Source organism: Ambystoma mexicanum, chromosome 12, assembly GCF_040938575.1.
Source record: "Ambystoma mexicanum isolate Mex_15411 chromosome 12, UKY_AmexF1_1, whole genome shotgun sequence".
NCBI lineage: Eukaryota > Metazoa > Chordata > Amphibia > Caudata > Ambystomatidae > Ambystoma > Ambystoma mexicanum.
Window position 1 is genome coordinate 520,536,364 of NC_090936.1, and position 116,811 is coordinate 520,653,174.

The window sequence follows — 116,811 nt, forward strand, 5'->3', positions numbered from 1 at the left end:
GCAGGGTTGCTATGCCGTAATAGATTGTATTATCTCTGCAACCAGGAAAGAAGATTCATTTGACAGGTTTTATGAGATCATTGGAATCTACTTAAGTGATCAAGAACTCATAGAATAGCTACTTGCAATAGACTATCACATTCTTCCATCTATAGTGTGCAAAAATTGTTTTACGCAAGTCATTATCCAACCATATTACAATAACTTTGCACTATGAAAAATAAAACCATCTCAACAGCCGTACTGGCGCAAATCAGAGAACGTTTTTATGGTATACTGCTTTGAGTCTTAAACCAAATTAAGCTCGAAATCCATGACCCCTGCAGGTAGATAAAAATGATCCCTGGGGTAGGAAGGATTAATAGAGCCATTAACGATTCTATCCTGGAACATTTCATGTCTGAAGAAGAACCTAGAGGACTCCAACTGAAGAGGCTTTATTTTAAGGACTTTGATGTGGTGTGTTTTCAGGAGACATGAGAAATCGATTTAATGCAATTTTCTAGTTGCCATATCTAGAATAGTCCAACCATAGAAAATTCCCATAGCTGCCTAAGTGGAGGGCTGGCAAGCTGCTGTAATGAAAGGATGAGATGTAAATCTATATCATACAAACAAAACACCCAATATTGTGTGTTTATCTCTATAGTGGGACGATCAGTCACATATTACTATATGACATTTTTATTTAAAACCACACAAGTCGACGTTCAATGTACATTCACTGCAAGAGCTAAAGAATCTTCTGGTATTACACCCACATACAAGCTCAATAAAGGAGCCCTAACATGACTTTCATTTTAATTAATTATGGGAAATTTAAACTTCAATTTGAACCTTTGTCCACGTGGCAACCGGTGCTCAAGGAAGTAGATTAGGTATGAAATGTCCCATAGATATGCAGCGATAGTCCCACCTGTAGAAACCATGTATGTGGCTTCATTGTTAATTGAGTTGTGTCTAAGAGCAGTAAATGGCCTGCTGTGTGGCGGAGAGAGGAATCAATGTCAAAAATAGATTGTATATTAATTGATTGTACAAACTGGTCCAAGATTATTGATTTCAGGGTTTTCAGTAGGGTAGAAAGGTATCACAAACTCCCAGTGCTCGATTTCAAAAGAGAAAAGTTTTATCTGTGACTCATAACAGTATTAAACAGTTTGCTTTATAAGTCCCGTCTAGAATTAAAGGGCCCAATATGGCTTTAAAAAAAGAAATTATCTGTGATTTATGCAGATGTATTACAAGTTTTTTTTATTACTTCCAGGAAAATGTAGAAATTGACAAGGTGAACGTAAATTAACCTTATGAAAAAATCTGTTCAGTGATAGTACCACATATTACAACTCTCAAATAAAGTACCAAACCCACAAATCTAATAAATGGTATGACATGGAGTGCAAGGCAGTAAAAGATTCAGTGAAGAGTGTCCTTAAAGCCAGCGGCTCAAAGAGCCTTACTAGAGTCTCCTCCATTAGAACAAAATATAAATTCATGTTAGAAAAGAAATGCATAGCCACCAATAGTCTATGGACACCATTAGGGAAATCAGTGAGTGAAAAGGATTTTAAAACTTTGTAGCTTATTAATATAGGAAATGTTTATTACCCTCAAAACTAAAATCACCCAACTGTAAAAAAGGACATCTGGTTTGAACATTTCCATAAACTCTACAGGAGCAAATGTATAATGGGAGGGTCGACACCTACTTTCTCTCGATCATTTGAGCCCAACATAATTGAGGTAAAAGCCCAAACAGATTCTTGCATACATTTTATGGAATTTTAAGTTGCAAAGGCTATGAAGACTGTAAAGCACTGGGTAATGATTTGCTGCCTGGTAGTTTCTTCAAAAATTACCCTCTAATAAAGGATCCCTTTTGTCTCTGTGTTTTTTCATTTGAATAATACAATATGAACGACCTTGAAAAGATGGCTTAGTGCCAACATTGTGCCAATAGTTAAAAATGGGGACATGAATCATCCAGAGAAATACTGCCCATCTTCACTAATTAACTGTTCACCTTACAATTTACAGCAAAATAATTGTATTCCATTTAGAAAATTGGGCATTAGAAATCAGAATATTATCAGAAAAATAAAGGGACTAGTGAACACAGTTTTCATTTAAAGACCATTATGCACATATCAGAAAAATGTATCTTTGTATCTGGTGTGAATAGATTTTAGAATGGCTTTTGATGGGGATTAAAAAATGATGGCAGGTTTTAGAGCTCTCGGAGGTACTGACCCCCCCACCCCCTTACTAACAAATGTATAGTCTTTGTAAAAAAAAAGAATCATGCCAGGGTGATGTATAGGCACCCTGGAGAATGTACAGTTTAGTTGAAGTTTGATAAAGGGGTAAGACAACGATGTGTTCTTGCTACTTTCGGATTTCTTTTATATAGTGAATTTTGGACATGGAAAAATTGGAATACTCCTTTATGCGGATGACATGGCATTAATAGCCAAAGCTATGATGGGAACAAATAAACAGTTAAAGGCTTTTGGATGCTTAATGTGATGAAAGATAATTGGAATTTAACATGATAAAGACTGTATCCATTGTTTGCCATGAAACAAAAGAAAAAGGGGCATTGTTTGGGTACAAGAAAACTGATATGCCCAAGTAGAGCATTGTGAGTACTTAGGCATCAGATTTGCAAAGGATGGATTATGGATTAAACAGGTTGAAAGAAGCAAATGCATCCTAAAACAAACTAGTGCTCTTTTGACATTTGGGATGAGAGTTGCAGATAAAGCAATTATAGAAGCTTTAAAAGTATAGAAAGTCCAAACCTCAGCAGCAGCCCTTTACAGGGTGAAGATATGGGCTCCTACAAATATGAAAGAATTGGAGTTGGCAGAAAAGGGTCTCTTAAAATAAATCAGGTGGGTTTATCTAAAAGCACTCCAATGATTGCTGTTAATTTGGAAGTGGGTATTCACACGGAACAGTACGGACTCAAAAGTATGGATCATCAAGATCGAGGAGTTAAGATTCTATAAGGAAGTATTATGTGAGCTTAGAGAACACACAGAAGGGCCACAGTGGAAATGGATCACGTCAATAAACATGATTATGTCCAATTTGAATGTATCCTGCATATGGGACAGGAACAACAACTTTACTGGATTAATAAAGGGCAAAATCAATTTCCTTTTAAAAGAATTGGTGTTGACCCACTTTATTAACAGCCCACTGACAGGCCCACAAACAATGAAGTACCTATTCTTTAAGACCTCAGTAGGGTATGGGATAAATTTAAAATGGACGGTTTGCCCCAGGAAACATGTTTTACATCATAAATTCAGTTGTGGCATAGTACTTTTAGCAAGCGTGGGGTCCAAGTGGTATTTGGCCACCACCGATTGTATGCACATTATGCAGTTTGGATAGTGAAACAAAAGCTCCTTTACTGTTGCAATGCTATTGCTATACAGCTGTAAGAAATCAATTTATTAGACCTTTTGTTATTGATAAGATCTCAGATCCACTGGAAGCAGTAGCTTTTTTCAAAACATAAAATTACCATGATGTGATAACAGCAACAGAGATTATTTGGGTGCAGCTTGGTATTTTCGCATTAAACACAAAACTGTATCTGTATAAGTCAACCTGAATTTGTGTCTGCCTTTTTATGAAGTTTTTCTATTTTCATATTTTATGTCGTTTTATAAATGATTTTTTAATGTATGTATCTATTACTTTTATGATTTACATTTCCAAACAAAGCTTATTTTGGTTGACCATGTGCATTGAGTAGAGAAGGGGGTTGGGCAGGTACGCATTACTTTTCCAACAATATACAGTTCAATAGTTTCCCATTCAAAAATATAGAACAAGATTGTGGTCTACATTTCATATAGTAATGCCCCTACAAAATGCTGGTGAAGACGTGTAATGGATCGTCCAGTCCTAAATGCAATGCACCCCTTTTCCTGGTCAACATGTAAAACTAAGGCACACATGTGATAAGGGGTTATTTCAAAGGTCATGACCTGACCACAGTACCCTTCTAAACCTAGCCACTTTCACTAACTTTATAGGAGGAGTCAGTGGTGGTGCAAAAAAAGGCATTTATGGAAGGCAGATGGACCTGGTTCTGCTGATACCATGACACCTATTGATAACTGGATATATAGAAAACAGAGCGCCTCAAATGAAGGGCAATCTCCCTGAGCCTTGAGTGAGGAGGAGCAACAACCCAGTTTCTGGACATATGGATATTCAATTTCAGGTCGTCTACATGCAATTCTCACTACAGAAAAAGCAGGCAGGAGGAGAAAAGTAAGTGGAAAGAAAAAATCACTGGCTTGTCCGACTTGCTAATTGCAGCGTACGCAATACAAACAATTCTCTATGCACAGTTCCCTATGGGTGAAACAGCAGTGGGGATGATTAAAGAAAACTGGTTGACAGATTAGTGGTAGTACTAAACGGGCAGATCAAACAAATAAACAACCAAACTAAACACATTCTTCTGTAAGCTCAAATGTATGACTTTGGAGGTCAACATTAGCCAAATGAAAACTTAGAACAGCTGGTGATGTTAGAGAAATCACAAAATGTGCATCCTGGCTGGATAGATTGTCAAGTTGGTCATTCTTTGGGATTCCATTCTGTGAAACAGCAGCAGCTTCTTTGTGAGGGGTCAGAGAGATCGATAAATGTTGCAGTGTAGGCTGACCTACATTCACAGGGAGGATAATTAAATACAGTTCCTTTTATAAGGCAAAGGTCATAGAGTATCTGCTCCAATGTGATAGGCCTGAACACAAGGGCACATCCATAGCTGATCAGGTTATCTTCCTCCTACAGCAAACACATTTGGTGATTTCCTTACGAGCACCAATAGTGAAGCTCACCATTGACATCTAGTGTTTGTATTCCCTTCAACAGGCACAATTCTTGGCTTCTGTGCTCTGAGCTGTTAACACCGGGCGAGAATCCAGGAGGATGCTGTTGCGGGGACTTCCCTGCTGAAGGTGCATACTATTCCTCACCATCAACTCCTTTGCCATCAGCACAAAAACTTCGTCTACATTCAATGCCTCTTTGGCCGAGGTCTCCAGCACTGCCACAAGTCCATGCTTCTCTGCAAGTGTACAGGCATCTTCAAAGAGGACTTGTCGGTTCTTCAGCAAGTCAGACTTGTTTCCTAGAGAAGATAGCAAAAACTGCATTTATTCTCCTGATATTTAAACCAACTGCCTATCCCAATATTTTTTCTGAAAGGGCACGGATAACCATTTACCAACCACATGAATGGACTGCCCAACCTTCAGAATCCCTGCATCTACAGACCATACACAAGGTACACATTTAGAGTGGAAGACAATAAAATAACTACAAATAACCAGAGATCACCCAAAACCCACTTCTCTCCCACACTCTTCACCTACAACACAAGCCCAGAGGGCTAGTGAATAAACACACCAAACATGCAAAACATACATCCCTCTAACCCAGCTATAAACCCAACCATCTCAGACAACAAACAAATCAAACACTGGATGTTGCACTTCCGGACATAATATGCCCAGTGCACAAAACAAAGCACATAAAGAAAGCTCATACGGACAGGCACCAGCTGCTCCTGGTTCTTCACCCATCAACAGATGAGCACAACCTCTGTCCTATCCCTCTCTATCACACTAACCAACCCCACCCACTTTTCCTTGCAGAGCCACATGAGCGCCTTGAGACCATGAAAATGGCAGCAGTGCATGGTATACATCAACTTGACATAAAACAAACCATCACCCAATGAACATCACTTGATTACGGGTTTGTTATTAACACATCATTGATACGATGGTGGTGATGGCACTTTTAAATCGGACCAGCACTTATGTACAGATGGTAAAAATATACATTATCTTTCAGCCACATTCCAGACAGAAAGATGTTGATGCAACCTAATATGGCACTGGTGTCTGACCACTTGGCTCTGCCTGCACAATGCAAGCTGTGGAGAGGAGCAGACTGGGACAACCGGCCTATGCAATTACGTATTTCTAACATGCAGCTTTGACAACTGTCCAGGAAAGTGGTGCATTAAACCACAAGGCCATCTTGCTTTCCCCTAGTTCTGTTGGGCTAAACCATAAACTGCCTAGATTGGTAGGCACTTGAAGAGAAAGCTCTTGTTTGAGTTTGGCATTTCATTTATAGTAATCCATAGAAGTGCACACAAATATTTCATTTTCAAACAATATTCCATTAATGGAATCTCGTCTAGGGAAATAAAAATAAAAAGGGTATCCTAATGTGTTTGGGATTGTTAATCCATCATGAAGAAATTTCAATCTGCAACAAATATATATAACAAAGTTGTGTTTGTTTATGGGTTTGTGGGTTTGTATGTGGCATTCTTCAGGACCTAACTCGTCATGAAAGGATGTTAAAGATAGCGTCACTAGGGCGCTGCGTACCTGTTCATCCGGTTGTGGGCCTTGAAGATGATGCCAGGCTGTCAAGAGTCCTGTACAGATGTGGTGGATGACGTGGGGAACCAGCCCAGCTCCGGCCGAATGGGGACTGGGTTGGAGGTGAACCAGCTCCCAACGCCACGGGTGCGCTCTCCCCTGATTTACGTGGCGTCAGGACAGTGCAAGCACTGACAGGGGGAGCCTCTGTAATTGACAGTTCAGTATCCACTGAAGGCAACTGGATCCAGATGGTGAAAGGACCGAAGATCAGATGGTAATAGTTGATGGATCTCCAAGGTAAGGTATCAAGGCAGGATGGGGGCAGAGCAGGCAAGAAGGCTAGGGACCGCAGAAGGAACCGATGACCCAAACCAACCAAGTGGAGAACACAGGGGAACCACCCCAGAACAGGAATGGAATCCAGGACAGACAGCTAGAAGGAGGGCAAGCCCCTACCCCAGGACAAGGAGGAAGGAGGGTCAGGACAGCACAACCAACAGGACGGAGACAAGGGGACCAGGAACAAGGAAAAACAGGAATCAGGTAACGGGTAAGTGGAACGCAAGGAAACGGCGTGGAACAACGATCCAATTCAAACCGCGTTGAGATGCGGTTTGAATGAATGGCCGGGCTCCTTATATATGGCTACCAACACCTGGGAGGCTTGGAACGCAAGCCGTGCTGTCTCCCAGGCTTTGGTATGCCCAAAGAGAGGCTTGGACCGCAGGTCCATCCGAACAAAGTGCCCTGTGCACCGCGCATGCGGGGAGAGCGGGACACGGCTGCCCGTGCATGCGCAGATCAGCGCGCCTCGAGAACCCGGAAGCGCCTGAGACCCAAGACAACCCTGGACCCCCCCAGACGGAAGCGTGGGTACATCCTCCAGGATGGGGCGCGCCACTTCAGGTAAGGGGACCCCAAGGCAGGTGGTGTGACACTATGCCCCCTCCCAGAAAGCCCCACGGCCAGAGGCTTCCAAGGATAACAAAGGTAAAAGTCACGGACAAGATGGGGTGCATGCACATGACAGCGCGGCTCCCAAGTGCGATCACAAGCAGGAAATCCCTTCCAGTCAACCAGAAATTGGAGAACACCCCGATGAATCCGTGAGTCACATATTTCCTGCACTTCAAACTCAGGGACCCCCCCGCACCTGCACAGAGGATGGACGTGGACTGGAGCGCCCAAAGACATCCTTCACAAAGGGTTTCAGAAGGGAGACATGAAACACAGGATGCACTTGCCTGGATTGGGGCAACACTAGCTGAAAAGCCACTGAGGACAAGCGTTTGGAAACCCTGAAAGGCCCATAGAATCGGGGTGCCAACTTAGTGGGCAAATTGCATACTGGCAGGTTCTTGGAAGATAACCAAACCAAATCACCCACTTGGAAATCAGGTTCTGCGGTCCGACTCTTATCTGCTTGCCTTTTCATGTGCTCTCATGCCTCCGCCAGGGTACTCCGGGCCATGTCGTGTTGCTTCTGGATGTTGAAGATCAACTGATCTGCAGATGAAACAGCGCTGGGCAGTACAGGACAAAAAGGAACCAGCTTGGGATGTTGTCCGGCCGAGCAAAAAAAAGGGCTGACGCCAGTGGTAGCATGAGTTGCGTTGTTATAAGACACTTCAGCCAGATCCAGATACTTCATTCAGTTGGATTGAGTGGCATTGGCATAGCAACGCAGGTACTGTTCCAGGGTTTGATTAGTTCTCTCTGTCTGGCCGTTAGTGTGTGGGTGATAACCAGAACTCAAAGCTCTGCGGATACCAAGATGATTGCACAACTGATGCTAAAATGAAGAGAGAAACTGTGATCCATGATCAGAGATGATCTTCTCCGGCAATCCATGTAACTGATAGATGTTGTGTAAAAACGCCAAAGCCATCTGGGAGGAGGTAGGGATTTTAAGAAAAGGAATAAAGTGTGCATACTTCGTGAAACAGTCCACTACAACCATAATGCAAGTGTAACCCTCAGAAGGCGGAAGCTCGACAATAAAGTCTGTGGCGATGGTATGCCATGGGTAGAGTGGTGTTTCGGTAGGTCGAAGCAGACCCAAAGGCTTTCTCCTGGGCGTCTTGGTCTGAGCGCAGATAGGACAACTCTCCACATACTGTTTAACCTCCTTGGCCCAACCGGGCCACCAGAATTGTCTGGAAACCAGTTCCTGGGTAGCCTTGATGCCACGATGGCCACCAACTTGCAAATCATGGAACCCATGAAGTATGTCCAAACGAAGGAAACTTGTTGGTATGTACAATCGATTCAGAAGGAACAGGAAACCATTGCGTTCTGTAACTTGTGGTCGTTTCAGAAGTTTTTTTTTTTTTAATTTCTTTTATTGATTTTATGCAAACAAAACAACAAAAACCAAACAAGCAGCATAATCATAATGGTTCCATTACACATCAATTTATCTTAATCGCTGCTCCCACGACCCCTCCCTCCCCCCATGAGCCTATTTGTTAATCTCATTCAATGTCTGGCACATGCGGCCGGGTTTCGTTCGCTTCGGAGTCTGTTGGATCTGATGTTACTCCAAAAAATTCCAAGCCAACAAGGTGCCCGCCTTCCCTTCTCCAGCCAGGCTGCTCGCTTCTTGCCATGCCACCGTTTCAGCTTCCGCCCATTTCTGCAAGTCCTTCCACCATACATCCACCTTAGGCTTGTGGCATTTCTTCCACCCCATGGCAATCCTACGTTTTGCAAGAACATACGCTAAATTTCTCAGTTTCTCAATATGCTTGAGTTTCCGTGGCCTAGGGAACCCACCCAGTAAGCAGGCCCAGGCCGTGTCTATAACAAGAGTAACCCCCTTATCAGCCAGTTTCTGCGCCACTTCTCCCCAAAAACACCCAATGGTCGGGCACGACCAAAACATATGTACCATGTCAGCGTTTTCTAGGTTACATTTAGGACACGCTGGTCTTCCAGTGTTTCGGAACTTAGATATCCTCAAGGGGGTCATGTATGCCCTATGCGTTACATACAGCTGTATTTGTTTTAATCTGGCATTTCTAGACACTTTTTTGCGATAGCCCAGGGCACGCTCCCACACTCCATCCTCCATTGGGGCCCCCACTTCCGCCTCCCAGTCCAGTCTCAGATGTGTCAATTCTTTCCCCACCTTAGCCATCACCATCTCGTACAGTCTCGAGATCTCATGCCCTCCTTCGGATATATCATATATTGCTCCCAAAACTGCATCTGGTTCTTCTATCAAAACTGTCTCTGGCCAGGTGTTCCTAATCATCCGCACCAACCTAATGTACGTGCCATATTAGCCCGTATGTAGCCCCGCCTCTTCGTTGAGTTCTATAAACTCCTTAATGGACCCCTCTTGCCAAACATCGCCTAGCGTTACCAACCCCACCGATTCCCAGTATGTCCTAATAATCACCCTCAGCTGATTATCCGCTCCTGTCAAAGCAACCAGCGGTATTTGCGGGAGGCACGGGCACGGGACTTCCATCAAACGACAAGCCCTACGCCAAATTTTCCACCCAAACCTCAACATCGCAGGACGCCCCCTCATTTCGGTTTCAGGCAGCCAAATCATTTCTTTCAAATAAAACGGGGCGCAGTCCTGTCCAAGCACCCTGTGCTCAGGGCTCACTTCATCGGAGAGCCACTTAGCCACATACTGTAGCTGTCCCGCCAAATAGTAAACCTCAAAATGAGGCAGTCTGATACCTCCGTTTTCATAAAAGTTCTGCAGTTTCCAAAACGCCACTCTATTTCGGGTACCATGCCGCAGGAAGTCCCTACACATGCTGTTCAATTTACTAAAAAACCTCTTGGGTATCATGTATGGGATATTACTAAAGTAATGCAGGAGTCTGGGCAGAACTACCATCTTGAGCATAGCCGCCCGCCCCATCATCGCCAAGGTCAGCTTTGCCCAGAACTGCATGCTGTTCTTGATTTTCCCAACGGCTACCTCTGTATTATGTCTATGTTCTTCTTCCACCGTGTGATATACATCTACGCCCAGGTAACGAAAAGAGCTAGTTGCCCATGGTGCCTGCAGCACCGGTAGTCTATCTACAGGGGTCCCTTTATAGTTACTTAGCGGGAATATGACAGACTTTTGGGGGTTCACCGATATGCCCGACAACTCTGCATACCTTTCCATCACTTCAAGTATGTATAGGAGATTTTCTTCTGGGTATTGCAAGTACAGCAACAAATCATCTGCGTACAAGGATATCAAGTGTCGTTCCCCTCCTACCTCAATGCCTATCGCATCATACTGTGCCCTAAGGCATATTGCCAGAGGCTCCAGGGCTAAAATGTAAAGCATCGGGGACCAGGGGCACCCTTGTCTGGTGCCTCTACCAAGTTGCCATCTCTCGGATATCACCGCTCCAGTTCGGACCCTGGCAAGCGGCTCACTATACAACATCTTAGCCCACCTGATATAGCCCGGCCCCATTCCATACCCCTCCAGGGCAGCCAATAGCCATGACCACTTGACCGAATCAAAAGCTCTAAATGCATCTAGAGACACTATCGCCATCTCACCTTCATTCCTGCTACCCCATTCGACCACCCGGTGAAGTCACCTATGGTTGTGTGTTATATTCCTATTCCGGACATAACCCGTTTGATCAGGATGTATCAGTCTACCAATAACTTTCTGCAATCGATTCGCCAGGACAGCCGTTAGAATCTTGCTGTCCTGATTTAGCATCGACAAAGGCCTGTAGGAGCCACATCTATGCTCCGGTTTATTGGGCTTGGGCAGCGGTATTATGATCGCCTCTCTGACCGATTCAGGCAACCGTCCTATCTCAAACGCTTCATTAAGCATGTCCAGCATTGGGGGGAGAATTTCCTCTCTGTACACTTTATAGAATTCGCTGGGGAACCCATCTGCTCCTGGGGTCTTACAGGTAGGCAACTGCTTCACAACCGCCTCTAACTCCTCTAACGTGATTGGCTCATCTAGCTCCTCCCTCTCCTCTTCACTTATCTTGGGCAGCCCTATGTCTTCTAACGTTTCAATTATCTTGCGTTGGTCACCCGTCTCATCATCTCCGTACAGCACGTCGTTTCAGAAGGTTAACTCGATACGGGTCAACCAGAGTTTCTTGCAAGATTCGCTGCAGGTGAGGCGAAATCGTCAGAAGAAAATGCTTGGGGGAAATCTCCAGAGAGCGAGATAAGGCATCAGCCTTCAGGTTCTGAGCACTGGGAATGTACGTAATGCTGAAGTTGTAGTGGGAAAAGAAAAAAGCACATCGGGCTTGACGGGCAGTACGACACTGCAAAGATCGCAAAAACTGCAAGTTGCGATGTTCTGTACGGACTTCTACAGGAAAACGACCACCAAGCAAATGATGCCTTCACTCCTCAAACGCTGTCTTGATGGCCAGAAGCTCCCTTTCTATGACTGCGTAGTTCTGTTCACTAGGAGTAAGTTTTTGTGAGAAATAGGCCACAGGGTGAGAGCCATGCCAACAGCGAAGTTGGAAGCATCAGCCTCAACGAAGTAGGGCATCTCATTGTTGGGATGACAAAGAATGGGAGCTGTACTGAATGCCGTCTTCAAAACAGTCAAAAGCAGCCGACGCCTCCAGATCCCAAAGGAATGGTATCTTGACACTGGTCAAACGCGTCAATGGAGCTGTGACACGTGAAAAATGTGGAATAAAGCGCTGATAAAAATTGGCGAATCCCAAAAACCGCTGAAGAGACTCCAAGTTGTGAGGTTGTTTCCAGTTTTGGATTGCTTGTACTTTATCGGAATCCATGTGTATCCCTGCCTTGCTGATCACGTATCCCAGGAACTCCATATCATTTCGATGAAATTAACATTTTTCAGCCTTGGCAAACAACTGATTTTGTAACAGACGTTGAAGTACTTCTCGGACATGGGAGACATGTTCCTCCAGATTGTCGGAGAAGACCAGGATATCATCCAGATATACCCAGACCGAGATGCCAATCAAGTCGCTGAAGATGTAGTCCATAAACCGTTGGAAGACGGACGGGGCATTACACAACCCGAAGGGCATTACCCTGTATTCGTAATGCCCGAATGGAGTGTTAAAGGCTGTCTTCCACTCATCGCCCTATTTAATTCTGATCAAATGGTAGGCTCCGCGGAGGTCTAATTTGGTGAAGACTTTGGCTGATCGTAAGGACTCTGTGATGTTCCGAATCAAAAGGTAATGGGTACTTGTCCTTAAGGGTGATGTCATTCAGTTGGCGATAATCTATACATGGCCGTAAGGTGCCTTCCTTCTTCTTCACAAAAAACAGCGGGAAACCCGCGGGGGATTTGGAAGGTACGATGTATCCTTTCTTGACACAATCGTCAAGGTAGTCCCGGAGTACCTGTCTTTCGGACTGAGTCAAGGCATATACCTTCCCATGAGGAATCACTGCACCCGGAATCAGATCAATGGAACAATCGAAAGATCTATGAGGTGGAAGGGGTATGACTCCGGGTTCAGAAAACACTGTCCTCAGGTCAGCATACACGTGTGGAATCTGAGACAAAGAACACAGACCAGATGAGTCCCTACCAGAAGTAAGAGGGGTTGAGGTCGGCGACTCCAAGGACGTATCGGAACTGCTACATTCTTGAAGGCAAAGAGCGGAGTAAACACAAGAGTGCGTGACTCCCAATTGATCGTGGGATTGTGTCGCAGAAGCCAAGGTAGTCCTAACACCACTTGATATGAAGGTGACTTGATAACGTCAAGAGCAATTCTTTCCTCATGTCCCTTGATTCGTAACAGCGTACCAACCGTATGCAATCATATGGGGCCAGAAGCCAAAGGAGTGCCATCAATAACCCCCACAGGTATTACAGTTTTTCTGGCAAGCAATGGTATGCCGTTGTTGGTGGCGAATTCCTCATCGATATCATTTCCGGAAGCCCCACAATCCAATAATCCATGGATCTCGACTGTCTTATCAAGCCACTTCAAATTGATCTTCAAGATCATCAAGACAGCTGGCTGCATAGGTGGAAGCACAGGATTGGAACAGGAAAGATCTGGAAGCAAGAAAGGACCTGTCGTAGCCTTTCCAGTAAACGACAGGTCTCCTAGTTTCCCCCTTTCTTGATAGGGCGCAAAGGACAGGTACCCAGATAGTGACCAGCAGCTCCACAGTATAAACACATTCGCAGACTTCTCCTGCGCATCTTTTCTTCTTCGGATAACGGGCCTCTAACTGCACCCAATGCATAGGCTCTGGAGTAGAATCCGAAGGTGCTGGCACACCAGTTGATAGAATCGGTGGCCTGGGGTACACCTTCTCAAACCGACGTCTCTCACCTCTTCTGTCGGCCAATCTCTGGTCTATCCTCAATACTTGTTCAATGAGTTTCTGAAGGTTTTCAGGTTCGGGAATGTGTAGCAACTCGTCCTTGTATTCCTCTCTTAATCCCCGGCGAAACACGGACTTCTGTGTTATCTCTGGCCATTGGGAATCGGTTGCCAGTTGACAGAAACGACCGATATACGTGATTATATCGGTATTGGCTTGTTGTATATCCACCAATTGGTTCTGAGCTGCAGAGGCCAGATTAGGAGACTGGAAAACTTCCAGGAATGCCTTTTCAAAGGCCACAAAATCACTAAGAATGGGACTGTTAGTAACAACCAGGGGTGTAGCCCTTATCATTGTTGAAATGAGTTGATCGGTAGAGGAAATGTATCCGACAATGGTTGCAGAATTCACCCACACGCCTGGGATCACCATCAAACTTGATCGGTGCGGTGTGAGCCATCGTGTTTTCGGACTGTGGAATAGCTCCAATGTTCTGTGTCACCATTTGGCGTAACGTTACATTCTCCTGGCGGAGCGCCATCATCTCAGCGCCAAGAGCTTGCATCTCATTACGAAGACCCGGGTCCTCTTCCATCTCAGAGTCCGAAGGTAGGCGTCTCAATCTGTTAAAGATAGCGTCACTAGGGCGCTGCATACCTGTTCGTCCGGTTGTGGGCCTTGAAGATGATGCCAGGCTGTCAAGAGTCCTGTAGAGATGTGGTGGATGACGCGGGGAACCAGCCAACTCCCGCCCGAATGGGGACCGGTTGGAGGTGAACCAACTTCCAACGCCACGGGTGCGCTCTCCCCTGATTTACGTGGCGTCAGGACAGTGCAAGCACTGACAGGGGGAGCCTCTGTAATTGACAGTTCAGTATCCACTGAAGGCAACTGGATCCGGATGGTGAAAGGACCGAAGATCAGATGGTAATAGTTGATGGATCTCCAAGGTAAGGTATCAAGGCAGGATGGAGGCAGAGCAGGCAAGAAGGCTAGGCCCCGCAGAAGGAACCGATGACCCAAACCAACCAAATGGAGAACACAGGGGAACCACCCCAGAACAGGAATGGGATCCAGAGACAGACAGCTAGAAGGAGGGGAAGCCCCTACCCCAGGACAAGGAGGAAGGAGGGTCAGGACAGCGCAACCAATAGGAGGGAGACAAGGGGACCAGGAACAAGGAAAAACAGGAATCAGACAACGGGAAAGTGTAATTCAAGGAACCGACGTGGAACAACAATCCAATTAAAACCGCGTTGAGAACGCAAGCCGTGCTGTCTCCCAGGCGTTGGTATGCCCAAAGAGAGGCTTGGACCGCAGGTCCGTCCAAACCGTGTGCCCTGTGCACCGCGCATGAGCGGAGAGTGGGACATGGCCGCCCCCGCGCATGCGCAGATCAGAGATCAGCGCGTCTCGAGAACCCGGATGCGCCCGAGACCCAAGACAACCCCGGACCCACCAGACGGAAGCACGCGTACATCCTCCAGGATGGGGCGCGCCGCTTCAGGTAAGGGGACCCCAAGGCAGGGGGCGTGATAAAGGAGAGGTCTGGTGTCATGAATTTTGCATGGAATATTCTTGATTTCATTGCTAAATTAATGCAACTATTTCTGGCTCGATAGGTCATCCTGTTCTTGAGATAATCGATCCTTTTGGTTTTTCTGCATTACGTTTTGTGGTGTTACACCGCCATCCACAGGTCATTTGTAGAAAGTGCTCATCATCGCGCATCAAAGCTGAAACATGATCAACATTCTGAAGAAGAAGATCTCAGGACTATGAAGCTTATTGGCATTATGATGTATCTACACCACATATATAATCTATGGCTCTGGGCACAAAAACCATAAAACTTGAACAAACTGTAATAACAGAAAAATCCTTAAAAAGGCAATTAAAAGGAGCTGGAACTGTGAATGGAGTGCGTGCAGTAGTAGCACAGGCAGACATAAGAAGGCACAATGTTGGCAATCCAAGCAGAAGTGGGAGACCCAGAGGGTTCCCGGAATGTGGATGCAGCTGAATTCACCTGATTCTTCTGAGAGGGTCCTGTTCACCCCTAAACTCTGAGGTGCAGACGCTGTGCAGCGAAAGACGTGCAGGAAGGCTACCTTTCCCCATGTGAGCCTGATTGCGAAGGTTGTCGTGCAAGAAACATATTGGAGACTGAGACAAGGAGTTATTGTGAAGCAGTGGGTCTCAGGAGTAAGAGGGGCTCCTTAATTGAGTGATTGGGCCAAAGACCCCTTAAATGAGGAGGGGGGGCTGGTTCCTGAGTGATGCCAGAAGCAGTAGAAGTTGTGGAACATGTGAAAGAGGATCATGGAAGCCGGTAAGTCAAACCGGGCATTCTGATTGCTTGCTTGAGCTGTGCCGGCAACAGTATCCAGCTTAATATTCACTTGCATAGAGCAAGAAGCAAGCTGAAGTCATTTGATGAATCTTTACAATGGAAAAGTAGCACTCACCTGTGATCGGTAACTCTTTCTTTCACTCGCATTAAGAGCAAACGCTGTTACACCCTTAAACCTTTCAAACTTTATGAAGAAGTGATTGCATGTCTCTCATTATGCAGAACAAACATTACGAAAGCCATTGTTGATGTCATTGCTGCCGGCTCTTGGAGGCAATGGCACCGATATAGGTGGAGCGGCCATTAAATATCCCATCACGTCTGTCCTTTATTGTAAGGTGGCTGTCTAGTCTTTTTCACGACTCGATTCAACGTGTGGACTGCCGGGAAGCATTTAGTTTCCTCACTCGCAGCATTCCGCGCGTTGCAACGTCAGAGTTTTCGCTTGCCGATTGTTCCTGTGCCTTGTTACAGAACTCTCGTACTCTTTAGCACTTTGCACTCTCTGTGCTTCTTACTGTTTTCTGCTTTCCACTGCGGTTTTGTCCTCTGTCCCTCTCTCTTTACCTTACCTCCGTTTCTTGGCCGTGCGGCATTCCTTTCCCTGCCTCCCGTGCGGCACCTACCTTCTTCCTGCTGTTTGCAGATTCCTTCCCTCTCTCGCGGCAGCATATTGTTCGGTCCTCTCCGAGCCTTCTACTCCTATTTGCATACCTTCCTGCTGTCTGACTTCAGCCGGTGTCAGACTTCTTCCAGCTTCCGCAACCAGGACTTGTTTACCTTTTTCCCTTGCGAAGCTATTGCCGGAGCCAAAGAACCTGCTACACTGGAAACCGGATATTGTCCTGAATCATCATCATCATACTGCTGCTGGAATCCTAACACCTATTCCAGCTCTTCCGCATACTCTTCCAATATAAGACATATCGAACTTCGTTTTTTTTTCTAGCCTAAGACTTTTTCCCCGTTTTTCTTACCTGCTTCAGTGGTGGAGTCACAAGTAGCTACAGCTTACAGGTGGCAACTGTGGCTTCACATCGAGGTAGGGTTCAATCACCTTCTTCACTTCAATATCGAGAACCCGTCGGCTACAATACAGAGTCCAGTTCCACAGGTGAGGAGTTGGAGGAGGGTAGTGGGTCAGAAGAAATTGAAGTGCACTGTGATAGTTGTGACAGTTGAACATTTACCCTTGGTAAAACCTATGAAGACGTGGTCGCGTGTGCCTAGTTTCACTTTTCAATGAAGAGTGAACTCTACCTTTTTATTGACGTGATTAATCATTACTTATAAAATAAATTAATTGGTTAAACAATGTATCTGCAGTTGGAGAGAGAGCAAGCCTTGCCCAAGCCAAGAGTATTCCCCTATTAAGACTGAAAGCAGCCTTTCTCAGAGCCAGAAAACAATCTAACTGTGAGCCCAACAGAAGTTGAACCTTGCCTAAGATACAGGTGTGCAAGCATTAGGTGAAGCCAAGAGAGTGGCACCAAGGCTTCTGAATAATTGTTTTGGCTAAGAGTTGGCAGAGAGGTGAAGGCAAATTTGGTGAAGTGAAACTTGTGCTGCTTTTAAACATAATTGAAAATAACACAACCTATATTGCCAGAGACTGACAGAAAGAGAGAAGTGGGTCCCAGAGGCAAACACAGGTTATTGTGGCAAACAGACAAGAGAGGCAAAGTGGCTGCCCCTTTTTGAAGAGAGAAATTCAGAGGAAGAGCGCCTTGCCTATTTTGAAGGTGCTGAAGTAATTTAAAGTGAATCTTGCCAAAACCTGTCTTGAAACACTTTGTACTGAAGCTGTGGTAGTATATCTGGTTGTCAGTGGATGTAAGACTTCAGTGGTACAAGTAAAATGGAACGCTATAAGGCCAAGAAGAATGTCCTTGTTGTAAACTCTAGTAGAAGTGAAGTTGTTGAAGTATACCTACTGTGAATCCTAACCTTGAATAGAGACATTGGGCCTCATTACGAATTTGGAGGTAGCCATGCCGTTTTTAGCGGCATGGCTGCCCCAAATCATTTTTGGCTTCATTGGTGTTGCTCTAGTCAAGGTGTCTAGGTTCACCAAGTGATCCTCCCCAGCTGCTGGACTCATAGAGCCGACCTCGTCTTTGGACTTGCCACAACTGGGTCACATTTCACCAGATCTCAGTGGGTCCAGGGAGCTTTGGATATGTGTCTCCATGTCTGCTCCCCCTACCTCCTTCATTCACTCTTCCCCCTTCCAGTTGTGTTCTTGTCACGCCCCTACGGAGACGTTGGTCACTGTGGCATCGTTGGTCCCATAGATGGATTTCAGCCATTTTTCCTTTCAAGATGGCTGCCGTGTCGGAAGGTGTGGGTCTAGTGGATGCGCGATCAAGCAGCGAGCAGACTCCACCCTCCTACTCGGGATTCTTTTTATCAGTTCCTGTCAGCAACGCCTGACTGCAAGCTATTGTTGAATGTCTGTTAATGTTAAATTCCGGTACCCCAAGGCCGAGGATTTACTCAAAGATGCTGCTGTTAAAAATTGCTTCTCTTGTGCACAATGTTGTAATTTAGCAAACAATGTGAAAGATACGTTTTCTGCACCTCATTTATTGCTATGGCATTGGGTTTTGGGAAGGTATTTTGCCATGCTTAGTGAGTGAGGTACTTTAAGGGAAGGGCCAAGGGTGTAGGGTGAGCGAGCACCATTAGTTCTGAGGTTTTCATGGAGTAACAGGAAGACTGTTCCTACACAGGGAGACCACAAGCGTAATCACACATTATGGAAAAGGGTTGCTTTAGGGATTGTTTTGGATTCCCATTCCCCCACAAATGTTTTGCATTACCCCTTCAACACTTAAGAGGTTCCTCTCAACGCTGACTGTGTTTCCCTAGCTTTGGTCCTTCTCTTATCCGTGTCTGCCCTTACCTCCCTCCTATCGCATCTTCTCTTCTGCTGTGGGGCACACATTTTACATGCAGCTGATGAGCCAGGTACCCACGCTTTTCCTCCTCCATGCCCTACATTAAATAGTGGGTGGTACGCATGGATGCTTCTCTAGCCCCACCTGTCAGCCCAAAACATGTGACTGTCACAGTGGTCTCAAGACAACAATACAGATTGTTGGAGCTTTCTGCAAACAAGAGAGTTTTGTCACCAGAGTAACATGGTACAACAGGTTTGTCTTTCAGAAAGTTCAGTTTGTGTAGCACCTGCTGCAGAAACACATGTGTATCCTGCATGTCGTAGGTTTGGGTTCTTTGGGAATGACTGAGCCCTTCATCTTTCCCAGGTCAAATCATTAAGTGCCATTACATTTAATAACACCTATTGCTCAATTCCTTCAAACATAAGTGCTCCGCACACAGATGGAGAAAATTGGTGCACTAAAAGCATTTCTAATTTTTATACTATTATTACAAAAGAAACAGAGAGAAAGATAGACAGGGAGAAAGATAGAGGGACAGCATTAGAGACAGAGAGAACCACATAAAGTCAGAAGGAATGATACAAACTACAGGATGACAGAACAAGAGAGAATAGAAAGAGAGAATGACAGAATGATGGGGATAACAGCACAGAGAGCGAGAGAAGACAGAAAGAGTGACATACAGAGCGAGCCAGAGAAAAAGGCAATTTGAGCTAATGAAATGTGACCGGTCTGCAAGGGGCCAATGGTATGAGTGCAGGGTGTTTTGCATTGTCAGGCCTACTCCCCTCTTCCCTCAACTGACTCCCTGATATCTGCACCTTGCACTAGACACAAATTCCTAACAGACGTTCGCTAGCTGTTAGCACAGCAACACTAATAGAGTAATGACCAAGTTCTCCTATTTACCCCCTCGCCCCTATCGCACACTCTCACATCAGCGGCTAACTACACTCAAAGTTCTGCAGTCTGTAACATATTGTGCTCTAACCTATGGATAACACACTCTTAAGTCTCTCGGCCAAACCCATAGAAAGTAGGGCACAAAGGAACTGAGTACTTGTGACCTGCACTCCTCAACACCACATCTTTCTTCTCTCTGCCCCCAACGACCCTCCTTTTCTTACAAATCCATGCAGAGTGCAGCCACCAAAAGTGGCAGAAGGGCACTATACAAGACCTCTTACGTTACAATATACATTTTTAATTCAGTTTCTTATAGGCCAACCTTTGCTCTTGGCCACAGCAAAATCTGGTGGATGGATTTGTGCCAAACCTTCACAAGAAACTGGCATGATGTAACCCAAAAGAAAGTTTGGTGAAAATCCATCCAGCTTTTTTCTCAAAATAATACCTTTAAAAGGAGCCAAACTTATATTGATTTTTTGTGGACCTATTCACGGACCTCCAGGCCCGATGTTTTCCTAAGTGTAGTTTTTAAGTCTGCGAACGCACATCGGGGCTGGAACGTTCAGTAAGACAAGCCGATTGGCTATTCAAAAGACAGTCAATTGGATTGGTGCAAGCCATCCATGTTTTTCTAACACCTGCTCTTGTTGTCTGCAGTTCTTAAGGGGGACCTGCAGACCCCATTTTGCAAATATTTTGAAAAGTGCAATAGTGTAGCCCTCTCAGGCTCATTCAGATCCTTGTCAAGGTCAGCAGAGATTGTAGACAGGTGCAATATGCCCCAAAGAGTGCAATAAAAAAAAACACTCTGGGTCTCTCCTTCCCCTCAGTCAAGACTCTCCTGAGGACAATGGCCATCAATCTTTCCCTCCATCTCCTAGTTTGGACCTGCCTACTTTGTAAACAAAACATTCACATATAATATCTCAAACACTTCTTTCTTAGTTCTGTGTAGTTTTTCTTATGGTAGACAGTGTAATTAGGGTCAGTAGTGGTAGTCGTTCAGGACACTTCTCCTACGAGGCATCCCCACCTGGTACCATTGAGTCTTCTGATGGTGGCTTAGGCATTGGGCAATAGGCTTCAATTTGAACCCCAGGTACTACCAGCTCATCTCTCAAGTTAGCCCAGGATTAGGCTCTTTAGTTCTTGCTCTGACCCAATCTCCGCAACTTCGGGATTACTATTTTCTCCCAGTTTGCAAAGGACTTCACAGATTGCCTTTGATTTGATTTGGGATTTATAATGCGCCACTTCAGGGTTCTAAATTGCTGGGAGCTATTGCTTCCACCCCAGGAAATGCTGGTTAGCTTAAACCCAACCAAGAGTTATTTTTGGCCCCCTTGGCCAACTGGGCACAACAAACATGCATATTTGACATTAACTGTGTGTTTTAGAATGTAAATAAAGAACTATTAGGACACATTTAAATATAATGGATCATACATAATGGTCTTTTCTCTGGTATTACTTCTCCTTTCTCAAGGTCTCTTTCACATCCTCCATCCCTTTTGTGTTCCCCGGTGTTCTTCCTCCAATGCTTCTCTATCCTCTGCTCCCTCATTCCCCTCCTCTCTCCTGCTTCTTTTGACTCTTCCCTCCTCCCTGGTCTTTCTCAATTTCCTTACTCACCTTTTCTTCTCCTCTTCTCCCTCTTCCTGCCCCTACTATCTCCTTTTCCTTTCCACCGTCTCTACACTCACTCTCCTCCTGTCCAATCTTTCTCCTGCTTTTCTCCACCTCTTTGCAGCTCCACCATGCTCTCCTCTGCACTCGTCTCTCTTGCACCTCTGCATTCAGACTCCTAACACTCACACATCCCTGCTGCCCGGGCTGGGCTGTGTAATGGTGTGACTGCGTTTAGCTGTGGAAGTGGTGCTAGTGTGTTGGACAATTGGCTGAAACCCTAGTGAGACACCATTTCCATGGATGATCTGTATTGCTTACCAGACCACCCTGCGGCTCCGCCCACTGATGTTAGAAAGTAGCTGACCGCCATCTTGAAATTAGTTTGACGGTATCCCTCAATCGACCAATTTAATCCAAAGGCTGTTGGACCCTCCATTTAGAATCCCTTAATGTTATGTTTTCGCACTTACCCCTGATACCTGCGGGTACCCGTGAACTAGTTTGAGTGGGATCCAGGCATTCTTAGCAAGCATTGCTTGCAAACATCAGTCCGCACAACAATTTGGATTCCTTCAGGTGCAGGTTCATGACAGGCTCCCATCTTGTTCTTCTCATTTCTAAATTGCTTAAATAAACTTTGTGCCCCGCTCTCCATCTACTGGAAGCGGGGGATACCGTCGCAACCCGCGACTCCCATTACAGCATCCAAGGGGAGCAGGGGACACCCCTGCAACCTCCACTCTGCTTGGTCGCTGTTATTGGAGTCAGAATGTTTTGAAAATGATGAATTATTATTATTAGGATTGCTTATATAGCGCAACTCGCCCAAAGGCCTCAGTGCGCAAGTAGTCCAGTAAGAGGGAGGAGTCAATCAACCAGATGACACAAAAAGGTCTAGTCATTAGAATTAAATAGAAGGGGTTTCACAGCTTTCTTAAACTGTGATAAAGCTGGAACATTACGAAGATGACAGGGCATGGAGTTCCAAAGAGAAGGAGCATAGAAATCAAAAGTAGTACCTCCAAAATTCTTCAATTTGCATTTAGGTAGGAACAGTTTATTAAGCTTGGTGGATCGAAGAGAGCGAATGTTCAGGGGTTTAGACAGTCTTTCAACTAAGTAAGGAGGAGCTATATTAGCCACACGTGTATGTCAGCTTCCCTTATATGATCAGAGCGCGTAAGGCCACAGACCGCTCTTACTACATTATTCTGAGTGGTCTGCAATATCTTAAGGTTGGTTTTTGAGGTACCAGCAAGAAAGCTATTGCAGTAATCTATCCTAGAGTTAATAAGGACGGTAGCCAACGAGGAGACATTTTTTTCAGAAAGGTACAGTTTTATCTGCCTGATGAGCTTCGTTGTGTATGCACACGCGATTTTAGTCTGAGTGACATGTTTTTTCATATTTAAGTTAGAGTCTAAATAAACTCCAAGTGTCTTTACACAGGAGCAGGTTTGGATGACACAGTCCGCTATTTGAAATTGAGAGTACCTAGAGTCCAACCTAGACAAATGTTGGCTGGAGCCAACTAACATCAGCTCGGTTTTCCCGTTGTTTAAAGCAAGTGCGTTGGCATTCATCCATCTTCGAATAAGATCATAGATACGGCCAATATCAGCTAAGTCCTTACTGCAACTGCCTGAAAGATCACCTGAGTATCGTAGGCGTAGTTAGTATAACTAACAACAACGTCATCTAGGAGATCAAACAGAGGACGAATATATAGATTAAATAACATGGGCGAGAGACAGGACCCCTGCGGGACTCCACATGACAGTATTTCAGAGTCAGACTGAAAACCCCCAAGGCAACTCTTGCTGTCCCAGAAATGATTGCAGCCACTCCCAGGCTGAGTCAGACAATTTGCCACACCCTGCAAGCTCTCAAGCAGTAGTCCATGATCAACAAGGTCAAAACTGCTAAGAGGTCGAGTTAAATAAGTAGGGCAACATGTCCAGATTCAACCATTCTGGCGAGATTAGCCTTGAGATCAATCATGGCGGTCTCTGTTCCATGCTTGGTACGGAATCCTAATTGAAAGGTTCCCAGAAGACGATGGGTTTCAATATGATCCTGGAGCTGCACATAGGCAATCCTGGCCAATATTTTCTATATTTCTTGCGTAGAGGGGTTGAGCGCGTAGAAAGGAAGAATGCAGAGAGAGGTTGAGTGCGTAGAAGTGATGAATGTGAAGAAGGGATGAGTGCGCAGAAGGGGTGAGTGCGTAGAGGGGGTGAGTGCGTAGAGGGGGCGAGTGCATAGAGGGGGCGAGTGCATAGAGGGGTTGAGGGGGTAGAGGGGTTGAGGGGGTAGAGGGGTTGAGGGGTAGAGGGGTAGAGGGGGTGAGTAAGTAGAGGGGTGAGTGGGTAGAGGGGTGAGTGGGGTAGAGGGGGTGAGTGGGTACATGCTTGAGGCCGACAAGAGTGCACGCGTGGGGCAAACAAAAGTGGATAGGGGGGCATTGACCGGACTGAAGCGCATAGAATTGCTTAACGTATAAAGTATGGTTTGGAACGCAGATAACGCTTAAAGAGCATTTAACCCACAATGACTGAAGTACGCATGGCGAACTAGAGCGCACAGAACGAACTCGAACGCACGCGGCAAGCCTGAATGCACAAATGCGTGACCCAAATATATGGAACAGACTGGGATGCATGGAGTGGATAGGAGTGCATGGAACGGACCGGAGCACGCGAGGTATATAATATGATTTGGAATGCAGAGAATATCTGAAAGGGTATATAACCCACCACCACGCTTACTCTCTCCTTACATCACCACTCAACTAGAACACAGTGATACTATGACACCATTCGGTATAATTGTTCTCATACCAACACTCGCCGCTCACTCCACATCATTCTAAGTAATCACTGCTGGTAACACACCCCCCAGCCAGGCGTTCTCCTCAGGCCTAACGCAGCCACATCCACGCTGGATAAATCCTGCCAGAACGAACACATACTCCTGACCTCTCAACCAGCACACCTACCGCTACAATGCAGATATTACACGGTTACCGCACGAGCTGCACACATACCCGGTGCCCACAGGCACCCTTTTGACTCTCTCTACTCTCTCTACTGATATGAACTTCGGTTCCCTAGGCCGTTCAACCTACCAGCGCCTTCAGTCCATACCAATGGTATATAAGGCGCTATATAAATGCAAAATAACAATAACAACAATAAAAACTGCACGTTAGTGATTGGACGATAATTCTCAGAAACACTAGGATCAGGAGAGTACTTTTTTAAGATTGGTGTAATCCAGACGTTTTTGAGTGAGGTGGGCACAATTACAGAAGCAAAGGAGGAATTAACAGTTTCCGTGATGAAAGGAGATAAAACTGGAAGAAAATCTTTTACAAGACTAGCTGGGCAAATATCCCCTTGGCAAATTGTGGGTTTCATATCATTAACAATCAACATCAAATCTTTCTCAGTAATGGATTTTAAATTAAAAACAGGAGGCAGCGTATAAGTACCACAGGTCTTAATGGTGGCCACACTGCATGTCATAGCCTGTAAGCTGACAGACTGTCGATATGTTTCAATTTTTGTCTGGTGGGCGTCTATCTTGCTGAACACCAAGTGTCACTCTTAGTCATTTCAGGAAAGGAGTTAGTACTACCCTTGAACTTGCTTAAAGACAGAAAAGAGTTCCCTGGGTGATGAATTAGCTGCCACAACTCGAATATCATAATGTTCACGTTTGGCACTAATGATGGCATTCTTATATAATTGGTAGCTGCTTTTCGGTAGGAGATCAGATTATCCTGGCTATGAGTTTTTCACCATACTCTTGAAGTTTCCGCTTAGTTTTCCTGGATTCTATAATGGAATCTGAGAACCAGGTCTTCCCTATGGTCTCCACCTTGATCTTTTTTAGTAACTAAAGGTGCGAAGGTATCAGCAATACAAGTAAGAGTTTCATGATATTGGTCAACAGGAATTGTCGCATCATCTGATGTAGGGAGAGTGGCCATCTGTGAGCGTAGCAGATCCGTGACTAAAGGTGACGGAATTCTACGAAAATTACGTACCTTAGCCTCAACTCTTGGGTTGCTATTTCCTCAACAAAGTTCCTAGGCAAGGAAATAGAAAAGACGATGGATAAACGGTCTGACCAAGGGCATGAAAAGATTGTCAAAGGTGAGACAATTAGATTATATGCGAGCACCCAATCAAGGATATGTCTCTCCCTTTGAGTAGGGGTGGTAACTAAGTGAGCTATTCCAGTGGCTTGTAAGGCTAAAATTAAAGAGTGTGCAGCTTGGTCATCCTTATGATGGGCCCAAAGATTAAAATCACCCAATATCAACAAGCGCGATTAAACTTTCATAAGATCTCCGAGTGCAGTTAGCAACTGTTCCCCAAACAGAGGTGTGGGGGAGGGAGGGCAATATAAAACATAAATACCTATGGTACTGTTGTGGTTAATATTAACTTTAATAAATGTAAACTGACACGCATCAATACCTATTAAGGAACGGGCACATGTATTAAAAGAATCTTTTATAATAATGACAGTCCCACTGCCTCTGACCTCCGTGCGGTCAGTCATGAATATAGTATACCCAGGTGGTGTGGCTGATTGAGCCGAATAATTCATGGAATCAGTAAGCCAGGTCTCAGTCAGGCAGGTAATATCTAAATGTTGGTCTGATATCCAGTTGGCTACTTCCGATGCATGTTCACTCAGAGAATGAGTATTTAACAGCGCAACTTTTATTGTATGCTGGATATGTTTAGGAACATCAATATTTAGGTCCTGTATTGGACCGATCTTATTAATGTCCATATGACAGGAGCCATCGTTCTCAATTTGCACTGCAGAGTTGGGCATATTAATGTTGGCATTGTAAGTCATCATGGCAGAATCAAAGTTATCTGCCGATGCTGTGCTCAGGATGTTATTATCAGCTGATGTTTTGGAGGTAATAGCATTCGTTAGTGGTATGGACAAACCCTCATTGTGCACAAAATATTGTTCCATGCTTTCTGGAATGGATATGTTTGTCACCATAAGGTTGTGATGCGTCTTACCGGTTATTCAGGCGCATTCAATTGCACCTGAAGGTGCTTAACAGGCAGGTACGCAGACAATTGATCAGAAAGTAAGTGCAGCCAAAGTAAGTGTAGCCGTGACGCGGTCGACACAGACCGGCACAGACCGGCTTGTCACTCACGTGCCGGGATTGCATCTAAATATTCACGCAGCCTACAATTCTGCTGGGAATTGTAGTTCCCAACAGGGTAGTCAGTAAAGTAAGCATAGGCGGCAACAATTACGATCAACGCAGCAATGTAGAGTTAGTTATAAAATGGTTACAAGACTAAAGCAAAGCTAACTGTTTAAAGAATGTATTTAAAAAAAAATACTAAGATGAATCCTGACACATAAATTGGGTAACAGGCAATATATATAAAAAAATGCAAAATGCAATTAGCAGCAGGCTAAAAGAGGAACTTCATGGAAACTAATCAGTAAATGCGCAGTCAGCATTTTCCACAATACCATTTGAAGTACTTCTTTCACAAGACATTTGTTGCAGGACAACTGTCTTTGGTAAAAATATCCAATCAGTGGTTGTCAAAAGGAATGGGGCATCATTGAATGTCTGATGTGTATTTTTATTAAATGTGCTATGAATTTGATTTGGTGTTTTGGCCTCTAGAATTGATTAAATGAAATGTATGTGATCTTAGACCTGAATATGCTGTTTGTCATTCTCACCGTGAAGCCATTTGGAGGGGATGGCGATGATGCGTGGGTTCTGAGGAGTTGGAGAGGGGTGTGGGGTGCTTTTGACCATTCAATTTTACTCAACCTTCATGGCGGCAAGAGTTGAGGTGGTGGGGGAGTGGGGGGGTTGATGACAGAGGAGCACTTCCACTACAATTTGTGGCAGCTGAAATCGGCCTAAAATAGGTGTGTGGGAAAACAGACAGATGTCTTAGGTAAAAGGGGCGCGTGGTTTCTTAGGAGGTGAAGATGAGTCTTCTGACTGCAGATACAAATGTATAGTACCGCAGGTTAATGTCAGACTGTTGCAAATGTGCAGGGGGTTTTGGGACACCAAAGTGGCCTTGGAAATGTTTTTGAAAGTGGCCCAATATTACACCTTGTGAGCAAGGGCAACCCCTATAAGTAGGTTTGGGGCTTATCCCACATGACAATTTCGAAATAGGGGTCCAAACAGTAATATGGAGAAATGGTATTAAGGGTTGGGGTGAATGGGAGCGAGGGTAACGGGAGCACAAAATCAGAGTACTCACAGAAAAGAGGCCCAGGGTGCAGAAGCCTACAGGGAAATCGTCAGAGTTTCCCATAGGTCAGTCCAGCACTGTAAATGGGTAGTAACACAAAATTCAACAAATAGTACTGTAATCCCATATCCATGTTGGAAATGTTAATACACACTCGCAAATGGAAAGCACACAACATCTGAATCACACACATCAAAGGCCTATATTATAGAGAGGGGATAGGAAATTCTTCATGGTCTGGGTGTGAGTTCTCATCCCTGTGGAGAATGTTGTTCTCCATTCAGAGATCGGGCCGTTACCAGAAGAAGCCTCCGATTAATATTTTTATAACCACAAAGTTGATCAGATAAAAAATCTGGGATGAGATGGGGGTGGAACAGAGGCTTGATTTTACTGCAAGTTGCTGACACGGAGTTGAACCCGAAAGAAGTATGTGGAAAACCGAGACCATCTTAGTTAAAAGTCAGACACTGTTTCTTAGGAGGTGCAGATGATGCTTTTGGTTGCACAGTACTTTGAAAATCTGCCTGGAGCATGGAAGTACCCATGGCTGCTGACAGCTACCTGGGTGTGATCGAGTGGGAGGGATATGTTCCAACAGTGAAGGAGGGGGTTCAAGAAGGGCAGCCTCTGAGGGTGTTGAAGAGTGTAAAACACGTCCTGCAGCAACAAAGGCCTCTGGTAGTTAACGTGAACGGTTCTATGTAAAAATGTCCCCAGGAAAATGTAGTCATGTGAAAATGTAGTTAGCAAAATGTCCTGTTAAAAAATGTGGTCATTCAATACAAGCAATGCAAAGTGGGAAAACGTCACCAGTAATAAAGTCGCCAGAAAAGCGATTCTTAAATACACAAAAGTGCAAGACTGTAACCCTTACTATGACTCAAACCTCTAATAAAACCACCACTATCAGCATGAATCCATTCCTAAATTATACCCTGAACCCTTAGAGAACACTAACTCTTCAGCACGCTAGAGCATTTTATGTGCATGCTACTAAATACAAAATAAACAGAAAAATTAACAGTGAACCTAACTCCAAACCCACCACCAGTTTGCCCAAATCTAAACTCTTGCTCTAATCCTACCCTTATCCTTACCCTAATGCTTACTTTACTCTAACCACTAGGCTTATCCCAAGTCCTATTCTACGCCAACATCAACAGCCCTCTCCCAAAACGTGAATACATTAGAACTAGCCTTACCATAACCCCTAGCCTAACACTTAGCCTGACGCTTAATCTACCCTATCCGCACAACATCACCAGCCCTGCAGCACACACCCTGAACCAAACTTACTCTAATTCTAACAACAATCTTTACTCTTAACCTAACCCAAATCCTAACCCTAAATCAGGCAATCACAAGCCCACTAAACCCTACTGAATCCTAGCAATTACCCTTGCAGCACTGCATTGATGGCTACTTTTCAGCTGCATTGTTGACTACTTTTGCTTTACTTTACTTTTACTTTATTTAATTTATATAGCGTGCCATGGGACCCAAAGGTGTAAGGGCACTTACAAGACAAAACAAAACATCAATACATTCAAGAGCCTAAACAAGGGATAAAACAATGTAGGTAATTCCAAAGGAGAGTCTTAAGAAGTTTCAACAAACCAGGTAGCCGACATACGTCAAATAATCAAATTACAGGAGGAGGGCCCTCTGGGGAAATATTTACAGCGATTGAGAAACGCAGGTAGGGTACTATCCCCACAACCCACCGAAACACAGTCACTGTTAGGTTGTGAACACCAGTCACTCTGGTCCATTCTACGCAGAATTTTAAAGTCAATGCGTCTAACCACACCAGGTCCAGTTCTTTGCCGTAACCAAGCTAGGACCTTATTGCGCAGACCTTCTCTGGTCTCTTTTCCATCTATTTTCTGAATGTTATTTATAACAAAGTTTCTTTGGTCCATGATGAAATCGTACATGTTCGTATCCTTTATTATTGGCATTTGTGCCTTTTTTAGAGGAGCGTTCCAGCCGGGTAGAGCCTCACTTTTAACCTTCATCATTGTGGGAGATATAACCTCCTTATGGTCAAATTTCTGGTTGGGGATCAAAGGGGGAGCAGTGTTTCATAAGTTAGACTATTAGAAGCCACGATGGAGTTTGTTATATTCTCCCTACTGTCCACTCGTGACAAGGTGGAATTAGGCGGCGCCTCGCTCCAGGAGTTAGTTTGTGTAGCTTGATCTTTTGTCTCCTTAGGTATTTGAACTTGACAGGCTTGGTATCTTTTTCACTGCAGAGATATTTTCATCACGACTTTTTCACTGACTATATTTGTGTTGGCAACATTTTCACTGGATATCACCTGAACTAACAAAGCCATGCCCAACTCAGCAGTTTTGTTTTTTTAATACACATACACAGCTTTTCTGATGGACAGGAGCATGGTTTACAGCCATCTGAAAAACTAAAAAATGTTTTTAAAAAAACGGAAATGGCTTCTCATAACTTCATGCAGGACCCCAAAAAAGAAGAGATATTTGTGTCAATGATAAGCTAAATAGAACTGCGATCACTTGGTAAGCCTGTGGAAAGGAGATACATCTTGGAAAAGCTCAGTGTGTCGGGATTAACTGGCGCCTGTCTGCCTATATGTTTGAAAGGACTTTTCCCTCACAAGCTTCGACCCAGTACTATAGGTTTAAAAAAGAACTTCAGGAATAATTAAAAAGAAACAAATAGCTATACATAAAAGCAAAACATAGTACTCTCAATTGTGTCTAATTGGTAGGTAACAAAACAATTTTGGTAGAGGAATCAAAACATAGCAACGAGTCAATTTGAGGGGTCAGACTATTAATTGTGGGGATTCCACAAGGATGAACCCTTGTTACCAATCAACTCAACCCTGAGAGGGAAAAACAAGTGCTTGAACGGCTATGTACTTGAACGGATGTTTACGTCACACTCTCCTCTTCCTCCTCCCCACCTTGTGTCCTTGTGTGCTGTGGACAGAGTATGCGCAGGATATAGGAGCCATATTCACATATGTAATCTCTTCAAGTTAACCTTTGAAAATGACAGATCATGTGAACATATCAGGCCATCCATCTCCATTCCAAACTGTAACATGTATTATAATTATTTCTGTACTTTGCAGGGAGTTGCAATTAAACCGTTTTTTCCCCAAAAAGGAAAAAATATGGATTGTTTATCAGTTAGTAATCTTGGGCACAGGAGAATTGCCTGGCATTTCCATGCTCGATTATTCTTGTGTGTCAGACCACATGTATATGAAAATGGGTGTTCCTATTCTTGGATAGCACCATTTTAATTAATTACCATCCAGAGTGGGCACAACCTCATATAAAAGGCTATTTTGCCTGGTTTTTTTCCTCATCAGAGGTGCCTCCTATATGCGTCTGTGTGGCTTTTTTTTCTACTTTGCCAAAGTGGATTTGGAGGTACAGGTTTACAGGTATTTGCTTTCAACTGGAGTCTCCCAGATTCATGTTCTTTCTCTATTACTTTACCTTGAAGCTACTACATTGAAACAAATATCTCAAGTTGTCAAATAGGAGGTGTAAGAGGTTTATCCAGCTAAGTTTTGTGTATTTCTAGAATGTATTTCTTTAAGTTGTATAACAGAATGTAAAACATTACTGCATGCAATGTGATGAAAGTTAAAAAGCCAAAAAAAGCTCATACTGAATATAAGACAATTTAACCACTCAAGCAAAAAACCCCTCCGGGTGGGGGTATTACTGGGTCAGATAATGCCCAGGGCCTTACCAGACTTGCTAATGTCCTCCACCCGAGAGGGGTTATTACTATGAGCATCCCGGCATGCTTACCAGGCTCTAATAGTTTTTTAAGTTTAGAAACTGTTGCTGTTTCCCAACCTCAAAAAAATGAAAAATGTAAGATGGCTTCCATGGTCAAGGGAGAAGGGAAATACCCAAAATGATCGAGGTAGAAAAGACTGACTCACAAAAGACCGAATTTGGGATGCCCAATTTGACCGCATTTATAACTGGGGGAGGGTAAAGTTAATAAAACATGTAGAGGGGTAAGGAGGTGGCTGTAAGGGGTCTCCCCCCACATACATATACAGTCAAAGGGGGAGAAAAAAATGAGGTCTTTTGGGATTCTTTTTTTTTTCTTCCAGTCATATTGTGGTAAATCGGGGGGAAGCGATCTACATTTAGTCCCTTCTCCCTTTCCATGGCAGCCATTGCCGCAGTGGGGAAATGCAGGAACACTAAGTGTTCCAGGTGCTGGCAAGGGATCGGACAGCTTCAGGTAAGTGGGGTAGAAGTTGGAGGGGGGAATTTGCCATGAGGTAAAGCCTGCTTTCCAAGCACCCCAATTGGTGGATGGGGGGGCTGGCCCCCTCTAGGTTGCCAATATAGAAAAGCTTCTACTGTAAACTGAGATCTAAAGGTGAGACATATCATGTGACAGAGGCTCTGTCATTCCTGCTTTTTGCACTTTGTCTTTGCAGTCTAAAATTTATGATGAGGTAGGGAAACAAAACTAAGTACAATAATTTAGTAGGATAGACTGAATAGCTATGTCATTAAAGTTCTGCCTGTAGTCTACCATTAAATAATAATAATAATAATTTGACACTTATATAGCGCTACGAACCCTCAGGCATCTGAGCGCTGCTTATTATTACCCACGGTGTGTGGTGCTCATTTATCAACCTCGGAAGGATGAAAGGCTGAGTTTTGCCCCGCCGGGATTCGAACCTGCGATGTCAAAGTGAGCGCTCTACTCGCTGTGCCACTTGACCGGCTTAATTAATTAGTTAAAGGCTCCTCAAGAGACTTCCTACCTACCTCTTCTATCTGAAAGAAATAACATACTCACCTTTAAATCTTGTCCCACCTTTACAGTACACACAAACTCCATGCATTCTATAGCTATACCGTTTGGATACCCCCCTCCCCCATCACCACTAGTATAAGCACCACTGAGCCATTTAGAGTTCTCTGCATGGCCAGCAACATCTTTAGCCCTATCACATACCATCCTCACTCTTCATCCCAGAACAATGGCTCTCCCAATATACCAGCTCTGCAGGAAATAGATCTTTGGCTCGCCCCTTAGTATAAATGGACACAAGAATGTCACCCCCACAAACTATCTAAAATCAAGCTGGCACACCGGACCAGTCCTTATGACCTGCACCAATAAACAACTCAGGTTTTGCTCCTGCCTCTTTTTTATCCCACACTAACACACCATCACCTAATTCCTCTTTTCCTGGAGCATGCACGTTACAAGACCACTGTAAATGACATCATATTACATTACAAAGGAAATATCCATTTATTGGCTTCCAGAGACTTTCAAACAAAATGAGCAAGTGTAAATGTTGATTTATCTGGCTGGTTGGCTGGTCGGGCTCTTCATCCAGAAGTGTTGTACAGAGAGTAAATATACAGGCACCAAAGGCAGTCCCTTATCAGGGTACCTTCACAAAGTTTCAATGATTACATCGGTGCAGGTGGGAGGAGTAGTGAAGGAGAAATATGTTGCTACATAAGAAAGGTGGTATTTAGTGACAGTGAAACATACTTTAATATGGGGTAAGGTGTCTGGGGTGGAACATGGGTGGAGGAGGCCCGTCCATTAACTTGCAGGTGGGTTATATAGTTGCATTGAGTGAATTGCGTCAATGCCCGAGGGAGAACATTCACGTAGTGAGTGGCAGAGTAAAGAGAAGGAGTCAAAGTGGGAGACGACGCAAGGAGGGCTTGGGCAAACGTTTTGAGAGTTGACAAGGCGCTAGCCCGAATGGGATGAGTAGCGTGAGGTACAATTTGCTAGGGTGGGGGGCCAGGCTATTGTTGGAGTTAAATTAAAGAAATAGAAACATTTGCATTGAAAGCCAACAGGCATGGTGGCGATAGGCAGAGGTGGGTGAGGACAGAGATAGGATGTAGAGGGTGGAAGTTGCAAACCTGAATAGGGGGAATTAAACAGTAGAAGGGGGGCTAGGAGCAAGCTAGCTAGAGCAGTAGTCCGGTTTACTGAGGACCAGGGTGGAGATTTGACAGAGCAGTAGCAGAGAAGCATATGGACATTGCAGATATTTATAAGGTTGATCCTGGCTAGAGTCGCAATGGCACTGATAGTGATTTACAGTAGTATACATTTGCTGTCAAAGAAGGCCTTAAGATTCCAAGGAGCGGGTGACGAAATGAAGAGGTCCTTTGAAAAGGAGATACATGATAGGAGTGAATGTTTGGCATTGCAGGCTGAGAGAGGATCTGAAGCATCAGGCAGCATATTGCCTTCCAGTGCCTGAGGATAGAGAGGGAGCTGGTGATGTGCTCTCAGAGGTCAGGGGATAAGGATAGTAAAGAGAAGAATATTTGGGTTTCATTAGGAAAGAGTGGTAGGAGAAGTTAAGGGATTGAGTTTACCTAGTGACAAGGTATATAGAATGAAGAGGAGTGGGCGCAGGATTAATCCTTGTGGGACCCATACTGTGGAACATGCAGGGGAGGTGGTGTTGAAATTCCAGGAAATGAAGAAGGTTCAGTGGGAGTCATAAGAGGAACACTCAAATGAGTAGGATGTCCTTGAAGCCTCAGTAGGAGAAAGTTGGACACTGTGAATCATCCCTCCCTCCTTCGAAGGAGGCAGAAGGAGTAGAATGATGGAGGAGAGTTGGCAGTGATGAGCAGATGTAAGAAAATTAGAAACTTGTATGAAAGCAGCCTGTAGTGTTGTGTGAAAACAAGAATTGCGGGAGTTGCAGTGTGTGTGTTTACCTCAAGTAGTTAAAGTTAGCTCCCTGGTCGATTTTGGGGTGATGGGACAGAAAACAGCTCTGTGGAAAGTGGATGGTTAGGGTCAGCAGTGGCTTTTCTTTCCCAAGATGTGTAAGGCCTTGGCCACCTTGCAGTAGGCTTGGAAGAGAACAGTTCATATAGACAGATTGAAGAGGGTGGAGAGATGAGACCAGGTAGCAGAAGCAAGCACGGACAATTTGGGTTCCAAAGGATTCTATAGAGGCACAGGATGGTTGGCTGATAGAAGGTCAGTTCAACGGGATAACTAGGAGAGAAGTCCGATAGAAAAGAGAGAGTGGAGGTTAAGGAGTAAAGAGAGAAGGGAAGGAGGGCTTGAATGGTGAACAGAGTGTCCTGTACTTTGGTGATTTTAGAGGTGAAGTAGGAGGCAAAGTCAGTGGTAGCTAGGGAGGTGAAATGTTTACAGGAGGCAAACCTGACCTGGAGGGTCCTGGACTGTTGGGTAGATTTAAGGTAAATGTAGTAGGAAGATTTGACAGTCAAGAGATGTGGTGTGGGCAAGGAGAGAGTCCTTGTTGGCAGAGGGGAAGAGCATTGCACGAGCAGCATAAGTGGAGATGCATGGTAGTCCACGAGTGATGGATGGCTGGTGGTCCTTGGGGCTTTGGTTGAGCGCGTCGGGGGAGAGGTGAGGAAATGTGCTGGATTGTGATAACCAAGGGAGTAGCCAGCTCAGTGTTGAATTCAGTAAAGATGAGTTTGTTAGAGTGAGGAAGCGGTGAGAGAGCTTAGAATCGAGGTCCTAATTTGGTAAACGCAGGTGACCAGGGTGTCCGGTTTGAATTTTCTTTTGACGATAGATCGGAGTGTGAAAGTGGAGGGGGAATAGAGATAGGAAAGTGGATGAGCGAGTGGTCCGAGAGCAAATCATCAGAGAGAGCACAGGAGTTAAGAGAGTAGAACAAAAAGCAGAGGTGTAGCAAGTTGCCATGAATGTAGGTTTGAAGGCTATGCAAGTTGACCAGGAAATTGGCCAGAGTGAGTCGAGTCCTGCTGTAATCAATGGGTTTTGGTCAAGTTGGCCAGGTTGAGGTCACCCATGATGACATCAGGGAGATTAGCTGAGGGCAGAGGCGTTTCTAGGGGGGCTGAGGGGGATACAGCCCCAGGTCTTTTGGTTGTAGCCCCGGATAGAAGCTCAGGGACTACAACTAAAGGCTATAGCTAGCCCTGAATCCCACGAATCCCGACATTAACTTAGCCCCTGATCTTTTACAGACCTAGCAACACCCCTGGCTGGGGGAGACTAGAGTAGCAGGTCGAGGTCTTCGAAGAAAAGGTTCCAGGTGCCGGGTAGGCAGTAGCCAGCAGAGGAGTATGATCATGAGAGGGTGGGAGCAAGAAGCTGGACCGAGATATGCTCAAGCTAGGCGTGTGTGAAGTTGTGCGAAAGGGGCAAATTGTGTTTCCTTACTAATCCTTATTCAACAACTTTTCTTTGGTCGAGGGGAATGGGGGAAGGTAGCAAAGTCAATGTCAATGTGGAGAGTAGCCATTGTGGCAGTGAGAAAAATGTACATTTAAAATGGTATAAGCAAAACTACAAGTCTCTGGTTGCAAAAGAAAAATTGGAACTGAATGGCTACTCATGTCTGACATGGTACCCACTGGGAAATCTTCTCCCATTTTTCTAAATTGTAGCTTCTGCACTTGAAAAATGTGGGGTTGTACTCCCTTTTAGTTATTTTAGTCCCCTGGTGCCACTTTACCAGGTTATTCAAAATGTGCCATGGATATGCAGTCCCTTGAGGGCACCTCTATGGAGTAAGCCAGAAGGCCTTCTGAGAAGTGTAGTCCTAAGAAGCCTCTCCAGTGAGTCAAGGAACTCGCATATTGGAATTGTGTGTGAGGGCCTTAGTAGTTGGAGGCTCCGCCTACATTAAAGCTTTGCTCAATAAATACCAATCCTCAAAAATGAGCAAATCTTCCACATTCTTATACCAAGGTAAAAAGGTCACAAATGTGTTGTGAGGTCAAGATCACTTAGCCCCCCTCATCTCCAATGTAATCTCAAAATGTGATTTGTGAATCTGGCTTCTTTCCAGTCATATCTTCCATCTTTTTGCACTCACGCAGCATTGCAGTCTCCCTGCATCCTATTCTAAAGCAACACATTGTTCAGCACAATAGCGCTTCAAATGGCACACATTAAATAACTTGGAGGTTGTGCCGCGCAAATGAAGATTTAGCTAGTTCATGAGGACATACCTGGGCATTGTGCAAATGTAGCCTCTTGTTCTCATGCCCTGCTAGTTCAAGATGATTCAGCTGCATTGCAAGTTGGAGTTGTATCTACGTGCATTGAGAAATTCCAAATATCTAGGTAATGGGTCTGCAAACCTGCTCTCCAGATGATTTGACTCCAACTCCCATGAACCCTTACCAAAGCAGCTGGTGAGCCAAAGGCTGCTGATCCCCGATCTGGGCATATGCTGGCTGCAGATGGGCAGCCAGCATCTGCAGGCAGCATATGCCCATTGCTTCAACTATTGCTGTATCTATGGCTATCAGATTGCACATGATGGCAACGGCTGCATACTGTGGATTTGCTTGGTCACACGAGGGATGAACCCGTGCATTGGCGGCTGCAAGTGGCATTTAGAGTCCATAACTATTGACTTGTAAATGGTCGCTTAATTAATTGCGCTCCCAATACAAGTCAGGGGCTTCAGCTCTGACTAATGAAATACATTTAATAAAAGGACCAAGTAAAGTGCTCCCTCAAAGGAGAACAGTGGGGGGGGGGGGGAGAAGCTGCACTTACTCCATCCCAGTGACACGTTTCTTAGAAATGTGAGCAGTTTATTTGGTGGCCCTACCTGATGTTCTTTTATGTTTATTGGAACACATAAGGTTTCTTGAGACAAAGGCAGGGTATTGCTCATCAAGCAACAATGCTTGAAAAGCCTTTTCTAAAGTTTAACAAAGCTACTGAGTGTAGTTCTAAATGTTGTGCTAAATGTATTTTTTAAATGTTGTTGGTTTGAAAGGCACCACCTCAGAAGGCGTTTACAATTGTGATTTCTTTACTCCATTATAAAAGTAGATGATTGCTAGCTTTTTTTTGGTTACTTGAATTCTGATTTGCCCATCATGCTTCTATACCAGCTATGCCTGTAAATCACCAGGTAAGAGCCAATCCTAGGGTAATGTGGCTATGGAGTGCACATTGATTGCTGTATAAGAGAGGCGGTATTAGCCTATTTGACCTAAAACAATTGACCTAATGACCAATTTGGTCGAATTGTGCATGGGTGATTTGGCCTTCGGGGGAATTTGGTTGCATATATTGCAAAATACCAACTCTGGAAAGCGAGGGTTGCGGGGGTGTCCTCCTTCCCCCACGTTTGATATTTTGCAATTTTGAGGATGCGAGGGAGTCCTCTGCTTCCTTAAAATTGGAGGCGGGGGACAAAAAAAAAACTCATGCGTGTTTAAATTGGGCCCTGAGCAAATAAATTATGGTCAGTTTGCCGCGATCAAAAAAGATTTGGCGAAACATACCCAAACCTAAAAGGTACTTCAGTTCTCGTATGTGGCGCTGTGGCCAAGGATGTCAGAACAGAAATCTGTTAAGTGTCCTTTTTGGGAAAAGATAATTCATGCAAGAATAGATGAAAGTTCACATACCGATTAACATCAGGACAATGTTTGCAGCCCCATATTTTTCGACCTCGTGAATCCAGTGAGGAACAGACTCGAAGGACTTGGGTCCGGTGATGTCGTAAGCAATGATAGCACCATGGGCACTGCGGTAGTAGCTCTGTGTGATGGTGCGGAAGCGCTCCTGGCCAGCAGTGTCCCACACCTGAATCTGAAAAGAAGAACAAGCTGTGTGTGAGCAGCACAGTAACAACTAATTACTTCGATTGTTGGTTTTCTCCAATTCGGCACAGATGACAAGTTTGACAATCTGAGCACCAAACTAAAAGTGCATCTTTTTGCTTGAAATGCTGACAGCAAATTCCCACTGGAAGAGCATTGTGAGAGAAAGCAATCTAAAGGAGTAAGACTTCCCTTTGAGGTTTTTACAGTTCCAGAATGCCTGGGCTCAAGGAGTGTGCCTCTACCCCTGAGACTTCTTATCTTTTCACAATTCACAGATTTCACAGTTCCCTAATTCAAGGTTTCCAGGGCTATGCTTCCGCTCCTGAATTTCATGAGCTTCTCTACAGTTTACAGGTTTCACAGTTTCACAACCAATGGTCAAAGTGGTTGGGAGCGGTGCTACTCTACTTTTATTTTTTAAGCTTAACTGTTCCTATACTTTTATTTTTAAAAGAAACCGTTCTGGAATGGTTTCGTTTTCAAATAAAAGTGTAGGAAGAAGTTGAAACTTGCAGTTCAGTGCACTGCACTGAACATTTTGTTAAATAGCATGTGTGTTTGGGGGTTTGGCTTGCGTATGGGAGGGGGCCTGTTGGGAGCGGGTGCAGGGGACATAATTCCACTACTTCTTTTTGTACACTTCGACCACTGTTCACAACTCACCATTTCCTTTGGTCATCCACAGTGTACAGATTTCACAGTTTCGCAATTCACATGCTCAAGGGATATGCTTCTTCTCCCAGGTTTTCTTGACATTTACCGACTTCACAGCAAAAGGGTGGGGGAGACTCCCTTCCCCGAGATTCCACGCATTTGGGAGACTGATTTCCCCTTTTCCCCCAAGTTCAACAATTTAGACTGGGTGTGGGTCCCGGACTCTCTGTATAACTGGTTTACTCTCCTGCCAGGACTTTCTTATTTGGTTCTGTGTTTGGGTGCCGGTCCTGCACTCACACTTCTCATCAGTAATCGCCTTTGCTTTTATATAGTTCCAAGATTGTTTGATTATACTTTTCATATATTGGGTCAGTGACCCCTTTTCATTTGTCTCAGTCTCTTTGCTCAATCGCCCCGATGTCCCAGCTCCCCTGTTTGGACTTACCAGGTTCAGCAATGGTACAGAGCTTCTGCCATGAAGCGCCCCAGTGTCTCAACCTCGCTCTCTGGGCTCACTGGTCTCTGGCGGTGGCGTCAGCGTCCTTCACGTCTCACTGTTCTCGCTGCTTGCTTGCCGTCTGGGAGAGCGTCCCGTCTGCTCCCCGGTTCCGGCTTTGCCTATTTCACCGGACAGCTCCTACTTTCAGTGGCAGAAGCGCGGCAAACCTTCCGCTTCCAGACTTCATTGGGCGGCACTTACAGCAGCTTCTCCTCTCCATACAGCAGCCTGCTCTCTTTCAGTGTGCCGACCGAAGTTGGGAGAAGTGATTCTCTCCTTCTCTCCAGGTGTGGTGCATTTAAATGTCCCAGCACCGGTTAAGCTTTTCCAACAACTAGAACGCAGAATGTGCTTTCCGGTTCTAGTGATCTTCATTACTCCAGCCCTCTTCCTCATCTCAGTGTTACCAATCAAAGGGGAATGTAAATAAAATTGGTGATTGGTCATGACTACACTACAGTTGCCATACCGGAATTGGTCTCTGGGGGCAGGTGGGTGTCACCAGAGTTACCAGTGCTACCAGAGGTCAACGAAACAGGGAAATGTCTGTTTTGACCTAGCAAGTTTTCTCTACCTCCTAGAGGTTGGTCTTCCCTCATGTGGTCCTCCCACAGATAGCCAGCCCCACGGTCAGGTAGCTTCTGCCTTTCTATGGCCACATGAAGGGAGATTTCCCTCAGTGAAGTAGTGTCGACCGCGCTAGATTTGTCACAGGTTTAGTTGCTTTGTATTTCATGTGCTTAAATAATGCTTTATGTATTGGAATTCCTTGGAAACAAACCACATTTCATAACAAACTAGCCTTTCACAATAAACTAGCTTTACACTATACACATTGTCATAGAAATATGTTGAGAAATAAGAGTATGGCTTTAGTTTTATTCTCCCCATCCTGCATCCAAAGTCACAGTAGTATTAACGTGAGCCTAACAAATCCCCCTTGGGTTTTAAAGCCATAGTTATTATTTCATAAATTATGCTGCATAATGCTGCATGCTTCATGAAACGACTATGCCTTCAATACGCAAGGGGGATTTGTTAGGCTCACATTAATACTATAATATATTCACCCTTCTTGCTTCCGATTACCCCCAATCACATTTCTTAAGGGACAAAAGTCGTTGCTAATAGTCCGCCCTCCCTCCCATCAGTGCCTAATGGCTCCCATTGTGATGCCCTGTTGACACAGAACAACATGTCAGTTTCTCAGGAAAGCCGCTCTGCTGCCCCGAGCTCTGCTGAACATTGTCCTGTCAAAGGGGCACCCTCCTGTTCGGCATCCTCATTGACAATGAAGGTGCTGAACGGGAAATGTTACCTGCTGCCAGGACAATGAGGCACCCTCATTGTCCTGAGGCACCCTCATTGTCCTGCCAGCGAGACACCTTTCCCGTTAGGCACCCTCATTGTTAATGATGATGTGGAACAGGAGAGGTGCCCTGCTCCGAAAAGTACCGGTCTGGCTTGTGAAAGAACCATAGGGGGTGGGGGGCAGCCAATGTGTTACAACAAACTCCCCCCCTAGCGAAACATCAATCCCCTCCTTCGTATTGCCCCTATGACTTTGCTTAGATGTGTTTCCCCCAATTTATATTTAAAGCGGCTTGCATTTATAGCCCTGTAGAAGTGTCAAATTGCATGAGCCTCAGAATATCACCATATGCTCAACCTATCCAACACTTGACCTTGTGCCTCACTCCCAATCCCCCACTTCGTGCCCTCTCTTCTATTGGAGCTACTGTAGGCATGGATTCCTATAGCAGTGCTAATTCAAATCCCAAAGGCACTTTGGGACAGGAGTCCTACTGTTTTCAGGAAACATCCTCTTCATCTCCATTTCCCTGCCAATCTCCCATCCATCTTCCCTCCAATGTCCACTCCTTCGCCCTTTTATCCATCTTCTAATTTTTCCATTGGCTATTCATTAAGAGGTCCAGCAGACAGTTGGCCTCAGCGTCCAGGAAGGGAGGTCTGAGTTCATGAGCAACACACCTTCTTCCACAATCTCCACAATCAAAATGTTGTTCATGTGCAACACATCATTGGAGGGGGAACCATCATCATTATTTGCATTTTGGGGTCCCTCAGCCAGATGCTTCTGCCGGGCCCTTGGTTAAGTTGGTACAGTGCCCGTTTACCCCCAGACATAAGGCACTCTACAAATGCAGAAATAAATCATTACAAAATAATTTGTTGGAGCAAAGTCTTGGAAGAGTGAGAGTTTCACATCATTGAAGAGGATGGCCCTGTTCTTCGGAGCATTAGAAATTTTATCTTTGGTATAAAATAAATGGCCCTTAGGGAGGATATCCTTGAGGTGGTCCGTTCACTGTTGGTAGGATGAGAAGACCCCCAATGGGCCTGGCATAAGATCATCTGAGAAGTTGAGGATACCTTGGAAGAGATCTTGCATAAAACCTCCAAACTAAGAGTCCTGACATGCAAATCCCCTCCTCGCCCCAGATGGTATTCATTTGAGGCACAATCTATTTTCTGTGTCATGTTGCTTGTTGGCTTGTATTGTATTGTATTGTATTGTATTGTAGTTGTCATTTATATAGCGGCTTTTACCATTACTATAGTCTCAATGCACTAATGGTGGGAACGCTGGCGGTCCAGAATGTTGGAGATCACAGAGTAAGATTACAATGCGTGTGTGCATTTGGCCACGGTAAGGCTTAGCAATGCTGGTCATGCTCCGGTAAAAAGCATCCGACCAGGTCAGGAATGTTGGGTGGGTGCTGGGAGGGATCAGGAGGTCATGCAAGTGCTAGAGACTCTTGCTGTGCAATAGGATTCCAGCATTTCAAATCCGGTAATGAGGTAACTTTTCTCACATGCCTCCTTTTCACCCTCCTGGAGTCCCCCTTTCACGTTTTGCACCAGTTTCTTGGCCCTGTTCAATGACAACTGTGGATTTCCCTTTATTTCTGCCAGGCCATGGGTTTTTGTGCATCATCGTTTGTACTCCACCATTCTAAGAATTTGACAGGCTGTTGGTCGATGTGCACCTGGGCAATAACCAACCTTTTGGCTTTGTCATGTGCTGTAATCCTGCGGAGTACCCTGGCCTTGTCAAGAGGGGAAGTGAACCCCTCCCAGCAGGGGGTGGTGGGAGGCCTACCTGGGAGAAATCCAGAGCCCTTAAGTACCCCTTAAGCAGACTGTAGCAGTTCCTGTCCCCCCCCTTCCCCTTGTGCCAATGGGTATTTGAGCAGTCCACCTGTGTCTCTTGCCAGACCTTCTTAACAAGATGGTTGCCAATGTTTTTCTGTTTGTTCTAGTAATCAGCTGGTAGAGCAAGAAAACAACCAGAAACAGCAGAATCAGAACCAGTGCTCAGCGCTGCACGCTAGCTTCAAAAGGGCAAAGACCCAACCACCAGCCTGCACATCCATAGTCCTCCACGAACCATCATCGGAAGAGAGGCAGAAAAAGACCAGCTGAGAGAGAGAGGGGCAACACAACAACATCTACATGCAGGGAACAGAGAAGCTGCACAGTGATGCCAAGCATCCTAGACCACCAGGGACCTAATTGAGGGACACAAACCCTCTCAATTGATGGACTTCCCTTTGGCCCTCTAACACAAACAAATAAATACAAATTCCTGGGCCACCATTGCTATTTCTCCATAGGCCTTCAAGGAGAAAGGGGGTTGGGCTTAGACGGAAACTTGTAACCTTGGCTGCCATCAACACGCGCCTCGTGGGGAAGATAGGGCCAGATTGCCAGAGACATAGAAACAATCCAGAAAGGGGATAAAAGGATACCAAAGAAAATAGGAAGTGTGGGTTATTTGGGTGAGGTCAGCGGAGGAGACGGTGGAAGACCAAGACACCAACAAGAAGAAGGAATAAGCAGCAGAGTATTGAAGCGATTTATGGACAAAGTGAAGTATTGGCTAGTGAGTGAAAGTGGTACTGCATTGTGAGTGGGCATGAAAGTGTGCCATGAGTGGATAGAAGAAGGAGAGTAGGGAGTGAATGAAGGGAGTGTGTGAGTGAAAGAGGGAGTTCGAGTTAAAGGTGCGTAGATGAATAATTGTAGTGTGGAGGAGGGAGTTGTAGGGAGTGGAGGGTTAGTAGTGGTTTGGGGAGATGAGTAGTGGGTTGGAGGAGAGATTGCCATTAAAGCAAAAGATAACCTCTATAGTTGCTTCGTAACCACTGAAACACTGGCTCTTTGAAGCCTAGATCTAAGCAAAAGGATACACCAGTCCGTACAATATTTGATTCTTTCAGTAACCTAGATAGTCTAGACCTGTTACATCTCCTGGCCTCTGCTAAATGTTACGGTTCTCCTTTTGATGCACTACTTCCTAGAGTTGCTACAGATATTAGTCTGTTATTTCAAAGTAACATTTTACCTCTTTTTAACACCTCTTTATCTTCAGGTATATTCCCCTCTATCGGGAAACATTCAGATATCAAAACCCTCCTGAAAAAACATCTCTGGACACTACAGAAATAGGAAATGTTCACCTCATTTCCCAAATATCATAAGGCCAGAGACTGTCTGTTCATGATCAAACGCTGCATGGACTCTAATTTCCTAAACAAGTTCAACACTGATAAAACCAAGATCTTAAATCGTGACAGAGAAACCCAGTACTTGGACCACTGTACACTTGCCAAATACTTTTGGGCAATGCCACAAGCCCGACGTGGAAGTAAATACATCTAGGCATCATTATGGATAGTAAGGTCTTATTGACCAGTTAAATTATGTCAGTCACAAAAGGCTGTTTCGTTCTTATTCGGAGAAAATTAAATACCCTCTTCCACACTTATCTTTGCCACATCAGGTCTTAGTGATAAATTCACTTGTTTCTTCTTGACTAGATTCCAACAACAGTATCTATTTGTGACTTGCAAAGTATATGATCGGACAGCTAAGGAGAGTGCAAATGACCATCTATAACCACACAAAGTCTTTGAGTGAGTTCATATGACATAAATCAATGACCACATGGCAACAATTTAAATAGACTGGAAAATTCATGCCTAGTCTGCATAGTCACAACTCTTACATAATGCCTACATTTGCATTTCATATCACAGTGTACGACCATATTATCCCAGCACTATGTTCTCTAGAATGGCTCCCGGTACAAAATTAAAATTATATTTCAGGAAAGAAATATGGTCGCACCAATATATCAGAAAGAAAGGGAAGGGGGCTGCTCTTTCACGGTTCAGGTGGCAAAAATAGGGAATATCCTCCCAGCTTCACTTCGCAGAGGGTCTAATCGATTGTCTTTGTGGAAACAATTTACAACTTTTATTTTCAACCTGGCCTAACTAAATGCTTCCGCCATCCCTATGATTCATGCTCCATAGTGCCAGGATACCTTCAGGGGACCGCTGCACTTTATAAAACCCCTTGCTACGCAACATAACAAAGGAGTAACATCAAAGAGTTGCATCAAGGCCTAGAAGGTACGAAAGACAGGCGAAGACAGAGGGAAGGAGAGATGGGAGAGAGTGGGGGAAGAGAAGGGGTAGAGAGGGAGTAGAGAGGGGGGAAGAGGGAAGAGAGAGAGACGGGGGAAGAGGGGACAGAGAGAGAGGGAAAGCAGGGGATAGAGGGGTAGAGGGGGAGATGGGAGGGAAGAGGTGGAGAGGAGAGGAGAGGAGAGGGAGGAGAGACTACAACAACAAACAAAAAAGCGTTGAACCAGCTCTGAGACCAGGAGGAATTCTTGAGCCATCTGTGACAATGTTTACATTTTCATTCATGATCAGTTGCACATAGAAACGAAGGGCTGATTTAAAGCAGCTCTGAGAATTGAATAGCCTAAAGTAGATTCCGCAAAGATGAGTTTCTCTGAAAGTGAAGTGGTTTGTCGAGTGCAGGCAGTCTTGGGTAAAGCATTTGATAGACATTGCCATTTCACTGCTTAACATCTACCCATGTGCTTCATTGCGTCCTTAGTTAGTCTTACCAGCTGCAACTGCCTGTGTGCAAATGCAAGAGATATATGAAGTACATTTGAATTCTTGGTTTCCTCATATGACATCATTATGCTGGAGTTTAATTTCGTGCTGTATAAACTTTGCTGCTATGACTTGAAGTGTTTTGTATAGGCAGTGCTGGTAGTGGTGTTCCTACTTGTTACAGATAGTAAGCTAATAATTAACCATCATCAGTTGGCAAGGTCACTAGGTATGCAAACAAAGCTCAGGCCCAATATCCGTTATTTTATTGTGTACCTTAGTCGCTCATATCTGTGCAACCTTTGGACTCCTCACTAGACCGCTTCTTTCTTGTACAGTTTGCCTTTGCGTTAGCTCTGAACCGGCTAATCTTTCGACTCATCAGCCAAGACTTGAGCCAAGAGAGTGGGCTTCACCTTCCTCTAAAGCATTTGGGTACTCTTTGTAGAGTAAGGAAACATTAGATGCAGCTAATTCAGTCCAAACAAATTCAGTGATTATAAAAAGGAGGAAGATGTGAAAGGCCTCACTGGCTGATTGATCAAACTTTGACTCAACAGATCACTCATAATATTGTTTCGAACACGGGACAGTTTACACCAAGTCATTTTGTAAAAGAGGAAAATAAATCAATTATACAAACTGGAAAATATTATTGGTACGCTATTTATCCGTTATGATGTCTATCAAGAAAATGTTCATCGATTGTTGCCTGCTTCCATTCTGCCCAGTCAATACCCAATCCATTTAGAGTAGAACAACCACCAGCTCTCAACCCCGAAGTGTCCCCCATACCCACCGAATCCAATGACATCATTCATAGCTGTGCCACACCATTCAACAATTAGTTCTGTTGAACATCTTTACTTTCCATAAATAGGTTGTTGTAAAGTGTATATGGATTGTGTCTGTTGTACAATATTCAGGGCTTGTTTCAACTTTATACTGTTCAGGAAGTGTGCCTTTTGTTCACTGTTCATCGACTGGCTCTGTTACACAATGTAAGAAGTTGTGCTTTTTTCTATTTTTTACATAATCTGATTTGGGGCTTGTACCCTTTGCTCAATGGATGAGAACGGTCCTGGTACAAACTATTTAGGGAAGTGGCTGTTTTATTATTCATATAAGGAAATGCTATGTTGTGAACACAGGCTTGTGCCTGATACTATTGCAGATTACAGCTCAAGGGATGGTTATCCAGAAAGAGGGAAGCAAAACATCTCTTCTTAATTGCATAGCACAGTTTAGCAGGTTCAACATTCTTTAGTGTTGCTTCAGACATGCACACACCCAGTCTGAAACCGGTTCCAGAACATTACCTACTGAGTGCATGTCTGGTACAGCAAGTATCTAAATGTTCAAGTAGCATGCATCCTATCTACCATTACACTCATTTGATTCAAAACAATGCAATGATAATGCCATATTCCACAAAACCACAACATAAATCCATAGAACGTACTACCACAAACCTACTGTCTGTACTCCTGGAAGGCATAATGGAAGCATTCACGTTACTTCTCAGCATACCCAACTGTCTGTGTTTCTGTATTTGTTTCCTTCAGTACTTTGTTGGCCATGATGTTGTAACCATGCACATACAGATTGTGTTGTTTTTGGGACCGAAATAGTCACTTTGACTGTTACTATAGGTGAAGCACTGCATCATAGGGGTGAGCTTCAGTAGTAATGGCCCACTCACCTGAGCGAGGAAAGGGCTTATGGCAGTTACCATCCAAACCCGCCTACAGCACAGCACTTAATGCTAGAAGCACTGAGATATGTCGCTTGAGTTGTTAATGGGGAATTATGTCGCACAAATATAGGCGCAGGCAACTGCTCAGAAAGACCAAAGCCGCCATAGAAAAGAAAGGTTGTGCTCCACACTGTGATGAATCTGGCAGGGTCATCACTACTTCCATGGGGGGAAACTTCCCTAATGTGGCCAGGGTGATGCAGACACTCTGAGCCGGACCCAGGGGGTGGCTACTTGAAAGAGGATCACAGAGGGGGAATACAACGCTCGTGGAAGTAAGTGTGACTTGCCAGATGAGGCATGGTATTCCCCTTACCAATCCCATGTTCATAACCAAGACCCAACTCCCCAAGCATCCATGCTCCATTGTAAGGTGGGAAAACCACCCATGTGTTACCTTTCAAAGAGATCGAAAACCTTCCTCATCAAACCCCTACAATCCAGGTTCCCCTATAAGGAATGATAAAAACAACTCAAAACCAACATCCCTCCCCTCTAGATTCTGTGGTAATAGAAGGACAGGGTGTTTTCTTGAAGGTCAGAACACCCCAATAATTCCCCAGTACAATGTGACAGATTGTAAGGTTAAACAGGAACTTGCATACGTAAACAGCAATGAAATCCCTTTTTCTCCCTGTTTAGAGTCTACTAAAATTACTGGGACGAGGAGGAGGGAGAGAATAATACAGATTTCCAACTCTGATCTGCCTTGTGAAACTTATGAAAACGCCGTCAAGTTCCACATACCAATCATCCAGGACTCTTGCCCTTGAAAACCATTAAGAATCTTTATCTAAGTTCATCCTGCACATTGTCAAGAATGGACTTCCTTTCCCATAATTATCAAACTACCGGGACAAGGAAGAGGAACTGAGTGGAGGAGGCCACAAGCCCAGGCAGCGCTCTAGTTGCCAGAGGCATTGCTAGGTTTGTAAAAGATCAAGTGGTAGAGCCCATGGCAAGTTTAGACAACCACATAACTATGGCATAACTATGGCATATGAATGTATGTGCCGCGTTGTGCTTTCGAGCGTTACTATTGCCTAGAATATTTCTCATGCTCATTTGGACTACTGCTAACATGTACTGCCACTCCAAAGTGTGAACATTCATCCAATAGTGCTAGGTAATACTTCATAAAACAAAGAAAAGCCTTTGGAGAGGACAGCGAAGGTTTTCTGTGGATTGAGAAATTGTATGAAAGGACGAGCTGGAGAGCTACCTTTTTGCCACATTAGCCATACAGTCGCTTCCTGCTAGTTGTTGGGCTGACAAAATGACAGGGGGTAGCTAGTGGGCTTAAAAAGTGGTGGGACATAATTAAATGATACAATGTGGTGAGTGAGTGCGTGTCTAAACTTGACCAGGGGGGTACGGCGGGTGGGGCGGTAGGGGGAATAGGGGGGAGGGGGGGGTTGTTCTCCCACTGCACGATCATTTTTGAAAAAACCCTGTTAAGAAAAAGTACATATGTTTGTTAGTGATCTAAAGGGCTACCATTGACTGTACAGCTAATAGGCAAGCAGGTGGGATACAAATATTCAAAATTACATAGCATAACTAACAAATGAAAAGCATTTCCAGTTCCAACATAGCTTTTTAAACAAATGTCATTTGTGGATTTATTCCATTACCGTGCGAGTGTTTTTTGTACAAATGCAGTATAGACCAAGCATATGGCAGTACAAATAAAAGACGCATTTCAAATTGCAACACAGATTAGCCAATTGTTAATATATTTCAATCCAACGATGCATAATACAAAACAAATATGATTCTTTGCAACAACTGTGAACTGTACACAAATACTGGATTGGGATTTGTTGAACTGACTCCTGCTTTACTGGACCCACACCCTAGCAAACCACGGACCTAGGATGGGGTCGCATTAGTGATAAATGTTATGATTAGTTTGCTTGCTACATTTTTTATATCTTTATTCTTTGGACACTGCTTTGCCTATGTTGAAGCCTTCTTGTTTTATGTTGAGTGTGGAGGTGTCGGACAGGGTTACTTTCTGCCTGTTTCTCAGGGAGTAGCCCCTGCTGGCTGGCTCGCGTGGTGTGCATGCATTTATTTAGCTTGATGCCTGGGTGCTGTATGTGTGCCCCTAGCTTTAATGTGTAAAGGAGTCCCTGCTGCAGGTTGCTCACACTCGTGGAGGGTCTGATTTTTGCCACTGCACTTCCTGTTTTGTGTCGTGCGCTTACTGTCCACCTATACATTACTAGACAGTAAGTTATTATGCTTTAGATAAGGGTTGTCCAACTACAGGCCTCGAGGACGAGGATCCTGACGGGTTTTCAGGATATCCCTCATTAATATTGATGAGGAAAAATGTGCATACATTTAGAATAATTTTATACAAATGCATCTCATGAATTTTAATGAGGGGTATCCTGAAAACCCAACATGGATCCGGCCCTCAAGGTCTGGAGTTGGACAAGTCTGCTTTAGATGGCTTTGAATTGACTAGTGGGTTGGTGTGGTATCCTTTTACTTATGCATGTCTCAATGTCTGGCCCTCAGCACCGGTTTCCTCATTTTGCTTTGATGTTGTGGACTATGACATAGTGTGGAGTTTGTCTACGTGTCCAATGGGGTTTGTGCTCTGCATGACTCATGAGGGGAGGGGTTTCGGCGGGTCTCAGTCCTTGGATGTATGATGCTCGTCCTAAAGAACGTTTCCTCCTGGCAACAAAGTTATTGAACCTCCTTGTGAGAAGTTCATGACCTTGCCAGGCACTTGTGGAGGTAGACAGGGGACCTGTTGCATTCAAGCGGAGGTGTTTGAGCTGGTTTGGTTGTTGGCTTGTGTGCATGGGTCTGCTTCCCTATGCTGTTCTACATCTCTCGCTTGCGAGTCCCTTTTAAGTGCATTTCCTTTTCTCAAGGAATGTGACCTGCTGAGTGTTCTATGTATGACAGTTAGAGAGAAGCTGGATGAGTGGAAGGATATGCAGGCGGATTTCTTATACCTTCTTGTACAGTTACTTACTTGTTTGTACTATACCCGCACCTGTAACTGAGGAATAAAGACATCCCCTTTGTATCTGTGGCACCTGGTCTACTTCATGGCGGGTAACCTTACCACATGTCCAAGTGCTGTCAATTGGTAGGTAAAGAATGAAACAACACCCACAAGCTGTGTGCCCCTCCTCCCATCCCATCTCCCTCCTAGCTATACTCCAATGCAATAGGTTTGGCTTATAGTTGGCACTTTAGTCCCACCTATATAGCCAAAACTAAAAACTGTTTTACCGTACGTTTGTGATTTGTGCAGCGCACCGTGGTGGCATAAAATCAAAGAATATATCCTGGCTACTGTGCATTCACAAAGCCTATTCTTGTGCTAAATAAACTGCATGGCAGTCATAGCACATGCACGAAACTGGTACAAACGCTCTACCGGTCACTGATATTGCAGTTAATATTCACTTGCACTCTGGCCTACACATGTTTGACGCTAATATGTAGCTTTGTGCAGTCTGCCAAAGTGCTGTACCACCACCCATAGTGCTAGGAGTAGTTGCTTTTTCCGAAAAAAAATGTCTCCCTTGAGCTGCTTACACTTCCTTCAGGATATGCTGCCACCCCTTTCTATTCGTGTACACAACTTTACATTCTTAAGCCCCAGAAGGCACGACCTTCAGTAGCACCACTACACTAGGGAATCGTTTTGTGCGAGTGACCTTTTGTGTATTTCTGGTTGCCAGATTATGCCTCTGTAGAGAAGGTGGCCAGGGGTGGACTGGCCTATAGGGCACTCTGGAGATTTCCTGGTAGGCTCTGTGCCCTGAGCCTCTTTTGTGCGGTAACCTATTTTATTTTCGAATTTTCTCACAGGAAAAGGGTTGTGCTTGCTGAAAATGTGCAATATGGGGCCACTAAAAATTATGTCCAGAGCCTCTTTTGGTTCCCAGTCCACCCCTGAAGCCAGGCAGCTCGAGAACTAAGAAGGAAGAAGCTTCCACGTGAGGAGTACATGCTGCAGGAATGCCAGGATCCGAAGATGGACTCTGGGGCGTTCGCAGGTGTCAGAGAGCAGCGTCTAACTCACCAGAACCTGGAACAAAGCAAACGAGAACAGCGATAGCCGCAAGGGACGGTAAAGTCAAGCGGAAGTGGTCACAAGAAGGAAGCAACCAAAAGACCATCACTGCCTGACCACGGGAGAAACCTGGAACGCCAACAAGTACCGGTGAGTCCACCCAGAGACATAAGGGACACCAGGGCAGTAATAGTAAACAAAGAAACCAAAAGTGAAAGAGCTGAGAGCTTATTGTTAAAAGGGGAAATTAACTGCAAATGAAAACCCTGCAATGATGTGAATGTATTCAGTGCACGTTTATGGGAAACCGGACAGGATAATATATCAAGACGATCCATTATCAAACAAAGTAAATGTGCAAGTCTGGGAGAGGCCAGAGAGCCTGCATGAAAAGAAGCACTGGCAGGAGCATATACCATGCAATTACAAGTGTGTAAATATAAGAAGCCCTGGCAGGAGAGTATACCATGCAATTACAAGTGTGTGAAGAAAAGAAACCTTGGGAGGAGAGTATACTAGGCAGTTACAAGAAATGTACAAAAGTTAAAAGGGTCCTGAGAAGGAATATCAGGACTAGAAAAAGGATTGTGTTAACCAGGAGAGAAGGAGCAAAACCCTGGTAGGAGAGTATACCAGGTATCCCGAAAAGACAAAAGTACAAGACCAGACAATTTTGTGTGTCAGTGTTGTTGCTGGTCAAGAAAGACACAAGAAATGGTTACTTGTGAAAATATCAGAAAGTAAAGAGGAATCCGGGGAAGGGAGCCTCCCTCTGGAGCAAGGATCTTTATCCTTGAAGAACTTTTGGGTTCGAGCTATTTATAGTCTTACCATCTTCACCTTAGAATTTAGTTCATAGTGTGAGGGTCAGAATAGAACTTTGGACACAGTACAGTTTTGTTTTGGCCATTCTGACACAGACAGATCCTTTGTTTTGTGGTTTAGCTAGGGAAATTCCTTTTAGAGCATGGTCAGAGAGGCATTTTTCCAGCCCCTTTTATTTTGAATATAAAATCATTAAACAAAATCATGTTCTCGACTCCTGACAACACATAGACCCTTTTCCCTTTCTATTGCATAAAGACAGAGCAGCCTTGGCATTCAGAAGCTTAGAGACCAGGGTAGAGGGCAGCAAACTATGGGAAGTATGAAGGGCTTCTGGGGGAGCAGAGTGTGGCAGACAGTGGGAAAAGGCAGAGATGGGCCAGGGCTAAGAAGGGAAGCCCCAGTGAAGAAGACGCGGCCAACAGGAGCCCACATGTTCGGTCACCAGCGATTTATGGCATGTCCCATGGCTCCCATTTTGTTAGTGACTTTAAGATGGGAGCTAATCATGTCACATGGTTCAGATGATCCCTGTTCCTCCCACAGTGTTAAAAAATAATTGCCAACACTTGTACCATTCTTAATTTCTCTCCATTGGCAGTATTATTGCTTGCTTTCATTTTATCGGTTTAAGTTGGTGATGGATATTTTTACATTTGCATGACCAACATACCTTGATGGGTTCTTATGATGTACGCCTCAGTACTCTTCTCCCTTAATTCAGCAAGTTAGTTGTTAACATCCAGCTTCTGCACAATCGTCACAACCAGAGCTTCCTCTCAATCATCCCAGTGCAAGTGGCAAGGGAGAGACATGAGCACTCGGCTATGTGTCTCCCTTTATCTACTTACTCCTTTGCCTGGTTTCAATACCTCCATGCTGCTATTTCCTGTTGGGTGAGGCAGGCAAACAGGGGAAGCACGAAGCAAAGTAAATAATCCGATGTCCACACAACAGGGCAGGAAGCAGCCAGCTCACTGATGGCCTATTTTTCCTAGCAACACAAAGACTTCAACACTGGGCTAGTACCAATTACAACAGACTATATACCCAGTAAAGATGTATCTAATGTGGTTTGCGGTGTGATGCAGACACCTAGATTTCGTGTCAAACGTTCTTCCTTTCAGAATCACTGTCTTGAGAATATGGCAATGCAGGCCTTCACCTTCCTCACAGGAATAGATTTTTTTTCATTCATGGATGTCCTCTTTTTTTCAATGAGTAAAAGAAAAAGAAAATGTGGTGCCCATGGAGCAATTTCAGTACTGGGATTTTACTAAATACAGGACCTTGGGCTGCTAGCCAATTAACCTACCCAGGATTTTCCTTATTTTGAGCCTGGTTTGCTTACCAGCTATCAGTTGTCATTCTCTAGCTAGTTGTACCGCTGCCACATTCATGTCCCTGACCTCTGAGGGCTTTCAAGGCCCACTAGTGACTCCAGTGGACTGCTGGAGTGTCAGCATTTGCTCAGTTGTGTTCTTCCATCCAAAACGTGTTGAGCACAGGCATCGGTTCCTTAGCCCATGTGTGGTGCTCTGTGCCAAAAAAACAGCTACAGCATGTAAATGTAGCATCATAAAGTTTCGGGAACACATCTTGTAGCAGAGTATCGATTTCCCATTTAGAAGTTTGCAAATACCATCAGGTCCATGGGAAGGAGAAAAGGATGCCAAAAGTGAAAGGGGAGAATTGAGGAGGCAGAGCCTTGGGAAGTACTGAACAGGATGGGAGGCCACAGTTATACCAACGCCCGAGAATAACATGGAGGACCAGCATGCTGGCAAGTAATCCCAAAGCCCTTGGAAGCAGTGAGGACGGGAGAGCCAACTGGTGTGTGCCTGACAGTGCTTTAAGTGGGGTAAGAAATTGAGGGGGGGCCCTCGTTTGGGGGCGTGGCTTTCATTGTGGGCGTGGCCTAAAAGTGCACAAATCATAGTAAGGTGTGCAAACAAATATATAAATGTACGTGAGCATTTATATGTTTGTATGCGTACTACTATGGTGTGTGTACTTTTCAAACCATATTTTATAAACATAGCAATGTTACATATTTCTATGTTTATAAAAGGTGGATTGAAAAGTGCACAAACCATAGTAAGTTACGCACACTTGTGTACTTCCCTTACTATGGTTTGTGTACTTTTCAAGCCACCTTTTATAAACATAGATATTTGTAACATGTTTCTATGTTTCTAAAAGATGGCTTGACACGTAAACAATTCAATTCAAATAAAGCGTTGATGACGGACAAAACAAACCGCAAGGTGGCTTTGTCCGTGTTCAAAGCTTTATAAAAGATGCCTTGAATTGTGCACGTTTCAAGCCGTCTTTTATAAACATAGAAATATTTCTACCTTTATAAAAGATGGCTTGAAACGTACACAGTTCAAGGCATCTTTTATAAAGCTTTGCCGACGGAGAAAGGCACCTCGGGCTCTGTGATCTATCTGCTCAGAGCAGATAGATCACAGAGCCCGAGGCGTCTTTCACCCTCTGCGAACCCGCGGGCTCCGTGATCTAATCTGCATATCTGCATATTAGATCACGGAGCCCGCGGGGGTCAGTGACCTGGGGAGGGAAAACAAAGGGACAGTAACTTCCTCTGATGACCCTGATGAGGGGTCATCAAAGGGAGTTACACTAACTGACAGCGTCGCTGTGGCTGGCTGGCACTTCTGTCAGCTTGGCCCACATAATGACGGGCGCATCTCCCGTCGCGGCTGCGGCCGCGGCGGGATAATGCATCCCGCCAATGTTGTGTGGGACGGGGGCCCCGGCTGGGCCCCGGCTCAGCCCCACTTTCTGGAGACTGCCGGGGCCCGGCCCCGGCAGGCCCCTGCCCACTTTAAGCACTGGTGCCTGATGACAGAGACTAACGGTGAAAAATACAGTAGCAGAGATGGAAGGAACACCTGAGCATATGCAGACACCAAGGAAGTGGTGAGCAAGAAACCAGGTATGGAGTCAAAGTGAGCTGAAGCAGACATCAAAACTGAGGATTAGCAGAAGGGCTACAGTTGTGTGGGGAAGGTTATTTATTTATTTATTTGAATTTGTAAAGTGCCCACTGCCCTCGAGCATCGTGGCGCTGTTAAGAATCCTTGCTTAGTTACATCAATGAAGTTATCAACATACATACATAGATGATAGCTTCAGACAATTACAGAAAGAGCATAACAGTGATCAGTGATTACATAGATTGGTGGGCAAGTATATGGTGCCAGCCACATCTTACATGGCGGCAGCTACATAAAGTTGCAAGGTCAGCTTAGGTGGGCAAGAGCATGGTGCCAGCCACATGTTGCATGGCGGCAGCTACAAACAGTTGCGGGTCAAGAATAGTATGCATACATTAGTGCTACCTAAGGGTTGAAAGGCGGCAGCATCTCATGAATGCGTGGTCATGTTCAATGAGAAGTGTGTGGTGACCAGCACAGATACATAGGAGAGAAGCTACAGATAGGTGCGTGGTTGGTTTCATACATAGAATAGCATGGGGCAAGTCCCTTATTGGATGGTGGTTACTCTGAGGGCCTGGTGGTGTCACCTCCTCCATGATGCATGGCCCATGTAGCGAGGGTCTCCTGGTCATCCCCTTTCATTCAGACCCCACAGTCAAGAAAGATTACTAATTCTATATCAGTAGGGTGTAGTTCACAAGTAGCTCTAGGGTTGTTTACCATTGCAAAGGCAGAGAGAACACTTATGCAGGAAGCTCCAGAGCAGTGCTGACCTTGTATGATTATTGAAGCCTCGGGGTTTGACAGGAGAAATCCAAAATGTTGAACCAGCTTTTTAAAGCCACGGTCCAGAAGGCACAGTTAACATGAATTTCTCAAGTAGAAACTCCTCTATGGACACATACTTGAAATCATCCGATCCCACACCAGTAAAGTAAATTACCCACATGTTCAAACCCTTGCAGAGAAGCCAGGTCAGAGGGAGGGGATAGAGGCAGATAAAGGTCACCCACCAAAAAGTAGAGGTGTGGGAGTTTGGAGAAGGAGCACGTTTGTCACCAGTTGGACAAAGGAGAGCCTGTGAGGAGGAGGAGGTTGGAGATGAAAGAAGGGGAAGAAGGAGCAAGAAGAGGGAGTAAGAGCTGAGGAGGATGTAGTTGTGAAAGGAGTAGCAGAAGGTGGTGGTAGAGGGGAACGAGCAGTGGTCAGGAGCTTAGAAGAGGGGCCGCTCGGCTGAGATTGTGAAGGCAAGCAGAGTGCCATTGGGTATTTCTGGCAGCGTCCGTTCACTGGCAGTTAATGCTTGTGGCCTCAGAGAGTGGGAAGTCAATGGAACTGGTTCCTGTATTACATTGATACACTGGGAGTGCTGGTGAATCTAAAAAAAGTCATCAAGCTGGATGGAAGCACCTGAAGCCACTGGCGATGCTGCTGTACCAAAGGTAGAAAATAACTTCTGAAGCCATGGTACACTCTAGCTGTCCATTTTAATTTGGAGGTACAGGTCCAATTCGAGAGTGTGCAGACAGTGTCCAAATGAGGCTGTTCAGGTAGGAATGAACTTCAGACTCTTGAAATAACTTTTCTTTTTTTCTAGGTTGTAGCTGTATCCTGCCCTTCTGGTAGATAACACAGACCATGGATCTGTCAGTTACTGGTGCTCCTGATGTCTGGTTCTTCCACTTCTTCCTGTGGAAGACATGCAGGGATAGGTCAGTAGCTATCCTGAGGGAGGGTTCGGGGCCAGGGGGGAGGAATCATAGGGGCCTATTACTGAACTGGACTCCTGAGATCAAGGGAAGGAAACTCTGGTGCTAGAGTTCCTCTGGATGCTGAAACACTTGTCCACTGATTCTAGGTAAACTGTCACTGCCACAAGGGCTGGGGAAAAGCAAAGTTTTCAATTCACTTTGCTTTGGTTTGGAGTCTTCTGTGCCTCAGGACCCATCCCCATCTTCAACACCTTAAAAATGCAGATCCGCCAGATAAACGGTTGGGTGGTAACTGAGCTACTCCCGCAGCACCAGAGAGTTGCAATCTTTCAAACCTTTGGCAACGCCTAATCTAATCAATTGTCGGCTGTGTCACAGCCAAGGGATTACCAGACCTCTCAGAGTCAAGAAATGGGAACAATTTAAACGCAGGGTTCAGGATGGGCTGAGTAAAAGGATAGGGAGTTTTAAAATGAATTAAAAAAGTAGAAATTCCAGCTTGCACAGGGACTCTAGTCCGCCCCCTACTTCGCCTTGTAATAGTCAGAATTATTCACTCACAGTCAATGGGGTTTCAAGTGCCCCCTGTACTTCCTTCATGCTTGGTTAGAGTCTCATTTGTTCTCGCTGTAGTCAGGATTCTGAGCTCACTTTAGGTGGCCCTCCCCACCTGCTGGACAGGAGGGGTCTGGGTTTGCTTTTGGTCTTGCCTCTCTTGGATCAATTGCCCCCACATGTCAGCCGGCTCTGGAATATTTAGGTTTACGTCCGAAAGTACTTTCAAGTGCCTTCCATGTTCACACTTCCTACTTCACCTTTCCCCCCTGTCTCCTATTGCCCCTTCCTTCTTGATTACTGCGATGATCCAGCACCCATTCTGGACACTTCTGGCTTTTCAGCCCTCTGGATTCCTTCCTTTTCCATGTTCAGCTTTTCCTACCATTCTCTCCCTGTGACCTGCTTTCTGTAGCCATATTTGGATCTCTCCCCTTCATGCAAGCTCTTTTAGTCCCTCTCTCTGTCCCTGTTGGTGTTCAATGAATAATAGGGAAGATTGCACACAACACAGGTGACAATAGAGAATATATTAATAGATTCTAAATATATTGTTAGGAGTAATGAGCAAAATACACTCTAGCTGTGTGTGTACAAAACAATCCACAATGTAGGCCCTCATATTCAGTGGGACAACCTATTCTCAAACCAAGAAATGTCAATATTAATCAATGCTTAGTATCAATCAATTAGTATCACTGATCTTGCAGCTGTATTTAATTTTAAATTTCATTGACAGGTCTGCCTTTCTTCGCGTCTCATCCACACGCGTACAGCCTTCCCTTTTGATATGATGTTGCTACTTCATTCACTTTAACACACACCGGTCTCTCAGGTCGCTTGCCAACTCACCAGCTGTGTGCGCTTCGCCCTTGTTTTGCGTTTTCCGATTCCGATTTTCTATTCAAGGTTAGTCAAGGTTAGTACCACAGGTTAGTACCACAGGCTTGACCTCGCCTCCCCAACTCTGCCCTTCAATACAATCTTCACTTGTGGGATCTGGCCTTCTTCACACGTATTTCGCGGCCTGTCAGAGGCAACAATCTCCAGTAGGAAAGCCTTGGGATTTTTCGGCCCACTGCTCTCGCCCATTGGTCTGTTGCTCTGCTCCAGTAGGTGTGCCTTCGTCCCAGAAATTCTGCTCGTTCGCGTGTTCCGCCTTGCTCAGAGTGTGTCTTTAGGTGTTGCCTTTTACTCGTGTGAAAAGCTAATTGGTATCCGGTGTATACACATGTCCAGTATGATATGAGAGAGCTAGTCGGCTTACTCTGAGTCACCCTCTTCCTCGACCCAGTGTTTGTGTAAAAAGGGTGGCGGGGGGAGTTGGGACTTTGGGAAATCCTAAAAAATTGATTGGTGTAGATTAACAAAAAGAAAAGAGGCGTGGGGAATACCGCATCTCACCGTCAGCTATCTCGCCCCCACTCCCCGAAGACCCCTCACCCAGGTGATCCTCCCGCACTGATCCACCCCCAGGGTCTCGATCCAAAGGTGTTGTTCATTCCCTGGCCACCTGAGAGAGACATCCCCGGGGACTAGCGGGTGAGATAACCTCTGGTTTTTCACACCTGGTATAGTTGATGTCTGTGCGTTGTCTGCAAAGTTTGTGTAAACAATGTGCCATCATGTGTGGTTATAGTTCACTTTGTGTGTTTGTTTAGACACATGCCTGGGGAATATTAGTGAAGGCAGCATTGTGTTTGGGCAGGGTTGATATTCTTGTCAGGAGTTGAGGGTTCATGCTTTCAACCTTTTCTAAAAGCTGTACCAATGTGCTCAGTTTAGCATCTTCAAAGACTGAGTTTGTCTGGGGATGTGTGCTACTGTACAATAGTGGTGTGAATCGACCTGGTATGTTGTAGATTTTGTTGTGCAGAGTGGGTGTCTATTGTTGTGAGGTTGTATCCTGGGGAGATCTAATTGTGGTGGTGCCTGGTTCACATGTTGTTTTATTTGTAGCATTGTAGGGAGTGAGTTTAAGTAATTTGGTGGATGAAGAGTAGAATGTGGTTATAGTTTAAGCTGGCAGGCATTTCATCAGCCACTGTAATCAGCAGGAGGTTTTGTGGTGTTCTTCTTGTGTAGGAGTAACAATTTGAGTGCAGGTGGTATGTGTAAGCGGGATTCCTTTAGCGGTATGCTGTTCTGCAATTGTTTTGTAGAGGAGCAGGTAGACATGTCATCCCTGGTTCCTGTCCCCTCACCTACATCATATTGGAACAACAGAAGAGCCCTATGTGTATGAGAGAGGATATGCACTCAGGCAACCATATCGAATGTACCCTTGCACTGAAAGAGTGGAAGCAGGTCTACACACACCATTGGATATCATGGAGTGATAAGTGAAATCTGACGAGGGTAGAGTGACGTCATAAAGGAGATATATGAAGACATACTGAAACAATATAAAAATACTCAAGAACAAATATGTAACTGAAGTAACAAGAGAAACATGTAAAGATGAAGAAATCATATATACAAAGTAGATAAAGTAACCTGCTGACTATTAAGTGTATACACACAGACACGCAAGGTAGATGAGACATATAGAAGCTTACTGCGCAGGAAAACATAACGTGGCTAGGACGACCATGATGGAAAGATGGATGTCGGTCTCGTGTTAAAACCAATCAAGCTACCTCAGAGACAGACCAGGGCTGCAGAGAGAAAATATTGAAAAAACAGCTTTGTGTGAGAAATAATGAGGAGTCTAGTTGGCCTGGGATCAAGAAATAATTGCAAGCCACCAGGGGAGTCAAAAGGATAACCCATGTACGTACATATTTCTCTTAGATTAAGGAAAGACGAAAACATCTGCAAGAGCCAAGTATTGGACAATTACAAATGTGCAAAGCCTATACAAGGTGGAGTGAGCAAGTCTCGAGGCCAAGAGGCGTAATGACACCCAGTATAATTGAATCAAATGGCAGTAAATAAAAGGTCGAAATTGACAAATTTGTGGTCTGCTCACATGTGATTCAGAAGTTAAAAACAAGGGCTATTCATTAAAGCTTCGGATGAAGATAGTTGTGTGCCTACACTCCCTTAATAGTCCTAGAGCAGAGAACAGGCTGCAAGGTCAACTACTGAGAAACCTTGGCTTAAGGCCGGACCGATGAGAGACGATGGACTAATTGGGAAAAGTGGGTCTAACGTTACTCTAAGCACCTCAGGTCCATTTTGCTTATGTGCTGCTAACGAGTCCAAAGCGTAAGGGTGGGACAGCATACCAACCAATCAGAGGGTCTATATTAAGCAACATCCTGTACAATGTTGCATTGGCAACCACTGCCATCATTTTTCTGCTATAATCAGTATTATACGTATTTAAAGGTGGTTTGAGGCGTGCCTAATAAATAAGGGGTAGCCAATAGTGGTGTTAACACTTATGTATACTATAGGTAGATACGTTCCCTTAACCAATCCACCCCTTCAATAGGTTTTATAGTTTGCCACGTAGGATGACGTCAAAGATGAAGTACATTGAGGTATAAAACCTCTGTAGAAACAATTTTGTGTGCGAGTGTGTGGACTTCAGCCTGTTCGCCAGATTGCCCTGCTTTTTTCTATGTTAATAATAAAGTAGTACTTTGTCATATTCTTGGAGTCTGTCCGGTTATTTGGGTCTGAGATCTTTATTGGTAATTCCATCTAGCACAAGAGACGCTTAAAGGTGCTAGAGCACAGTTTCTCAGCGGTAGAGAATGTTATGTGAATGCCTTGAGGAAGGATGGCTATTTGAAGGGGAAATCCAGTATAAGATGTGCCCCTTACATGGTTCATCTCTAGAAAGAAATGTAATCTGTTGTGTAAAGAGTTTTGCTGTAGGGTCTTGCAAAGGATATCCGATGCTTAGCTGTGTGAGCTTACAATGTGGAGTCTGACGCTCGCAGAGCATTTGATGTGGGTAAATGTAAAATCTGATGCTATCTGGTGTGTGGGTGAAATTTTGTGTGTGTGGGTGTACTGTGCCTTGTGCATTTCAACTGATTTTAGGTGGTGAGAGATTTGGCTCTTATTGTTAATAGGTTTTTATACCTCACCAAATCACCACTTTAGGAGTTCATAGCACTTAGGGCCTCTTCACGAGTTGGGCAGTATTCCAGCAGTAAACCTGCTGGAATACTACCTAAAACAGTTACTGTTACCGCCACTTGGTCCGGCTGCTGGATTACAAGGGCGGTGGAAGTCCCTATTTTTATTAGCCAATATGACTCAATGTGACATTTTCGACACATTTATTGCAGCGGTAATTGCACTCTGGTAATTTGCATTGAAAATGGTCGGAAAGTCAGTGGATTTACCTCCAGGTAATGAGAGGGATGGCCCTTAATGTGGAAGGATATAGGGCTGATAGGAAATATGAAGCAAAAGGGGTGGCTCCTACCACATAGCGAATTGGTGACAATACATTACTATTCGTTTGTCTACTGAATTTTCCAACCAAGTTACACAAATTGCTTCAAAAGTAAGCTAGTCATCCCTTCACCAAGTAGTTTGTATGTGGCCTCAATCCATACATATAACATTGAGCAGCAGTTTAACCCATAGGTCCACTTTATTAGTTTAGCAGATCCTTTTGTCTGTTTGGTAGACAAACATCTTTAGTATTTTCACTTCATACTTTTGGACTAAAAAGGTATACAATGTGGTCTTGGCACAGCTATGATATTGAACAAAACATACATTATTACAGTCATGTGTGTTAGTTATGTGCTCAGACAAATATTGCATCATATTTGACACCCACAAGTATACTAGAACCAACTATTTGTTCTCAAAAGGAAAGTGAAGAAAAGAAAACTGAGACTCCAGTATTTCCTTATTGCATTTAGATAAATCCGTGCTTGAGTCCCGTGTGTAATACAAGTGTCTGGCTCAGTCAGACAGATTATCTGGAACCTAGATAGGGGGACCAAACTGGGGGTCAGCTAAATGCTAAATCAGAGGTGAATCCTCCAGCTTTCGCCCAAACTTGTAGTTGGGCGATGCAGTAATGCGGCAGTAACACTATTACTGCTGCATTTTTACCGCGCAACTCGCAATGAGACCCTTAGTCTCCTCTAAATTGGAGCCATGTGCCATGACTAGAGGTATACATACCGTAGTCTGCTGGAAGAAAGAAAATGAGAACAGGGAATTGAAGCGGATAGGAAAGCAAGAGATGGGTGCTACAATCAAATGGAGGGAAGGATGTAGGAGAAGAATGTCTTGCAATACCACAAGTGCATGTTAGTCCTGGTAGGTGGTGTCCACAGTCTGGAAAGAGAGGAGGAAGAGTTTTTAAGTGTTATGATATTGAAGTGCCACATGCAATTTATTTGACATAGCGGTATAAGGGATAGGTTGCATATAGAAAGCGTTTGTATGTTGTTTTTTTGCAATTTGGTTAAGGTGTATGTGCCTAGTGAGAGGCGCGTTAGTCTGAGCAAGTATGGATATATGCATCATCTGGTTGAGTGTGAATCAGTGGGTATTTTAGAATCAGTATAGTTTTCTGAGAAGTGAAGAGTGCAAGATCTGATAGACTACAATACTTTGGTAAGCTGCGCATGTGAGGACCGGTGTTAGGACTAAAGAGAAGAGCTTGGTCATAACTCGATGAATGTTAATTTGGTAACAGCTAAGCAGGGGGCGAAGGAGAGAGACGAAGAGATAGAGAAAAAAGACGGTAGGAGATTTTAGCAGCTAGTCTGGGATTAGGCAAACGAGTGCACGTAGTGTGTGAAAAGAAACATTTGAATAACTATCTGATGGATCAATTGGTTTCCAAATCATGGGCGTTTATCTTGTCCTTTACAGATGGGAGTAAGCAGCTGTATACATTTGCATCATTAACTCACCAGCCATATACAGTGTATGAATTAGGAGTGTGTCTCTTTTTCTTACAGGCATCCTTTGCAAAAGTAGTGACGCCAGGGATCTTGGCACATTGATCATGTGTCTTCAAAGGGAATTAAGGAGGAACCAGGTTTCTTTTTCTTCTTCTGCATATATTGGTTTGGGGGAGCACACATCCCATCTGGTATTAAAGGATAGGTGCGCGTATGTGGTGAAAAGCTACCACTGAGAGCGTGTCTAAGCGATTGGATATCCTACATCTCTCTCTCATATTAGCATACTTGAATCCATGTAAATGATGGCAAGGCACACCTAATTCCTCTACACAAGTTGGATCCCTCACTAAAGCCCTGCCTAAAGTCTCCTTCCAGGTGGCCACATAAAGGCAGATGCCTAAACTTGGGGGTGGTGTACTGCAGGAGGATCACCTGGGAGGAGACAAGGCCCAGGGTGGTGGAATGAGATGAGGTATTTGTCCTCTGAAAGCAAGTGCCTTTCTGGGTTGCCAAAACAAGTAAAGGCAAATTGTCATTATAATGTCCCTAACCTCATATAAGATCTATGACCAGGGGTACAGGTTCTGTTAAATCCGAGCAAACCTTGATAAAAGATTTTTCTGTTAAAGCATTTCAGAAAGAGCACCCTCCTTCCTCCCAAAGGTATAATGTAAAATGATCCGGCAAAAGTGCCTCAAATCAAATGTCTTCCTCTGTAACCACAAATTCTGAGTGTCAATCTTTGAATAATTATAAAGGAAATAAATCTACCCTTAAAATCAAATCAATACCTAAAAGAACTAACTTTGCTGAAGGGGATTACATGTCCAATAATCCCTTGAGTACTGGGACGAGGAAGAGAGCTGAAGAGGCATGATGTAGCATTAGTCAGGCAATTAAGCCCAAGAGCCAACACCTGAAGGATCCTGAAAGGTATAAAATGCCCACTCAGTTGGAGGCAAGAGGAAGGAGCTGGAAGTGTGACTGGAATGTGAGTTGTAGCAGTAGTAGCAGAAAGAAGAAGACACAAAGCTGCAACCCAAAGAGAAGTGGGAGAAGAAGAGGGACACCGGAACGTGGATACAGCAGATTTCTCCTGCTTGTTCTGAGAGGGTCCTGTTCCCCCAAACTGTGAAGTGCAGAGGCTGCGCAGTGGAAGGAAAGCTGTCTATCCCCATGCAAGCCTGATTGCCGTGGTTGCCATGCACCAAACGTGTTGGGGACCGAGGCGAGGAGCACTTGTCAAGCTGTGGGTCTCAGGAGCGAGAGGGGCTCCATAAACATGTGGCCAAACTGAAGAAACCTTCAGAGAGGAAGGGCGCAGGCCCCCTAAGAAGTCAGAAGCAGTAGAAGTTATGGTAGTGGTGCGTTCCGTAGAGCAAGTTTTAAAGAGGCCAGTGAGTGAAGCCTGGCGTTCTAATACCTTGCGCAAGCATTGCTGGTAACAGTATCCAGTTCTCTATTCACTTGTGTGGGATTTAAAGCAAGCTGAACTTGTTCCTTGAAGTTATAATATATGAACAATGGAAAAGTAGCACTAGCGTATATTAGGAAAATCCTTTTACTCACGTGAAGAGCAAATGCTGCTTAAACCCATTGTTAAACCTTTAACAGACTGTATCTACTTGAAGGAGTGGTTGCGTGTCACTAATTAAGAGGAGTGAACGTTGCGAAAGCCATTGCCGAATACATAACCTTGATACAACCATTGTTGAAGTCGTTGGCTTGTGAAAACTATGTCAAAGTAGTCGCATGTGCATAATTGTGATTCCCAAATAAAGACTCAACTCTATTCTTTACTTTAGCATGGCACATCTTTTCAGCTATAAGAAGTTAAAGTGTATTCACTATTGAAGAAGAGAACAAGCATTGCCAAAGACACAAATGGTCCCATAGTAAGAGTGAAACCAGCCTTTCCAAGAGTAAAAAATCATTCTAACGGTCACTGTGAATCTAATAACAGTTCAACTGGCACAAGATACAAATGTGCAAGCATTACTTGAAGCTAAGAGAGTGAAACAAAGGCTTCTGGGTAATTACTTGGGCTGATAGCTGGCAGAAAGGTAAAGTCGGGGAAGGAAAACTGGCTGCTTGCAAATACTATTTTTGAATTTGACACAGCCTGTAGTGCCAAAGATTGTGGAAGACAGAGAGAAGTAAATCTAAGGGCAGACCCATGTTGTTATTGTGGCAGACAGGCAAGAAAGGCAAAGAGACTGCCCCTTTTAAAGAGAGATATTCAGAGGAAGAGTGTATTGCCTAAGTTGTTGAAGAACTTTAAAGTGTATCTTGTCGAAGCCTGCTAGAAGTACAAATCACTGAAGTTGTAGAAGTAGCTCTAAGTACTGAGACTGTTGTGGTATATCTGTTTGTCAGTAGATGCAACATTGCAGTAGCCTAAACAAAGTGGAGTACTGTGAGATAAAGGTGACTGTTCTCATAGTGAATCCAGTAGAAGTGAAGTTGTTGAAGTGGAAGCAGCAGCACTGAGAAGCCATCCTGACAAATATACTGTTGTGAATTATAAAACTGTAACTAAGGAAATACCGACTGTTAACCAAGAACTGGGTATCACTGACATGTGGATAGTGCATTTCTTTTGAACTGTGTCAAGTCTTCCTGAAAAGGTGACAAATCATTGTGGTTGGGATAACCAATGGTGCTATTTGGTGGAAAGTGGATATTTCACCAAGGAGAAGAGATTTGCTATCATTGGATCTTTGGTTAACAGACCTTACATTGACTTTGAAACACCAAGAACTGATTTGAGACATTTATTTCTTTTGTTGAACGTTAGCAGAGTTGATCTTGAATCCTGGGGAAGGGATTACACCCAGGACATCAGAAGGTTATTCAGAAACTGTGAATGTTGCTTATGTTATGTTGCATTGCCATATCATTTCTTTGTGTCTTTGTTGTTTAGTGTGGGGGGCATGTATACTGTGTTAGAGTGTTTTCCCTTAGCTGTAGTTAGGCAGGGAAATCATCTGCAGAGTAGGAATAGTGAGGCATTTTGCTTCATTTATTTTGAGAATAAAATGGCATGTTTTGATAAATCTTCAAACAGTTGTCTGCCTCGCATTACTGACCCCTCACTGAGAAATGGCTTATTAGAAGGGCAGGCTTCTCCAATCAGGCTTTGTCCCCAAAAGAGGGAACACATGTTAAAAAGCATGCTGCTCTTTACTGTGGTCTGTGCATTCAATGAATAAAGAATGGTAACCACCGTGCTGTGTTCCGGTCCAAATTCATGTGTGTTCCATTGAAGTAGCAGATTCCTCAGCACGTTGTGCAGGAGGTGAATGCACATGTGTGATGGGGTGGTGCCTTTGTCACCCATTCGAAAAGAGGATCCATCTTACCTTGACCCTCTTGCCCTCGATAACCATGGAGCGTACTGTAAAGTCAACCCCAATGGTGTTATGCTGCTTCTCGCTGTAGAGCCCCGATTTGAAGCGCTGGACCACACAAGTCTTCCCCACGTTCGAATCACCAATCAAAATGATCTTAAAGAGAAAATCGAAGGGGTCGTCCTCTGTGGAATCAGAAGCTTGCATCGTACCTCACATTCCCTGCAGAAGGCATAATGAGAAGAAGAAAATCACCATCTGAAAGGCTCGATCCACAACTTCTCTCTCAAGAGTGCATACTAGATCGGTGGTGCAACATGCTTTCATTAAGGTACTTTTCAGTGACAGAAGGGACATCTTTTCATTGCATGCCAAAAGGCCTTCAACTTACTTAGCTATAGTCCACATTATTTAGCTGTAGTGCAATGCATCACCAACACATAGCATATCTACTACTGTGTCCTATGCATTTTCAGCACTGCACCATCTATCTCAATGAGCATATCAATCACTCATAACAACCACTCTCCTTACTGTGCATAACTCACCACCCATTGACCTACTGCCTATCAACTATCAGTTGCTTGTCCTAGTGCTTCAAATGCACGCTGTGCAACTATCAACCATACATTCCATCCCCCAACATTACTGTTCACTATGCATTAACTGTATCCATTGTGTTTTAATTCATCCTGTGCATTGCCCTCTGCCATTCCGTCCATTGCTCCACCACATCTGGTGCACAGAAATTCTCCACGCCTACTCTACTCTTTTAATCCCATCACTACACATTGTAAAACATCAATGTACAACAGGGCCTACTGCTTTAAGGTACCTTTTTTCCAATAACAAAATTATTTTTAAAAAAGGGTGAATGTGGGTTAATAAAAACATCCTTCATTTACATAATCCTTAACATCTGAAGCAAAAAATTTAAGAAGGACAAAGGGGACTCCTAGGGCCTCATTACAAGTTTGCAGGTATCTAGCCTGTAATTCCGGTTGGTTAACGGCAGTCCCATAGGACTCTATGGGGAGATTTTGCCAGTATTACCATGCCAGTAGTACCAGCAGTGTTTTTGCTGGTAGGGGTCAGATTTACCTGTAGCTCGTAGCTAGAGGTAAATCCTCCATTCTTACCAGCAAAGTTGGTTGGCCGGGCCAATAAAAGTGCTGGTAAATGTTATTACTGCCAGTGTTATCGTGTACCGGACAATTTGAAATGAGGACCCTACCCTGGCTTTGGCCCGGAGGTTCTCCTGCCTCCTCATGTTCCCTAAATGCACAAAGTCAGAGTGGGATCGACGTGAAACAAGGATGGATTGTGAAGCTACTTTTATGATTTATCTTTGTTAATTCAGAAGGTTCCACAGCATAAGAGAGGTAAACCTGGAGAAAGTGGATTCTGTGAGTAGCGAGCAGGCAGAACTGGCCAAACTGTCTGGGCCTGGGTGTCCTTATGCACCATCAAATTCTAGGTTTTTCTGCAGTTGGGTTCACTAACAAAACACAGTAGCAGCTGCCCTAAAAGTCAAATGTGCTTTAGTGCTGCCCCTTTCTATCAGGGCAGATGTGGAAACAAAACCCTTTCTGGTGTCAAACAGTGTCCCAATGTGTACTATGGCTGCAAACTTTGTACAGCAGCAAAACTGGAATAGCAAGCACTCGATACAGAAGGCCAGACAACCTTACCAGAAACCTACCTGTTGTGGTGGGTCTGAATAAAGAGGTGGCCATTTGAGGAGAATTTTTACTGGAGTTTATTAAAATAAGGATAAGGCCCGTCTTCGCTGTTTCGAGAGGGGTATCCCTGCCTATGAACTAAAGGTGCTCATCAGTAAGTCCCAACGGAATATGTCCATGATCCAAAATTAGTTCTAACGGACCCTACCACTATCTTAACTAACTTAAATTAGACATCTCCCCCCGCCTGTTTGTCTCTTATGGCAAGGTTGCTTTTTTACTCCACAGTCTCTTGCCACTTTCTTGATAACTCTTTCAGAATATACTTGGATTTTATCCCCTCTTGGGGGACAGTTTTTCGACACTCCTTTTTCACACTCTTCCTTATATTTTGATATATGTGTCTAAGCCTTTCGGACTCTTGTAACCCAGGCCTTCTTGAGTTTGGTATATTTTCTTGGGATTACCTTCCCCATTTCCTGGGGTTGCTCAGTTGGATTATCTGGTCCACGTCATTTTACATCACATTCATATTACTCTCTCTCTCTGGTTTGCTCCACTCTTTACTTTGTAAACCATGGGGTACTTTCCCCTCTTCCCAGGGTATTTGTGCCCAGTTCTCAATGACTTCTCTTTCAGGCTTATTCGTTATTCTCTTTCTCGCATTAACACTGTTCCACTTAAATGGCTTTATAGTCTGTATCTCGTTAATTTCACTGGGACAAGTTTCTCCCATTCCATAACGATGCCCCGGCATCCTCCAGGCTCTCCTGTTCTCCCAGTTACCTCTGTATCTGTAGGGGAAGGCTATTGTGCTTGGCGCACACGTGGGTTCTCTTCCTCAGCTATGGATCTTGTGCTTCTCAATAATGTTGGTGTCCCGCCCACAATCCACTCTCTCACTGCGACCGACTATCGGGGCGAGTAGCCAGGCATCTTGTTGACTCTCCAGCTGGGTGGTTTCGGCACTGTTTGACAGGCGCACGGCCCACCATGAAGTCATTGTGGTCACGCCACCACCAGGATTAGGACTCTCTTCTCCTCAGCTTTTCTTGCTCAAAAACGCCAATTCTCCAGCATTTCCCCTCTGGTATTTGGGACTTCTCTCAGAGTCGCTGGCGCCACAGCGCTCCTTGACTCATGCGTCACTCTCTCAGGGAGCTTTCCCCTGCTTATGCTCTTCTCTCTCTCTGTGCTTCACCTCTCCTCTGCGTGCTCTTCCTCTTCAGTCTACTCATCTCAGTTACATGTGCGTCTCTCCTTAACAAGACAGATCATTTACTTGTACATAACAATGTGTTTCCGTTTTTTCTTCAGCCAAATCTCTGGATCTTATCATTTTCTTCACATCGCATAGTCCCATAAATGCTACTGTGGTGGATGGTCTAGGGAGTTCCTTACAGGAACGGGAGTCCTTGTCCCCTAAGGGATGGGGGAAGAGTCTGTACCAGTGAGATCCCACTTGCCCAGGCCCAGAAAGTGTCTTGTGGAGCAAGCTTACCTCCCTATCCTCAAAGGGGGTGCTCTCCCGACCCCCAAGCGAGAAGGGACGAATACCCTTGATTTGTCACAATGTTTAAACACTGGAAAGTTCAAGCCATGTACAATTTGGGTCCACGTGCAATTCATATGCAAAAGTGCAATGGGCTTGGTCTCTGAAGCAGGTCAGAATATATGGTCATATTAAAGATGAGGCATAGCTCTACTCCCTTCCCTATACACTCACCTGACCAGTACTGAAATGCCAGGAGAACGACAAAGGCCTTGTTGACTCGTACACCTCCTTTGTATTTCTTTGCTCAATAGCTACAAGGTTCACCAATGCAAGTTGAACCTCTGCTGGCTTTCATGTTGGGTACTGCACAGAGGGGTAATGGAGAGCCTGTGACCATCTAGTCTCTTGCTCTACTATCAACCCTAGGGAGCTTGGCAGACCTCTCAAGTGCAGGGTCTACTGTTCAGAGGACATGGATGCTGACAAAGGTCTGCGTAAAGAGGTTTCCTGGCATGGAGTTAGCAACATATGTCACTCTACTTCAGTACATCTATGAAGGTCCTGCATTACACTGAGATTCCAATTTCCTGATCTTAGTTGATGACCTCAAACTATAAAAGTATTGACAAAGGTAATAGTTTTGTCTGTTGTGTGCTATGTTATGATATGGTATATTTGAATTATAACGTGCTTGTACACAAGTGTTTCTAGGCATGACAAGACAAGGGAGGGGAGACAGAGGGAGGACAAGACAAACAATCTTACTAGGCCTTTGGTCATTCAGATTGTGCAAGTGCGAGAAGGGTGAGGGGGGGAAGTGCAATCAGGGCACCATTGCTCTGAGTAAGTGCAGTCAGGGCAGTGCAGCTCTGGGTAAGTGCAAAGAGGCAGGGGACTTTAGGGTTACAGTTAAAGCCCTTAGGTGCATTGTAGACCTGGAGGCAATGCAGGGGAGACTGATCATGGAGCTTGGTACCCAGTGAGACTCTGACAGTAGCGAAGCAACCAGCCGGCACAGCTGACAGGTAGGTCAGCAGGGGAGAGAGAGAGAAAGCAGAGGAGAAAAGGAAGGTCTTAATAATAATAATAATAATCATAATAATTTAGCATGTATACAGCGCTACGAATCCACAGGTATCTGAGCCCTGCTTATGATTAACCACAGTATGTGGTGCTCATTTAATGACCTCGGAAGAATGAAAGGCTGAGTTTGGCCCTGCCAGGATTCGAACCTGCGTCAGCAGGCTCTGCAAAGTTGTCAAAGCGAGCGCTCTACTTGCTGTGCTATTGGACCGGCTGAGCGGCTTCCAGAACTTCAGCTGGTCCGGCTCAAGTTTGAGAGGGGCAGGGAGACCATTCCAGAGGGAGGCACCTGCAGAGGAGAGAGATCTATCCCCACTCTCTGCCTGGAGAAGCGTCTGACCCTCAGAGAGTTTGAGGTAGCTGAGCAAAGGGATCGAGAAAGAAGGTATTTTGGAAGAGAGTTGGATGTAGTGCTGGCCCCATACCCAGAAAGCCTTGTGGACAATGCAGAGGGTCTTGAACTTGATCCTTGCAACCTCTGGGAGCCAGTGGAGAGATGTCAGGGCTTGAGAGATGAGATACAGTCCCTGGGCTTGAGGCCAAGGACAAGTCTCGCAATCCTGTTCTGGATTAGTTGCAGAGGGTCAGAAAGTAGAGCAAGGTAGATGGAAAAGAGGCTGTTGCAGATGTCCAGCCTAGAGAGAACCAAGGCTCTGGAGACAGTAAGCTTCTGGGGGAACGTGAGAAAAGGAAGAAGACCTCGGAGGAGGTGCAGCTGGTAGTGTGCCTTCTTGGCAAGGTCCATGATGTGAGGAGAGAAGGAGAGAGTGGAGTCGAAGATGACATCAAGATTTTTTGCCTCACAGGAAGGCAAAGGAAGAGTGCCCAAAGAGGACAGCCAGAGTGAGAGAGGGAAAGCGGGAGCAAGGGTCACAGTAAGAAGGATCTCCGTCTTAATGGCATTAAGGCAGAGATTGTTTGAGGTGCACTAATCCTAAATCGTGGATAGACAGTCAGGAATGAGCGAGAGAGGAGAGGAGGCTGAGAGGTCCAAATAACACTGAAAGTTGGAGGAGAAGGTAGCGATCAGGTGGGCCAAAGGGGCCAAGTAGACATTGAAGAGCCAGGGTGAGAGAATAGAGCCCTGGGGAACACCACATGTGGAAAGACAGGTGGTGGAGATAAAGGACACAAGTTAGGCCTGGGAAGGTCGGTCCAGGAGGTCCAGGAGGTAGGAGGTCAACCACTCCAGGACCTGATCCGTAATGCCCAGGTTCTCACAGAGTCGATTTATCAGGATGGCGTGATTGACATTGTCAAAAGCAGAGGGAAGGTCAAGGAGGATGAGGACAGAGGGAAGGCAGGAATCAAGATTAGTGAGCAGATCTTCACAGGCTTTTATAGATCAGACTTGTCTAGAAACATTGTCAGGTGTTGTAGGAAAGGAGGAGGAGAGGGAGAGGTGGCCGTAGGGGGGCCAAGAGAGGTAGAGGGAAAGGAGGAGGAGAGAAAGGACAGGATGTCCTGAGTTTTAGTGGTGAAGTGAGAATCCAAAGCCATACAGAGGGCCTGGGAAGTGTGAGAAACCTGACAGTGTCTCACCCGCTGGTCGGAGATCTGTCGTCCAGGTGGCCAGGACACGGCCATCGCTATCGGATCCAGTTTCTGGGGGTGGACCAGTGGGGGAGGATCACCTGGATGAGGGGTCTTCGGGAAGTGGAACACCGACGGGAGAGACGTAGTACCCCCTTCCTTGTAACACCTTTTTCCTATCCTACCCGTTGTCATGATGCCTACCCCCGGAGCACCAGGCCAGGCCCAGCACCCCCGGAAGCAGGCATCATGCCCTCGGGTAAAAGCCCAGCGGCCCCTTATAGGGGCTCTTTGGACTCAGTCCTGGCGCCTTTGGCGCCAGGCTCATGTTGGACATCAGTCCTGGCGCCATAGGCGCCAGGCTCATAAAGGGAGGTGTTTTGTGCACTTACCTGATGCAGACCATGCTGCACGCTTCAGGCCTCCCTGAGACCTGAAAGGGACTATTTTTTCATAGGGACTATTTTTTCACTCGGGCGTGGCCAGGGAAGGATACATACCTAGTTGGGGAAGGATACATACCTGGGACTTCTTTGGAGGCTATTTAAGCCACGCCCAGACAGCAGCTCATGCTTCGCGTTGTTCTGCTTCCTGCAGCTTAACGCTCACCGTGTCTGCTCCTGCTCCTGGACTCCAGCCACGCCCGCCTCGAACCTGGAAGACCTGCAAGGAAGGAAGAGAAGAGAAAGGTGAAAACCAAGGACTATTTCAAACTTCTTACCTGCATCCGGAATCTTCTCGCCAGCATCCCTGAAGAAAGACTTCCATTTAAAAGCATTGCGTTGCTCGCTGCAGCGCCACGCTTCACTCACCTGTCCTCGAGACATCTCCCGGCTCCATCGCGGCTGTCAGCATCGGACGCCACATCTCTGCACCTAGGGGAGAGAGCAAGAAACAAAAGGTGAGCAGAAGGAACACAGAAGGAAAGCCTGATTAACAGCATAATACTTACCGGCTTTTCTTCCACATTTCGGGTCGGCGCCGCCCCGTTGGCAGGTACCGTACCACGGCCCCTATGGGGAAAGGACAAGAGACATTTCTGGGGAATGATAAGGACATTTAGAGGGATCGCCCTCATCACTACTCACCTCAGCAATTTAACCCCTCGACGCATCACCTTCATTCTGCACCTGAAATAAAGGACAGATCACAGGTTAGAAAGACAACATAAAGGGGACCTCACTTGAACTTTGAACTTTCATACTTACGGCGCATCGCTCAGGAAAGTCAAGTGGATTTTGCCAGCGCCATTCTGAAAACCAGTGAAGTAACTGGACGAACGCGCGCCGCTGCACCAGAAGCAGGATGGAGAGTTCATCCTTCCAAACCATAAGGTGAGCTTAAACCGGGGTTTGGAGGAAGTTAGAGAGGAACGAAGGAGGAGAGGGGGGAGCTAGCACACTATTCTGCAGACTGTTAATCCCCTTTCTCATCTGCAGAAGGATATTCCTACGGGCCAGGCAAGCACTATTTGGAGGTCCTGTCCAATCGGTGTTCCGGGTCCTGCGCATCACGCTAGAAGAGGCCACAGCAATCCAGACTAGACCAGCGCCCCCGTGGGAACCAGGTGAGCGTTACAGAACGCGAAGCCTTCCTACAAATTCCCACCCAGGCACTATGGAAACTTCTGAAACTGACCAGTTGGCCCAATTACTGGGGGAATTACGGGCCGAAGTACACGCCGCTCGTCAAGAGACTAGTGCCCTCAGGAGGGAAGAGATTGTAATAAAGGATAGAGCTGATGACCTGGCTAGACAGCTTTTGCAAGGTCAAGCTGGACAAACTCCTTTACCCGGTTCCGGGGAGAACCCCGCTCCTGTGGTTTCCAGTAACCCGGTGCAGATTAATCTACCTGGAAACATGCCGCTGGCCCCACCTGAACGCTTTGCTGGGGACCCCAAACGATTTGCCGTATTCATGAATCAGTGTCGTTTGCACTTCCTATGCAGACCTGGGGCCTTCCCTAATGATCAGACCAAGGTAGCCTTTGTGTTGTCATATCTCAGCGGCTGTGCTGCCGATTGGTCAGTCCCACTGGTAACTCAAGATGACCCGATTCTTCGTGATTTTCAAGGATTTCAAACAAGCATGGAAAGGTTATTTGCTCGACACTCCCAGTGACAGGCTCTGGATGACGAACTTCTATCTCTGCGACAGGGCAATCAAGACCTTCTATCCTACATTGCAACCTTCAATAGACTAATTGTGGAAACTGGTTGGCCAGAGGATAAAAGAATCACGTTATTCTATCGAGGTCTACGCGGAGAACTTAAAGATGTCCTGGCACAAGTTGTAAATCCGCCCCAAGAATGCACTGAATATATAGACTTAGTGGTCCAATTGGATCACAGGCTGCAAAACAGAAAAGCAGATCGGTCCAAGTTTGAAACCCGGGTGTTGGCCAAAACCCACGCTAACCCCAAGGGGGCTGATGACTCGGAGCCTATGCAAATCGGAGGGGTTAAAGGACCCCTAACTCAAAAAGAACGGGAAAGAAGATGACAGATGCATTTATGCCTTTATTGTGGGTCCTCTGGACACTTTCTACGAGATTGCCCGGTTAAGCCGCCCAAGAAGGTGGTAGGAGCCGCTGATAAAATCCATGGAAACTCTGTATCGGGAAACGACCACGCCCGGCAAGCGTAGGGGTCCGCTTGCCGAGCTTGAAAACTAACTCTCAGACCTCGCATTTCATTGTGCCAATGGTCCTCGTAGATCCGGAACAGCCTAAACGGTTGCATGCTATAAAGGCATACATCGATAGCGGGGCTATAGGAAACTATGTGGATCGAGAATTGGTCTCTAGGATAAACCTCCCTCTGCGTCCTAAAACCAACAAAGATGTCATCACCACAGTAGATGGAACCGAAATTGCCTCTGGACCGGTAACACATTCCACAGCTGAGGTGACACTTGTAGGTCCGGCTGGCCATCGGGAGGCAGTTGTGTTTGATGTAATCAAGGCTCCACCGTTTCAGCTTATTCTCGGAATCCCTTGGTTAGAGACACATAATCCTCGAATTGATTGGCGAGCGAAGAGAATAACCTTCCCGGATTGTGCACAAACCTGCTACCCAGAAAATCCAAAGATTAATCTAGCATCAGTAACCTCTGTCCCTGTGCAACTACCTCCAGAGTACCAAGACTTTCAGGACGTCTTCCAAAAGGAACAGGCCAACACGTTACCTCCCCACAGATTGTACGATTGCCAAATCGATCTGGTGCCCGGTGCACAACCCCCTTGTAGCAGGATTTACGCCCTTACTGAACCAGAGAATCTGCATATGAGACAATATTTAGATCAATACCTTGCCAATGGTTTCATTCGCCCGTCAAAGTCCCTGGCATCCTCAGCTTTGTTCTTCGTGCCTAAAAAAGAAGGCGACCTTAGAACTTGTATCGATTACCGCGCATTGAACCAGATAACTGTTAAAAATCGTTACCCTCTGCCTCTGATCCCTGAACTCCTTCACCAGGTGAAGGACGCTTGCGTATACACCAAGTTAGATCTCCGGGGTGCTTATCATCTGGTACGAGTAAAAGAAGGCGACAAATGGAAAACGGCCTTCCGTACAGAATATGGACTATTCGAATACCAGGTGATGCCTTTCGGGTTGTGCAACGTGCCTGCAGCCTTCCAATTCTTCATGAACGATGTCCTTCGGGAACTCATCGATGTCTGTGTTGTCGTGTATATCGATGACATTCTTGTGTACTCCTCTTCGGAATCTGATCACAGAAAGCATGTCAGGGCCGTCCTAGAGAAACTGCGCCAGCACAAACTGTTTGCCAAGCTGGACAAATATGTTTTCCATACCACCGAGGTTGAGTTTCTCGGATTCATCCTGACACCTAAAGGGGTCCGAATGGATTCACGGAAAGTAAATGCCATCCTCAAATGGCCATCACCTAGTTCGGTGAAAGGTGTCCAAAGCATGCTTGGTTTTGCCAACTTTTATCGCAGGTTTATCCCGGAGTTTTCACATGTGGTGCAACCCATCACTGCACTCTTGCGAAAAAATAAACGTTTTGAATGGACCGAGGAAGCCGAACAGGCCTTTCAGGAGTTGAAAGCTAAGTTCACGTCCGCACCTATTTTGAAGCACCCGCGTCCCGATCTCCCATAGATAGTCGAAACCGACGCGTCCAGCTTAGCCATGGGAGCTGTCCTGTCTCAGAGAGACCCTGAAACCAACCAACTGCACCCCGTAGCATTTTGGTCCAGAAAGTTCTCGCCGCAGGAGATAAATTATGCGATCACCAATAAGGAACTATTAGCCATTAAGTCCGCCTTTAAGGCTTGGCGGCATTATCTCCTCGGCACCCGGCATACCATCACCGTGATCACTGATCACCGAAATTTACAATATTTAAAAACTGCCAAGGCTCAATCGTCTCGACAGCTCCGATGGGCTTTGTTCTTTGCTGAGTTCGATTTTGTAATCACCTACCGCCCTGGCTATAAGAATGGTAAGGCGGACGCTCTATCCCGAATTGGAATGGAAGAAATAGACACAAACTCAGAACCTGTGCCGATAATTCCCGAACAAAGAATTTTGGGGATAACCACTTTACAAACCCTTGAAGACATTCAAGCACGAGTGAAACAATTCCTGGACTCTTCAGCCTTGCAGGATTGGATCAAAAGGGGGTCTAACTTTTCAGTCAAGGATGGCTTACCTTACTTCCAAGGACGCTTATTTTTGCCAGAAAAGGAATTGCAAGAACTGGTTATTTCCCGTCATCATGATACCCTGATGGAAGGACATCCTGGCATTGCCAAAACAGAGGAAAAGGTTAAACGACAATTCTGGTGGCCTTCCTGGCGAAAGGATATTAAATCTTTCGTGATGTCCTGTGGAGTTTGTGCCTAAAACAAAGGTCAAAAGACAAGACCCGCCGGTCTTCTTCAGCCCTTAGACATTCCACCAGCACTTTGGCACACCCTGTCACTAGATTTTATCACGGACCTGCCCTCTTGTAATGGTTACAATACTATTTTGATCGTGGTGGATTTATTTTCCAAAATGGCCCACTTTATTCCGTTGAAAGGATTACCTTCAGCCTTTGTTCTTGCCAAGGAATTCCTCGAAAATATCATCCGTTTGCATGGATTCCCGTCCATACTAGTCTCCGATCGGGGAAGCCAGTTTATTTCTCATTTTTGGAAAAAGTGTTGTCAACTGGCACAAATCGACGTAAGACTCTCGACCAGCCACCACCCACAGACCGATGGTCAGACGGAGAGAACGAACCAGACCCTTGAACAATATCTACGATATATGTTGCACCAATCGGAGGGTAATTGGAAGGAAATTTTATGGGTGGCTGAATATGCATACAATAACTCGATACACTCTGGAACTGGTCAGAGCCCCTTTTATACCCTATATGGACATCACCCTCGTACTTCAGACTTGGACTCACCTCTGAGCCTTGAAATGCCCGCAATGGACCATTTCCATTCTACGATTACTCAAGCCTTCAAGGATGCAACTGCACATTTGCAACATGCGAAAGGGAAATACAAAAAGAATGCGTATCTGCATCGAAGAGAGGCGCCTCTATACCAAATAGGGAATCAAGTATGGTTGGCTACCAAACACCTATCACTCAAGGGGCCTCGAACTTTTAATCCAAGGTATTTAGGCCCTTACTCGATCAAAGCTATAATCAACCCAGTGGCAGTCAAGCTCGATCTACCAGCTAACATGCGGATTCACCCCGTTTTTCATGTGTCACTTTTGAAACCAGTGCACCCAGGAACCAGATTAACAAAGCCACCAGAACCGATTCAGATAGATGGGGAGCCTGAATTCGAGGTGAAGAACATTTTGGATTCTAAGATCTCAAAATCAAAACGTTTCTATCTAATTGATTGGAAAGGGTATGGCCTCAGGAAAGGTCTTGGGAACCCAGTGATCACGTACATGCACCTCGGCTGGTAAAAAGGTTCCATCGGAATTTCCCAAACAAACCGAAACCTCCAGAAGTAACAACCTTGGGAGGGGCCTTGGGGGGGGGGGAGTGCTGTCATGATGCCTACCCCCAGAGCACCAGGCCAGGCCCAGCACCCCCGGAAGCAGGCATCATGCCCTCGGGTAAAAGCCCAGCGGCCCCTTATAGGGGCTCTTTGGACTCAGTCCTGGCGCCTTTGGCGCCAGGCTCATGTTGGACATCTGTCATGGCGCCATAGGCGCCAGGCTCATAAAGGGAGGTGTTTTGTGCACTTACCTGATGCAGACCATGCTGCACGCTTCAGGCCTCCCTGAGACCTGAAAGGGACTATTTTTTCATAGGGACTATTTTTTCACTCGGGCGTGGCCAGGGAAGGATACATACCTAGTTGGGGAAGGATAACTACCTGGGACTTCTTTGGAGGCTATTTAAGCCACGCCCAGACAGCAGCTCATGCTTCGCGTTGTTCTGCTTCCTGCAGCTTAACGCTCACCGTGTCTGCTCCTGGACTCCAGCCACGCCCGCCTCGAACCTGGAAGACCTGCAAGGAAGGAAGAGAAGAGAAAGGTGAAAACCAATGACTATTTCAAACTTCTTACCAGCATCCGGAATCTTCTCGCCAGCATCCCTGAAGAACGACTTCCATTTAAAAGCATCGCGTTGCTCGCTGCAGCGCCACGCTTCACTCACCTGTCCTCGAGACATCTCCCGGCTCCATCGCGGCTGTCAGCATCGGACGCCACATCTCTGCACCTAGGGGAGAGAGGAAGAAACAAAAGGTGAGCAGAAGGAACACAGAAGGAAAGCCTGATTAACAGCATAATACTTACCGGCTTTTCTTCCACATTTCTGGTCGGCGCAGCCCCGTTGGCAGGTACCGTACCCCGGCCCCTATGGGGAAAGGACAAGAGACATTTCTGGGGAATGATAAGGACATTTAGAGGGATCGCCCTCATCACTACTCACCTCAGCAGTTTAACCCCTCGACGCATCGCCTTCATTCTGCACCTGAAATAAAGGACAGATCACAGGTTAGAAAGACAACATAAAGGGGGCCTCACTTGAACTTTGAACTTTCATACTTACGGCTCATCGCTCAGGAAAGTCAAGTGGATTTTGCCAGTGCCATTCTGAAAACCAGTGAAGTAACTGGACGAACGCGCGCCCCTGCACCAGAAGCAGGATGGAGAGTTCATCTTTCCAAACCATAAGGTGAGCTTAAACCGGGGTTTGGAGGAAGTTAGAGAGGAACGAAGGGGGAAAAGGGGGAGCTAGCACACTATTCTGCAGACTGTTAATCCCCTTTCTCATCTGCAGAAGGATATTCCTACGGGCCATGCAAACACTATTTGGAGGTCCTGTCTAATCGGTGTTCCGGGTCCTGCGCATCACGCTAGAAGAGGCCACAGCAATCCAGACTAGACCAGCGCCCCCGTGGGAACCAGGTGAGCGTTACACCCGTAGGATATTTAGAAGCTCTAACCCCCTTTTCCGAAACAAACACTTTCTTATACTGTGAAAGACAGCAGACTAACACCAGAGCCATTTACCTGACATGTCCCAACACAAGGGTGAGGCAATTGACAATAACTACACACAAACCTAACGGCCCTTTCCCTTCCCCACATGGATAAAAGTCGGAGCACAAGAACATAATTTGAGCACGGCCAACCGCACAAGGAAGCAGCTATTCCGGACCGGCAGTTCAAACAGACAAGAAAGGTGGTGAGACCTGAAATGATGACAAGGAGGGAAGTGCCCTTGCCCTTTTCAACCCAGACCACAAAGCCTCTGTGAAAAGAATCATAAGACCGGGATTTACAGCTGGTGTGTGGTGCAACAGATGTCAGCCGTGCACGGGTTCCTCCTGCACTGATAACCTAGGCAGGGAGGCACGCTTGCTACGGTGGTACTGTCCTTGAATCCAGAGGCAAGACAAGCCAACGGGTTCCACACAGCCGGTGAGTCGGAGAGAGCCGATAGCAAACCGGACTGTGTTGAACCCAAGGTTGCAAAAAGCAACATTATATGAACTTGTGTGTGTTTGAGCTTGAAAGAAAGTCCAGTGAAGGGATCTGGCTGGTCCCTTTTTGTTGAAACTATAAAATCCAGGAGGCTCTGGGAGAGGCAGGCATGAGGAGTCAGAGTGGTCATACTCGAGTCGAGTCAAATCCCTTGTACAATCGAACGTCTGTGACACATTGCCCAGAAGAAAGCTAAGGGGAGTGAATCCCGCATTGTGAGAAAGGAAAATGAACTGTGTATTTGGCAAATGTGAACCCGGCGGAGGATGCCTGCGAATTCGGGTGAATCATAATACACACATGAACATTGTGTTAACAAGAGTGAACCCGAACGAGGGATGTCCACAGTGAATGACTGTTTAAAAAGACATTGAGACTCTTGGATATTACAGATGGTAATATGTTGAAAGGAAAGGCATAGTGAACCCGAGTGAGGGAGGCTATTGGTGAACGAAGGATCAGAGCACGACTGGGGGAGGATCCAAGGGGTGGATGGTAATCACGCAATGTAAAAGATTACCGGAGGAACTTTTGTTTGTTTGTTGTTTATGGTCCATCAGATCCTTCAAGGCAAGAGACTTTGCAGAAAAGAGACTTACCCCCAAAAGTTCCTGGCATCATTGAGAGGAACTGTGACCTCATGCTGGAGTGGCCCAGGAGTGTGCTGTGCTCAGGAGTCCTGCCTTGTCCCATGCTAAAAACATGGGAAAGGGAGACCCCAGCTATAGCATCCTGACTTATCATTTTGTGAACACTTCTTTCTTGCCTGGGGGCAACGTGCTCGCCTTGGAAGCAAGACGACATGGAGCAGGTTCAATTCCCGGGTCTGCGCTTCGAAACCACTGGGTATTAAGCACGTTACAAATAACCTTTCATGTCATATCATATCAATAGGTTTTTTAGTGTAGGTCCTTTTGATTTGACTAGACTCCACTTGGAAGGTGTTATTATTTGATGGTCGTAGCTTGCTCCCATCTTAGATTTGGGTTTAGATTAGGTGTTTTTCTCTCCCATTATACAGTTTAATAAACACCCTTGAACTGTGATCACTTTTGTCTGTCTATTCTTCATACCATGCCTTCCTTGCAGAGGGATTAGGAGAGGTGGAGACTGCAGAAGGATTGGCCAGCTCCTTGCAGATTTTAAAGAGTTCAGCCATGTTGTTAGAGGCAGCAGAGACACAGGCTTGGATGTTTACTCTCTTCTTGGACAGGACAGGGGGTCTGTATTGCCTTTGGAGCAGCGGCAGAACAGTTTGTCAGAGGATGCGCCCGAAGCCCTCCACTTCCTCGCAGCCACCCTGCACTTGTGTTTCAGGGCGGTGAGGTCAGAATTATACCAAGAGTTGCACTTGGAGGTAGGCTCCAAACATATTCTCATGACAGCGGCAAGGATGTCCAGAGCGTTGGAGATAGAAAGATGCAGGTTAGAGAGCACTGTGTCAGAGTGTGAGTCAGCTGCAGGTGTAGGAGGAGGAGAGAAAGTAGCGCCAAAGTCATCCACTGACATAAGCTTCATGGGCCGAATGACTGAGAAGGCAGGTGGCAGTGCTGGGTGGGCTTAGCCTGAGGGACAGAGAGTTTCAGGTGAGAGGAGAGCAGAAAATGGTCAGTCCAAGAGAGAGGAGTGGTGAGAGAGTTAGAGAGGGGGATGTCTGAGGAGATGAGAACATCCAAGGTGTGTCCGGCAGAGTGGGTCGGACTGGAAGGTAGAATGGAAAGAGAGTGTCACAGAGGTTGCAGAAGAGCACAGAGGAGGTATTAGAAGCATCCAGGTGGATGTTGAGGTCTCAGAGAAGGAGATGTTGAGAGGAACAGGCAAGGACAAGGGAGGAGAGGTCAGCCCACTCTGAGAGGCAGAGGGCAACCTGACCAAGTGGCCCGTAGATGGTGGCCACAGTCAGAGAGAGGCCAGGAGATTTAGAGAGCCTGCAGACCAGGCATTCAAAGGAGGAGTAGGCCTACATAGGAATGACAGAAGCAGGGACTCACTCCGGAATGATTAGAGCTACTCCACCTACGGGTTGGTTGGTTCTGGGTTCAGAGAGGATCTTGTAGCCATCAGGGAGGAGAGTGTCAAAACTCGTGACAGAGCTGGCCGTGAACCATGTCTCAGTCAGAGAAAAAGCATCCAGATCAAGTTCTTCGAGGAGGTGGCAGATGTCAGAGGAGTGTTTGACAGCAGAGCGAGAGTTGAGAGTAGCGACATGGAGCAGGTTGCCACATTTGAAAGACCGGGGTGGGGAACAGGCTAACAGGCTTGAGGTACACCCAGCGGACGTGGTAGAAGAGCCTGAAAGTGGGCAGAGGTGGTAGCAGGAGGTGGCATAGTAGCCAGAGAGGAGGAGGAAGGTGCCAGAGAGGCGGCGGAATAAGGAGGTGGCAGAGGAGCCCAAAAGGTGCTAGTAGGAGTAGCAGGAGAAGGAAGGAAGTGTTACGCTCACCTGGTTCCCACAGGGGCATCGATCGGACCCGGACAGCTGCGGTCTCCACCAACGTGATGCATAGTGAAGAGATGACAGTCTGAACTCGCCCGCCTAATCTTGTCTGCTGGACTCGTAGAAGTATTCTCCTGCAAGTGGAGAAAGGGATTTAGCCACCCGTGGACTTTAGTGATGGCCCCCCAACAGTTCTCGTTCTCCCCACTAATCACCTCCGATATTCCCTTTTGGTAACCTCACCTTATGTTTTTAAATGATGAGCTCTCCATCCTGCATGGCATGCAGGGGCGCGTAGATACCAGTTACTTCACTGGGTTGAAGGTACTGGAGGAGTTCCGGAGGAATATTGACTACAGTGTCTATAAAGTTCAAAGAGTTCAATATGTCCGATGTTCACTCTTGTTCCATTCCCTCGTTAGGTTGCAGCTGGGTCCAAAAGAATATTACCTGGAGGCAGCTGATGGTGTTCAGGTAAGAGTCTGTATTACCAAACACTGTCCGGTAAAAGTTGCATGAGTTTAACTTGCTGTTTTCTCTCCCTTTATAGGTGCGGCATAGGAAGATGCAGTGAATTAAAGAACAATACCTCCGGTGGTAAAGCAGATAAGCCTATGGTGGCAAAGAGATTGTCCTTGTTAGTTTTCTCGGCTCACCTTGTTATTCCTTTTGTTTTCCCCCACTGGGTTTGACGAAGAAAATGATGGAGGCAGCGCCGAGTCGAAAGATGCGGTGGACTGGTGAGTATAACGCAGCGCTGCTGCTGGTGAAGCGACGCGTGCTGAAATAATGTCCTTTCCAGACTCGGAGATGTGCTGGGTCCGGAATCAGGTAAGGAATCAAATAATGTCTGTGATCTAACCTCTTCTCCTTTCTTTGCCTTTTGTCTAGGAGCTCCGGATTCGAGGCAGGCGTGGCAGAAGACTGGATGCTGACTTGCAGACACTGTGAGCGTCACGCTGCTGGATGCAGAATAACGCAAAGCATGGGCTGCTGTTCGGGCGTGGTTTAAATAGCCTGCAAAGTAGTCCCAGGTAAGAAGTTCCCCAGAACCACACCCGAGTGAAAAATAGTCCCTGTAATAAAATAGTCCCATCCAGGCCTCACGTTGGCTTGAACTCATTTGCAGCATGGTCTGCATAAGGTAAGTAAAGTCTATGAGCCTGGCGCCAGGACTGATTTCTATGATGAGCCTGGCACCTAAGGCACCAGGACTGAATCCAAACAGCCCCCAGCCGGGGCTGTTGGGGTTTTAATGAGTATCTGGATGCCTGCTCCTGGGGCTGATGGACTCGATCCGGATGCCCGGGGGTAGGCATCTTGACAGCACTCCCCCCCCCCCCCAAGGCCCCTCCTAAAGTTGTTCTTCCCCTTGGCCCTGGCTTGTCTGGGAAGTCCCGATGGAATTTTTTCACCAATCGAGGAGCATGAACGTGGTCACTAGGTTCCCCTGACCTTTCTTGTGGTCCGTAACCCTTCTATTCGATTAAATAAAAAAGTCTTGATTTAACCATTTTAGAGTCCAGGATGTTTTTTACCTCGAATTCAGGTTCTCCATCTATTAGGATGGGGTCAGGTGGTTTGGTTAATCTTGTCCCGGGTTGAACTGGTTTTAGAAGTGAAACATGAAAGACAGGATGAATCCGCATATTAGAGGGTAATTCTAATTTGACGGCCACCGGGTTGATAATGGCCTTAATGGTGTAAGGTCCCAAATATCTAGGATTAAAAGTCTGAGTTCCTTTCAGAGGAATATGTCTTGTAGCCAGCCAAACTTGGTCCCCGATTCGATATGGTGGGGTCTCACTTCTATGTTGATCAGCATTTTTCTTGTATTTCTCTTTTGCTTGTCTCAAATGTTTTGTTGCCTCTTTAAAGGCTTGTGTAATAGTAGAATGCAGATGAGTTACTGCCGACATTTCTAAATGCTGGGGCGAATCGAGTTCTGAGGTTCGAGGATGATGTCCATATATGGTATAAAAGGGGCTTTGTCCGGTTCCTGAATGTACAGAGTTATTGTATGCGTATTCAGAAATCCATAAAATGTCCTTCCAATTACCTTTGGTTTGGTGGAGAATACAACGTAGGTATTATTCAAGAGTCTGGTTGGTTCTCTCCGTCTGACCATCGGTTTGGGGATGGTGACTGGCTGATAACCTTACGTCGATTTGTGCCAATTGACAACACTTCTGCCAAAATTGTGAAATGAACTGACTACCTCGGTCAGAGATCAATACAGAAGGAAATCCATGTATTCAAACAACATTTTCGAGAAATTCGTGGGCCAAGATTGAAGCAGAAGGTAATCCTTTTAAAGGAACAAAGTGGGCCATCTTGGAAAAAAGATCCACAATAACTAGAATGGTGTTGAATCCATTAAATGGTGGTAGATCTGTAATAAAGTCTAAAGACAAAGTGTGCCATGGTGTGGGTGGAATATCTAAAGGTTGTAAAAGACCAGCTGGTTTCTTCTTTTGGATTTTGTTCTGGGCGCAGATACCACAAGACAGTACAAATGACTTTACATCTTTTCGCCAGGTGGGCCACCAGAATTGTCTTTTAACTTTAGCTTCAGTTTTTGCAATACCTGGGTGCCCTTCCATCAGAGCTTCATGGTAATTGGAGATGACTTGTTCTTGTAGTTCCTTGTGTGGTAGAAATAGACGCCCTTGATAGTAAGGTAGGTCATTGACAATTGAATAATCTTGGCCCTTTTTAACCCAGTCCTGCAGGGCTGCTGAATCGAAAAGGTTGGATCTTTAAATGAATATCTTCTAAGGTCTGTAGGGTAGTTATCCCAAGAATTCTTTGTTCAGGAATTGTAGGCACCAGTTCCGGATTCGAATATGCTTCTCCCATCCCGATTTGGGATAAAGCGTCTGCCTTACCATTCTTACAACCTGGTCGGTAAGTGATCACGAAATTGAATTTGGCAAGGAATAAGGCCCATCGAAGTTGACGCGATGATTGGGCCTTGGCTGTTTTTAAATACTGCAAGTTCCTCTGATCGGTGATTACAGTAATGGTATGCCTGGCACCGAGAAGATAATGCCGCCAAGCCTTGAAGGCGGATTTGATGGCTAACAACTCTTTATCGGTAACCGCATAGTTTAATTCGGGGGCCGAGAATTTTCTGGACCAAAATGCTACTGGATGAAGTTGACCGGTTTCTGGATCCTTCTGTGATAGGTCAGCCCCCATGGCTAAACTGGATGCATCGGTTTCAACTATGTATGGGAGCTCGGGGCGTGGATGCTTTAAGTCAGGTGCCAACGTGAATTTCAATTTCAGTTCTTGGAAGGCTTTTTCAGCCTCTTCGGTCCACAAGAAGTGTTTGTTTTTTCGCAAAAGTGCTGTGATGGGGTGTACAACATATGAGAAGTCAGGAATAAATCTGTGGTAGAAATTAGCAAATCCAAGCATGCTTTGCACCCCTTTAACTGAACTGGGTGATGGCCACTTGAGAATTGCGTCCACCTTTCGAGAGTCCATTCGGACTCCTTTTGGAGTCAGGATAAATCCAAGGAATTCAACTTCTGTAGCATGAAAAACAAACTTTTCCAATTTTGCATATAACTTGTACTGGCGTAGTTTCTCAAGGACTGCACGAACATGCTTAACATGGTTTGATTCTGAGGAGGAGTACACTAGAATATCGTCTATGTATATGACAAGACAGACGTCAATGAGTTCACGAAGGACATCGTTCATAAAATACTGGAAGGCTGCTGGTGCATTGCACAACCCGAAGGGCATCACCTGATATTCGAATAATCCGTACTTGGTGCGAAAAGTAGTCTTCCATTCGTCGCCCTTCTTTACACGTACCAGATGATATGCCCCTCGGAGATCTAATTTAGTGTAGATGCAAGCATCCTTTACTTGGTCCCGTAGTTCGGGGATCAGAGGCAATGGATATCGGTTCTTCACCGTGATCTGGTTTAATGCGCAGTACTCTATGCACGTTCTGAGGTCACCTTTCTTTTTGGGCACGAAGAATAAAGCTGAAGATGCAGGGGACTTAGATGGACGAATGAAGCCATTAGCAAGGTATTGGTCCAAGTATTGTCGTAGGTGGCGGTTTTCGGGTTCCGTAAGGGCGTTGATTCTACTGCATGGAGGTTATGCACCGGGTATGAGGTCGATTTGACAATCGTACGATCTATGAGGTGGTAAGGTGTTTGCCTGTTCTTTTTGGAAAACATCCTGGAATTCTTGATATTCCTGAGGTAACTGCATGACTGGATTAGCGGCTGTGGCCAGGCTTTTGTTCAAGGTTTTTTCCGGGTAACAGGTTTGTGCACACTCCGGGAAGGTTATTCTCTTCTCTCTCCAATCAATACAAGGATTATGTGTTTCCAATCAAGGTATCACAAGTATTATTTGGAACTGCGGGGCTTTGATTAAGTCAAACACAATAGTCTCTCGATGCCCATCTTGACCCAACAGTGTCATCTCTTTGGTGGAATGAGTTACAGGCCCAGAGGCAATTTCAGTTCCATCGACTCTGGTGATAACATCCGAAGTGGTCTTTTTGCAGAGAGGTAGATTCATCCTAGAAGCCAATTCGTGGTCCACATAGTTTCCTATGGCCCCGCTATCAATGTATGCCCTAACTGCGTGCATACGTGATGGCTGCCTTGGATCAATAAGGACCATTGGTATGATTAGGTGCGAGGTCTGAGTGTCCTTCTTTAAGCTCGGCAAGCGGACCTCTACGCTTGTCGGGCGTGGTCGTTTCCCGAATCAGGCTCTGTTTGATTTCTATCACCAACTCCGACTACTTTCTTGGATGGTTTTATAGGGCAATCCCGTAGAAAATGTCCTGAGGCCCCACAGTACAGACACAACTGCATCTGTCGTCTCCTTTCTCTTTCTTTTTGATTTAAGGGTCCCTTAACCCCCCCGATCTGCATTGGTTCTGATGCATCTGTTCCTTTGGGAGTAACATTGGGTTTAACCAATACCCGATTCTCGAACTTATCTCGATCAGCTTTTCTATTCTGAAGTCGGTGGTCTAGCTGGACCACTAAGTCTATATATTCTGCGCAATCGTGAGGTGGGTTCACAACTTGGGCCAAAACATCTTTGAGTTCACCCCGAAGTCCACGATGAAATAATGTAATTCGCTTTACCTCTGGCCATCTGGTTCCACCACCAACCTATTGAAGGTTGCGATATAAGTTAGCAGGTCCTGGTTTCCTTGTCGTAGGGATAGAAGTTTGTTATCCAGGGCCTGTCTCTGTGAATGTCTGGTGAATAATCTTTCCATGCTCAATTGAAAACCCTGAAAATCCCAAAAAAAGAGGGTCATCCTGGTTGACTAATGGAATTGACCAATCCGCTGCGCTGCCACTAAGGTATGACAGTACAAAGGCTACTTTGGCTTGGTCATTTGGAAAAGCTCCTGGTCTGCATAAAAAGTGCAAGCGGCATTGGTTCATGAACACGGCGAACCTTTTTGTGTCCCCAGCAAAGTGTTCGGGTGGAGCTACAGGAATGCTCCCTGGTAGAACCACTTGCACAGGGCTGCTCGATGAAACGGGGGTTGAATTCCCCCCAAGTCCAGGTAGTGGTGTTTGCCCGGCTTGGTTTTGCAGCACTTGTCTGGCAAGATCATCAGTGCGCTCCTTTGACACAATCAGTTCTCTCCTGAGGGCATTAGTTTCTTGGCGCGCGGAGTGCACTTCTGCCCTAACTTCTCCTAACAATTGGGCTAGTTGGTCGGTTTCTGAGGTCTCCATTACGCCCGGGTGGGGATTTGTAGATAGGCTTTGCGTTCTGTTATGCTCACCTGGTTCCCAGAGGGGCATCGATCGGACCCGGACAGCTGCGGTCTCCACCAACATGATGCGTAGTGAAGAGATGACAGTCTGGACTGGCCCGCCTAATCTTGTCTGCTGGACTCGTAGAAGTATTCTCCTGCATGTGGAGAAAGGGATTTAGCCACCCGTGGACTTTAGTGATGGCCCCCCAACAGTTCTCGTTCTCCCCACTAATCACCTCCGATATTCCCTTTTGGTAACATCACCTTATGTTTTTAAATGATGAGCTCTCCATCCTGCATGGCATGCAGGGGCGCCTAGATACCAGTTACTTCACTGGGTTGAAGGTACTGGAGGAGTTCCAGAGGAATATTGACTCCAGTGTCTATAAAGTTCAAAGAGTTCAATATGTCCGATGTTCACTCTTGTTCCATTCCCTCGTTAGGTTGCAGCTGGGTCCAAAAGAATATTGCCTGGAGGCAGCTGATGGCGTTCAGGTAAGAGTCTGTATTACCAAACACTGTCCGGTAAAAGTTGCATGAGTTTAACTTGCTGTTTTCTCTCCCTTTATAGGTGCGGCATAGGAAGATGCGGCGAATTAAAGAACAATACCTCCGGTGGTAAAGCAGGTAAGCCTATGGTGACAGAGAGATTGTCCTTGTTGGTTTTCTCGGCTCACCTTGTTATTCCTTTTGTTTTCCCCCGCTGGGTTTCAATGAAGAAAATGATGGAGGCAGCGCCGAGTCGAAAGATGATGTGGACTGGTGAGTATAATGCGGCGCTGCTGCTGGCGAAGCGACGCATGCTGAAATAATGTCCTTTCCAGGCTCGGAGATGTGCTGGGTCCGGAATCAGGTAAGGAATCAAATAATGTCTGTGATCTAACCTCTTCTCCTTTCTTTGCCTTTTGTCTAGGAGCTCCGGATTCGAGGCGGGCGTGGCAGAAGACTGGATGCTGACTTGCAGACACGGTGAGCGTCACGCTGCTGGATGCAGAATAACGCAAAGCATGGGCTGCTGTTCGGGCGTGGTTTAAATAGCCTGCAAAGTAGTCCCAGGTAAGAAGTTCCCCAGAACCACACCCAAGTGAAAAATAGTCCCTGTAATAAAATAGTCCCATCCAGGCCTCACGTTGGCTTGGACTCATTTGCAGCATGGTCTGCATAAGGTAAGTAAAGTCTATGAGCCTGGCGCCTATGGCGCCAGGACTGATTTCTATGATGAACCTGGCGCCTAAGACGCCAGGACTGAATCCAAACAGCCCCCAGCCGGGACTGTTGGGGTTTTAATGAGTATCTGGATGCCTGCTCCCGGGGTTGATGGACTCGATCCGGATGCCCGGGGGTAGGCATCATGACAGGAAGTTGGTAAAATGTGGGAGACGCTTATCGAAAAGGAGGAGATTGAGCTGAGGGCCCTGGACCAAGATGGTGCCATTCAAATAGACATTAATGATGGTGTTGGAGGAGTGGAAGGAGGCCAAGAGGACCTCCCACCGAATGCCACCATTAATGGGAGAGGAGGTGATAGGAGAGAGAGCCAAGGCCATGAGTGGGATCCATAGGTCTGATGAGGGAACGACAAAGAGGATGTCGGTGACAGTCTGTCTGGAGGTAGCACTGATGTAGGTACAGCTGTGGTGGGGGTCAAATATAATTACAAAAATGTATATACAGTCCAGGCTGTAAACAGAATAATTCATTTTTCAATATATAATTATTTTCATGAAGGGCGTGTATCTAACCATGATATCACATCTAGCATGCTTAACCTCTGAGAACACAGTCAAGTAGGATTTCAAACTGGAGTAGTAATTTTGAAATCATCTTTTTTATTCAGACAGGTTCAGAATGTTGGTAGAATAGGGAGGCCTGGGTTGGAGACCAGGATGTCTCTTGTGAACTTCTTCCTTCCAGACTTAGTGAGAGTAATAGGATAGGAGATAAAGTAACAGTTAGATAAGATCGAAGTAATGGAAAGCACCATAGAGGATGCGAGGAGGAAAGTAGGAGGAGGAGGGAGTGAAAGAGAGAAGGAGAGATGCACAGCCCAGCGCCGCGCAGGATGCGCACACAGGGATCACAGAGTAGGGAAACACACAGGAGGAGCAGACAGGAGACACACAACAGTACAACAGTTCCCCCCCCCCGTGGGGTGGGGACCTATAGAGTGGGAGAGAGCCTAATAAGACACAGTTCAACAATAACCTCAGTGGTTGGGAACCTATAGAGTGGGAGAGAGCCTAAGGGAACACAGTTCACAGTACAACAGTAACCACAGTTGAAAGGGGACCTATAGAAGGGACACAAAACACCAGGTACGGCTAACCGCTAGAGGGGAGAGCCTAGGGTTGCATTTCCCCTTAAAGTTCCTCTTCTGATCATGTAGTAATTATTAGTGATTCTTCGTTTGCAATTGCTCTGCCAGTACCACAGATCTGAAAATATCAGTGGAACGTCATGGTTGGGGGACAGGGATTGGCTCCTCTGCGTCGACTCGTTCCTATTTTCTGTTAAGCTATTTTTACTAATATTCTTGGGAGTAGTTGCCGCTTAAGAGCGTTAAAGTGGCTGGTATACCACTTATCTGTAGGGCTGATAACGAGTACGTTTTGTCACCAGTGCTGGCAATGGGAATAATGTATTGGGGGAACCCTCTCATCCTTGGAGGCGTGGGGCTTGGTCCCAGAACGGGTCACGCAATACATCTCTTCATCAAACCCAATCCTGCCGGGCGATTTGCATAAAAGCAAAGAGCATTACGGGAACATAAGTATGTCCAGAATTTTAAATGTTAAATATGTCTTGTTGTGATTCAGTAAGAAACCCTTTTGAGAGAATAATGGAAGTTGGGGTCTGCAGTCTTAATTGGTCAGACTACTCACCCTAGGAAAAAATGTCTACATTTCAGGACACGTATACCAGTCTGGACAGCTACGACAATTGGAGGCTTTGGCTGTTTCTGTGTTCAGTCGCCTGTGCCGAGGCTACTGAAAGTGTCTGTCTGTTGAAACGTGGGTTGCTCGCTGAGTTAGTTGTCACACACTCGCACCAGAGAGCCATGCTTCATCGCGCACACTACTTACAGAAGACTCGGCAGTGCTTCAGAGTCTTCTGGAGCCTGCTCGTTAAAGCGTGAGTGTTGTGGGCAAGCAGCCCCTGCGTCTGGGGACAGGGCGGCAAAACATCTTTTTTGCCGGAGCTCCGTACTGCCGTGTTCCGGCCCATTCCCTGTGCTGGTTTTCACTGCCCTGTTCTCAGGGGGATGTAATGTTGGCACGGGAATTCTACTGTGGTACGGCAATTCTGAGGCAAGTATTCTGCTGATGCTTACATTATGAGAGGAGTATTCTCCTAAATTACTTCATTCTTGTGGCACAAACTTTATTGTCATGTTTTCTGGCACACTTCTTTTGTTTGCCATTATTCTGTCTGGCAAATAACCCATTAGGTCTGAATTTGTTGCCAGCCACATGCGTCCTAATAAGCAATAGTTCTTCTTTGTAATACATTTTCCCAGCGGCATAAAACAAGTTCTGCATTGCCTCTGAGCAGCGTTTGCCACTCGACAAATAAATGAATAACTAATGGAATTTATCGTAAATGACCTACTAAAAGACAAATAATGACTCAAAGAAATTAAATGTCGTCCAGCCATCAATCTCTGTTGATACGAACTAAAGTATGAGAGGCAAGCTATGGACACAAGGAGACAGATGTATTGTAAAAATCTTATTTTTTGATTAAACAATAAAAAAATTATAAATAAATAAACACAACTAAACCCATCGTTTACACTGAGCGCCTTGTGCCTTCCTTTGGTAAATACGTGTATTCTTCTCTGCACAGGAGTACTTTTACTAGGTACTGGGCTGATGTTGAAGGTTAGGAGCTCTCTAAATAAAATAGTTATTTTCGCAAATATTTTGGGGGAAAAATGCAACTTTTATACTGATTTGTAAACATTTCTAGTGACTTAAGAGGGGGGAATTCGTTTCCGGTCTCCCTTCAGAACTCACTAACTGTGCATACTAAGAAAGTGACTTCCATCAGCTGCGCACACAGAAACTAACGTGTGCACAAAACCACACCATTGCCAAACTTAGAGAAAAATAATTAGAGAGGGAATATAAATTAATTTGTACATTATCGCCAAACCTCCACGGGACAGGAAAAGCCTCTAATTGTTTCAACTGCATGTTTTTGTCCCATACATTTTGATTGCAGATTGCTTGCGCCGTTATGTAAACACGCAATCGAGGCACTTGTTACCTCGCTGACACTCCTAGCTTTTTTGAAGTGCGGTTATTTATTTTTCATTGTGAATTAGATTATCATAGTAAACCTTACACATGCATACACAATCAGCGATGTTACTATATGGGGCCTTTCACCTCTGCCCGTTCCTCACTTGGACTGGCTGACAGATAACACCCCATTAGCAGCACACATCCCGAGAGATGCATCTGGGACGTGAGGCAGCTTTCGCTTCTATTTTTTCAGCCATGTGTGTGCTAATCGATAACCCAGGCCTACAAAGGCAACGAGTCCCAATCCAAATGCTTCCGTTGCAAGTTTAATACATTCTACTGCTGTGATGATTAAGATGATAGGTGCTGGTATGAGGTAAGAGGAGGCAGTAAGGAAAGGGTTAAGGGGGATGAGGCAAGAGGAGGATCCCCAGATCAGAAGGGGGCAGTTACTTTAATAAAGAACGAATTAAGAGCAACACGTCTTGTGTCTTCCTTCGTGCGAACACACGTCCTCCCAGCCACAGGCGTCCTTTGGCCAGCGGGCCGTTTTTTGAAGGACGCTAGCGCGTGGCACTGTTGGGTTGAGGACTTCGCTGGTTTCATCAAGGAGGCTGGGGAAGCGATATCCCCGGTACTGAAGGACATTTTCACCAATTTAGCTGGGTCAGAGATAAACAGATAAACAGAATCATCAAGACCATCCCGCCCAAAGAACGAGACACTTATGAAGCACTGGTGGCCGCCTTAGACAAGAAGCTTGTGATACAGCTCCACAGGGATTACGAGCGTTAGATATTCAACCAATGCCACCAGGCAACCCATGAGACGGTGGAGGAGTTCATTACACGACTCAGACAAAAGCTTGTACACTGCCAAGTCACCGCCTTTTCAGACGATGAAGCGATTTGACTCTGTGTCATTGAGGGATGCCTGTCATCAGTGCTTAGAAAGCAACTCCTGAAGAAACCATTAACAATTGACGAAGTGATAGGGATAGCGAGAGTGCATGAGAGGGTCGAAATACAAGCCTATGCAATTGAAACACCAAAGACGAAAACAGACAGAGACGAGGAAATGGCAACCCTGAATAGAGGCAGAGAGGGGGAGAGAAGCAACACAGATCACCAGACGCCACTGGGAGGACCACCGAGGGATGGATACCCACAGTCGAGAACAGGGTTTTGTCCCCGCAGGCTGTGTTAACAATGTCGCCAGCTCTTTCCACACGCAGGACCATGTCCGGCAATGACACATAGATGCTCCAGGTGCAGGAGTGAAGGGCACTTCCAGACAGTCTGCCGAGAAGGGAGGCCATTCCCACTGACAAGCCATACCCAGGGGACACAGGTCAATTGGAGGCCACCTTACAGATCAGCAGAGCCACCCCTACAGTGGAGATAGGCCCAATCCTACCCGCAAAGACCAAGGAGGATGGTGAGGACAATGGAACAATTCTTGGAATACAATGAAATCCCCACAAACGAGGCACAGCTGATATCAGAATACTATGGAGATATCTATGGCTATCCAGTTGATAGATACACTAACTGGGAAGAGTTCTCATACGGACATGACCCTGAATTTCCAGACAAATTTTTCAACCATATAAAACGAGGACTAGACGACAGTGAGGCACCCAAAGTGATGGTGATGATGGACGCAGTCACACACACACTCCTCATTGAAACTGGGGCGACTGTCAAAATCATGGGTGAACAGAAATTCCGACTCTCAGGAAACACCCAAGAGCTCATAACATCCAAAGCAAGAGTTTTCCAATGGGGGCCAGCATGCCGCTCCAGTCAATAGGCCAATTTGACAAATCATTCACCTTCTAAGGAAAGAAGATCAAGGCCAACATTCATGTCCTACGTAGCCCAGTCCAAGGCAAATGTGTACTTAGCTATCGCACAGGAGAGGCACTGGGTCTAATCGTCATCCACTTCAACAACGGCAACATGGTGATATGCACTGGAGGGCAACAATACTATGGACCCATATGTCACCTGGCGGCTACACAGCCCCCCAGGGAATCGATCAAAGAGACATTCCGAGCTACTTCAAGGGCTGGGAAAATTAAAAGGGACAGTAATCAGCCTCCACATCAACAAACAAATCCAGCCTATCCCGAGCACCCACGCAAAGTGGGTTTCCACCTACAGGACGCTGTCTCACAGGAACTGCAACAGCTCCTGGATAACGATATCATCAAGTGGACTACAGAGCCCACACCATGGATATCTCCCCTGGTGGTGGTAACTAAGGACGGCAACAGAGTGCGCCTATGAGTTGATATAGGAGTGGCAAATACCGCTGTTGAAAGAGAGAGAGACACCCAGGACCCAAGATGATCATCAGTCTGAACTATGCAACAAAGTTCTCGAAACTAGACCTCAATCAGGGGTACCACCAGCTGGAGCTACATCCTGACTCCTGAGGAATCACAACATTTGCATCCCACAATGGCCTCTTCCGGTACAAGTGGTTGAACTTTGGGATCTCCTCCGCTGCAGAGATATTCCAGGAGACCATCAGGCACCTGCTCCTCCCTGTCAAAGGGGCATTTAACTACTTGAACGATATCCTGGTATACGGCATGTCACAAGAGGAGCATGACCAGGCCCTGATAGAGGAGTGCGAGATCCTGAAGACAGCTGGATTCACAATCAACTATGACAAATGCAACATCAGTAAGGAGAAACTAAAGTTCTACGGCCACATCTTCCCAGGAGAAGGCATGCAGCCCAACTCAGTAAAAGGGCGTGCCATTAACGAGCTGCAGGAGCCCACACACGTGGGGGAAGTCAGATACTTCCTAGGAATGGCAGGATATTGCACCGGATATCTGCAGAAATACACCATCACCATCGAACCACTCAGATGGCTCCTAAGAAAGGAGAAGCCATTCCAGTGGTCAAGAGAATGCCAGAAAGCATTTGACGGAATCAAATTGGAGCTGGCGAAAGTGACACATCTAGCATACTTCAACCCAAGATGGCACACAGAACTGGTGGTCGACGCCAGCCCAGTCGGTTTAGGAGACATCTTGGCTCAATGTGAAAGGCCGGACACCCCAGCAAGCTGTGTTGTAGTGTACGCAATCAGGTCCCTATCCCCCGACACATAGGGCATATTCGCAGGCGGAAAAGGAGAGCCGGGCTGCAGTATAGGCGTGCAAATACTTCCATCACTTCGTAATAGGGAAGGAATTCACCTTTGTGACAGGCCACCAGGCTCTCCTATCTTTGTTTGGCAAACCAAGAACAAAGATGCCTCCCAGGAGGGACGTCATTTAGGGGTCACCAGGGGTCGCACGTGCAACCGCTGGGGTCTCCCTTGCTATCCCCTCTGGTCTCCCTTACTACCCCTAAAAAAAGAAAAAAAACGTTTTTATTTCTTACAAATTGAAGCTCCCCGGCTGTGGCCAATGCCATGTGCCCCTTTGTTTCTAGAGTAGCTAGCATTCTTGTTCAGGCTTCTTAAAAAAAACAGGGGTTTCCACAACTGTAACATTTTGAGCAGTGACCCTAAATAAGAAAGAATAGGAATAAAAAATAATCTGTGTTTCTGAAATTCTATACAAGAATTGCTAAACTCATTAAAGTTTTATTTCAGGCGCACTTCAGGGGGTGAGTGTGGTGTTCGAGCTAAAACATGGCGCTGGTGCGCAGTGCATTCTGGGGGCACTCAGAGCCATAATGGATATTTATCCATGCCTCAGTGGAAAGCTGCACTTTCTTTGTGAAACAACATGTTTTCAACGTTATTCGCTGATGGGTTTGGAATGGAGGCCTTCTCAGCCAAGGACACGGTGCTGGGAAAGCTAAGATCCGCAGGTGCCGGCTGGTACCTGATAACGAGGTTTGTTTTGGTTTGCTATGCTTGCGCCAAGGTTTTGAGATGAGTTATGGACTTATTTTCCGGGGCGTTTAGGAGAGGGAAGCGCTTTGCTCCTTGAGGTTACTGTCAGTTGACCCAGCTGGCAACCAACGGTCACCCATCAATGCGCAAGCGCATTGCCAGAAGGTTCGAGAAGTTGCCACCCCTTGTTGAGGAGGGCATATATGCGGAACCCCTCAACGGTCAGACGGGATAAGCACAAAGACCTCAGTCGGAGGGAGGACGCTCCGGTCTGACATACCTGTGGGCTGTTGTGCTCTCGACCTGGCTGTTATCGGGGTCTTTCAGCCGCTTCTGGTGAGATGAGGTTTCGTCAAGTTACGCCCATGGTGATGTATTCTTGCTAATTTACTGTCTTTCCTATGATTTATCTGATCTATGCTTGTATTGTATATATGCCTAACTATGAATAAACAGCCCTATAAGTGCTACTTACTCTATAAGTGTGCGTGTGGTTGTAAGTCATTGCGTTGTCTACCTGCGTTCAAAGTATTGGCTCTGCGGCTGTACTGGTGATAAATTACTGTCCGTGCACTATTTGCGAGCAATACATTTTTGGCGACGAGGATGGGATGGATTGCCCCTAGATTTGGACTAGCATTAAAGGGAGTCCAAGTGTTAGGAGGGGTCATTGACGCTGATTACCAAGGCGAGATCAAAGTCATCTTGATGAATAGTGGGGACCAAGTGTTACCGATTCATAAGGGTGATAGAGTGGCTCAGCTAATTATCATCCCCGTTAAGTTGTCCATGATTAAAATGGGGGAGCCTCCCACAGTGTTAACTACCCATGGGGATCGTGGTTTTGGCTCTTCAGACAGCATGATACCGAGTGCAAAGGTGTGGGTCGAAAGGCCAAGTGGTCCACCAGTGCCCGCAGATGTTATTGCATCACGCAAAGACCAGGTAGTCTTAGTAATGGAACCTGGTAAAGACTAATGGCAGTATGTGCCCGCAGACAAATGTTACCTAAGGGAGTGATTTTCAACACGGATATCTCTTTTTTGGGTTTGCCTTGTAGATCCTGTGTCTGGCTGGTGTGATTGTGGAACTAAATGGACTCCATTTGGGAGAGTCAAACGGCATGATGCTCCGGATGAAAAATGTCATATCTGTGCCAATGATCCATGGGAGACCGATGATGAGGAGCAATGGTGTCCGAAAGCAGCTCGATACCGATGCCGAAAAGCCAGCCAGACCAACGACATGGATTCATGGAAGGCGACGAACACGTCAGGTGCAAGTGCAAACAACGTTGATGCCAGCTATGCAAGAGGCGTCTTTAGGACGGCGAAAATATTCCCCGATGATTACCCAAACGGAGAATATGTGGACATACTTGGCACAGCAGGTACTCAACATTACGCACTTTTGCTCAACCGATGTGCCCAATGCTGAAGCTTTACTGACCACGTGTTTAGTTGCAGTGCCGACGCCAGTTCCGGTTCTAAAGCACATTTTTGGCGTCACGCACAATGATTTGTTAGTTCAAGATTCCGATATCAGACAATCCTTTTCCATCTATGAGTACTGCAGGTTTTGCCAGGAAACGGATCGCAAATGGAGAAACTTGACACGTATTATAACCTACAATATAACTCAAGGCGATGTGTGCTACTTTATGACCTGCAATGCTAAAGAAATTGGCAAATGCCAACAGCTAAATTTAACCAAACAGAAAAATCAAACTGTGTTCGAGAAACGATTGTGTTCACGAGTTCCAAGCACATGTACCAGTGTGAATAATACTATGTCTTGCAATCATACCGTGATAGCTGCCAGTCATCTGAATCATGTGAAACTTCTAACAGGATGGCTCTTTTCATGTGGCAACATCACATAGACCTACATTCCAGCTAACATCTCTGGAGGTCCATGTGCCTTAACTCGATTAGGACTAATGATGTTCCCTTTACACCCAGCAATATCTCGAAGCAAAAGATCAACTTTCGAATCTGTGGGTCTATCCCCCGATTGTGATTCACATGTGCATTTGCTATCAGAAGCTGAGGTTCTAGCATTAACCCTTTCATTAGTGGGAGTTTGAGGTTTAGCTGCTGGGGGGTATACGTCTTTCATCAAATTAGCATGTTTAGTAGTAAAAGGACTCAATCATACTTCTCAAGCTTTAGAAGAGTTACTCCTTGACAGCAAAGTTATTAGAAAAGCGACTTTGCAAAACAGGGCTGCCGTTGATTATCTATTGCTGAAATATAATTTAGGTTGTAACGCAGTTGAAGGGATGTGTTGTTTTAATTTAAGTGACCATTCACGATCCATTGAAAGTCATATTCGAGGTTTGAGAGATCTCATCTCTCAAGTATCCCAGGGTCATACTGGAAATTGGTGGGTTTGGTTATTTTCATGGATTCCTGATATTGGAGGTACACTGCGTTATGCCTTTGCTTGCATTTGTATTATATTAGCTATCATAATAGCTTGTTGTTGTATTCAATGTATTCCCAACTTGGTTCTAATATTTCGGCGGTTTCAAAGACCGCCTCCTTTGCCACTGGGCTATGGAAGGTAAATATCCAAGGGTGGATTGTGGTGTTCGAGCTAAAACATGGCGCTGGTGCGCAGTGCATTCTGGGGGCACTCAGAGCCATAATGGATATTTATCCATGCCTCAGTGGAAAGCTGCACTTGCTTTGCGAAACAACATGTTTTCAACGTTATTCGCTGATGGGTTTGGAATGCAGGCCTTCTCAGCCAAGGACACGGAGCTGGGAAAGCTAAGATCCGCAGGTGCCGGCTGGTACCTGATAACGAGGTTTGTTTTGGTTTGCTATGCTTGCGCCAAGGTTTTGAGATGAGTTATGGACTTGTTTTCCGGGGCGTTTAGGAGAGGGAAGCGCTTTGCTCCTTGGGGTTACTGTCGGTTGACCCAGCTGGCAACCAACGGTCACCCATCAATGTGCAAGCGCATTGCCAGAAGGTTTGAGAAGTTGCCACCCCTTGTTGAGGAGGGCATATATGCGGAACCCCTCAACGGTCAGACGGGATAAGCACAAAGACCTCAGTCGGAGGGGGGACGCTCCGGTCCGACATACCTGTGGGCTGTTGTGCTCTCGGCCTGGCTGTTATCGGGGTCTTTCAGCCGCTTCTGGCGAGATGAGGTTTCGTCAAGTTACGCCCATGGTGATGTATTCTTGCTAATTTACTGTCTTTCCTATGATTTATCTGATCTATGCTTGTATTGTATATATGCCTAACTATGAATAAATAGCCGTATAAGTGCTACTTACTCTCTAAGTGTGCGTGTGGTTGTAAGTCATTGCGTTGTCTACCTGCGCTCAAAGTATTGGCTCTGCGGCTGTACTGGTGATAAATTACTGTCCGTGCACTATTGGCGAGCAATACAGTGAGTCACTGATTTAGTCTGTCTTAAACTCCTCAAACTCACAATGCAGCCAAAATCCTCCCAAAAGCATTTCGAATAGAATAAGCATCTATTTCGGAGTATGTATTTTGCTTTTAGCAAGTTGCAGTTATAGCATGTTTTTTTCTGACAATACATATGGTGATCCATTCTTGAATGAAATGTATATCACGTTGCAGTGGTATTGTAACCATATTTTTCATAGTATACTTAGAAACACTGCTATGTGATGCCACTTCCTGTTTTGTCAATGGGTAAACGGTCGAGTTCCATTGCTTCCCGTGATGTCACTTTGGGGTGGGGTCAAATTACATCACTTCCTGTGACTTTATCAGAGGACAAGGGTCATGTGATGTAACTTTCGCTACCCCTGTGATTTTGATAAAATGGCGTCCCTGCCTCCCAGGATCGAAAGGCGGGGAATCCGCCTCCAAGAATACAACTATGCCATCATCCACTGGGCATGAGGTGACAACAACCCGGCAGACTACACATCCAGACACCCAGCAATGACAGGGCCGTCGCCATGAGGGGGAACTAGGGGAGCAATGCAGAATACCTATGCTATGTCACCGAACAGGCACTACTGCCCACACTCAGCATTGAGGACATAGCCAGAGCAACGCAAGCTGTCCATCAACTAGGTGGGCCAGGGAGCTCACTGCGTTGAACAAATGGAGGGACGTTAAAAGAGTCTCACGCCAATGCGAGGGAGTGAACAAACAGGAGTTGGAACACATGTCCAAGATCAGCATGGAACTGGCAATGTCTGAACAGGAGATACTACTGAAAGAATGCTGATAGTCATCCCATCGTCTCCCCACAGAGGAGTAGTGCAGCAAGCTCATGAAAGACACTGGGGGTGGGGGAAACCAAACACTTACTCAGGCGATCAGCATGGTACCCACTCATGGACGCAATGGTGGAAGATACCGTGAGAAGATGCCTACCATGCCAATGTGCAGCACGGAGTGACCCTCCACTGCCACTGCAACCGACAAACATCCCCAAAGAGGTACGGTGAGGAGACACAATGGACTTCTATGACCCGCTCAAAACTGGGGACTACCTGCTAGTTATCATCAATGAGTTTGCCAGCTTTCCTATCATTAAACGCACATCATGCACAGCTTTTGCCCAGACCACTGGGATCATAGACAAAGTGTTCATTCAGCAAGTGGGGCATCCCCACCATCGTTGATAGACAACAGACCGCCATTCAATGGCCATGAGTTCCACAGATTTGCGAAACATCTAGGGTTCAACCACCAGAGGATAACCCCATTGTGGCCAAAGGCCAATGGTATGGCAGCGTGTTTTATGCCATCCATCAAGAGGACTATCCAGAGGCGACCATCAAAGAAATGCCAATCCAGCTAGCCCTGTGCTGCATTCTCCGACACTACCGGAACACACCACACTCAGTGACAGGAGTAGCACCTGTAGACCTGGTGAGGGCCTACCCCAAGAGACCACCATTGCCCAAAGGGAACCAAGAGAGTCGAGGAGGCTTCAGGAAGAAGTAAGAAGTAAGGGCACGGGACAGAGCAGCGAAATATTTCCCAAGGAAAGGACTGACAGGACCAGAGGAGCAAAGGACAAGGAATTTGAAGAAGGATAAGAGGTGCTAGCAAAGCAGTGCATGCAAAGAAAGACAGATGCCGAATGCAACAGCAACCCAATCAGAGTGACTGAGATAAAAGGGACTATGGTAGCATCCGCCAACGCCCAAAGGGCCGTCACAAGGAACGCATCGTTCTTCAAACACTTCAAACTGGATGAAGACACCAGACAGGAGATGAGGGCGTCCGAAGGAGGAGGAGAGGAGAGCGAGAACAAACCCCTCCCCCCGACTGCAGCCAGAGCAGGAGGCGAAGACATAGTAGGGAGGGAGGTGACCCAGGCGAACCGTCAAGAAGCCATGCAGACTCATTGAAGAAATGTAACATGGACGTAAGGAGATATTGGAAGGTGTTATGAGGGAAGAGGAGGCAGTAAGGAAATGGTTAAGGGGATGAGCGAAGAGGAAGCAGAGGAGGTGCCCCAGATTGGAAAGGGCAGTTAGTTTAATAAAGAATGAGTAAAGAGCAACACGTCTCGTGACTTCCTTCCATGATCGAGTGGTCTTTACAACAGATAACAGGTGCTTGGCATTTCAAATAACTATTTGTGAGTTGGGAAGTAGGATTAGGCTAAGGCTCAAGTGGTTTCCTTCATATGAGGATGGGGAACCCTTAAAGAAATTCTCTACCAAAATGTTGATGTTTGGATTGTGTTTTAGCTTTGCATCCAAGGCAAACTCCTGAGTTGTCCACACAACCATATATACCCACTCATCCAGCCACCTATTTTCAGCCACTCATACTTTGACCCGGTCATCAATCCACCCCTGCATATTCTTCCACCCAAAAAACATTCATATGTCTTCACCCAATCCCCAAACAGTCATACTCAGCCACTTGTCGAGCCATACATCCACATTCTCCCACTCATCCATCCACCAGTACAGCCATACATCCCACTCATCCATCATACAACCACATTCTCCCACTCATCCATCCACCAGTACAGTCATACATCCCACTCATCCATCATACAACCACATTCTCCCACTCATCCATCCACCAGTACAACCATATATCTCACTCATCCATCATATAACCATTATACCATTCATCCATCATACAACTACATTCTCCCACTCATCCATCCACCAGTACAGCCATATATCTCCCTCATCCATCCATCTATCCATACATCATACAACCACATTCTCCCACTCATCCATCCACCAGTACAGCCATGTGTCTCATCCATCCATCCATCATCATACAACCACATTCTCCAACTCATCCATCAATACAGCCATATCTCTCGCTCATCCATCCATCATACAACCACATTCTCCCACTCATCCATCCACCAGTACAGCCATGTGTCTCATCCATCCATCCATCCATACATCATACAACCACATTCTCCCACTCATCCATCCACCAGTACAGCCATGTGTCTCATCCATCCATCCATCATCATACAACCATATTCTCCAACTCATCCATCAATACAGCCATATATCTCGCTCATCCATCCATGCATCTATTCATCCATCATACAACCACATTCTCCCACTCATTCATCCACCTGTATAGCCATATTCAACAACTCACCGGGAGACACCCATGAAACAATTTTCATCCACGCAACCATCCATCAATCTATACAAGCACCATATTATTCATGCACTCACACTTACCAAAAAACCCAACCTATTGGCTTTGCCAATGTTTGATTCCTTACATCGGACACCGACAGAAGTGCTCATAAAACGTGAATATCGATCTCTTTGTTGCTGTTTATTGTTTCTTGTTGTGTTGCTATGGACTGGGTTTCTCTCCCAAATTGACATTATGAACCTCACACGTATCTTAAACGCACTTTAACTTGCCCGATCGAGTGCTTATCGCCCTTCTCTTGATCGCCGTGATATCTCACCCTAATTGGCCTGGATTCCCGTTCGCCCATCCTGTACAGTGCCTTCCCGTCTCACCTGTCACAGCCTCTCTGTTCCCGGATCTCACCTCCTCTCAGGTCACCTGTCCAGCCAACAGGTAAGTGTCTGGGCGCGACGCTACCCGGGAAGTGTAGTCCATGTAAGAGACAACAACAGATTTTGTGCACCTGATGCCCTTCTCTTGTTTACTTCTCGACTTTATGCCAGACCGCCCCCACGGGAGATAAGACCCCGCCCTTAAACCTATATGGACATCGCCCCCTGTAAATCGGAGCACGCCCCTCACATGTCAAGGTGCTGGCGTCATCCAAGCAGGCCCCGCCCTCACCTCCACAAGCAGCGCCATAACACATCAGATATTCGCAAGCCGAGCTTCCTTGCTTATCAAGCTCCACCTTCAGCCATCCAGGTACAGCTTGCAAAATATACAGGCTCCGCCCTCAACGTGTAAAACCTAGTCCCACACAGCCTGCACACGCCCCACCCTTTACTAGAAACTCTATCACCAGTGGTTTCGTTTCTAAAACTATCCCAATGCCGCTGCCGGCTCTGAGTTTGCTTTGCTTACGTTAGTAAAACTAACTCATAGCCTCCGCTGGCATCGGGCTTCCTGATGCCGCCGCCGCCGGCTTTGAATTTGCTTTGCTAAAGGCGGCAAGTTGTCTAAGGGAAATTAAATAAAAAGTTAGCCACAGGGACAATGAGGGAACCTTTCGGCCTATTACACAAGCTAAATGCATAAGGACTCCACTGGGGGTGGGGGTGTTTCTTAAGAACCTAAAATGGGATTGCAAGCATATCCATCACTTCTTTCACCTTGAGGGTACATTGGCGCATGAATATCTATCCCGAGTCCCATGTATAGTGAGTGACACATGCGTCTTTGGATCGGGCAATTCAATTACGGTACACATGCAGGAATCTGCGTCTTTAGTATATTTCACGATGCTGGGGATTTATAAGCACCTTTTATTTCAGTGGTGTGAGATTTCATCATACTTTGCTTTTGCAGTGCAGGAGCATTATAATATAGAACACAGTGCTTAATGTGTGGGTGTGTTTGACAGGACTCAGCCCTGGTCCTTATTTCTGAGCCCTGGCACTAATTGTTTGATTATATGGTGTTTTGGCAACTTTATTATTGTAACTGCCAGTCACATAGTAAACACCTATCGAATCAGAGCCAAATGTAAATGATAAAAGAAAAGCGTTTGTGAGGATATAACCATTAGCGAGTGCGCTCTGGCCGCTTTGGTCTATGTTGTGGCAAGCTGCGTCACCGGTACCAAGTGGTCTACCCAAAAAAAACTAGCTTTAAATCACAGTGTTTGTTGGTGCTAGCGGGTCGCGCTATGCCTCTAGAGTATAACTATATACTACACAATTTAGTCATTCACAAATAAGTCTTGAGGTGTTCCTTCTATTTAAAGTTTATTGTCGAGTACCAACCAATATACTTGCTAAGTATGGTTAAATTATCTCTTTCATGGCACTAATGGTGATGTGGGCATACTAATGCACCAACTATTGATTAACTTGAAGCACTTAACAGTACGGGCATATCCTTTTACCGACCATGTGAAGGTATGGTGCTTTACATAACCCACACACTAATTTGACATTGCAATTTAGTGCAAAGTAATATTTAAACTTAACAATGTTTTTTTGTTCTTGTCTGTTTTTCCTCTTGCTTGACCTCCTTGCCCATTTGCTATGATTTTGGGGGTGTAACCACATATTATTTTTATTTTGACCTTTACACATACGTGCTTTTCTTTTATGCTGGCATCTATAATTTTTACTTTACAATATATATGCACACAATATCTGTGATATTTGGATATGTTGCCATTGATAACACATCAGCCTTGAAAATGACTTAGTGTCGAAACAAACACTGCAAATGTAAATGATGATTGTGTCTAAAGACACACTTAAACAAGTGTCTCATGTCAAGACACGACAAGTGTGTTAGTTTATGTGTATGTTGATTGGTATTTGTAAATCACGCACTCCGCCGTGGTGAGTACATCCATCAACCATAATAAGCCGGTGGGAGTTGCAGCTTTTACCCCATATATGATGACAGCGTGGGGAGTAGCCATGGGGGGTGGCAACAGTGGGCGGGCAACTGCCCATCCTGACATGTAATGGTTGTGATAGAAATTATTTGAGCCCATGCACTTATCTTTTTTTAACAATTTAAGCAATGATAGAACGTAATAAAACAAGTAATAAAACAACAGCAGGTGGATGTGTCTTAATCGTACCAGTGACCTTTTTTAGTTATTAAGTGGCGCCATAAGCCAAAACAATTACATTAGAGCTTAGCTAGAGAGAAATTGCATAGGAAGAGGGACACAAAGCTACTAGGTGTTGTATGATTATTTAACCACCCATTAACTGCCCATGACCATGCTAATCCCTATGGCCATTCCCGCCCACTTCCTGCCCCTCCCGCACCAAAACCCATCCTTCTGAGATCTATTTGAGATACCTTTATCGAGCCATAGAATCATACTTTGTGCTCGAAGTGCCTGCCAATGTTTTTTCAAAGCAGCTTTCAGAGAGTTAATGGGGATCATTACAAGTTTGCCAGTCCGGAAGCAACGGTACCAGTAAGCTTGCCGTTACCGTTGTTTCCGGACTGGCAAACTACGAGTCTGCGAGCAGGTGCCTTTCAGTCCTCCAGGTCTGACCTGGCGGGCAGAACGGCACCCGCTCGCAGACCTTGACGGATGCACCAGCACCATTCATGAATGGTGCCAGTGCATCCGTCCTCCCCCTTCCCATTGAGTCCAATGGGACTCAAATGGGAATGGGGAGTAATATTTTCCAGCACCCGGCAATGAGGAATTACCGGGACCGCCGGGGCTATAATGGCCCGGTAAGTCCCCATTGCCGGGTGCCGGAAAAAAAATGACTCCGGCGGCAGCCGTGCCGGTATTTACCGGCACGGCTACCGCCGGACTCATAATGAGTGCAAATGACTTAATTGGAGCTGAAAACATGCTACTGGTGCAATAAAATTGTCTTAACCAGGTCTGCTTTCAGCTGCTCGATTTATAAGCACTATGCATGTCCTTCACCGAAGTCCTGTCAAAAACAAGCATTGGCAAAGCCAACAGTTTTGACTTGTGCATAATTATTACACATTTGCCAGATACTTATAGTATATGCCCTGGCAGTTGCACCATTTTGCAGCTGCTACAGTCGATGGTCAGGTAATACCACGATGACAGTGATTGGCAAATGCCTTTTCCATGCCTACACAAAAGCAAACACTGTTGGCATTGCCAATGCTTGTTTAGTTTTTGCTGTTAGGTGGGGCTGTAACTACTGCCTACAGGCGGAAGCTGCTGTCGTGGGAAGTGAAGATATATGTGAGAAGGGTCACAGGCTCTGATTGTTCTTTGGTTGTTACCCATCCATTGACCGCTCAAGGCCATGCTTTCGCCTACAGCCATTTCTGCCCACTGCCCGCCGCACCAAATCAAAACTCCACCTCTCCGCTCTCCCCCACTGCATCCAATTGGACTGACTCAAGAATTCAACTCCACTCTACTTCCCAACTTCATATTTGTTCACATCAAGCGGCTCACATGAACATCTGCACACCCTGGGCACTCACCATGATGGCTGCTGACTTATCCAACTCTACATCTGTGACCTTTGAACTCATGTCCACCGCTAGACCTAGTATTCCCATACAAAGTATTCCTCTACATTTAAATATCCAAGAAATACAGTTCACAACATTTTCTAAAAATGTAAGGATGATTATATATGGCGTTATCATACCAACAGAACTCAACACTGCTTGATAGCATTGAATCTAACCGTGTTGTGTTATTCAGTTTCTTTACCAGTGCCTTGGATAGCACAGGTTTGTGACTCTGCAAGGGAACATAGAATCGGAATTCCCTGCTGACATGAGTAAGTGTTGCACCCCTGCACCTCTGCCACAGCATCACAGTTGCACAAACTCTTACCTAACCTGAAGTTATGTTGACATGCAGGGAGGGAAAAACAGAAATTGGTTTGCCAAACTTTGTGTGTGTGTGTGTGTGTATCCCTCTGTGAAGAACGAAAAGTATCAGGGAGCCTTTTACAAGTCTCTTAATTGTGGTGCTGCCCCTTTAAGGGCTTCGGCACACGGCGGAGTGACGTTGCACTCCGCCCCGTGCCTTTAAATAAAGGGGCCTTGCCCGAGTCGCGTAGTGCGACCGGGGAGCCCGAGCCTACACAACATCTCCATGTGAGTCTTTGCCAGAGGGGGGCTGGGGGCACACATACCATCGATTGGGGGGTATGGGACACCCCCACAACAGTGGCAACGAGGCCAGTGACGAACCTGGACCTGGCGGTGATAATTGCTGCAATTTTTTCACATGAACGAGGGACGGAATCCACTCATTCCACACCTGGGGAAGGGTGCGGCCCACGCGGTGGCAGCCATTTTTTCCTTTATGATACAGATGTTTCACGGCGCTCCGGAGTGGCCCATGAATGCAATCCATGCATAATTTTGGGAAATTTGAATAGCTGACAGCTATTCCTGCATGGACATGCGTGGAATTTTGATTTTTATGCAATTTTCGAGGTGAATCTCATCGAGTGAAGGTGAGGTACTGGGGGGATACTGGCTATTCTATGCATCTACCCTAGGCCTCCCTGGCTCAATTTTTGGGCACTCCTCACTGAACTTTGGGGGCCTGGTTACACGTTCAGTGGCCATTTACCCTGTCTGGACTTTCTGTTGGGTGCTCTGTGCCCTGGAGCTGTACTGGTGGGGATTTATGAAGATCAAGAAGGCCTGCAAGGGCTTGTCCTGTGTGTGTCCTGGTGTGGAAGTTTGGAAGATCAAGGTGGCCTCAATAGGCCAATCTGGTTGGGTGAGTTGCTGCCCCTGTGCAGTCCAAGAGGGGTGCTCGTGTGCTTGACCCATGAGTGATCCAGCGAACCAGGACGGAGGGCAGCCAGCAGTACAACAGCAGCCTCAAGGACAGCCCCCACCTCCACCTCCAGCAATGGCACAGATGAGGGCCCCGGCAGCCCTTCCACCCATCCCCGAGTTTGATGTGTCTGGCCCTCCAGCCAGCCTGGGGCCTAGGTGGAGGTGATGGGTTGATCGCCTAGACATGTACTTTTGAGCAATAGTGGAAACCAATGATGACAGCAAGCTGGCCACATTGCTGTATGCTGCCGGACCTGCAGTGCACAAGATTTTTGATTCCCTCCAGCCTGCAGATGCGTCCTATGGTGCAGCAAAGACTGTTCTACACAATTACTTTCTCCCCCTGGCCAATGCTGACTGAGCGTTTTGTCATGCTGTCCACTCGCCAGAAGGAAGATGAAACACTGGACACTTTCTATGGCCGCCTCAGGAGGCTGTCAGTGGCATGTGCATGGAACAACCCGAACCAACCCGGACGATACAGTCAGGAACTAGCTCATCCAAGGGTGTTCATCAGGAAAACTACAGAGACAAGTTCTCAGAGAACTGGGTATCGCCCTGCCTCGCATCCTAGAGCTGGGTCGCTGCCAGGAGATATCAAAGTTACATGCGTTAAGGATGGAAGCAGTGTTACTCACCACTCCGAATAGGTCGAAGATGCGGAGAACACGACCTTGGAGGTGTTGGTAGTATAGAATTCCGAATTCAGCCTTCCATCCCAGCTCCCCTGAGTACAAGACTCAGGCTTCCTCAAAGAGGGGCTCTTTTCCACAATGTACCTCTCTGCTGTTTTAGTTAGAACAGACAGAGGTGTCAATTGAGTAAAAGAGCTGGGAGAACACACACCGCCAATACCAATGCTGCAAAAGAATACCAAGATATTAGACATTGTTGATGTGTTGATGTTAAACAAGTGATTAGAACAGTTAAAATGATTGGACAACTACCTATATGGATATTGGAGTGGAGTTACGTTTCCCCGGGATAATCTACAAAGAATAACACGAATGAGTGGAATAAATCTAAATCAGTATCGATTCCCACTTTAGCTATAGAATTGATAACAACTGACCTGAGTAAAGATAAATGAAGTAAGAGGAGTCCAGGATTGTAAGAGGAGTCCAGGATTCTGAAGACAACGACAGGAGAAAATAACAAACAGGGAAGTTAGTATAGGTAAGTAACCCCGAACGGCACGAGGGACGCACTAGGGTCGGGTTGGTGCAGTTCAGGAAAGCGTTCATATGCACTGAAAAGCAATCTCACAGGAAAGACACTCAATGTCCCAGAATCCAACAGAAGACAATGTCCATGGAAGACAATGAATATGTACCTGAGTACACGGGTATAGTTGAGTAGTTGTTGAGATGATCCGAATGTAGACAACAAAATTGGTGTGCAGAGCGGCAACCAGGGAAGAACCGCAAGACACAGATGAGTAGCGTTCCAAGTCTTACTAACCAGACGATCACAACAAGAACAATGGAGAAGACGAAGCAATCCAAATTTCAGGCAAAAGGTCAAAACCAGGAGTTCAGATAAGGATTTGTGTAGGGAGACACGAAGAGGAAACGGATGAAACCGCGTGTAGCTGGTAACGCTAATTAGCAGCAACGAGCCCCTTGGAAGACAGTGGTTTTATAGTCGTAAGAGGGGCGTGGCTTGCTGTACGTCTTCCACGTACAAGGCGTGTCAGGTGACCTGGAGTGCGTCGACATTTGTACAGACGCCATGGTAGCTTGTACCTGGACCATAGAGGAGCCTGTAAAGAAGTTGTATTCTGCAAGGATGCCGGCGGGGAAGTCTGAAGTGTAACAGCATCCTCCCCAAAAGACACCGGCAACCCCCTGGCGGAATGGAAGCTCCTCAGAAGAACCGGACAATTCAAATTGGAGAGTGGCTCCCAAGTACCGTCCTCAGGCCCATACCCCTTCCAATCCACGAGGTAGAACAACGTACCCCTAGACACCCTGCAGTCCAGGATACGCGAGACCTCATATTCCTCCTCACCATCCACCAAGATCGGCGAAGGACGAGTAGGCAGACGGGTCCCATGGATGAAAGGCTTGATCAAGGAGACGTGAAAGACTGGATGTATGCGCCATGATCGCGGCAAAGAAAGCTTAACTGCCACAGGATTGATGACATCAGTAATGACATAGGGTCCCACAAATTTAGGCAGAAGCGAGCGTTTACCTGCAATTCGCAAATTGCAGGACGATAACCACACCTTCATGCCACTGCGATAGACTGGAGCAGGTGATCGATGCACATCGGCATACTTCTTGGCACGATCTTGAGCTCGGAGTAAATGGCAGCGTACATCCCGATGAATCTTATCGATATCTCTGATGCAATCCTTTGCTGCAGGATTAATGACCGGTAATACCGGATCAAGTGGAAGTGCCCTAGGATGACCACCATATAGGGCGAAAAAAGGAGAAACTCCAGTTGATGTATGCATAGAGTTGTTATATGCAAACTCTGCATAAGGCAAAGAAGTAAACCAAGAATGTTGGTTCTGAAGGCATAAACAACGTAGATACTGTTCGATGGTAGCATTAGTTCTCTCAGTTTGCCCATCCGTTTGAGGATGGTAAGCTGAGGAATACCTGTCCTCAATACCCAAAGAAGCTGTAAGAGCCTTCCAGAATCGTGACGTAAATTGGGTGCCACGATCGGAAACAATAACCGAGGGTAAACCAAAGAAACGAAACACATTCGTCAAGAACAGTTTTGCCAGTTCAGGAGCTGCAGGTAAACCAGAACAAGGTATGAACAATGCGTATTTAGTGAAGTAATCAACGATTACCCAAATAGTGTCATAGCCCTGAACGTCAGGAAGTTCCACAATGAAATCCATAGACAGCATCTGCCAAGGTTTGTACGGCACAGGAAGAGGTTGTAACAATCCAACTGGTTTGGCTCTAGAGGTTTTACACTGAGTGCAAATGGAACAAGTCAAAATGTAATCCTTTACGTCATGAACCATAGAAGGCCACCAGGCCCAACGCCGTAAGGCTTCAAGAGTTTTTTGACTTCCTGGATGTGCAGCAATCAAGGAATCGTGAGACCACTGAAGAGCTAAATCTCTAGCTTGACCTGATGGTATATAGACGCGCCCTTGAATGAATGGCATACCCTGGATGATTTCCAGATTGAGGTCAATGATCTCTTTTGGATGTTTTGAAACCCAATCAAGGATAATTGAACGCAAAGAGGGCTGAACCGAACAACCACAAACAACCTTGTTTGGTAGAAGAGGAAGAGCTTCGATCTGTTGAGACTGGCCATCCGCATGTAAACGCGAGAGAGTATCAGACGGAACTTGAGCTTTAGCAGGACGGTATGTAATAACAAATTGGTTTTGTGAAAAGAATAAATGCCACCGCCCTGTCTAGCTGTAAGACATTTCATAGATTTGAAGGCTAACAGACTGCAGTGATCAGAGTATACCGTTACAAGGTGTTTAGCCCCCAAAAGATGATGCCTCCATTCTAAGAATGCGTCTCTGATGGCTAAAAGTTCACGTTCTGTGATGGAATAATTATTTTTTATTTTCGTAAACTGTCAATTTACGAGAGAAATAGGCAACAGGATGAATCTCTCCCGAATGCGTACAGGTTTGAGACAATACCGCCCCAATGGCATAACCTGAAGCATCAGCTTCAACAAAAAAAGGAAGCTTGGGATCAGGATGTTTGAGGACAGGAGGGGAAGTGAAGGCTGATTTTAATTGATCAAAGGCTCCCTGGGCTTCTGAAGACCATACAAATGGTACTTTGACACTTGTCAGAGAGGTAAGTGGTGCAGATATTTCAGAAAACCCATTGATGAAGCGTCTATAAAAGTTTGCAAATCCCAGGAATGATTGGAATGATTTGACTGAATTGGGCACAGGCCATTCCAAGATCGCACTAATTTTGGATTGACTCATGCGCACACCATTGTTAGTAAGATCATATCCCAGAAATTCCACCTCTGAGGCATGAAATATGCACTTTTCGGCTTTAACGAACAATCTATGTTCTCTCAGACGTTGGAGTACTATCTTGACATGTTTTTCGTGGTCTTCCTGGTTTTGAGAATAAATCAAAATGTCATCCAGGTGGACAACAACAAATTGATCAAGAATGTCGTAAAACAGATCGTTCATGAAAGCTTGAAAGGTGGCCGGGGCATTACATAAGCCAAAAGGCATGACAAGATATTCAAACAGACCATAACGTGTTTTAAATGCGGTCTTCCATTCGTCTCACTCTCTCATGCTGACGAGATTGTAAGCTCCTCTAAGATCAAACTTAGTGAATATTTTGGAAGAACCCAACTGGTCAAGAAGGCCAGAAATCAGAGGAAGGGGATACTGGTTTTTAATGGTTGCTGCATTCAATGCACGATAATCTATACAAGGACGTAGATCCCCTTCCTTCTTAGGGACAAAGAAAAGTGGTGATGAAATAGGTGATTTGGAAGAACGAATAAATCCCATGGACAAAGCCTTGTCTATGTAATCTTTAAGAACTTCGTCTTCTTTGAGAGTGAGGGAGTACACTCTGCCGGATGGTATTTTTACTCCCGGAATTAGGTCTATTGGACAATCATAAGCTCTATGTGGGGGTAGAGTCTCCGCCATCCCTTTGTCAAAAACATCTGTATAATCTGTATATTGCGAAGGTATCACAGAGGATACATTTTTAGAGACAGCTCCGATATGCATAATAGGTGAAACTAGCGCCCTGACTGGACTATCATGGGTAATACCGAGTAACGTGGTACATCGAGTATTGCACATATTGGAAGGGAACTGAATCTGAGATGTCGACCAGTCGATGGCAGGATTATGAAGTTTCAACTATGGAATGCCCAGAATGACTTTGTAAGCTGGTGCTTTAATAATATCAAATGATATGTCTTCAGTATGGCCTTCGTCAGTACTCATATGGAGTGGAACTGTTTGGTGAGTTACCATTCCTGAGACAAGAAGTGAACCATCCACTGCATTCACTGTTTCAGGGATAGTTTGGGAACTAATGGTATTTTTGACATGGTGGCAAAACATTGATCAACATAATTACCTGTTGCACCTGAATCGATCACAGCTGTAGTCTGGAATGAAGCACCATGATCTAAAGAAAATGTAACAGGTAGGCGAACTAAATGACTCGGATTCTGTACTGTAGAGTCCAAGGGTGAGTTTCCCGACATAGGGACTCTGTCTACTGTCGGGATTTGGCGTTTCCCGCCTTTCTTTTAGGTCTTTTGGTACATTTAGGTAACAAGTGATCAGAGGCCCCACAATACATGCAGAGATTGTGTGACCGACGATATTCTCGTTGAGCAGGGGTAAGCGGTCCCCTAATCACCCCAATCTGCATAGGTTCAGGCGCAGGAGATGACGAGGATGAGGCCTCTGTTGCAACCGAACTGAACAATGCTGTTTTCTTTTCGCCGCGTCTTTCAGACTTACAAGCATCAATCTGAAGGACTAAATCTAGTAGTTCCCCGAATGCTGCGGGAACCACAGGAACAGTGGAGAGGATGTCCTTTAGTTCATCTGAGAGGCCTTGATAGAAGACAGCTGTCTTCTTTTCTTCAGGCCAGTCAGTCTCTGCTGCCAACTGATTGAATCGTGCCAAATAAACCAATAAAGAATTGTTTCCTTGTCGATGTTTTAAGAGTTCCAGATCAGTAGCTTGAGTAGTATAAAGTGTATCAAATACTTTACTCATCATAGCAAGAAGGGCATCACAATTGTAAAGAACATGACTATTAGATTCCAACAACAGGTTACCCCATGCAGCTGCAGTGCCTCCCAAATGAGACAAAATAAAAGCCGCTTTGGTTGTAGATGTGGGAAATTAGGCGGGGCGACACAGAAAATGCAATTTGCATTGATTGATGAAGGTTCTGTATTGTTTAGGGTCCCCTAGGAAGCGTTCAGGAGGAGCTAGCGGGAACTGGGTTGTAAGCATGATCGGATTTGATTCCTGCTGTGGAGGTGGAAACCCGGAACCGGATGCTGTAGCTCCGGCACCAGCCATCTGTGACGCTGGTGTGGTAACCAAAGACTGAATGGCGTCCATGCGTTGGTGCAGTGCTTCTTGTGCATTGGTCAAGTCGGTACGTAGATCTGTGACCATTTGCACGATTTGATTCAAAGCATCACTGGCCTCTGTGGACATTTTTAAGGCTGCTAATTCTTTTACTCACCACTCCGAATAGGTCGAAGATGCGGAGAACACGACCTTGGAGGTGTTGGTAGTATAGAATTCCGAATTCAGCCTTCCATCCCAGCTCCCCTGAGTACAAGACTCAGGCTTCCTCAAAGAGGGGCTCTTTTCCACAATGCACCTCTCTGCTGTTTTAGTTAGAACAGACAGAGGTGTCAATTGAGTAAAAGAGCGGGGAGAACACACACCGCCAATACCAATGCTGCAAAAGAATACCAAGATATTAGACAGTGTTGATGTGTTGATGTTAAACAAGTAATTAGAACAGTTAAAATGATTGGACAACTACCTATATGGATATTGGAGTGGAGTTACGTTTCCCCGGGATAATCTACAAAGAATAACACGAATGAGTGGAATAAATCTAAATCAGTATCGATTCCCACTTTAGCTATAGAATTGATAACAACTGACCTGAGTAAAGATAAATGAAGTAAGAGGAGTCCAGGATTGTAAGAGGAGTCCAGGATTCTGAAGACAACGACAGGAGAAAATAACAAACAGGGAAGTTAGTATAGGTAAGTAACCCCGAACGGCACGAGGGACGCACTAGGGTCGGGTTGGTGCAGTTCAGGAAAGCGTTCAAATGCACTGAAAAGCAATCTCACAGGAAAGTCACTCAATGTCCCAGAATCCAACAGAAGACAATGTCCATGGAAGACAATAGATATGTACCTGAGTATAGTTGAGTAGTTGTTGAGATGATCCGAATGTAGACAACAAAATTGGTGTGCAGAGCGGCAACCAGGGAAGAACCGCAAGACACAGATGAGTAGCGTTCCGAGTCTTAATAACCAGACGATCACAACAAGAACAAGGGAGAAGACGAAGCAATCCAAATTTCAGGCAAAAGGTCAAAACCAGGAGTTCAGATAAGGATTTGTGTAGGGAGACACGAAGAGGAAACGGATGAAACCGCGTGTAGCTGGTAACGCTAATTAGCAGCAACAAGCCCCTTGGAAGACGGTGGTTTTATAGTCGTAAGAGGGGCGTGGCTTGCTGTACGTCTTCCACGTACAAGGCGTGTCAGGTGACCTGGAGTGCGTCGACTTTTGTACAGACGCCATGGTAGCTTGTACCTGGATCATAGAGGAGCCTGTAAAGAAGTTGTATTCTGCAAGGATGCCGGCGGGGAAGTCTGAAGTGTAACAAGCAGGCACTCGTCCTTCCAAGTCGGAGGAGGTCTGGGGCGTGGTGGCAGGGGTGCCAGGAGGCCGGCTGGAAACTTCCACGACAGGGGCAGAAAACCGGGGAAAGCATGCCAAAAGTGTGGGTACGACCTGCCCCACCCTGCAAAATACCCAGCAGCGGGAAGAACATGTGGACGGTGCGGCCCGGCAGACCACTACGCCAGGGTGTGCAGAGCGTCCCTGCCGGTGATGGTGCCCAGGGGCCCTGTGCAGTCTGGGTTCTTCAGACATTCTCCCCTCCCAATGTCACCCAGGTGGACCAAGGGGAGGAGGGTGCACAACCTGAGGAGGAGGAGGAAGAAGAGGAAAACATTTTCTTTGTGTCGAGCATTGACTCCCTCAAATCCAAGGTCCGAAGACAGCCAAGGTGTGTCGTGGCAGTCAATGACTCTCCTATTCCGGTGCTGGTGGACACGGGGGCGTCGGTCAATGTGATGGCCAGAGAGCACTATGATGCTATGGACTGCCCCCCGAAACTCTCAACCCCGAAGGCTCGAATTTTCACATTCGGGGTTCACATCCCATCCCCCTGGACGGTGCATTTGCAGCTCAGATGGGACATGGAAACTCAAAAATAAAAGCTTGATTCTACGTGACGCCCGTCAGCACTGCTAAACTGCGTGGTGGCTGAAGCCCTGGACTCGTAAGTTTTGCGTACTCTGTGTACGTGGAGGACATACAAACTCTACTTGATAAGTATGCAAAACTGTTCCAAGGGATTGGATGCATGTCCGGCGACCCAGTGAGGCTGCACATCGAAGATTTGGTGCAGCTCATTGCCCTCAAGCCTCGCAGGGTGCCCTTCCACCTGAGGGAACTGGTAGACAAGGAGTTGGACAACCTG

At 45.7% G+C, this 116,811-nt stretch overlaps 1 protein-coding gene across 3 annotated transcripts; it reads right to left on the bottom strand.

The window, feature by feature from the left end:
* Window positions 1-1,237: 1,237 nt before the first annotated feature.
* Window positions 1,238-103,798, bottom strand: RAB19 (RAB19, member RAS oncogene family). 3 transcript variants are annotated; one of them, XM_069628818.1, is made up of 4 exons: window positions 103,658-103,798; window positions 66,578-66,787; window positions 38,224-38,407; window positions 1,238-5,164 (listed from the first exon to the last, which is right to left on the bottom strand). In XM_069628818.1, exons 2-4 carry the CDS (start codon window positions 66,770-66,772, stop codon window positions 4,899-4,901), a joined length of 645 nt encoding a protein of 214 aa, XP_069484919.1. In that variant the 5' UTR covers window positions 66,773-66,787; window positions 103,658-103,798; the 3' UTR covers window positions 1,238-4,898. The 3 variants fall into 3 exon arrangements, with proteins under 3 accessions (XP_069484919.1, XP_069484918.1, XP_069484920.1); XM_069628817.1 differs by having other exon boundaries at window positions 103,627-103,797; XM_069628819.1 differs by lacking the exon at window positions 103,658-103,798 and adding an exon at window positions 103,572-103,626.
* Window positions 103,799-116,811: the final 13,013 nt, after the last annotated feature.

Bases quoted from the DNA above. Each gene is read 5' to 3' on its own strand.
- RAB19 (XM_069628818.1), bottom strand. From the start codon at position 66,772: ATGCAAGCTTCTGATTCCACAGAGGACGACCCCTTCGATTTTCTCTTT. The intron at 38,408-66,577 runs GTAAGATGGATC...TCTTCTTTTCAG, and splicing joins TCGAGGGCAAGAGGGTCAAG to ATTCAGGTGTGGGACACTGC. The intron at 5,165-38,223 runs GTATGTGAACTT...TATCTTCTCTAG, and splicing joins CATTGTCCTGATGTTAATCG to GAAACAAGTCTGACTTGCTG.